Source organism: Vulpes lagopus, chromosome 22 (assembly GCF_018345385.1).
Source record: "Vulpes lagopus strain Blue_001 chromosome 22, ASM1834538v1, whole genome shotgun sequence".
Taxonomy (NCBI): Eukaryota; Metazoa; Chordata; class Mammalia; order Carnivora; family Canidae; genus Vulpes; species Vulpes lagopus.
The window spans coordinates 15,952,293-16,096,471 of NC_054845.1; the positions used below are offsets into that span (position 1 = coordinate 15,952,293).

The window sequence follows — 144,179 nt, forward strand, 5'->3', positions numbered from 1 at the left end:
TTTTTGAAAAAAACTCACTTCATACAAAAAACAGCTGATGAGGAAAGAGAAGTCTCTTACCCCCACCACTCTATTTCTTCTAGTGTCTACCCAGAGAGGTGGCCATCTAACAGTGAGACCTGTCACAAAGCTATCACTGTCAATTCTTCCCCTCTCTGCCAACCTGACCTTCCTTGTGAAGCTCTGTTCCTCCTTTTCCCAGGTGCTGTGGTTGGTATTCCTTTTGCCTCTTTTCTCTACAGGGGTTCCTTTGAGAGAGATTATATTATCATTCAAAATCTTTGCTGCTCCTACAATGGGTAGATTGTTCTTCCTTACCCCCTTTGACGGTCGAGGCCATGACCTGGGATGGCCCACCCTATGGAAGGATTTTACAACTCCACCATGTTAAACTCAGAAGTCACCATGTCACTTGCCAAACCATGTGTCACTCCAAGATAGAAGTGTAAGAGATGTACGAGATCTATTATCTCTCTCTCTTTCCCTCTGCCACAAGACTAGCCATATTGTCCCAGGCAGAGGCTGCTCCGTGTCCCTCCGTCCCACTATGAAGGTGACGACAGAACTACATGGTAAACATGTTGGGTGAGAGGCGCCTGGATGGGTCAATGGTTGAGCATCTGACTTTGTCTCAGGTCACAATCCCGGAGTCATGGGATCGAGTCCCACATCGGGCTCCCTGTAAGGAGCCTACTTCTCCCTCTGCCAGAGTCTACCACCTAACCAACTGAGCCACCCAGGCACCCCATTGTAATTATAATTAAATTAATAATTATTAATAATAAATTATTAATAATTAATAATTGTTACATTTTTATTTTTATTTTTTATTTTTTGGTAGTTACATTTTTAGATCCTTGTATTCTAGTTCTATTTGAGCCATATAATAGACTACAATTAATTTTCCTCTCTTGCCCAACTTTTTGTTTATTTCTGGAGTTACTAACTGTATTATTGTTCTCTTTGCATTTATGTGATTGTCTAAGAACCTACCACTAATTCAAAACTCTCCCCCATTTTAACTCCTATCTCAATATAGTCAGACATATCAGGCTTTCTGTTTGGTTGGTTACTTGGCTGAATAGTTTGTTGGTTTCTCTCTTTCATGCTGATCAATTTCTTTAAATTCATGGGCATACCCCCAAATGGAAGTCCCTTCTCTACATTAAAAAAAAAATACTTTATTTATTTATTCATGAGAGACACACAGAGAGAGGCAGAGACGTAGGCAGAGGGAGAAGCAGGCTCCATACAGGGAGCCCAATGTGAGACTCAATCCTGGGTCTCCAGAATCATGCCCTGGGTGGAAGGCAGGTGCCAAACTACTGAGCCACCCAGGTATCCCCTTTCTCTACATTTCTCAAGATAGGACATAATATACTTTGTTAGCTGGAATTAAATATTTAGATATTTTAAATATTTAGCCAAACGTTCTGTAGGTCTCTCTTTGTACTCTTTCCCTGTAAATGGGATGTATCAGGTTGACCTCTAATTCCTATACCCTTCCGGGTTTCTACAGGACAAATTACCTTCTTCTTATTGCTATCCCTCCTCCCTCCTGCAGCATCCAGGTATCAACCTCTTCCATCTGTTACTTTTCTTCCATCTATCCCATCTTCTAAATATGTGCTGAATTCTCTCAACTGCTATGGTTTCCTTTACTGTTCTTTCTGTCCTTAAGGAGCTGAGTTAATATCTTATTGTCAATGTAACAAATTACCACAAATTTAATGGCTTAAAACACAAATTTATTATCTTATAGTTCTTAAAGTCTGAAGTCTAAAATCAGTCTTAGTGAGCTAAAATCATGGTGTTGGCAGAGCTGCGCTCCTTCTGGACACTCCAGGGGAGGGTCTCTTTCTTTGCTTTTTCTAGCTTCCAGAGACTTCTGTATTCTTTAGCTCACAACCTCATCATCTATCTTCAAAACAGAGCATCTTTCGATTTTTTTTTCCTCTCAGACTTAAATTTTCCTGCCATCCCTTTTTCCCTTATAAGGATCTTTGTGATTTCACCCAAATAATCTAAAACAATCTCCCCATCTCTAAATCCTTACCTTTATTACACATGCAAAGTTCCTTTTGTCAGGTAACCTAACATATATGTAGGTTCAGGAATTAGAAGTGAATGTCTGGGGGTAGGGTGGCATTACTCTGTCTATACCAAAAGGGTTCATACTTTTCTTACTCCTGTACTATGGAGGGTCAGGAAAGAACAGAGGAAAAAGTGTGTATTTAATCATCTTGTTTGATCAGGAGCCCAGATAGTATGTGTCCTTACTCAAATCTCTGAAACTCTTCTCATATCTACTTCTGAAATAGATATAAGTAATGAGAGCATATAACAGAAACAACCAATTATCACTAAGGCCCTCAATCCATATACACAATTAGGACAGGCCTGAGAATATTTTCATAGACCCTGAATGCCACTCATTGGGGGAGAAGCCAGCAGAGTAGAAATGAAAAGAAATGAATAAAAAGTAATAAGCAGAACAAAGGGTGGGGGAGGTTTCTGGAGTAGGTACACATGGTCAGATTATGAAACATGGTTGTCACTCAGTAATATGGGTGCTACCCATGGCCTAGTAGACACGTATCAGAGATAGGAATAGGAAGACAACATTATACATGAAAAAAAAAAAAAAAGGAAGTTAAATTTAGAATCGGGAGCTCTAAATTCAAATCCGTCTTCAAATTTATAGTTTCATCTCGTGCAAGTCAATTAGGTGTCTTGGAAACTGAAACCCGGAAAAGTTATCTCAGTTTTAAATTAGTATATGTACGTCAAAAACCTTCATGAGACATCACATGGCAGTTGGATGATTGCTGAATCTGAGGTGGAAAGAAGCACCAAATGATAACTAGCATTATAGTATAGGCAATGGTAACATGGAAACCCAACAGCTGAAAGACAAACTAAAAGAAAATGATCTTTTCCATTTTAGGCTAGATGGACTAGCTTGGCCATAAGAAAATTCACCTTAATGCATGGATATAATATTCTATAGAAAAACTACTTTTATTCATTCAAAACAATTTTACCAAACTCCTCCAACATGAAAAACATTATGCTAGCATATCGCAATGAATAAGGTAGATCCATTCTCTGCTGTCATAGAGATTATATGTCCCCTAGCAGGGAACTAGACAAATCATGACCAGTAAATGTGATAGGCACTTTGATGGAAACAAAAACAGAGGCCCCTAAAGCAGTCTAAGGTGTTGGTATGGTGGGGAAAACAGGTAGGGCTCAGAGCTAATAATCTACCCTTCAAAGCTCAGTTAAAGAGTAGGAGCTACTGAAGCAAAGCCAGGGTTCACATTCTGACCTTGTCACTTAACTAGCTCTAAGATCTCGGAGACATTTCTTTGCGCTTCTGTGCTTCAGCTTACTCATCTATAATATAATCTAAATATTAGTCATGGTAGTATTTCCCCTCAATGGGTTATTGTGAGGATTAAGCTAATAAACACAGCAGAAGTGTTTTGAAGCACGCTCGGCCCAAAGTAAGACTCAATAAATCTTCACCTGGTTATCACCACTGATGTCAATCACCGTCTGCTGGTCCTTTGGTAATTTCTAGGATAAGAGGGACACTGTGTTCAGTCACAGGAAGCTGAGATTGTAGCAGTACTGGTAATTTACCATGTAGTCCTCAAAATAGAAATCAAAAGTAACCAGAATCTTAGTGGTCAGTTCCTCAGTTCTCCCTGGGACATGGAAAAATCAGAAAGCTTCAAAGAGGTCCTCATCTCTTTCAGGTTATGTAGAACCAAGACAGAGATGGCAGACAGCATGTCCATGCTGAAATCAAGCCCCACAGGAAGGCAGTACCTTGGTGGAACCATCATGATTCAGGCTGCAATACAGAAACTCAGTATCTTTAGATTCATGCAGGGGTAATAAGGCTGAGGGCATCTGTTCTGCTAACCAAATACTAGGAAATTAATATTAAATCCAGAATTTCAACTGCATTCAGTCAACAAATATTTGAATGCCAGCTATGTACAAGTCACTGTTCTAGAGGTTAAGGACATAGCAGTGAAAAAAAAAGACAAAAGTCCTTGCCCTAGAGGGACCCTTTGGACAATAAACACAATAAGTGAACTAAGTATATAGCATGGTAGAGAGCGATGAGTGCTATGGAGAAAAAGTAGCAAAGGGAGATGGAAGTAAAAGAGCAAAGAGAGGTGGAGTGTAAGGTGAACAATTTTCATCAGGGTAGTAAGAGAAGGCCTCACAGAAATGGGGACATTTGAGGAAAAATGTCTGAAGAGATGAGGAAGACATGAAAATGTCTGGAAGGAGCATTCCAACCACAAGGAACAGCAAGTGCACAGTCCCTAAGGAGAAAGTGTGTCTGAGACATTTGAGGAACAGCAAGGTGGCCAACACAACCAAACAAAAAAAAGTAAGGGGGAAAATAACAGGAAGTGAAAGCAAAGAGATAATGGGAATTGTAGGCTAACTACAAGAATCATGGCTTTCACTCTGAGTGAGATGGGGACCTGCTGGATAGTTCTGGACAGTGATAGCATGGTTACTTTATGTTTTAAAAGGATCACTCTGGCTGCTATGTTGAGAAGAGAATGAAGATTGAGGGTAGTTGAGACAGAATCCTAGTCAAAGGGGACAGTGGCAGCATCAGAGGAGACAGAGAGAGGGACCCAGATATTTTGAAGAGGGAGCAACAGGATTTCATGACAGAGTGGACATGGGGTATAAAAGTTGCTCTCTTTTGTTGCAGCCTCTGCAACAGCAATGATGGAGTTGCCATTAACTGAAATAGAGAAGATTGTAAGGAGAGAAGGGTTTTGAGGGGAGAGTTCAGTTTTGCTATAATAAAATGGAGAGGTCCATTAAACATCCAAGGAGGGATGCTGCGGTACTTGGATATACAAGTCTGGGTCTGAAACTGGGGAGTGGTGACCTTACTTATATCTACTGCCATAAGACTGGAGGAGATCACTAAGGGAGAGAGTACAAGAACAAAAGAAGTCCTGGGGCACCTGGGTGGCTCAGTCCATTAAGTGTTTGCTTTCAGCTCGGGTTATGATCTCAGGGTCCTGGGATCAAGCCCTGAACTGGGTTCCCTGCTCAGTGGGGAGCCTGCTTCTCCGTCTCCCGCTGCTCCTCCCTGCGGCTTGTGCTCTCTCTCTCTTGCTCTTTATCTCAAATAAATAAAATCTTAAAAAAAAAAAAAAAAGAACAAAAGAAGTCCAAGGACAGAATCCTGAGACATTCCAATATTAAGAGGTCAGTGAGGAAAGGAAACTGAGAACAGTGACCAGTAGTGTAGGACAAAACCCAGGAGAACAGAGCGTCCTGGAAGCCAAGTGAAGAAAGTGTTACAGGGAGGAGGGCGGGCTCAACTGTGTCAGATACTGCTGACAGGTCAAATGAGATGAAGACTAAAAACAGGTCATTGGATTAAGTAACATGGAGAACAGTCGTGTAGAATGCTGGGGGCAAGAGCTAGTTGCAGTAGATTTCACAGAAAATAAGAGAAAAGGAATTGGGACAGTGAATATAGAACTCTTTCAAGGGTATGTACTGTAGAGAGAGGAAAAAAAGAAAAAAGAAAAATGAGACAGTAGCTAGAGGAGGAAGTGGAAGTCAAGAGTTCTTTTTTGTTGTTTTTAAGATTAATTTTAAGAAACAATGTGTTAATTTACATGGGGAACTATAACTGGTGAACAGACCAGGAATAGTTGCAATAGGTCAGTGCTTTTTCCTCTCTGTTGGAAAACAATCTGGAAAGTACAATCAAAATCGCAAGATGACTTCTTGAGCATTGATAACTTGTATTTTAGCAGAGAAGCCAGTTAACAACAAATATAAAAAGTAATAAAATAGTATATTTGAAGGAAATTAGTAGCACAGAAAAAAATATTAACAGGGTATGGAGATTCCAGAAAAATAGGGTGGGCATGGGGGGTGGTTGAGGTGGGTGTCAAGTTGCAATTTTAAGTAATATGGTCCAAAAAAACCCCACAATGAGATGCCCTTTTTCATCCATACATGGGCAATCATAGTAAAGATGGACTGAGGCAGGCTCTTTGATACATTGCTTAAAGTAGTGTAAATTGCTAATATAACCCTTGGGAATAGCAATTTGACAATCAAAGACTTGAGAATACTTCATTATCTTTGCCCCAGTAATTTTACAACCAGCATGAGAAAGTAACTCTAAATAAAACTTCATTAATAAAGCAAAAAATAGATCAATCATTCAATCTATGGTCAAGACCTCGTGATAAAGTGACATTTCAGCAGACTTGAAGGAAGCGAGGGAGTTAACTCTCTCCATATTTGGAAAAAGAACATTTTAGGGACTGAAACAGCCCCAAGGTGCTAAGGCAGAAGTGTGGCTGGTGTATGGCAAGGCAAGAAGAAGGGAAACTTTTTCAGAAGTGATTGCAATAATTCAGGCAAGGAATGAAGGTATTGTAGACTTGGCTTACTCATAATGGAGGTGGTAAGCAGTCAGAGTTAGATCCATTTTGCAGGTATAGCCAATGAAATTTCCTGAAGGAATAGATGTGAGATGTGAGAGAAAGGAAGGTACTGAGAATCATGCCAAGATATTCAACCTCAGCTATTAGGATGAGAAAGGCTGCAAGCACAGATGTAAAGGGCGAAAATCAGCTCAGATTTGGATGTATTGAGTTTGAGGTGTCTATTAGATGTCTGTAGCATCTCAGGTCCTTCTGGTTTCCTTGACTGTGGGGCTTTCGGCCTCTTATTCTGTCCCTAGTGCCATAGCCAACATACTCAAGCCATAAGCACCCGAAAGTGCTTTGCTTCATGTTCTGGCCCATACAAAATGGAAGTATCTGAATTTGGGTGAGGAGAGTAGCGCTAACATCCCATTGACTAGGGACATGTGGGCGGCTCAGTGGTTGAGCCTTTGGCTCTTGATCCTAGCATCCTGGGATTAAGTCCCTGCAGCAGGCTCCCCACAGAGAGCCTGCTTCTTTCTCCCTCTGCCTATGTCTCTGTCTCTCTCTGTGTGTCTCTCATGAATAAATAAAATCTTAAAAAAAAAAAAATCCCACTGACTAAATCATGACCTCTTCTTCTCCTGACTCACTACTTTTCCCTACACTCTTTTCCCAATGATTATATTCCCTAATAACAGCACAGAGCCTTATGCCTCAGGTCTGCTTTCTAGGGGCGAACACAGGCTAAGACAACAACCAAGTGGAGGTGTGTGTAGGTACTTGTTTAAATGAGCCTGGAGTTTGGGAGAGCGATTTGTGGGGAAGGTATAATTTTGAAATGTATAAGCATAGACCTAGTATTTACAACCACAAGATTGAATGAGAGCACAAAGCAGTGGACAAAAAGAAATGTCAGAAAGCGGAGAGGTTGAAGATTTTAGTGCCTTTGAGAGAGAAGCAATGTTTTATTTACTACTATACCTCCAGTTTCTAGGAGTGCATGACACAAAGTAAGTATTTAACAGATTCTTTTAGAATAAATGAAAAAGGTCACTATAGCCTTGGGGTTAGGTAGGAAACCAAATTAAGTCATGAGAGGTGATGAACTAGAATAGGCAGGGTTCATGGAGCTTGAGTGTGTAGTAAGAGTGATAATTAGGTTCAACAGCAGAAGCAAGAGAGAAAAATAACAGGAAAAGGAAGCCGTGGTTAGAGAGAAGCTCTCAGATATCACTTTCTCCTTGAAGCCTTTTATAATCAACTTATAGACCTTCCCCCTTCTCTGGATCTTTCCCAGAACACTTACCTATCATACACTAAATCAGGTTATATCCATGTGCTGTTCTCTACTTTTCCCAATATTGATCATATTTTCCAGGGGTAAAATTGAGTCAAAAATAATGGTAGCTTCCAAGTCCCAGACACACACAAAAAATGGATGCTGGAAGTTTGACATTTCCATTTGTTTTCATGATTCATGGAGATGCCAGAGAAGAATAGGTGAAATCAGGAGACTCCATTTCAAATCTGGAGTAAAGTAACTTGCACTTGCATGAATGGATGGTTGAATGCATGAGTGAATGATCAAAATTAGGTGAGAACAGAGGCCAAGAGAGCAAATTCAAGGATACACCGTTTAATAACTGTTTGGAACCCATAGGTCTGGCGGTAGGGCACAAGAGAATAAGGAAGTGGGTCTGCAGTCAGAACATATCTAGGAAGTTAGCAAAGTAAGATATGAAGAGATAGGCCCTAATTGAAGGTCAGTGTGAACAGACAGGAAGAATATGAGGAAATTTTGAAATAAAAAAATTATCATTTTGATGGTGATAAAAACAGGCTATGAGTAAATAATTTCAAGAATTTGGTATCATGTATAGGATAAGAAGAGCAAGATGATAATCTCAATTTTGAAAACGTATTTGACACAAGGGTGAGATATACAAGTAAAAGTGAGTAATAGACAACATTTTAATCAACTCATTACACACCAAACATTGTTCCAAGAACACATTCCATTAATGGTCTCATGTACTCATCACAATAACACGATGATGTAGGTGCTATTCTCATCTTTATTTTACAGATGGGAAAACTGACTGACAAGAACGAACAATTTGCCCAGTGCCACAAAGCTAGTAAGTGGCTGAGCCAGGATTTGAACCCCAAGATATTAAGGAACTTTGCCCAGGACCACACATATTTATTATTTATTCATGTCAAGAGACATGTAGTGGTCTACATTCTACACTCTAGAAATTGGGCTGGTGCTAGGAATGGGAGGGGAAGGGAAAAGCTTGTGGTAAACAAGCAGACAAAATCCCTACCTGCACAAACCTTATGTATGTTGAGTCAGAAAAGAAAGTGAGAAGTTACAGTTTAGTAGGGGAGCTGGGTAGCAGAAAAGAATTCTAGAGGAGGGGAACAACATCTGTAAGTACCTTGAGATGAGAGCCTACAGGTAGGGGGAGAATAAAAGAGAGAGAAAAGAGCCTAGAAAACTTAAAAAGACTAATATGGCTGGAGTGCTGAGAGGTAGGGAGACAGTTGGGGAAGCTGGGGAGAATGAGAAGCCCATATGTTAGAGGGTCTGGTGTCCACGATAAGGAGCTTAGACTATTTTCAGTAAGCAAAGGGAAGCCATTAAAAGAATTCAAGCAGAGTAGTCACTTGATCAGATTTTTTTTTTTAATTACTCTGGCTACAACATGCCAAATGGATTGGAGCAAGCCAAAAGCAGTTCTGTTAGACCTAGATAGTAATTACTGCAGGACTTCAAAAGATGAAGGTTACTTATACTAGAGTATGAAAAGTAGCCATAGGAAAGGAAAGACCACAAATCCAATTTTTTATTTTTTTTAAAAAAATATTTTATTTTAGAGAGAGAGAGCACAAGGCAGGGAGGGGCAGAAGGAGAGGGAGAGAATCTCAAACAGACTCAGCACTGAGCAAGGAGCCCAATGGTAGGCTCGATCCCATGACCCTGAGATCATCATGATCTGAGCCGAAATCAAGAATCAGACACTAAAACGACTGAGCCACCCAGGCACCCCACAAACCCAATTTTTTGAGGCAGACAAGTCTAGGTGATTCGGATGTATAACAGATGTATCTTTGAAAAGAGAATACAAAAAAAAAAAAAAAAAAAAAGAAAAGAGAATACAAGTGGAGCAAACAAGAGATGAAGATCTTGAGACAGACTCATTGGACTGAATTTCCCCCTCCCCTCCCTTGATGGAAGAATGTTGCAGATTCTAAATTGAGGACTTTAAAAATAAAAAAATAAAATAAAAATAAAATAAAAATAAAATAAAAAAAATAAAAAAAATAAAAAAAATAAAAAATAAAAATAAAAATAAATAAATCGAGGACTTCATTAATGGCATTATTACTGTGTTATGATTGTTAAAAAAAAAAATTTCCTGTAAGGTACATACTACATACCAAGGTCGGCCATCATTCCTGTTAAAAGTTTTTTACCAAGCTTAAAATGAAGCTTTGTGTTTGAAAGTTAGAAGATGGTGGTTGTACATTATTTCATTTAGAAAATATAAAAATTCATTTTGTTTTGAAGCTAGGTGTTAAACTGGAATAGCTCTTATACCCCAGAGAATGGGGCAGTTGTGCCCTTCCCTTGACATTCCTTTGTTGTTTAATTCTTTAGAATTCTTAATAACTGTTTTTTTTAATCCTGAGAGATTAAACAGTAGACTTGTTAAGAAAACAAAAATGAAACTGTAACCAAAATTTTAAAATAAAGTTTAAAAAAAAATAACAGATGTATCTTAAGTTTCTGGCTTGAACTGAGTAGATGGAAAGGATGCCCATAACCGATCGAAAGGTTATGGGAAGAGGATTTGGGAGGGAATAAGATATACAGGTTGTGTTTGACATGGCCCAGTCATCCAAATGAAAGTGTCGCAAAGCCAGTTAGAAATATGAATTCAGAGTTCAAGACCAAGATCTAGGCTTGAGTTATGGGTTGGACAGTCTTTGGCAGAGGGTACCTGAATCTGCTGGATGAGTATGAGACAGTGGAGAAAAGTGTACATGAGGGCTCAGCTCAGCAGGATTCCAATATCTGGATAAACGAGAGGGGCACCTGGGTGGTTCAGTTAAGGGTCTGCCTTCGGCTCAAGGTCATGATCTCAGGGTGTCGGGATGGAGCCCCACACTGGGCTCCCTGCTCAGTGGGGCCCCCCTCCTCATGCCCTGTCTCTCAAATAAATAAAATCTTTTTTAAAAAATAAAGAACAATCAGAAAAATAAGAGGAAAACTTTAAAATAAGAGCAGAGAGAAGAGAATATTCCAATGAGGATGTGGTCAAAAGTTTCAAATGCTAGAGTGAGGTTATGTAAGGTGAGGACTGAAGCTTGTATGTGACAATTCAGAACAGCTTCAGGTGAGTGGTAAGAACAGAAGCTAGACAGGAGAGGGCTGGGGAATGGGACACGTGAGGACGTGCACTGGGTAAGAGGCCCCGCTGGAGAACGACTGAAGGAGAAAGGTATTTTCAAATAAACGAGAGACTTGAGCATGTTCAAGTAATAGACGGAAAAGCCAGCAGTGAAGGAAGGACTGAATACAACAGCAGGAGAGAGGGATCCTCTTCAGCCCAAAGTCCCCGAGGAAGCAGAAGGCGGATCTGGAGCACCAGAAAGAGCAACGCCGCTTTGTAACAGGAAGCCAATAAGGGGTGGAGCTCGGGCAGATTTGAACCCTCTGGGTCCCCCCGGCGTGCTTGCCAAAGGCAGGTTTGCTTTGAAGCACAGGAGGAGAATCATAATAGACCTGAGAGCCCAGGGAGAGGGCTGCAGAGTTCAGTAAGAGTCAAGGGGTCCCTGAGTGGCTCAGGGGGTTAGCGCCTGCCTTCGGCCCGGAGCATGATCCTGGGGTCCCGGGATCGAGTCCCGCGTCGGGCTCCCTGCATGGAACCTGCTTCTCCTTCTCTCTGTGTCTCTCATGAATAAATAAATAAAATCTTTAAAAAGGAAAAAAAAGAAGAGTCAGAATCGTGGCCTTGGGCAACCTCTGAGAAAGCAGTTTCAGTAGTCGAGGGAACGTTAGTCACACTGTCGGCTTTGGAGTGGGAGTAGGTGGTGAAGAAACGGGCGCCGTGGGTGCAAACCAGAGGGGGGAAACGGCGGTGAAGAGACAGCGACCCGGCGGTGCCAGGAGAAAAAGGGGAAAAAAAAAAAAAAAAAAAAGGCGGGCCGGCGGGCAGGTGGGGGAGTGAGGGCGGGGGGGGGGGGTCATACTTCGGAGGGTCCCAGAGCAACCTCGGTCAGGACCGGTCCTCGCTCGGAGGCCCCCGAGGGCGCACCGGGTCATCCACGGCCCCGGCTGCTGGGCTGCACCCCGCAAGGTGCCCCGGGGCCCCCGCCCCCGCCCCCGCACGCCCCGAGCTGGAGGAGCCGGCGGCGGCCCCCAGGGCTCCCCCAGGTTTGCGCCGCGGGGCCGCGCAAACCCTCCCCTCCCGGGCGCCCCGGCCCGCAGACCGCAGGCTCCGGGACGTTTGCAGAGCCCCCGCCGCCCCTCCTCCCGGCTCGCTCGGCCGCGGCCCCGCAGCCTTCCAAAGTTCCCGGGGCTCAGGCCGGGCCCGCCGCAGGGGACGGGGGGCAGGCAGCCGCGGGGGTTTCCACCCAGCCGCCGACACCCCCGGGGAATTCCCCCAGCGGGCCACACTCGCGAAGCCGCCCGCCTTCCTGCCGCCGATTTCCGCCGCCCGGCTGGTGGGGCTCGGGCCACGCCTCCCGCGCCGCTCCGCTCGCGAACCCCGGCCGCCTCCCCGCTCGGCCGGAGGCGCCCGAAGGCCTTCGGCAAGTTCCGCCGGCGGCGCGGGGGGGCGGGGCCGCTCGAGCTCCTCCGGGCCGGGCTCGGCTGTTTCCGTGCGCGGCCGCTGCGCACTCGGCACTGGGCGGCGCTGGCTGGCTCCCTGGCTGCGGCTCCTCAGTCGGCGGCGGCTGCTGCTGCCTGTGGCCCGGGCGGCTGGGAGAAGCGGAGTGTTGGTGAGTGACGCGGCGGAGGTGTAGTTTGACGCGGTGTGTTACGTGGGGGAGAGAATAAAACTCCAGCGAGATCCGGGCCGCGAACGAAAGCAGTGACGGAGGAGCTTGTACCACCGGTAAGAGGAGCAGGAGGAGGAGGCAGGAGCCGGAGAGAGCCGGGGGGACGGAGGGGGGACGGGGAGGCGCCGGACAGCCGCGCTCGGGGCCTTCCCCTCGCAGGAGGGGCCGCGGTAAAGATGGAGCCTCCGCCCGAGCCCCACAACATCGCCGCCGCTCGCAGCGAACAAAGAATAATGGCGGCGGACTGGAGCCAGCGGCGGCCGGGGCGGCAGCGACTCTGCCTGCAGCCAGCGGCGGCGCTCATGGCGGGGGGCGGCGGGCGGCGGGCGGCGGGCGGCGGGCGGGGTGGGAGCCGGCGGCCGGGGGTGTGTGTGCGGGCGGGCGGCCGGCCGCGGAGAGCTGGCGCCCGCGTTCCCGCCGCCGGGCCGGGCCGGGAGCCGGGAGCCCGGAGCCCGGAGCCCGGAGCCGCCCCGGGGGAGGCCGCCCGCCGGGCCCGGCCGCTCGCCCGCCCGCCCGCCCGCCGCCCGCCGCCCGCCGCGCCCCCGGCCCGGCCCGGCCCGACCTGGCCCGACCTCGCCCGCCCTGGCCCGACCTGGCCGGGCCGTCCGCCGGGGCGGCCGCGGGGGGCGGAGGAGGAAGAAGGCGACAGTTGAGGGCAGAGGAGGTGAAGGCGCCTGCCTTCCCGGAGCCCCGGTGCCTGCCGTGCCCGCTCCGCCGCGGGAAGCGCCGCGACGTCTGACCTACTCTTCTCCTCTCCACTCTCTTTGTGCAATAAAGTTCGAAACCAAAGGTTTCCTCTCGTACTGTATTTTATTCGTGCCCTTTCCCCCCCCTCCTCCTCCTCCCTCCGCTCTCACCGCGTTGGGGAGAGAAGACTGTTTTCTCTCCTTTTCTGCTTAAGTTGAGATGAGGAGAACCGTGCTTTTGAATATGATTTTTCACTCTCTCTCTCTCTCTCTCTCTCTTTTTTTTTTTTAAACTCAGTAGTCATGGAAATGCATTCTTTTGGGGAGGAAGGCCGGGTGCGGGGGGGATGCAAAGAAAAACATTTGTCAAACTTTTGTATAAAAAAAAAAAAAAACTGTTGGGATCCTGTAAAAGGGAAGCTGGTGTTTGAAAAACGGTTTCGGTTTTAACCCTTTTCAATAAGGTAATAACAACCCTTGAGGTCTATCATTCTGAAACACTTCGCTGAAACGGGTATTAGCCGATGCACTTTTGTTTTACATCACTTTTTGGGGGGGGGGTGTGCACGGGGGTCAACCGTGCCAACGAGCTTGGGTCCTCTGGATCTCTCACCCCCTACTAAGTTTCCCACATATTGCTGTCGAAACTTAAATAAGAGACTGATTAATACTAATTCTAAAAATAGGCATTTAAAACTGTCCGGTGTTTGCCTCGCCTCCCATGCAGTAAGTAACCTCGGCCTGGGGACCCACAGAAGTTGAAGCCACAAGCCTTTATTTTATTTTTTATTTTTATTTATTTATTTATTTTTATTTCTTCTTTGCCTTTTGGGGGGAAAAGAACGACAGAAAAGTCACGGACACATTAAAGATTAAAAGACGGCCTTTAAAGGATCTGGAATATGACCTATTTAAATTTGTCGTAAGCGTCCCGAGAAGTTAGGATTTTTATCCTAGCCATAGTAGCTCGCATCAGTTCTGCCTTCGAAAGGTTTGGTGTAAAAGATAACTTTGGTTGCCAGCTATTGAAATCTTTTCACACTCACAGCTCATTTCCTGATTTAAGAGTAAAGCCAAAACGGTTTATTTTAGGTGGTGCGAAAGATGAACAAGCTATTTGTTTTGAAATTACTCCCTGTCGTAGTAGGATAGCATTGTGATTGACGGGTACAAGGATTCTTAAGAATAAATATGGTTGGTAATGTAAGCACTGTCTTTTGATTTTAATTTATCCGAGCCCCTTTTTTCAAAACCTACTTTACTCTCTTGTAAGTCCAGAAAAAAACACATTAGCAGTGCCATTGCTGAGAAACTTAGAGATATAGTAAAGAGTGTTTACATAAGGATTGGGGAGGTGATTTTATTTACAAACCCTGAAGAAATTATAGTATTGATGATGCCACAGATTACTGTTTTTCCTTCAGATTTTCTGCAAGCCAGGATCAACCGAGCACAATAGTTTTCCCTTATGTGAGAATGTATGAGAGCGACTCTTTCTCTGTGAATTAAAAATATATATATTTATTTTCTGGTGGATTTTTTTCTTGTCTTATCCAAAAGAACTTTTTTGTTTTATTTATAGATTCATAATCTGCACTTCTTAGCAATTCCAAGTGGAACTTTTCAAACTTACTAATTTTTGAATGTTCACTTGGAGCATGGTTATAATTATACTTATGTCACCTAGGGATCAGTAAATATTACAGCTAAATCTCCTTGTACCTTTTTTTAAATTGATACATGGATTCAGAGAGCAAATCTTTGACTCAAACTGAAAAATGTTAAAAGGCCACTTCTTCTGGAATTTAAAACAATAGTGCTACCTCTTTTTGAATGATTTTTTTTTCACCTAAAAACCTAAGGAAACTTAGAAACCTGATTCATAAAATCATACCTTCCTTTTCCTGCTTTCTGAAATTCATTTTCTTGATTATATCTGATTAATAGAAATTTTCATTTTTATAGAGAAGTAGCTTTATCTCATCCTGAGTCATTGGGCTTTATTTTTTGAATATATGGTTATAGTAAAACCAAGTATGTGTACCCCACTTCATCTTATTTTAAAAGTTTCTTTCATTTTTTTACACAGTAGAAAAAATTAAACAATGCTTCCAATGTATCACTGAAATTTATAATTTTATTTATTCCATAAAACAGCTTCCCAGATATGGTTATATAGGCTTGTTTATTGCAGGCTGTGTCAGTCTTAAACACGTGTTTCTTTTTTTTTTTTTCCACGCATATGTTTCTTGATGTACAATGTCACTTCCAGTGATAGCTTCTTTATTAAATAGTATACTAGGTAGTCCGGGAATGGGGAAAAATGCAAGGGTTTTTTTTTTTTTTTTTTCCTCACTCATGTGTGAACTCATCTCTACTGAGGAATCACTTGAGGCAACAGTTTGTGGTAATTCAAATATTTAGTTAGCATTTACTGTGACAGACAATGTAGTTGTGGAAAGAGCATTGGGTTGGGTTCACAGGCCTGGGTTTCATTCCTCTTGTTGCCACTTACTATCATTCATGTGCCTACCCTCAAATTTTGTGACCTGCGGAAGTTTCTTAATCTTTCTCAACCTTGGTTTCCTTATCTGTTAAATTAGAATACCACCTACTTTATAGGGCTGTGAGATAATTATAAGGTACCTCCTTAGGGACTCAATTAACGATACCTATTCATTTTTAAGCTCTATTTTAACTTCCTGGCTGTGGGACCTTCAGCAGATTTTTCTTCTCCACTCCTCAATTTTCTTGGTCACAGACGTACTATATCTACCTTCATAGAAATGTGGGTGTGATGTAAGTTAATACATATTAAATGCCCAGCATTTTACAAGTGCTCAGCAAACATTTCCTATAATTTAAAAAATTTTTCATTATTATTGCATTTAATACACTTGGCCAGAAGTGGCAATGAATCCAAAGATGACTTACATTGTTTTATCTCTACACTCAAGGAATTTTGGGGACATGATGACTAATCTAAGGCAGAATATATGTCATAAGAAAGCAACCAAAGGAGAGAACACCCTTGGTGAAGTAATGGAAGAAAGGAAGATTATGTATTTATATTTCCAGTTTTATTTTTTAATAAGTAATTCATGCAGATAATCCGGAATTCAAAACACATAAAATGTAATATAGCAGATGGCCATGTGATAACAGCCTCACGCTCATTCCCATGGCCCAAGTGTTGTCAGTTTCTTCTTTGTCCTTTCAGAGGTAATTCTGTTCCTATAAAAGTATGTGCTCCCCACCACATGCCCCACACTTTTTTTTTTTTCTGTATCCTGCTTATTTTCACCTAATATGGGTTAGCCGCTGGTTTATATCAGTACATAGAGCTTCATTTTTTTTTATGAGGTGTTTCGTTGTATGGATGTACCTGTATTTATTAACCAGTTAGTGAGCTGATTTTATTTTTCGGTCTTGTATGACCTTTTAAACTAAGGGAATCTGTCATTATGCTTTTATTTCTTTAAATGAAAGACCAGTTTCTGACAGGAAGTGGTTATTTGAACTGCCTTACTGCCTCTTTAGCTCTAGTTTTTAAAAGTTTTAGTGAAATGATCCAGATGTGCATGAAAAGGCAAGTTGTGTAAAAAGTTAATTCACAAAGTTAGTTCAATCTGAATTTAACTCTCTTGTTGAGATTCCTATACCCGGAACAGACTTCTTTCTATTACTGCAGCCAAAAAAGTGTCTGTAATTTTTCCTTTAAATGAGAAAGAACATCCCCTGTAGTCCAGTCTTTTTTTTTTAAGCAGACTATTTTCATGCGATAGTACTACCCAGTAATGCTGATTAGTGTACTAGCCTTTTCCCAGTTTTTTTTCCCCTTATATTCTCATTAACTTTTTCTTTGATGGTTTTCTAGTATTTCTTAGTGTAATTATCAGTGAGTTTTATATTTGATACCTGAGTAGATAGCAATGGTAATAGCTAATAATACATAGATAACAAGAAAAAATTGAGTTTCACTGATATGTTTGTCTACTTAGACTTTACTGCTTAGATGATTGTGTGGTGCGTGCGTGCGTGTGTGTGCGTGTGTGGGTGGGTGGAAATCCCTGGTCAACCAATTGAACCAGTTAATACTCATTTCAACTAGAACACAAAACAAGTTTCAGTACTTCTCTTTTTCTTTCGTGGCTCATCTACGTAGCCTTTAATTATAGTACATTTCACATGCAGTTAGTGTATTTATCTTTAAAATACACGTGCTGTGTTTTAAGTTGATTAATCTTAGAAAGAAAATGATATATAATAATCCAGCAGCAATGACACACATAAGTCTCTTATCTTTCAAAAAAACCAAGTCATTAAATGAAGCTGTTGTGGTGCATATCATTTTTTGTGTGCTCAAGTCGACAGTTATATGTGTGAAAGTTCTTAATGTAAGAATATTGCCTTACTAGTATTTTGAGGATTTACAGTAATTTATATAAAATATTGACATATTTGGTTTTTATCTGTTCAGTGATTAAATGTTTACAAAGGACTAATCTTTACAGATTTAGGGGGAATGGAGATGATTGAAATCTTAAGGCAGAACATTTTCCTTCTGGAACCTATCTATCGACTACCAGGGAGTTAAATGATTTCCCACCATATCTTGGAATCCAGGAAATTGTCTTTTGTGGTGGGGGTTAAGATCATGAACTAATGGGACAATATGCTAATGTGAAAATGACTGTTTTCCTCTGCCTATTTTATATGCTAACTTAGTCATGATAGAAGAGCTTAATCCTGGCTAACTTTCTGAAGCTGTAAGATGAAAGGATGGTTTTAAACTCTGTACTAATATCTGTAAGTGTCAGTTTTTGAGACTTGATTGAAACTTGGATAAAGCGTAGCTATTGGATTTTCTTATTCAGAATACTTCTCTCTCCTCAAAATAACATAAACACTCTGTTTTGTTTTGCATTCTTAGCTGTGTCAGACTTGGCCCTACAGAGAGATGTTTTGTTATATTTTACCTAGAGTTTTACTCACCTGTTTTCTAGGTTATCAAAAGAAAAAGGGGGGGAAAGATTAGTCATTCATATTCTGGTATTTATTCCGATAGATAAATAGAAGACACTCTTTTACATTTCCAATGATGAAAAATTACCTTTAATATATATTTAATCAGTTCTTGAGGCTAGTTACATGAATTTCAACTTTAAAAAAGTAGTACTCCTTGATAAACTTAAATGCCCAAGTTGCATAATCTTATGATTGAGGTGAAGTAATAAAGGAGTTTACCATGAATGAGATGGGCTATCAGAACAAAGATGAAAAACACAAGTTTTCTTTCTGCTGTTGGATTAATTTAGGATCTCTGAATAATAAGGAGCAAGTTTTGGCGAGTAAGAGGTCTGAAGGATTGATAGTGAGTTTTTTGCAAAAGCAAGAAGCAAAGACTGACATTTTGTTGTAGAAGAGAGAATTAAGTAGGAATTTAAAATTGCTAAGAATGACCTTGGTTAAGAGTAGAGGGTAGATCTGAAGTTGACTTATACCAATGGTAATAGAAAATTTATTTCCCAAAGGTTAGTGAACTTCTCTAAAACTTAAGAGTTCATTCTTAAAAAAAAATAATAATTCTTCAATTTTAAGAGTATGTTTAATAAGCTGGTTATTTAGAATATATCTAATGAGTTGTTTCTAATGAGTTTCTGGTTATAATTATATGATAGTATAGATGTAACTAAAAATGTTTGTAATTTAGCCAAAGCTGAATAGCCATTATTTCTTAGGGCTGTTATCCCTGTTTGTGTGGACAATTGGCAGTAGGATTCAGAAATATGTTGTTTTTGCTCAAGTGAAAATTGTTATTTGTTCCAAACTATTTGTACTCCTAATGGAGTATCATTTCCTTAAAAGTATCGGTTAGTAGCTTTGTTTGCTATGACCAATAATACTGATGCTTTTTTAATTTACTGTCACTTAATCAGTCTAGTCATTTATTCCATGAACATTTATTGACCATTGACTTTTTTATAGTAAGTGAAATAATCATGAGAAAATTTATTCAGTTAGTATTTTTATAGATATGAAATGAAGCATTATGCTAGTTGCTGTAAACAGTAAAGCCTGAGTATATGGCTCCTGCTCCCAGAGAACCTACGTACAGTAGTGGAGAGACAAAAGTAGTGTAAGAAAAAGACGTATGCATGGCACAATATCAGTTCTTCACTACTGCCTTGAAGGGCCGTAGAGTTTAGAAGAGGAATTTAATGAGGAAAAGTTTTATGAGAAAATATAAGTTGAATACTGAAGAACTTGGATGGGTAGCGATTAAAGGGAGTCTAGGCTGTGGCAAGGACAAAGATGAAGACATGGAAGTAGAATGAGGTACAAAATCAAGAAATAACCACTTTCAGTGAAACATTTTAATTTGAAGTACCATATTTTGAGAATTAATTTGTTATGAAGAGCTTATTCTGTTTGTATGTGGATAGTGTATTACTCAAACTCTACGATGTTGGGGGAATTCACACTTAACAAACTTTTATCATTAAGGAAGTAGTAACTCCTTCATTTTTTACAGATGACTAAACTGAACCCTGGAGAGCTTAAATGATTTATTTGCTGGTAGAGCCTTTTCCCTGTGCAAGAAATAACAGTAAGCATAGTCATCACTGTTTTTGTAGCATTATCTTTTTGTAAAGGAAATTTTCCTGTTTCTAGCTTTATTAATGATTAGTAGGATTTTTTTTCCTAAACAGTAATAGTTTAGGTTTATAAAAGTTCGCTTGGAGGAAGTGTTCTAGCTAAGGTATTAAAAAATACATAGGTTTTATTATTATACTAAGTAGATCTACATCAATAGGAGGGGCACCAGGCTGGCTCAGTCGGTAGAGTCTGTGACTCTTGACCTCAGGGTCATGAGTTCAAACCACACTTTGGTGATGGAGCCTACTTTAAATAATTAAATTTTTCAAAAATCTACATCAGTAGAAAGATTACCATAAATAGCCAGCTCGTACTTTATTTTTTTCCATAATTCATTGTATGTCTGTCATTTTGAATCGGAAGTTTATGAGCTTAAATCATTGTTATTAAATACTTATTTGGAGGGAATTTATAGGCAACCTGGTCATAAAAATTAGTTTGTACTTGCCCAGCTCTGTATGTGTGTATATATCTGCATGTATATCTTTATATATAATACGTATTTTATCTCTTGTTAGCTTGTAAGCTTTTTGAGAGAAAATTTCTTGTCTGTTTTATACTCTAGCCCCCATAATTTTCGGCAGAACGCTTATTATGTAATAGGCACAGAAAATTTGTTTAATTTAAAATTAAAATTAAAATTTTATTTGTTTAATAAATGATTCCTTCTTGGGAGGGTCACAACTTTGAAAGGCAGGATCAAATACAGCCCCCCTGTAGAGAGGTACAGATTAAAGGAAGCAGACATATATGCTTCAGACAGTTAAAACTTAGTGAAATACAGATTCATTCTTTTTAAGAGCCAAGGAAATTAGGCTCATTTTTCCATAGCTTAAAAAGAAGTTTTTCTACTTGGAGTTTTCATTAAGTTCTGATGCTTTACTAACACTTTTTGCCTTTGAGACCTGAGAAATGGCATGAGATTGTATTATTAATCAAAATGACCTTATCAGAAATCACTAGCAGGTTGGTTTAAAAAAAAAAAAAAGTACATCACTGATTATACTTGATGTTGATTCTTTAAGGAATAAAGATAAAGATACCTAAGCTTGAAGTGAATCTTTCATCAAAACCGTACACAAAGTCTTTGCTGTTGTCTGCTTATTATTTATTGGCTTTGTACCTTTACCATGGCTAATTTGTTTGTTTGGTTTTTTTTTATTTTTTTTTTTATTTATTTATGATAGTCACAGAGAGAGAGAGAGAGAGAGAGAGAGGCAGAGACACAGGCAGAGGGAGAAGCAGGCTCCATGCACTGGGAGCCCGATGTGGGATTCGATCCCGGGTCTCCAGGATCGCACCCTGGGCCAAAGGCAGGCGCCAAACCGCTGCGCCACCCAGGGATCCCTACCATGGCTAATTTGTAAATATAGTCCAATATATCCTTGGTGCCTTAGGTGTGCTTGGGCTTTTTCTAGCAAGCAAAGCATAATAATGTTTAGCCAAAAAAAATTTTATATCTATATATATATATATACACACACACATACACACACACACACACACATATACATGTACATACACTTAGCATGTGGCTTAATTGTCCATGTGGTTTCACTGCCAAATATACAAAGAATTCTTCACATTTTGTAATATTGGAGGCTATGTGGTATACCTCTGCAGTCTTGTAAATTCCTTGCAAATCTCTTCACATGTCTAGTTCTCCATCTGTGAAGTCAGAGCTAAAACCAAGATTCCTGTCTTATGACTTCTCCTGTAACACATGCTGTCTCACTTCAGGAAAAGTGAATTGTCACTCTTCAGTGTCTAATTTGTAAATAATTCACGAAGAATAGCATTTCAAAATTTAGTTCAAAACAGATCTGTCAAAGTAATAAATGTTAACTCTCTAAACACACTTGGGTATTAATTTTCCACTTGAATGTAGTGATTTTCACGTAGTCCCTTGGGTTTAAATATTTAACTTGAGGGCATAACTTTTGTGGATCCTTACAGTTTTAGCATTGAGCTAGTTTATGAATCAGAACTTAAAATTGAAGACAGTTTCACTCCTTAGTCAACACAGAAATTGCTTTTCTATAAGTAACTGCATGTAGGAGGTGTATAATCCTTTTTTCCTTAAAAAAAAATTTAGCTTCAAAAAATCCATTTAATAGAACTTCATGCAGGAAGTTTATATAGGATCACATCTTTGAAATGCTTAAGGTGTAAAAAGCTGTAAACATAGTGTTGGATGGGCGAGAAAGGAAAATAGGGAGGGATAGGATAAAATGTTATCATCTAAAATAATGCACAGTCATGGTTGCTGCCTTGCTAAGCAACACTGTTTGTCTCTTGGTGACCAGATACATGAAGCCTTATTTGAGAGCCCAGATAAGTCAGTCTTACTTAAATACATTTTGCCAGTACTTAGAAAATAATGACTTTGATTTGAGAAAGCACTAAGCTTTTCTCTTGAAAGTTACTGTAGAATTAGTCACATAGGATGGCTATCATCATGCAATTTTATATAAATCATGTAACATTTTTCTAATTCAATTCTGCTAAACATTTCTTTGAGAACAATGTCTTGTGGCACATGCTACACATTTAAAAATAACATTAAAAATAGCATTCAGGGGATCCCTGGGTGGCTCAGCAGTTTAGTGCCTGCCTTTGACCCAGGGCATGATCCTGGAGTCCAGGGATCGAGTCCCCCGTTGTGCTCCCTGCATGGAGCCTGCTTTTCCCTCTGCCTGTGTCTCTGCCTCTCTCTTCCCTCTGCCTGTGTCTCTGCCTCTCTCTCTCTTTCATGAATAAATAAATAAAATCTTTTAAAAAATAGCATTCAAATACTGTGGTAATCACAAAAGTGCAATAAATTGTAGAATATGAATATTGAACTTAAAGCAGCCTCTGATTTCAGTCCAGTGAACAAATATATCAGGGAATTAATTTTAGTAAATAACCTTGAAAATTTTCCCATTACAGTATGCTGCCTTTTTTGGTAGTGGTGGTTGGGTTATACTGATACTTACTATTAATACAAAGAATTTATTAAAATATATAAGCCAATTTTTAGACTTTTATTTTTGTCTTAAAATGTTTAAATCTCATCAAGTTCAAATCACATAATCAACTTCATGTACAACTTTTCTTACCTTTCTATAAAACCTAGATGAGAGGCAGAAATATGGATTTGTTCTCCTAATTAAGGGAGAAGGACCTTGGTAGGAGCACAGAGTAAACTTTCTGAAAATTCTGTCAGAATTTATTTAATAAAGACACAGATTTATTTTAGTTTATCACACATCCGTTCATATTTTCTCAATCATATATAACTTCATTTTGGAAGGGTGTGATTATTCTAACTTAATAAAATTTTAGAGTTGAAGTCAGTATCTGTGTTGTGTTGAGAGGTGTGTGTGTGCATATATACATACCTATATGTTATGTATACACATACAACATTGAATCTGCTATTTTCCTTTCTGGTTTTAGTGAAGATATGCTAAATTTAATACCAAAAGACTTATTAGCATTAGAAACCTGGAGCATTGCTAAATTTCCAGTATTGATGGCATACATCTCAGTTGCACTAGATTGAGCATATGATAAATGACAAGTATTTCAAAGTTAACAACCCCCCAAAAATGTACAGGGGGAAAACTAGAGGAAAAAAGGCAGTGCAACATAGTTATTGATGCTTGGAAAGCCAAAGTCTGTAGTGTAGCACCTGAACATTTTGTTACTTTCTTTAGTAAAGTAATCATAACACTTAAGAAAATTAAGACATATTGGCGTTGTTGAGAATATGTTAGCAATGCTTCAAACGTTTATCCTAAAAACTAAATAGGTATAAAATATGTACAGCATATTCTTTATCACCCAGGGATGTTTCTAGGTACACTTCTGCAAAATATTTTTAGCAGTATATTTGACTGTGACAACAAAATAGTCCTGTAGTTTTATTTTTTTTTTAATTTTTATTTTTTTATTTATGATAGTCACACAGAGAGAGAGAGAGAGAGGCAGAGACACAGGCAGAGGGAGAGGCAGGCTCCATGCACCGGGAGCCCGACGTGGGATTCGATCCCGGGTCTCCAGGATCGCGCCCTGGGCCAAAGACAGGCGCCAAACCGCTGTGCCACCCAGGGATCCCAGTCCTGTAGTTTTAAAATCATGTGCCCAAATGTGCATTTTGCTATGGTTGCCCTGGATGGAGACTATACTTCTTCTAGTGTGATTTCCTTATATCCTTGAGCTTTTGAGTTTAGAAAGAGTTGGCCACTTGCTAGAGTGCAGGAGGATGTGTTTTCCTTATTTATAATTAAGGTCATTTACATTTTTAACAAGCACAGCAAGTATTCATATGTTCCGTTAGTTATGGGTACATTGTCCTTCAGTCAAAATTCATAGTTCATTTCTCTGAATATGGTAGGTATTCATCTCAAACTAAACTGGAATAAATTGGCCATAGATTTAGGAATTAAAAAGTAAACTAGGTTTTCGGGAAGATGGGTTTATTTTTATAAACATGAACCTGAATAGAATCCTAAGATTTAGGATCCTAAGGACTGAGGTACTTATTTCCTAAAGGTAAAAATAGTTCAGGAAAAAGAACAGAGTGAAGATCTGTACCATTCGTTCCTTTTGCTTAATAATTTTTAGCAAAAAGTGATGATACGGACTTGCATTCTTGTTTGATGAGCTTAGGTCAACTTGGTAGAGCCAGATATGGAAATAGTACTTCCAGAAATTGTTCCTGATTTGGTTAGTTCTGTATAGGTATTGAGTAGTGAATTTAAATGCTCTTTTATCAATGAGAGTTTCACTTGTTAGCTTTAAAAATATTGAAAACCTTCCAGCATCCTTCTCTGCTTGCTTTATTTATTTATTTTAGAAAGTGAAGGGGGGCGGGGAGGAAGAATAGACTCTTAAGCAGGCTCCACATTTTGAGCGGTGCTAGATACAGGGCTCCATCTTCCCAACCCTGAGATCATGACCTGGGCCAAAATCCAATCAGACACTGAACTGACTGTGCCACCTAGGCACCCCTGAGCTTTATTTTTTACAGGATACTTCTCACCATCTGATTTATTATACATTTTACATACTTTCTTTCCCCGTTCCCATACACTAGAATGTAAGTTCCACAAAGGCAAAGTTTTTTTAAAAACAAATTATTTTGTCTATTTCTTTTTCCCCAGTAATTTGATGGTGCCTGAGATATGTCCTCAGATATGATACCCTATTACAAGTATAATGTATATAATGTGAGTTGTTAAAATTGAAGATACTGATGGTTTTATGTAGTTAAAAATGGTGAATTCTTTCAGGATATATGGCTTTATAGCACAGAAGTAAAATTCACTGTAATATAAAAATTCTAAACTCAATAACTTTAAAGAGACATCATTCTCAATTTTCATTTTGTCCTAGGAAGTAGTTACTGATTAGAGTGACTCTTCTGTTATCATTTGTCTTTTCTCCTTGCTTCTGTACAGAATCTGACACCAGCCAGAAATTCACTCATTTCTCTAAAGGCAGGCATACTAATGTAAGCCTTTGCTCATACCATTTTTCTTATCAGAAAAGTTATTCTTCTTCCCTAAATTTATGATGCTGTGTCCATCCTCAGTGCTTCTTTGGAATTCCCCCACTCTCTTGACTATTGCAGAACATTTTCTTTTCTTTTAAATGTCATGGAACCACTCATTTGACACTTTACTGAGAGGTTTATCTAAACTACATTTTAAAGTTTTAAATGTCTACTGTCTTTTCTACGTAAAGGGTACAAAAGTGATACAGCCTTAGTTAAGTTCCTTGAAGCTTTCTAAGATGAAAAGGAAAAACTTCTTTGTCCTCTTTAAATTTAAGAAAAGAGGCTATAAAACTACTTAATAACAACAGTTGTGACCAGAGCAACATAACGAGTAAAAGAGATGCTGTCCACCATGTAAGAGAATCTTTATTGACTGGTAGTCTGGTGTTGTAGCATTTTCTTAAAGTACTGTTAATTGTCTCAAATTGTATTGCATTCTCATGATTTTATAAATCAGTAAGTGGTACTGACTCTGTATTAATCCAAGATCAGAAGACTGGGTGACCTATTCTTAGTGAATCTTTCTGCTTTTACTGTATGTATATATATTACTGTAGAATAAAATGAAATACTTCATTTATTATATATACTGTTAAGTGCCTGCATAATTATGTGCATTATGTGTGTATACATACAGCTGGTGGTGTCATTTCCTAGATCAGAGCATTTAAAATTGGAAGAGCTCTTTCAATCTTAGTTTTTACAGTTGAGGAAACTGAAACACAAAAAGTTTAATTTTTCAATTTTTCCAATGACCACTTGGTGACAGATCCAGCTTTCCACCAGGTGTTAAGCTCACTTTCCCCCCTATTCACAGCAGCATTGTTTATTCTCTCAAGAATAATACTAAGAATCACTTCACTTTTTAATTTTCATATTAAAGGCACAACTCTTAAAAGCATTATAGCAAAATGATACATATCTTTGTGAAATGGTTTGAGCATTTTTTTTAAAGATTTTATTTATTTATTCATGACAGAGAGAGAGAGAGAGAGGCAGATACACAGTCATAGGGAGAAACGGGGAACCTGATGCGGGACTCGGTCTCTAGGATCACGCCCTGGGCTGAAGGCAGCGCGCCTCTGGGGCCGCCCATTTTTGTTTCTTTTAGGCATGATACTGTTTAGAAATTTGTTATGAACTTACTGTTTCCGAAGGATTTTTTTTTTTCCAAAGGATTATGTTTTTAGTGATAAATCATGAAAATCCCCAATCTTAAATATCAGTATCCCCCAAATTTTGTAGTTCTGAATTACCGGAATCAATATCACCAGTCGGATCAAGAAACACCAGTCAGCTAATACTACTAGATTTTCAGTGATTTCTAAGTAAGATCCAATCCAATCCAGGTCCAGTATTTGTAGAACATTCCAAGTTTATATGTACCTGATCTTTTACTTATTTTATAGTAGTATTCGGTCTTTTTTTATTTTTTGTATCCCTGAAAAGCATTCCTTTGTGTAGTGAATTAAGAATCTTCTTTCTTCAAACAACTTTGGAAACCCACGTATTAGCTATCGTAATTGATCCTGTGTCTGGATATTGCAGTTTGGCTAGACTACCCCTGGGTTGATAGAAAAATTGAAGATTGTAGATATGATACTGTAGTATTTCTTCTCTCACCACCTGAAGATATAAACAGAAAAAGGGCAAAAGTTTTCAAAGTCCAAAAAGAATACACCCACTTTAAATGTTAGTTTAGTCTAGTTGAGAGACTATTTTAATACCTTTACGGTACCCAAAAACAAAAAAGAAAAAAACCTTTACTGTAAGAGCCAAAAGAATAGTGGCTATTTTAGTTCAGAGAGTTCCTCATCTGAAGCAAATTGTTATTCCTTAAATAATTCTCACTTGCACTTTGAGAACAAAGCACTTTGAGAATTCTCTGATAAAAGACCGTATTTGTGCTGTTGCTTTGGATGTTGATCACCTACTTGAGCTAAGAGTCATAAAAATTAAGAAGGCTGTTCCCTTATATGAAAAAGATTAATGAGAGAAATGATAATGCTTGAATGAGAAATGATCACAAAACCCTGACATAAAATTAATTAATTAATTAATTAATTTAAAAACCCTGATAGTTTACATGAGAGGATCACACTTTGTTGGTGATTTTTTTAAAGCATTTTATCTAGTTAATGCAAATCACAGTCCTGTTTTTAATGTGTCCTTGTAGCTACAATTATTTATGTTAACTAGTAGTTTTGTTTATTATCATAGTGTCATTTTTTTTCTGCAACAAAAAATTATGATGCCCTATACCTTAAACGTCAGAAAAAATAAGTAGTTCTGATACTGTATAATAAACAGAAACAGAAGAAATGCTATCTGTGCTGGAGATTGCCTTTAATCAAATGAGGAAGTGAAATATATAAATGACAGCACAAGTTCTAAAAACAAAAGGTGGCCAGGAATAAAATCTTCTAAAAATGGTGGTGTCTACTCTGTCTACAAAGGATGTATTATGATCACTTTGTATTTGTTTTTGTTCTCATTAAAATGATGGCTTAGGGAGAGGATGAAGAAAAGTTCATGATTTCTGCCCTTATTTAGTTTGACTCTGTTCACTTTTGTCCTCTGATGGACTCACTTACTTATTACTGAGATGAAGTTTTCTATTTTCATATGCCATTTTCTTGCAGACAAAAAATATGGACATTAGGATACATAAACTATAAACTATTTTGTTGTTGTTGCTTTGTTATTTTTGATGTCTTAAATTTTTTAGTTTAAAAGAGCACTGATTGTTAGTATGTAACTCAGTTATCACAGGTAATAATACAGTGATTTGATAATTTTTAAGAATAGTATTTTTACTTTTTGGAAATGTGGAGTAAACGGTGTAGGCAAAATTTAAACAAAACTAGTAATTTCATATAAAAATACCTAGGATTGGGATCCCTGGGTAGCGCAGCGGTTTGGCGCCTGCCTTTGGCCCAGGGCGCGATCCTGGAGACCCGGGATCGAATCCCACGTTGGGCTCCCGGTGCATGGAGCCTGCTTCTCCCTCTGCCTGTGTCTCTGCCTCTCTCTCTCTCTTTGACTATCATAAAAAAAAAAAAAAAAAAAAATACCTAGGATTTAAAATTGTTTTTCAACAGGTATTTCAGAATCCTGATTGAAACATAGTTTTTGGTTCATAGTTTTCAAAATGTTATTCATGACTTCTGGTATTAAAATCTTTTATTAAATTGTGCAAGTAATCCTGAAATGGTCCTGATGGGAAGAAAATAAAATACTAAAATATGTGAAAAGTGAGAGTCCTTACCCTATCCAGTTCCATCCTGTTCCACCACATCTTCCTCTCCTCAGAGCCACCACTTACGATTCAGTATATAACTTCTCACACTTTTTTTTGATGCATATACATGGGACACGTTTTACAACAATTTGCCTTTTTTTTTTTTTTTAACATAAGCAGAAATCTCTTTTACGATATGTTCTGTGACTTGCCCTTCTACTCAGTTTGTCTTGGAAAACTTTATATGTCATTACATTACAGCTAGACTTGTCTCTTTTTCATTGCTGTAACTTCTCAAATGGTCTTCGAATGATAGTTTCCAGGTTTCTGCTATAATAAAAAATACTACAGTGAATATCCTTGAACATATATCTTTGTGAACTAGTCAATGGAGTTTCTTAATTGACTAGTAGTTTCTCTGTATTCTAGATGTAATTCTGTCGATTATGTCTGGCAGATGTTTTCTCATTGTGTACTTGTCTTAGTGTCTTTTGTCATATGAATGTTTTAAATAATTACGTAGTCAAGTCTGTTGATCTTTTCGTCATCTCTTTTATGGATTCTGTATTACGAAATTATTTATACTCCTTTCCACAGAGATATTTTTACTTCATTTTTACTTGTCACTTGTAAAACTTTATAGAACCCTGTGAATCATGGCAAAATGTATTAGTATGTGATACGTTCTGATGACATGTAGTAATCACATAAGGATCAGTCACAATTTTGGTTATCAACTTCAGAGTTATAAAATAAATCTAATAAATTCTGGCAAAGAACTGGGGCTATTGTGTTATTTATGGAATCACTATAGGCAATCATCACTCTTAATAAATTCATTTTTGACAGGTAATATACCAAGCACTAAATGATAACAGTAGTACACAAGTAAAAAGTAATCCCTTTTATTGTGAATCTTTTAGACATAATTATCACCAGAAGTTTATTTCTGTTATCAGAAAGAAATATCTCATCTGCATGTAGCTGCTGCTGCTAGGAATTGTTCTCCACTAACTTATGCTGCCATTTAGTGCTAGATTACCCAACAAATAGACTAGCAAAGTAGGGCCCCAAAGTGAAAAAGAACAGCCTTGATTAACTTACTCAAAATTTTATTTCATGTTTGTGTGCATGTGTAGTGTTGTACACTGTACATGGGGTGAGGAGTCAGAACACCAAGATTTGCAGTGTTTGGGGCCTCTAATTGGGCCCTGTGGCTGTTTATCCCACCTTTCTATCTTGATACCCCGCAACTTGGGCTGATTTTGTCCTACCCCCAGTAATTTCCTGTGGAAGTAGCTTATAATTTTCTACTTCTTCCCTGTAAAAGGAGGGAATACCCTAATAGGAAGTACCATGAAGGCAATATTTCATAGACCCTGGCATCAGCTCTCTTCTACTCTACCTTCTCTCCATACCTGAGGAGTACAGTTTGAAGAAATTAGAATTTTACTGGCACCCTCCTCCCCTTGTTAATAGGGGAGATTTGTGGAAGAAAGGAATCCCTTCTTCCTTCTAGTTGGAATAACAAGGGAAAAGACAAGTTTTTTTCTTTTAACTAGATTTCGAAGTACATTTGCTAACCTAATGAGCACATATACCTATTTATAACCTGAAATTTGTGTTTAAAGTCACAAAAGCACAAAGCACTGTAGTGCTTGTAACACTCTTCCATATTATTGTAGGTAACTAAATGACCATGGAATCTGGAGCAGAGAACCAGCAGAGTGGAGATGCAGCTGTAACAGAAGCTGAAAACCAGCAAATGACAGTTCAAGCCCAGCCACAGATTGCCACATTAGCCCAGGTATAAAATACATGGAGAGATTCCAAGTTACGTCTCTTCCAAGAGGAATATGTTTTAGACAAAAGGATTTAGTTTTCATTGCAGAGATATGCATAGAATGAGCACAGACATTCTTAGAATATCAAAATTCCTGTTTACTTAGTATATTAGCATAATTTTAGAAATGATTCAGTAACAGAACAGAAAAATGTATTGTTAAAACACTAATTACCTAATTGTAGTGACCTGATTCAGAATAATGACATTTTAACTAATGGAAAGAGATTGTTTCTCTTAAACAAGGGAAGAATACCTGATAAGGTAACTGCTTTTTTTTTTTTTTTTTTTTTTTTTTTTATTTAATCACACAGATTTTTTGAGGCATGGGAATTTAGATAACCTGACAGGCTAACTTTTCTATGTGCTTAAACCAAAAAGTAGGATAAGCAAATAGATTGACACACAAGTAAATTTCAAGAATGATAATGGGTTTTTGTTTCCTATATCTTTTAAATATAATTCATGATTCCTTCTGTTTGTCTGTCTTAAACATTTCTATCTCTAGAGTTATATTCTCTCATTTTTATTTTTTGTTCTGATGTATTTTTCCTCAAATATTTTATTAACCACTAATTGTGTATATATGAGTGAGAAATGTAGTTAATATAAAAACCAAGTAACAGACATAAACCTGCTAGATCAGAGTATCATATTGCCTTTTTCTGATAAAGGCTCCTGGGAGAAAATAATTCCAGCAGAGGTTCTGGAATGTTGAGCTTCGCCTTCCTGAAGAATTTAAACGCTCTCCTCAGAGAGTCCCTGAGCAAGAATGGGTCTTGGAGAATCTGTGGCTAAACACAGATGGTTACTACACTGAACTAAAGTATGGCCCAAATACTGGATCTCCAGCAGGGATATAGTCAGAAGGAGTGGGCTGCTCTATGTTTTCTACTAAGAGTACTAGGGCTGACCTCCAACCCTCAGGGGAGAGACAAAGCAGAATATATCTGGGAATGAAATAAATACTTGGATAAGGCAGGTGCAGGAAAAGGGGAAAGAGCCAGGACTTCATCAGTACATGGTCAAGGCAAACACGACAGCCAGAGTCTGGGCTCACACAAGCATTTGACCCTCTGGTAAAAAGAAGGGTACAGTTCCAGAAGGAATCTTGGTGCTGACAGCCCTCATACCTATCTCTTGGGTGGCACTATCCTGTCTGCTCTGGTTGTCCTCTAAGTGTGCTATATAATGCATTCCTGGAAATTCCTTTCCCTTTACTGTCTTTCTGTTATTGACTTTGTGTTCTTGATACAGTAAAACGTTTTCCAGTGGTTTCTTAAGCAAGTTTGGGTAAAAAAAATTCTTGGTAAAAATATTTTTTCTTGGGCACTTGGGTGGCTTAGTTGGTTAAGCATCCCACTCTTGGTTTTAGCTCAGGTCATGATCTCCTGATCCTGGGATGAAGCCCCACATCGGGCTCCACACTTGGTGGAGTCGGCTTCAGATTCTTCCTCCCTCTCCCTCTGCCCCTCCCAGCTTTATTTTATTTCTCTGGTATCTTATTTCTCTCTGTTCACAGTGCTTCACTATTTCATTATTAGGGTCTTGGTTCGGATAGTTTTTATCCATTGTGCTATATATATAGTTAGTGGGCCCTTTTATGGTACAAACTCATGTCTTTGATTCTGGGCAATTTCTTTAAATTATTTGGTTGAAGGTGTTTTTTCCTCTCTCTTTTTCTCTAGGATCCTTGTGATCTAAATGATACACCTATGGGATTATTTCTCTAATTTTCTCATCTTTACTGCTTTCCATCTTTTTGCTCTACTTTCTGGGAGATTTCTTCAGCTTCCTGTTCCAAAAAGTTCCTTTTGTTCTCTGAATGGTCCTTTTGTGTTTTAATAGCATCCTGTTATGTTTTACAAAGGCAGTATTTTCTGTCATCTCTGAGAATATTAATTAGGTTTTAAGTTTTCTTCTCCGCACATAGATTTTCCTCTGTATAGCTTTTTGCCCTTCAATTTGTATTGGTCTCCATCTTTTATATTAGAAACTTTCCTCGAATGTTTTAGAATTTGTGCTTGTCTGTTCAAGTTTAAAGCAGGAAACCAAAAAACTGTATTGGAAGCTCTGGATGTGTTTGGGGCCTAACAGCTATGAATTACGAGCTTCACTGTAGGGTGATTATGGCTTTCCCAGTGTCAGTATCTTTTAAGTCTATTTAATTTAGCCCCTTGTCATTGGTTAGGTTCCTGAGGGAAGGCCTTCCTAATCCCTTGCTTAGGGGAAAGGCCTGGGAGCTAAGAGAGAGAAGACTGGAGGTTAGTAACTCCACTGTCAGCAGTGTCTGGTATAGGCAGTCAGGAGACCACTATCCAGAAATTAAATCTCCGTTTTTCTGTCAGCATGGGGTAGATTAATTATTCTTCTACAAGAAGTGTGGGGAGGGGATCCAGTTGCTTCTCAAAGAACCTTCAACTAGCCTTATTTTCTCAGCCTCTCTCTTTACTCCACCTTCCAAGGTGTCTTAGATACTGAGCCTCTTAAGGATTTTATGGTGCAAATCAGGCTTTCCTTGCCTCTACATCATGAGTTGGCCTTTTGAGATCTTCAAAGTCCATTACCATTCATCCGTCTTCCCAGCATCCAAAACTATTACTCTCATCTCTTTTCCCACTCTTTGCTCATGTGATTGGACCTGTAAAAACAAAATCAATTTTATGAAATTTAATTGAAAATTCAGAAAGGAGCAAAATAATATACACATGTTTATTAGTCTGTCATCTTTATTAGGCAGTCCAAGAACAATGACATGTTGTTTGAGTTTTAGAAAAGCTAGTTTTCTATTCCCATTTATATAGTTTTTGTTCTTTTTGTTCCTAATTACAGAATTTTTTCACTTGCTCATCCAAGTCCTTACCATACACATTATACATTTTCGTCATAATTCCTATCATAATTTTGATAGCTGGTATTTTTTGGTTGTCAGTATTTAATACTAGAAAAATATAATAAAATTGTCAAATCTTAAGATTGTAGTGATTTGAACAATGAACAGAAAAAAATTCAGCCCAACTAGTAAAGGAAGATAACCAATCTAAAACAATAATGCAAAATGCCTCATTTTGCTTTTGGAATTTACAGAAGTTTTTTTTGTTTTGTTTTGTTTTGTTTTGTTTTGTTTTGTTTGTTTTAAGTGTGGGGCTTGAACTCCCAACCTGGAGATCAAGACCTGAGCTGAGTTCAAGGGTCATATGCTTAACTGACTGAGCCACAAGATGCCCCTACAGAATTTTTTTTTTTTTAAGTGGGAAGGAAAAAAAATAATGGTTTTGAATAAGAAACTGTAAATTTTTATGGATTTAACTAAAGAGGTAAAAGGATGATCATTCCAACTTTTTCTAATAGGCAAATATGAAAACCTAAATATCCAAAAAATGGAATTTATTAAACAAAAGTATGTAATTTTTAATATGCAGCCATTAAAACCACTGAAGAAAATTGTTAATGGTATGGAGAGAGATTTATAATGGATTCAAAAGATAAATTAGATTCCATGATAGTGTATAAAAATTGAGTGCATATATGCACCTTTCAAAACACCTACATCTACAGCAAAAATATTAACAGTGATTAGTGGTAGGAACATAAGGAATTTTTATCTTACCTTGTATATCTGTACCATTTATAAAATTACAGTGTTAGGAGCTGTTATGTAGAATGATCAGGGTAGAAAAGGGATTAACTGAGTTAGCTTCTCACATTTGTTCTATAAAATAGAGAAGAGGATATAATAAATGCTTGAACTATCAGAAGAACTTTTGTATGGAAGTAAGAGTAGATACTCTGAGTAACTTAATGTTGTGATTCTCAGACTCAGTGTAGGGGAAGGTGTCCTTAGGTTTGCCAGGAGAGTCCGACTTTATCAACAGGTAATGGAGGTAGTCCATGAACTACATTTTGAGAACCAGATAAAACTAAGCAAGATTTATAGTGGCCAGAGAGAAAATGATTAATAAGGAGGGACTTCGTAACTACCCAAAGATGGATGCTTATAGTTTTAACATCAGCTTTCAATAAAGATCTTCCCCCCAACCCTCCGCCCCCAAGCTTCACAGTCAGAAGTTTAACTACCTGCTGAACAAATTCAGGTATCAGATCAGTTCCACCATTCACCTTCACCCCAGCCACGCAAAAGCTTCTCCTTACTTCTTGTGTTCTTGGTGTTGGTTGATGGCATAGTTTACCAATTCTCACAAACTGAAATATATAGGTCATCCTGGATTCCTCTCTGACCTCCTTCAAGCAGTCATTCATAATATCCTTTCTAGTCTGCCTCCTGAATTTTCATTAAATCACTTCTCTCATTTTCCCCCCATCACAACTAATGCTTTATTTCTGGCTTCCTCATTTCACCTTAACTACTGTATAAGTTTTCTCCTAAGTCTCCTCTTCTCCACATTTTTCTTTCTCTTAAATAAATGTTTTTCATACTGCCACTGAAGTGATCTATTTGAAATGCAAATCTCACCATGATATTCCAGAGTTAAAAAGCCCTTCAGTGCCTTTCTCAGTCTCCTCAGGATAAAGTGCAACTTCTTTAATGTGACATAGATACTGTTTTTCATGACTAGCTCATTCAATCCTGCCTACTTGTTACAGTATTATCTTGCCCCAGTTCATAATTCATATAGTAATACCCTTATGTGGTCCAGTAGTACTAACTGTTACTCATCCCTCCTTCCCTGAAATTTTGTGGCTCTCCCTTAGGAGTCAAAATACAGCCTAATTTGTATTCTTTGTTTCAAATTCTTATTTTGCCCTCCCTTCCTCTTAGGTGAGGTTGGGTAGCTTTCCTCAGTGTGTTCATTTTTCTCCTGGCAAGTCTCATTACTTCACTGGATTATATTTATTTGTGTTCTTTTTCCCCCTTCCTTCACACATATACCCCAATAATTTCCTTCATGTTTATAGTTTCAGTTCTGACATTGCTCCTAGCATGTGGGTCCCCAATCACTGTTTACCGAATGAGCAAAAAATGTTGAACCCCTGAGTGTGTTCAAGCAGGAACAATAAATACCATCGGATAGACATATGACATAACAGCCATTTGGACCTGGATATAGACTCACTAAAATTGCCTTCTTTGTGCCTCAGGAGAAAGTAATATTTCTTATATTCCCTGAAGTCTGCTCTTTTATTCCTTCCAGGAGAAAACAAATCCTTAAAATACAACTATTATATAAGTTTGATTGGGGGGCGGGTAGAAATTGTCAGTTTATAATACATATTAACACTTTCTCACTAATAAAAGCATACTTGTAATCAGTTTAAAAGAGAAAACTATGCTGTATATTTCAAGACGTGTATTTGTTCTAAACAGTTAAGTTTTGCCTAAGTTGGAGAACATTTATATTTTAGAATATGAGTAACTTAACACATAATAATATCCTGAAGACATTTATATTTCTTCAAGCTAGCATATCTCTTGACCTTGGGTAAGTTATTTAATCTCTTGAGCACTTGATATTCTGTCTCTAAAATGGAGATAATCCTTATTATAATACAGTCTTGATTTCTTCGAAGAGCAAAATGAGAAACCGGATATGAAAGCAGGTAGGAAAATGTAAAGCACCATACAATTAAAGTGTATTTAGTAATCAGAGGAAGTCTGTGTTATACATTTTGATATTACATTAAAATAGTTTTTGTCACATAAAAGGATTTGAAAGGGAGAGGCATTTATAGTCTTTTTTTTTTCTTCTTTTTTTGAGAATATTAAATTTAATCATTAGTTTCTTTCACACCAATGAAATACTTGTCTAGCAGAAAAGTCATCTTTTTCCTGCTAAAAACGTTGCTTCATATTGAACATGACTACTCTTAAGGAGGTATCTGTGATGGTAATTTTTTTCCATGTTCAACACCATAGGTATCTATGCCAGCAGCTCATGCAACATCATCTGCTCCCACCGTAACTTTAGTACAGCTGCCCAATGGGCAGACAGTTCAAGTCCATGGCGTTATTCAGGCGGCCCAGCCATCAGTTATTCAGTCTCCACAAGTCCAGACAGTTCAGGTATGTGTATAAAAAGTTCTGCATCTACTTTCATAACTGTCGTTTATAGCCATATCTCTCTCCTTTCATTAGTTATGGAAATAGGAACATACATAGTTCATAGTTTATTTTGTTTTACAGTAAAGGAGTATGCTGCGTCTGTATAGTCACCTTATGTATAGGTACATATGTACACAAGAACAGATATAAGAAAAAGACTTTTTCTTAAGCTACAGAAGAAAAAGAGTTGATTGGGGAAAATCATTAAGTCCATGGGATAAAGTGGAAACGTTTGAGAAAGACTAAGGCTAATATACCTTAGTTCAGGAAAATTGAGATATAAAAATAATAACTTTGTAATTATTTTTCTAAACATGCAATTGGAAAAAAATAAACCTTTGTCAAAATTAATAACCTTACCTAAGATATTACTTAAATTTGGAGATCATAGAAAGCATTGTATAAAACCACCTATGTCTGGGGGTATAAGTTAGAGTACATAACTTTGAAATAATGATATATTCAGGGATTACACTGCGCATGTTATCTCATTCTTTGGAGAGATTGTTCCTTTGGTGTGAATCCAGAGGGAGTAAAAGCATGTAGAGCTCTGAAGGTGACTACTCTACTGAACTATAGGGAACCTAGAGCAGTACACATCTTTGCAGTGAGCTTATTGAAAGAAAAAAAAAAAGACTTGAACGTTCATTCAAGTAGGCCATAACCCCAGCCTCCCATTTCATATTTTTTGCTTCACAGTCTTCCTGTAAGGACTTAAAAAGACTTTTCTCCGGAACTCAGGTGAGTCCTAGGTCCTAGATTTGGAAGGAACTATTTTTAGAAAGGAAGGTGAGATATTATTCTTTATGTCATTATCCTTCTATAAACATGCAATTTAAGGTTTGCGTAAAGATCTTAGAGATCTTCTAGGTCTAGGCCAAACTCATTACCTGCCTTGCTTACTTTCCCTGTGTGGCTTTCTCCTCTCCCCCAAATGATAGTCCAGCATTACTTGAATGCTTTAGCGAAAGGAAGCCCTGTCTCCTGAGGTAACCGATTTATAAAGAGGGTAATTGCTAAACTGTTCTTCCTGTGGTGAACCAGAATATACCTTTCTAAAACTTCGACCTAGTGGTCCCAGTTCCATCTTCAGAAACTAAGTAAGCATATTTAATTGTTTTTCTTTTGGACCACTTCTTCTCCCTCATCTCCTGCACCATTCCTACTTTTAAAAAAAAATGTTCAGGCTAAGCAAATGTCTATTTTTCTTTAGCCATTTATTATACAGGATAGCTTTGATTGCTCTTTACTATCCTTGCTGTCTTCCTGTGGATAAGAGCTGTTGTATTTTCCTTGGATATGGTAGCCAGACTGATTGATTTTTGTAGAGGGGAGAAGTGCTTCCTTTGTCCTGGAAGCATTCTGTTAATGTCCTCAAAGGATATACTCGATTTAGTCAGCCATATTATACTATTGAGTCCTTGAGCCACTGTTACCCACCTCTACTTCATTTTGTCCTTATGCTTTTGGTTTGCTTGGACATTTATATGGAAGAAAAAGAAAAGAATATTTTCATGTAAAAACATCATCGTGTATGAATTTCCATACTGAAGGATACTTTGAATGGAATTTGTTACCAAGATGGAGACAGTGTTGTCCCGGTGAAAACTGAAGAATTTGACATTTCTGTGGAATCACACTGAATGAACAGTAGTCTCCTATCCTGTGCCTCAGTTTTTGTTTCACTGAGTGCTACCTTACTGTTTTCTATACTATGCCATTACTTACTTCCCACTCATATTGTCATCTTGGTAATAATGGAAAGAATCAGTGGAAAGAATCTGATCTGCTAGTCGGGAGACTTAAGATTCCAGACCTTACATTAATCCTTACTTTCTCTTTTTCACTTAGAGTAAGAGGTCTTTCTATAAAGAACACACCAAAATTACCAAAACTTGTGAAGATTATAATTGGTCATAATATGTGATATTTAATTGTTGATTATATTTTAATTTTACTCTTTACTTTGTGACAATAATAATTTGGGCCTGAGGGTTGTATGGCTAATAACTTCATAGAAATATTTATTCTTATTTTCAAGAGCATTTTTCCGTCAAGGTGAGCTATGTTTATAATTGAAAGCCTGAATTCTATAGAGACACAGTTTTTTTTTTACTTTTTTTTAATTTATTTACTTTTTCTTTAAAGGGCCTAAACCATGAAGCATATATTAAACTTTGAAGGTCATTTCAGCTGGTTAACAGCGATTAGTATAGTAGTAAGTAACTAGGAAGTAGTTTACGTCAGAAGAGATTGTTCAAACAAGGAGAGAAATGGTCCCTCAAACTTCGAGAAAATATGAGTACTCTAGAACATCATTTTAAAAAGATATAAGACACATTTCTCTTGGTGTGAGAATAAGATATTAGGACCCGTGTGTATATTTTTTAACCTAATAATATTAGAAATTATGCTGTATTAATATTTCATATACGGCTTGACATTAGTGCCCGAACTTTATCCTCTGTATATCAAGTCTCACAGATTATATGATAATCTTCACAAAAATAGTGGGAGTTACACAAATGTATAGCAGTTAACAGTGGCATCTTCACTTTTAATTTGTTAACTTTGAATGCATTTTTAATATAGTGCAGTTTAAACGTATCAAGATTTATGGGTTATGTTACCTTAAATTATTACATTCTAATATTCAACGGATTTTTATTGATCACCTGCTATGTGCCAGTCACTGTTCTAGGTGCTATGAAAAACAGCAGTGAACAAATAATACTTCACTATTCTCATGAAGATCACATTTGAGCGAAGAGAGACAATGAAAAAATAAAATATGTCAGGTGAGGATAAGTGCTGGGAAGATGATTAAAGCAGGGGAAAGGGATAGAGAATGTGGAGGGAAGGGTGTTCTTTTTTTTTACATAGGGTGGTCAGGGAGCACAGTGAGTAGAAACCAGAAGGCAGTGCAGGAGGCTAAGCTGTGCAAATAGTAAAACTAAGTTCCAAAGGAACCTTTTGTGCAAAATACGGATGCAGTGTTATGCAGCAGAGTATTTAAGAGTTGTATCATATAAGGATGAGTTACTTGTTTGTGGTTTACATGAGACAAGTGTTCCAAAGTTTCTCATCTTTTTAATGATGGTAAGCAAGGATTTGTAAGGGATATATTACCCTAAAGGATATACTTTTTAAATATTTTATTTATTTATGAGAGAGAGGCAGAGGGAGAAGCAGGCTCCATGCAGGGAGCCCTATGTGGGACTTGATCTCGGGTCTCGAGGATCATGGCCTGGGCTGAAGGTGGCGCTAAACCACTGAGCCACCCAGGCTGCCCCCCTAAAGGATATTTTTGAAAAAAAAGTCCCTTTCAACTCTCCTGGGAGAAAGTGACATTTTAACAATGCAAGAGAGTAACTGCTTTTTGAAAGGAAATTGTGCTGTGGAGAGAGCATTTTGAAAGAAGTTTGGAAATGTTTTCATACTTGTTTTTTTTTAACTGCAAACAATATAAATTTGTCACCTAAAATCTCAGATCTGTATATTTTTAAAACCCTGGAAGTAGAATTCTCTGAACTAATCACTCATAAGTCTTCTACAGTTTCAGTAGGTTTTGAGCTTGTTAAAATATAAAACTGTAACACCTGTTATTAGCATACTACAATAACTGAGAGCCAGAGATATGAAAATATTCTAGGCAAATCTCATTAAAAGTTTATATAATTGGGGCAGCCCGAGTGGCTCAGCAGTTTAGTGCTGCCTTCAGGCCAGGGTATGATCCTGGAGACCCGGGATCGGGTCCCACGTCGGGCTTTCCTGCATGGAGCCTACTCTTCCTTCTGCCTGTGTCTCTGCCTCTCTCTCTCTCTCTATGTCTCTCATGAATAAATAATAAAGTCTTTAAAAAAAAGTTTATATAATTGGCAGTTGAAAATGAAAAACAATTTAGTATTTAGTAAGCCCAGTCAAAAATGCATTTACTTTATTTTATTAAAGATTTATTTATTCATGAGACACACAGAGAGACACACACACACACACACACACACACACAGAGGCAGAGGGAGAAGCAGGTTCCCCACAGAGAGCCAGATGTGGGACTCAATCACAGATTGCCAGATCAAGCCCTGAACCAAAGGTAGACAGTCAGCTGCCGAGCCACCCAGGCGTCCCAGTGCATTTTCTGTTTACTTCTCATAAGTCCTCTTTTCAACAGTAGCAAATGCTAAATCAGATTAAAAAGTCCAAGCTTAGAATCTGATTTTTGAGTCATGTTATAAAATATTAAATGATTTTTTAATGAAGCATGTTAAATCACATCATTCTCACTCTATAAAAAGTGAGATGATTTATATTTTAAAATTTTACAAATATGTTTTTTTATTTTTATTTATTCATGAGAGACACAGAGAGAAAGAGGCAGAGACAGGCAGAGGGAGAAGCAGCCTCCCTGCAGGGACCCTGATATAAGACTTGATTCCAGGACCCTGGGATCACAACCTAAGCCAAAGGCAGACTTGCAACCACTGAGCCACCCCACCCAGGTGCCCCTAAAAAGAATTTATGACATGATTTTTATTAGTCTCAAAAATGTGGATCCAGTGCGTGCTTTGGGTTTTGTTTTTGTTTTTTTTGGTAGACAATCCATAGGAATTGGCTTCATAACTCTTGAGTTCTCCCTGGATGATATTCCCAAAAAGGAAAGGTTACATTCATTATGTGTTATTGAATAATTCTGAATTCCCTTTACATTGAAAAAGTTGTGATCACTACATAGTGACCAGTTAATTCCTTCTGTCTGAAATCACAAAATCTTTTAGATCAGAGGAAAGGAGGCTTTTTTCCTACTAAGAGTAATAGATCTACATGAGTTTGGAAAAAAGGAAAATCAAAGGTCATATATTAAAAAGCAACTTTAATTTATTTCATTTCAAAATTGCCCTATAGGTAGTTTATACAAAATGTTTTAAAATTGTTTTTTTCATGACTTGTAACTTGGGAGAGTATATGTAAGTCACTGTCTGTCCTTAAAAAAAGGTTGTAAGGATGAGGGTCATGCAAAGAACAACAGAGATACAGAGGTTCTGAGAAATATTACGATGGTCACCACTATCATAGTCCTGTCCACTTTGAGTTCAGTCTTGTTATTCCCTGAAATTCTGACACACTGCTCAGGTCTTTTCACAGCTCCTCATCTGCCGTACATCTAAGTTTCTGTGCAGAGAAGGTGCTGAGCGGCCCGCTTACATCAGCTGCAGATAGGTGGGAATTGTTTTCTGTGCTCTTTTGGCAGTAATGATAGCATTGTTACTCTGTGCAGAAGCACAGACTAAATTCAGTCTTACATATCTTTTTATCTGTCTTTTCTGGACTCATTAAGTGTTGCCTGCTAATATCTAGGCCTTTAAGAGTATAGTTCTTACACTATATAAAGTGTTTGGGTGGGGCATGTTGCTTTACTGTAGGTATGTACTGTGAAGCATGACTGGATTTACCCAATTTCATTGTAGAATGAGTGCCTGTTAACAAAATGCCCGGTCTCCAGAACCCATAGGCTCAGACCAGATACAGAGTCCCTGTGGGATTCCTTAAGTCCTTTGGAGACATGTTCTTTCTGGTTGCCATTGCCCTAAATTTTGACATGGAGCTGAACCACACAGACTCTTTTGCCTTCATTAAATCTAATTCTCACTGTGATAACATCATGCACATCTAGTTCAGGGAAGAGCAAGGGGCTCCTGCTGATTAGATTAGAGAAGCTTGACAGTGTAAACTTGACAGGTAGGCTTGCCCAGGTGAGTGAACTTCTAGTCTAAAAATGGTCTAAAAACACCTCTGGGTGTCTGCTTCTGACAAAACTGGTTTGAGATTGGAACCAACAGGATTTTGAAGCTGGTAAGGATGTCTAAAACTGAGATGCCAACTATTGACAGTGGCTCCACTACTTCCTAGCTTTGTGACTCGGGTGAGTTACTTAACCTCTTTGTGCCTTAGTTCTTCCATCTACAAAATGAATATAATTGTACTTACCTAATACCTGATATTACTGTATTAGTATTAAGTAATATAATACATGTATATACTTTAGCATAGAGCCTGGCACATAGTAAGTTCTCAATAAATGCTAGTTGCTATTATTATTATTATTATTATCCCATATAAAATCTTTGTTCAGCTTATCTTTATTACTTTTCAGTCCAGAGATACTTTTCCAGAAATGCACAGTTCTTGAGTTTTTATTTAATAGAAATTGTAGAATGCCAACTTTGAAAGTCTATATGTGGACTAACATGCTAGAAACAACCATCTGGAACATGGTGGGAGATCACTGATCTTATTTATACAGTTGTAAATATAGTCATAAGTGTTTTAACAGTAAAGGAAAATATATTTATAGTCACTATGTAGACTTATGACCAAATATTTGCTCATTTATTCTTCCTTCATGTCAGAAACCTTGTATTACTTAGTAGTTTTCTTCTAACAATTTTAAGAAAACAACTGACAGTAATATTGACGCATTCAAGATTGATTATGTGAGGTCCTAAAAGAAGTAAAGCTGAATTTCGGTATCACAAAAGTTTGGTTTTGACAAAAAAAAATTTAGACCCTCTGACTTCTATAGGATAAGTAAAGAGAAGAGGAGTGTGATTGGTGTGGTTGTCTCCCATAAAAATTGACTTTTTTCTACTGAAGCACGTGTAAGGTTTATATATGTCCTTTGATCTTTCACTTTTTCTTAAAATTCATAAAAATTTTATGGGAACTAAATTCGATTATCAAGATAAAGTTCTTCTTTATTTTCAGATTTCAACTATTGCAGAAAGTGAAGATTCACAGGAGTCAGTGGATAGTGTAACTGATTCCCAAAAACGAAGAGAAATTCTTTCAAGGAGGCCTTCCTACAGGTATGAAATTCAGTAGTTAAAAGAATCAAAGATGTCAGGAAGCCTTAGGATAGTTGGAGATGAAAAGGTGTCAAAAGACCAATTAGCTGCTCAATTAGTGACCACAGAAATCACTTCATCTTGAGGTACTTCTCTCAAGTTGAAGTCTATTATACAAAATAAGAGTTTTTTTTTTTACTCTAAAAGTCCTGGATCAACAGTGATTTTTTTTTTTTTCCTGCTTCTGTTTTTGTAGATTATGCCAATTGCTACTTTTCTCTTAAAAAGTTTGGAATATATTTGTAAAGTTAGAGCATTTCTAGTTGTCTGTCAGTTCTAACACTACAGCATTTATCTACTTAAATAGCACATTTGCAAACCATGTCTCATGCCATGGTACTTATTAGATAACTGCTCATTAATTTAAGTTTCAGGGTGATGCTTTGCTAATAGCCCCTAATTTTAGGGGTACCTTATTGTAATTTTTTTAAGGATTTATTTATTTATTAGTAAGAGATACAGAGAGAGAGAGGGAGGCAGAGACACAGGCAGAGGGAGAAGCAGGCTTCATGCAGGGAACCCAACATGGGACACAATCCCGGGTCTCCAGGATGACACCCTGGACTGAAGGCGGCGCTAAACTGCTGAGCCATCCGGGTTGCCCCTTACTGTAATTTTTGTGTTCAACTAGAGGTTGCCTAGTCCATGCCTTGCCTCCAAGATGTACTAAAACCATTTTTTTATATGTAGATATTGACTCCATGCTAAATATCTCCAGAAAGAGCAATTCCATATATTCATAAGCTTACCTCAAAATCTAATAAATTTCAAATTCTTAATATTTTTTCTTATTATTATAGCCTAAGTTATTTCCATTTTTCAAAGGGATGATTAAAAATTTTTTTGCACTTGGCTTCTAAGCCCTTTTTTTTTCTTTTCTCACAAGTAAATGAAGGATCCTAAAAATGAATATCCATAAACTGATTTTGAGATCTTAAGAAACTTTGTTACCAAGTAGATGTTATATGCATTTATGCTCATAAGTTTTTTTAATATAGCTAGTTTAGATTTGAACTTTGAAATACCAGTCTCATGTTAATTTTTAACACATTTGATCCTGAAGCAAATCAAACAAGGTGTTACTAAGCCACAAGACTCCTCTATATATAAATTCCAGGCAAAGAGTTGTAAATAAGTTCTGTAAATTTTAATTGTAGACCTTATAAATAAGAGCTTTAGGGCACCTGGGTGACTCATTTAAGTGTCCCAACTCTTGATTTCAGCTCAGGTCATGATCTCAGGGTTGTGAGATCAAGCCTTGCATCAGCCTCCACACTCAGCACGGAGTCTGCTTAAGATTCTCTCTCTCCCTTTCCCTCTGCCCCTCCCCCTGCTCGTGCTCTTTTTCTAAGTAAATAAAGTCTTAAAAAAAATAAAGTAAGGGCAGCCCCGGTGGCACAGCGGTTTAGTGCCGCCTGCAGCCTGGGGTGTGATCCTGGAGACCCAGGATCAAGTCCCATATCGGGCTTCCTGCATGGGGCCTGCTTGTCCGTCTGCCTGTGTCTCTGCCTCTCTCTCGCTCTCTCTGAATGAATAAATAAATAAATCTTTAAAAAATAATAAAAAATAAATAAAAAATAAAGTAAAATAAGAGCTTTATATTGAGAAAAATCTTTTGTGATAACCTATATCGTAGCAAAGACCATTTAAATAGTAAAACCTTAATTCATAATCAAATAGAAGGTGCCTGAGGCCACACATAGGTAGAGAAATTACATTCGTGAAGGATGATATATCTTCCCTTACAATCATTATGTACCATTATTTTGTTTTAAGCTTATAAATTCTTGAAACCTAGCTTTTATGTCTTGACTATAATAACAAGATCTTTAACAGAATCCTTATGATATGCTTGTAAGGTTGGAGAAATGGAGGTTAATTGATACACCCAGCTTTGTAGTGATGAAATTATACCCAGAGAAGGTTCTTGAAAGGCTCTCACTTAGTCTCCCCTGGCTTGGTATTTTTACCAGCAGTTCAGCTGAAAAACAGAGAAGCTGTGCTTACCAGATTTGCAGGTGACAGAACTTTAAGGGAGAAGTGCCCTAATGGATGGGAGAATAAGTACTTTGAAAGATCATAGCAGCCAAGGGAAACACTATCAACAACTAATTGTTGGTGACAATTATAAAATTTCTGAACTTGAGTTTAAAATGAAACCAGTTAAGGGTAGCTCTGGTGGCTCAGCAGTTTAGTGCCACCTTCAGCCCAGGGTGTGATCCTAGAGACCCAGGATCGAGTCCCACATCGGGCTCCCTGCATGGGGCCTGCTTCTCCCTCTGCCTGTGTCTCTGCCTCTGTGTGTGTGTGTGTGTGTGTGTGTGTGTGTGTGTGTGTGTGTGTCTCATGAATAAATAAATAAAATCTTTTAAAAATATTTAAAAAAATAAAATAAAACCAGTTAAGTACAAGATTCTGGATCAAGAATTTGTTTTTAAAAGATAATTGTGTTCTTTAATTATCATTAGGAGATATATATGGTGCCAAAAAACCCAGTATACCATAAGGCTATAGTATACTGGTAAAAGCCTAGTGTCTAGATTAAGGGAGGGATTAGTCCTACTGCTCAGACCACGTCTGGAGAATACTTTAAGAAAAAGTGAAATGTATCTCCAAGATACAAGAATGACCAAGATGGTCTGGAGCAACAATATTAGAAACTGGAAAGACAAGATAAGAAATGATCACTGGCTTCAAGCAAAAGAGAAGTGGATTTATTTGCAGGTCTAGAGTAGTAGCTTTTAAACTTTTGTTCTTTATGACAATAAGAAATTTATCTTTACAGTTTTCTCTGTATACACATACAATTATCCATATTCATATATACACAAACATATGTAGTACACACATAACATCTGTCTATAAGTAGACATCTTTTTTTTTTTTTTTTTAAGATTTTATTTATTTATTCATGAGAGACACACACAGAGAGAGAGAGGCAGAGACACAGACACAGGTAGAGGGAGAAGCAGGTTCCATACCGGGAGCCCGATGTGGGACTAGATCCCAGTCTTGGATCTGGCCTTGGGCTAAAGGCAGCATTAAACTCCTGAGCCACCCGGGCAGCCTCTATAAGTAGACATCTGAAGCAAAATATACAGCAGTACTCACCATTATCATGTGTGATATTCAGCTGTTTTTTATTTGTTTTGTTTTGGTTATAACATACATAACTCTTTTCATGGTTCATGTATGGTTTGTGGTCTAAGTCTGAAAAAACATTACTCTGAGGACCAGTACTATTCAAAATGTGGTCTACAGACCATACTGGCAAATCAGAATCTGTTTAGAAGTGCAAATTCTCAGGCTCCTACCACATACCTAATGAATTAAAATCTGTGGAATGAAGACCCAGGAATCTGTGTTTTGTTTTTGTTTTTTTAAAGATTTTATTTATATATTCATGAGACACACACACACACACACACAGGCAGAGACACAGGCAGAGGGAGAAGCAGGCTCCACACACACAGAGGCAGAGACACAGGCAGAGGGAGAAGCAGGCCTGATGTGGGACTGGATCCTGGGTCTCCAGGATCACACCCTGGGCTGAAAGCGGCGCTAAACCGCTGAGCCACTGGGGCTGCCCATGGAATCTGTGTTTTAACATGCTTTTAACAAGTGCTTTTCAATGCTAAAGTTTGAAATGATGCTCGAGAGCAGTGATGCCCAGAGTAAGATCTTTTATTTATTTTTAAGATTTCTTTATTTGAGAGAAAGCACACACATGGGGGAAGGGGCAAAGGAAGAGAATCTTCTAGCAGACTCCCTACTGAGTACAGAGCCCCACGCAGGCTTCCGTCTCACAGCCCATAAAATCATGAACTGAGCCAAAACCAAGAGTTGGACACTCAATGGACTTTGCCAACCAGGCACCCTCTGGAGTATCATCTTTTGTCAGTCTATAAGCTGTCAGTCTATAAGCTGTTTAAAATAGTTGTGTTTCTCATTTGCAAAGAGATAAGGGAGAGAAAATCATCCTTACAATAAGAATAGGAGTTTACTGGGATCCCTGGGTGGTGCAGAGGTTTGGCGCCTGCCTTTGGCCCGGGGCACAATCCTGGAGACCCGGGATCGAATCCCACGTCGGGCTCCCTGCATGGAGCCTGCTTCTCCCTCTGCCTGTGTCTCTGCCTCTCTATCTCTCTCTGTGTGACTATCATGAATAAATAAATAAAATCTTAAAAAAAAAAAAAAAAGAATAGGAGTTTACTAAATGGGAACAAGCAAATGTAGAAAAGAAATTAGTAATAAATCTTAGAAATGAGAAATACAATTAGTGGAATAAAAAAAAATCAGTAAGTGGGATAAACTAGATATGGGTAGCTTAGAGAATTGGTAAACTGGAAAGAAACTAAGAAAGAAACTCTGAATATCTGAGAACAGAAATACAGAGAAAATGGGAAAGAGGTGAAAAGTCATGTGCAATAGAGGTGCTCCTGTGAAAGCATTGATAGAATTTCCAAAGGGGAAATTGGGCCAAAAGAAATACTGAAAGAGATAATAGTAGAATATTTTGTACAATTCCAGTAAAGATAATTACATGGGTAAATATAAAGGTAGTATTATAATACATTGCTTTGAAAGTCGTCTTTTTTTCCATGTGATTAGAAAGACAAATGCATAAAACAATAATTACAAATTTGTTAATGAGCAACACAGTGTATGAAAATGTAATTGTGACAATAGCGACATAAAGGAGCAGAGTTTGGGTAGACTGTTGAATCTCAGTTATTAATTCACACTGGTTTGTTAGAAATTTAAGATGTCAAAAATTACTTGGGTTGAGTTTTTCCCCCCTCTTCTGTGATTATGGTTACTCATTTGAAATATAGCAAGGTTCATTTGATTTTATTTGTATTCCATTTTAGAATTTTTCCCCCATCTTTATTGATAGCATTTTTAATTTTTTTATTTTATTTTTTTTTAAAGATTTTATTTATTTATTCATGAGAATACACAGAGATGGGAGAGAGGCAGAGACACAGGCAGAGGGAGAGGGAGAAGCAGGCTCCATGCGGGGAACCTGATGCAGGACTGGATCCCGGGTCTCCAGGATCAGGCCCCAGGCTGAAGGCAGTGCTAAACCGCTGAGCCACCCGGGCTGCCCTGATAGCATTTTTTAATATGTGAAACATTAACATGGTTCCAAAAGTCAGAATTGTACCAAAAAATAAACTCAGAAGTGCTCTCTCCCAATCTTTTCTTTTTTTACTTCTTTCTTACTGCCCCCACTAGATTAAGTAATCTCATTAAACTCCCATCTGGTTTATCCTTTCTGAGTTTTTTCTTCAATAGAAAACCAAATACATATATGTGTGTGTGTGTGTGTGTGTGTGTGTGTTTTATACATATTTTATAATAATATATATATTTCACTTTCTTATACATAAGGTACCATGCTGTACCCATATCTGGATGAACTACAGTTTATTCAGCCATTCTCCTATGTAGAGGCGTATAGATTATTTTCAGTATTTTGCAGATGCTACCATGAATAACCTTATGTATATGTATTTTTGTATGATAGCATACATATACATATAGCATACATATACATCTTAAGGGTAAATTACTGGAAATAAGATTGCCATGTAAATATATGGTTTTGTTACATGTCACCAAATTCATTCTGTAAGGATTGTGCCCATTTTATACTTACAACAGTGAGAGTGTTTTCTCACAACTTTGGTAACAGAATATATTGTTAAACTTGTTTTACTTTTTGCCAATCTGAGAGTTGAAAAGTTTAAAATCCGGTTTTTGGCTTTTTTTCTTTTTTTTTTTCTTTTTTTTTTTTTCTTTTTGCCTAAATTTTTAAGAGTTCTTTATGTATTGAGGATATTGGCCAATTATATATAATATATGTAAACAATATATATAATTTAAAATATTTTTTTTTCTCCTAGTACTGTTGAACATCTCTTAACTTTTTTTTGGTGTTCTTTGCCCTGCAAAAGGATTTTTTTTCTGTAGTTTGTGTTTATTAATCTCTACTTACACCTAGATTTCCAATCATAGCCTTCTGTTACTTTCAGATTGAAGAGAAATTCATCTCTTATTTTTCTAGTCCTCATATGATTTCATTTTGACATACAGAGCCTTCATCCATGTATGGTTTATTCTTGTTCTTACATTTTAAACTGCTGTCATCAGGCATCTGGGGAGCTCAGTCAGTTAAGCCCATGATCTTAGGAGATGGAGCCCCGCATGTGGCTCTGCACCAAGTCTGCTCCACCTTCTCCCTTTGCTCCTTCTCCCGCCCACTCTCTCTCTCTCTTAATAAGTACATATATAAACTGTGTCTTGCCTAAGTAAGCACTAGCTACTTTCTGCCCATTTTCTTTTCCTATTATATGTATTTAGCCAATAAGTATTATTTTTATTTTAGTCAATATAGTTTTCTGTTTTTCTAGAAAAATTTTGAATGACTTATCTTCAGATGCACCCGGAGTGCCAAGGATCGAAGAAGAGAAGTCTGAAGAGGAGACATCGGCACCTGCCATTACCACTGTCACGGTGCCAACCCCAATTTACCAAACTAGCAGCGGGCAGTACAGTGAGTAAAACATGCTTCTGCTTTGGAAAGGGAGACACAGACACTTACTCACTGTAAAGGAATCCTACACCTGCCAACCCTTTTCTCAGTCTTGGATGCTAGTATTCTATTTCCTTTACTGTTCATCATGCGAGTTGTATAACAGAAGTATTTCTTTTTCTTCAGGATTTTGTTAGGATTGCTCAGGTGTGTTAGCCCTTCAGGTGGTCTTTTGTTTTGTGCACATGCCAGGAGAGTCTTAGAAGTTTCTTGGACCACTGCTTGAAACTCTAGATTTTAGTCCTTGTATAATATATGATGTTAATAGAGGACATACTTTTTCAGATAAGATAACCATTCTTTGATGATATTTAAGGACAAAAAGTCTCACTATTCATTTGTTTTATTAATTGAGCTTCCCTTCCAAAATAGCATTTTAAAATCATATTTAATGTTTTGTGATAGGAGTTGAAAGGTTTGGTTGCAGTCTACCAGCATGTTCAATTACTATTTTTAGTGTAAAGGGTAATGTAAATTCTAGTAACGTAAACATAAGGACTGCTGAAATTGGCTCACAGAAAGCAAAGATTTCTTATGCAAAGTTACCAGAGTTTCCATTTCTGTCTGTCTCTGAGTGACGCTTAATTCTCTCTTATCTTTCACCCAAATCTGTCATAAAGTCCTTCCCGTTCTGCTTTTGCTTAATCAGAAGCTTTATGTGAATGGTATGCTTTTTTATCTTTTCTCAATACCTTTTGCTGCCAAAGTGCCTCATACATAGATTTCTTCATTTTGATTTGTTCATTAAATCCAGTACTTCCCATTATGTAGTTTTTCCCCTCTTTCCTCCTTATTACAAATGAAATGTACACATTGACACTCTCTTGTTGGATTAATTTTCTAATACCCTGGAGTGGTCTGTGTCAGGAAGATATGTAAGAATTTGACTCCCAAGTTAATAGTTTTCACAGTACAGCTCTACCTTGCTTTTCATGATTTTTTTTTTTTGCTTTTCATAATTAATTGGCATTCTAACTGTATTAAAAACAAATTCCCAAGTAGCAGACTTTTTAGCTCTCCCAAAGCTGAGACCTTTAAAAGTGAGCAGAAGGATGGCATTTTTGACTAAGCTTCTTGTCCGTTCTGTGCTTATTGGAGTTCAGTCCCCTTTTCCTTCTTGAATTCTTCGTTGACAGAGATAAACAGGTACTATCTATAGACTTAGATGTGCATATTTTTAGTCTTATACCTGAATAATTTGAGTTATTCCAGATGTGTGTGTGCTAAGACATTGATATATGAACTTTGTTTCCCTTGCCTCAACGGAAATCTAAGGGATACAGCATACTCCTGTTAGTGACAGTGATTCAGTTATTGCAGGGATTCTCACTTGCATGAGAAAGCATGCTCTCAAATACGGGAGTGAAATTAAGAAATGTAGAGGTTTAGTTTGGCACACCACTCTCTTCTGGCAACCGAAAATTGCTAGCTTTAAAGATTAATACTTTCAGATTTTTTAAGCTTTATTATATTATCTTCATCCCTTATATACTCATAGAATCTTGAAGGAATTGATTTAGTATGTTCTTGATTGTTGTGAAGAATCCGTATAATGACTACTTAAACATACACAACATTATATATTGCGTAACTTACAATCCTTTTCATCTCTCCCCAGGAGTAAGAGTTTGAGAGTTTGGTATATATCTATCAGTTGTTTTTCATTCTATTTATACATAAAAATGTTGCTATGTGTTTTGATACAAGTGAGTCTACACTATTTATATACCATAGAAAAATGTATATACATAGATGTATATGTTATTTAACAGCTACATTGTGTTTCACTATAGAAATATAACTTTTATTTAAATATTCTCTCTCCCTTTCAGTATTCCCTCCCCCAGACATACTGATGAACATTTAAGACATTTCTACTGTTCAAACATGTGACATGAACATTCTTATATATGTAGTGGGGTCTCAGTAGAATAACATCCAAAGAGTGAAATTGTGAATCAAAGCACATCCTAAAAAAAAAAAAAAAAAAAGCACATCCTGCCCATTTTCCCTTCCCAGTGTGTGTACCAGTTTGTATTTCTTCCATAAATTGGTTATTTTTTTTTTTTAATTTTAAATGCTGTTAGTAATTTTATCCATATCTTAGTTCACTATTCCTGGTAAAGTCGTGTTTGAGAAATTCTCTTCTAAGGTAGAAGCACATATGTCTATCATTTTTAACTTGAATATTTTGTTTCACTAAATATAACTGTAACCCATGGTGTTTTCCTCTTTTTTGGCTACTCAGGATCTCAGCTAAATTTCTGTTTAATTGTATTCTTTTCTTCCTCTAGATTTTTTGGTAGAATCTCTGTAGTAGAGACATAACAGATACTTGACTCCTAGCTGCTGCTTGTTTTAATGAATTTAGTTTTATTGAAAGCCATCTCAGATCCTTCTGGAATAATCAAGTATATAAATAAATATTATAAAGAAAAACACATCTGATAGCATCAGACTTCTGTTTTCAGAGTACTTTCATATACATGATCTCATTTGATTTTTATAGTTGTACTTAGTGGTTAGAACCAGATATTTTTATTTTTATAGAAGAGATAACAGATTCAAATAACAGTTTAGTGATGGAATCTGGACTAGAACCCAGATCTTCTGATACCCAGCTTCCTACTTCTTTTCTCCCACCTTGAGTTCATTGGTATTTAGTCAAGAGGAAAGCTGTGTATATTAAATATAGTGGAATTTGCTTATTAGCTCTATATGAGAACATGTGGTATGAATCTGTTAATCTTCTGATTCCTTCAAGTTATCTGCAATATTAAACTCAGAATATTTCTTATATATTCCTTTTTTTAATTGTCTGAGATTTTATTATGCCAGTATTTTAATTCCCATAGGTACCATTTATCATTTGCTAAATCAAATGATAGCTATTTACTGTTATTTCTTGATTGAACAGTAGATAATCAGTTTTCCTTATGTAGATGACTTGGGATATTAGCTACCTAGATCTGGCTGACAGTTGGTCCCCAATAACCCCCTTCTAATAGACAAAAAGATAAAAAGTAACGTGTAAATGAAACATGTTTGTTGGCTTACTCAGTTCAAATTCATTATGCAATTTTAGATGTTTTGTGATCTTTAGTCCTCTTTTTGGAAAACTTTACAAAGGAGAATGTGTAGAGAGGATCTAACCACCTATCTTGATGTTAGTATCTGAAGGATTACTTTGTTCAAATAAAATAATAACCTACTTCTTTCTATTAACTTTTTCTATGTACTATAGCATAGCGGTGAATTCATTTTTTTTAATACAGTGAAATATCTTAGTGTGAGCCAAAGTTGATTACTTTGTAACAGATGAATGACAGTATGTTTAATTAGTGAATATCAAGGGATTCTGTTTGAAAATGCATGGATATATTACTTAAAAATTATGCATTGCTAGCTGAATTATAGAATAGAATGTACTACTGAACTTTTTATTAATTATTCATTAAAACAACCAATTATTGGGTGCATGTTACTGCCTATTTCTGTGCTAAGTATATAAAAGTAGAGAAGAAAAAAAATCACATTTCCTAACTTTAAGAAATTTATTTGTGGGCAGTCCTGGTGGCCCAGCGGTTTGGTGCTGACTTCAGCCCGGGGTGTGATCCTGGAGACCCGGGATTGAGTCCCACATCAGGCTTCCTGCATGGAACCTCCTCCTCTCCCTCTCCCTCTGCTTGTGTCTCTGCCTCTATCTCTGTCTGTCTGTCATGAATAAATAAGTAAAATCTTTTTAAAAAATTTGCTAGTTGAGCAGCAAATATTAAATACTTAAAATACTGCATAATTAAGGCTAGAATAAAGGAAGTATGGATTACAAAGTGGTACCTCTTCTAAACCAAACAACTTTGAAAAGAATTTAACATCTTCTAATTTATTTTTTTTTAATTGTTAATGTAGTATTATAAATTAGAATATGATTCAGAGTGCATTTGTATTATAGCAATTGGATGTGGGTTTCTGGGGCAGAAAGTTACTTAAGTATACCAAATCTTTTTTGGCAGTGTTATTTGCTATAATAATTTCCCTTAGATTATGTCTTAGACATTATTCTACTTTGAATTTAGTGTGTTGTAAGTCTTATGTGGTATAAATTAAACTGATAACAATAAAATCCATTGGGTTTTAGTTGCCATTACCCAGGGAGGAGCAATACAACTGGCTAACAATGGTACCGATGGGGTACAGGGCCTGCAAACATTAACCATGACCAATGCAGCTGCCACTCAGCCGGGTACTACCATTCTACAGTATGCACAGACCACTGATGGACAGCAGATCTTAGTGCCCAGCAACCAAGTCGTTGTTCAAGGTAAGAGAATTCTGAATTCACAGGTATGGTAAATTCTTTGAAAGGTTAAAATTTTATAAACTCAGAAAAAGTAAGTATGGTACTGCAAAGCACTATGAAAATATAGTTACTTATTTCGTTATAGATAATGTTCTCCATGAACTCTTCCATTATTCCAGTTGGACCCAAATGTCATGGCATAAAAACAACTGTTTTCAGTTTTAAAAATATAGCATCCTTAACACTCTTAGCATTTGGGAATAGAAACAGGGTAGGTTACAGGGCAAGATGGTGAAATCAGAACTTTAGGAAAGCTAGATTCTGGATCTAACTACATAGATTTGCTGTCTGATCTTGAGTAAGACACACCTCTCTGGGCCTCGTTTTTTTGTGTTTTTTTTTTTTTTTTTTAATTTATTTCTTTTTATGTGTCAGAGAGTTATACTAAATCACTGATGAGAATCTTTGGAGGTTCTGGGTGCCTGGCTGGTAGAGCATGTAACTCTTAATCTCAGGGTTGTGAGTTCAAGCCCCACATTGGTGGGTGTCAAGCTAACTTAAAAAGAAAAAAAAAGAAAGAAAGAAAAAGAATCTTTGAAGATTTAAAATTCTATTTCTCTGCTTTTTACTCAAGAAAAATTTACATCCTCATTCCTAAGATCATCATTTTTTATTTCAAGTGAAAACAATATGTTCTGAAGAATCTTGTACCAATATGCAAGTCTACTGGTCTGCAGAGAAAAAGTAGTAGTTAAATCCTTGATGAACTATAGAAATAGCTTTTTTCAGTTTTATTTTTTTATTTAATTTTCTTGCTTTAGGAATCTTTATGGATAGGAGTTGACCATTTTTCTTTGAATCTATTTGAATATTTTAAGAATATGTTTTATGCCAGATTGAAATTTGCATACTGAGGAAATAATTTTAAAATCTGCATCTAAAAATATTTTTATTAATATATTTTGCCTCTGTTAAATATGACCATTGTACCTCTTCACCATAAATGATAATTTTTGAATAATCCTAAGACACCAACTAGAGACTCATCATTTATATAAAAGTCCCTAATGTATTTACAGAACATATTCTGTTATAAACAAATAATATTTGAAGAAGATAATATTTTGCTTATTAATGGGAGTAAAACACCTTTTCACTTTACATGCAGGTACTCAAAAATTGTAAAGCAGGATGTCAGTGAATTTGAATTCTGAACGTCAGTTTGAAGATGGTAACATGTTTAGTATATAAATCTTTTCCATTCAAACTACACATTTTAATTGATATTAATAACAAATGTGGATAATTTTATAAAGAATAAAGACCTTCAAATTCTCTCAGATAATGTTAGGTTCTTTATTCTTAGGAGGGCATATTACTAAATTCTTTTTAGAAGCAATCTGACAAATAATGATTTTGTTTCTTTACAGCATTTAGTTAGAAAAATAAACTTCAGTTTATTTAGTTAGCCATTAGCATTTACATTAAAACAAGTAATATAATTGGCATCAAGTGATACACTTTTTCATACTTTCAGTTTTGTTTCAATTAGAAATTTATAATAGTTGACCATAATGCTTTATTTTCTCTCCCATTTTGCTATTATGAAAAATCATGGTCGTTTTTATGTCGTGGCAAGAGTCTACTTGAAATTTTTTAATAAGAATTTACCAATATCAAAGGAAGACATTGAGGAGTATACTCTCTCTAGGAAGATCATCCAGGCTGTGCCCTACTTAACCTTTTAGACTTAAGGTTGGTAAGCATGTTAACAACAGAATAGAACTTCATTGAAATGAAAGATAAATACAAAACCCAGCAGACCTAGGTTAAGGCCTCTTCACCTAAGTGTCTATACTAATAAATATATTAAACTGGAAATTATTTCACTAATGACCCAAAGAGTGCTGATTCTTTCAGTGTTTTAGTTAGAATCATATTCCTTTTTTCCCCTTTCAATCCAAAATGTATGTTTAGATTGATGATTGACACCTGTGTTTTTCCTAAGTCCTAGTGCTTCAGTGTCTTACACCATGCCATGTTCACTGTTGTTCTTTTCAGCTGCCTCCGGAGATGTACAGACATACCAGATTCGCACAGCACCCACTAGCACCATTGCCCCTGGAGTTGTTATGGCATCCTCCCCAGCACTTCCTACACAGCCTGCTGAAGAAGCAGCACGAAAGAGAGAGGTTCGCCTAATGAAAAACAGGTACGTACATTGCATTTCCTGAGATCGTGGTAGGTCAGGTCATCTTCAGATTCTGCCGGACATGTGTCTCTTATATCTGCTGGTAATAGGATCTGTGAATTGAATTCTCTTCAGGTAGAATTAATGAATCTTGCTGAAACTTCTTTATTTAGTAAGTGACACTTACAAAATGGCTATTAGGATTATGGGTCAGTCTTTAATCATAGTTTTCTTTTGTATAATTTCTCTGAAAGATTTAATTCACAACTCTTGCTGTATTTTCACTGTGCTCTAACCAACAAGCTAAGTTATTTAAATACTGTTTCTTTACATGAGTAGTATTGTTCAAGAAGATCAAGAGTTTCAAGTATGTAGTGTAAAATTAAATGTTTCATTTATATTAAACTTATTTATAATAAAGTAAATGTATGATGGCCAGTCCATGTTTTAATGAATTCCATATTTACTCAAAATTAACAATTTAACACCTAACTAAAGATTTTTCAAAAATATATTAAATGTAAGATACCTTATTCTTAGGCAAAATCTTAAAATAGTCTTCAACAATGAAAATGCCCCTCATCAAAATCTATAAAATGTGTGCAGAGTGACTCTCAATAAAGTAAATTCATAGCTGTAAATGGTTTTGTCATCCAAAAAACAGTAAGTAACCTGGGTGGCTGAGCTGATTATGTATCTGACTGTTGATCTTGGCTCAGGTCATGATCTAAGGGTTTTGTGGGTTTTTTTTTTTTTTTTTTAATCTTTATTTTTATTTATTTATTTATTTATTTATTTATTTATTTATTTATTTATTTATTTTTAATCTACGATAGTCACACAGAGAGAGAGAGAGAGGCAGAGACACAGGCAGAGGAAGAAGCAGGCTCCATGCACCGGGAGCCCAACGTGGGATTCCATCCTGGGTCTCCAGGATCGCGCCCTGGGCCAAAGGCAGGCGCCAAACCGCTGCGCCACCCAGGGATCCCTTTTTTTTTTTTTTTGATCTAAGGGTTTTGAGATCAAGCCCCATGTCAGGCTCCTCACTGGGTGTGGAGCTTGCTTAAGATTTTCTCTCTCTCTTACTTTCCCTCTGCCCTTCCTCCCCCCCAAAAAATAGTAAAATGTTTTTATTATATTTACTTTAATATTTTTATTGATTTAGTTTAGGACTTAAATATTTAGCTTAGGATTTCATATAGAAATGACTAAAAAGGGATCCCTGGGTGGCGCAGCGGTTTGGCACCTGCCTTTGGCCCAGGGCGCGATCCTGGAGACCCGGGATCGAATCCCACGTCGGGCTCCCGGTGCATGGAGCCTGCTTCTCCCTCTGCCTGTGTCTCTGCCTCTCTCTCTATCTCTCTGTGACTATCATAAATAAATAAAAATTAAAAAAAATTAAAAAAAAAAAGAAATGACTAAAGACAAATCATAGAAAATGAAAATAAAGGTATATAATGATAAAATTTGAAATTGTTGGAAATACTCCTCTGCTATTCATCCCAAGAATTTTCAAACATTATGATAAAGAAATATGGGGATAGAATTTAGACAGTCTGGATTCAAGGCCTGGATCTACCTTTTTTGCTATGACTTTATTTTTTTTTTAAGATTTTTTTTTTTCTATTACTGAGAGACAGAGAGAGACACACAGAGAGAGAGAGAGAGAGAGAGAGAGAGGCAGAGACACAGGCAGGGGGAGAAGCAGGCTCCCTGCAGGGAGCCCAACACAGGACTTGATCCTGGGACCCCAGGATCATGCCCCAGGCCAAAGGCAAGCGCTCAACCACTGAGCCACCCAGGTATCCCTGATTAAAGAAGTGTTAAGTGAAGGCTAGAACTTAAGACAATAACACTTACTGAAGAAATCGGTTCTAAGCAAGACACAGCAGAGCAATCAGACAACAAAAAACCTTCTTGATTATAAAAACAGCAGAAGGACTTTATGTTGGGTCTATGTAGTGGGCTCTGTGGGACAGAAACATCTCCCTATCCCCCCCTTTTTTTTTAAAGATTTATCTATCCATTTCAGAGAGAGTGCGAGTGAGTGTGTGGGGAGGAGCAGAGGGAGAGAATCTTTAAGCAGACTCCCAGCTGAGTATGGAGCCCAATTTGGGGCTCAGACCTGAGCCAAAACCAAGATGGTCGCTCAATCAACCAAGCTACCCAGGCACCCCAGAAATGTTTCCCCTAATACAGAAAAGACTAAGAGGTGGTGTCATTAATGGGTGGGTGAGGAGGCAGCACTATAGCCTCTTGTCTGCTCTGTTGTATGGATCAGAGGAGCTGCCCATATATGAACATTTATTCATTTGACTAGCAGACCAGATTTCCTTTTTTCTTTAGTTTACGTACTCCTCCTCTCTCCCTGCCCCCCTCCTCACCTTACACATACACACCAAGTTAGGGACAGAGTGCACATAGCTACAGTTCCTAACAACCTTTCCTGGCCTGAAATCCTCAGGGTAGCTACCTGATTTATCATAGATTCTCTAATAAAATACTTTTGTTTGGATTTAGTTTCATTATAAGGAAACTTCTCACTGACTCTGCTATAGTTCCCATTATTCCCACATCACTGTTGCTTCTACTTTTCCAACTTCCATTCATTAAAATCTGGTTTCTGTGATCAACATAGCATTCTTATGTCTTTAAAAGATACCGATTCCCTCCCACTTGGCAATCTGGTACACTCTTTTAATTTCATTTTACTTCTGTGGAATATTTGACCCTTTACTCATTCTCCTGAACTCTTCTTTGGTTTATTCATCTAATTTTCTGACTACATTTGTAGTGTTCCCTTGGAGCACTCATTCATATCTGTGTACTTCAGGCATTTTATATATGCTAAGATCTTCTGGTTCTGTATTCTGGCTTTGACCATTTTCCCTGAGATACTATTTATTAAGGGGCAATCAGTAGAGCATGTGATTCTTGATCTTGGGGTTGAGTTCGAGTCCCACATTGTGGAGATTGCTTAAAAATAAAAATTTTTTTTTAATTTTTTAAGTGGTAGACCTGGGATTTGAGCCTGTGTTTGGTGCCAGAGAGCCTTGTGGACATGCTAATTCTGAGGTTCTAGTATGCAGCTCTCTCCTGCTGTGCTTCTTAAACCAGAGCACATGAGAATGTGCTGGAGATAATGTAACCCCAAGAGGTAAACATGGAATGCTTTCCTTGAATGTTTGTCTTGCTCAAAAATTAGAAATATTTTTAAGGTAAGATATTTAAAAGAAATTCACACCAGCCGTGGTTGCTTTGGGCTGTGTCTCCAGAATCCCCATTTTACTTTTCTCTGCTGTTAGGGGTACTTCAGTGGAAAAGTTGGGGGAGTGCTGTCTTCCTAAACATACTCCCTAGGATGAATGTCCCTTATATGTACCTCAGACACAGCCTATCTTAAATTGAACTTTGATGAAAAGAGTTACCCCCAATTCTACACTGTCCAAATTACCATTTACTCAGAAATGAAAAGTGATAAGCAGTCTAGAAGAAAGTGTAGATGGTTATTAATTTTTGTTGCTGCAGTATCAACAAAAACTCCAAAATCTCAGTGTCTTAAAACAACAAAATTTCTTCTTCACATTACATTTGACAGCTGCAAGACAGCTGTTGTGCCTCTCTTCCACATGCTCCAAGCTAAAGAAGTAGCACCTTTTTTGAAGCATGTCATTTTTGTAGCAAAGGGAAAAAGGCAGTGCTTTTTAAGTCCTCTCTGATTGATGGTGGTAAACATTGTGTCCATCCACTTCTATACCAGTGGCCAAAGTACAGGCAAGATCAAGCCCCAGTGTCAGTGGAGTGGGAATGTGTGCTCTTCCCCTGAGGGAAAAGGAGGAATAAAAAATTAATGAAAGTAATCCACTATCCTTGTCTTAAAATTTTAGAATACAGGAGGATTTTAATAGATTTCCTAAAGGCAAAAGTAATAAACATAAAGGTTAGGTGCATTTGCATGAAAATATAATAAAGCCTCTGTTTAACAGCCAAGAAAAAGATAAAGTAGCAAAATAAAATCATTTAACTAAAGTCAGAACACTAATGAGTTAAAGAGATAATAAAAATAAGCAGGTTTATTTTCAATGAATTAGAAATGAAGTAAAAAAAAATTTTAATTCCAAACAAAAAGGGTCTGCTATGAAATTAAGGTATATTCAAGGGATCTCTGGGTGGCTCAGAGGTTTGGCGCCTGCCTTCGATTCAGCCCAGTGCGTGATCCTGGATTCCTGAGATCGAGTCCCATATCGGGCTTCTGCATGGAGCCTGCTTCTCCCTTTGCCTGTGTCTCTCTGCCTCTCTCTCTCTCTCTCTCTCTGTCTGTCTCTCTCTCGTGTCTCTCATGAATAAATAATAAAATCTTTTTTAAAAATAATGTGTATATTCAATAATGTATATTGTATACATTGTATCCATTCCACTGCATGTAATCAATAATTAAGAATGAAGATAGATGGTATTTTTTTTTTTGAGATAGGAATATATACTCATAAAAAAAAAAAAAGAATCTATGCTCATGGTTGGAAAAAGGTTACCAAAGACTATGTATAATATATAAGCACATTAGAAAACATAAGCTAAAAATTAAATCACCACTAATTGTGCCACCCAAAATGTTAAATTCTGGAGTATATTTTTTTTCCCTGATATATATGTGTAAAAATAAAGCATACATTTTTAATGTATAGTGGTTAATTTTTTTATGTTTCTACATTTATTTTTTTACATGAATTCAATTAATTAACTTATAATGTAGTATTGGTTTCAGAGGTATAGAGTTTAGTGATTCATCAATTGCATATAACCCCCAGTGCTCATCACATGCCCTCCTTAATGCCACATGCACTCCTTAATGCCTATCCTCTCCAATTACTCCATCCCCCCCACCTTCCTTCCAACAACCCTTAGTTCTTAATTTTTTATTTTAAGTAATTTTATGTTACAGAAGAGTTGTTTTGTTTTTTAAGATTTATTTATTTATTTATTTATGATAGACCTAGAGAGAGAGAGGCAGAGACACAGGAGCCCGACGTGGGACTCAATCCCGGGACTCCAGGATCACGCCCTGGGCCAAAGGCAGGCGCTAAACCTCTGAGCCACCCAGGGATCCCCACAGAGAGTTGTAAAAGTAGTACAGAGTTCCACATCCTCTTTATCAAGCTTCCTGTGATTTAGCATATTACATAACCAGGCTACATTTATCAAAACTAAGAAAGTAACATACTGTCGCATACTGTGTATGATAATTAACATAGTGTTGTATACTATGATAACGATACTATTAGACTATACATTTTATCCGGATTTCCTCAGTTATTTTACTTTTATTCCTTTCCTCTTTCAGAATCCAGTCCAGGATACCACATTGCATTTAGTCACAATGTCTCCTTGTCTACAATCTGTGACACTTTCTCTCTCTCTCTCTCTCTCTTTTTTTTTTTTTTTAAACTTTCATAGCCTTGTCACTTTTGAAGAGTAGTGTTCAGGTTTATTTTAGAGTATCTCTCAATTTGGGCTTGTGTAATGCTTTCTTATAGTTAGGCTGAAATAATAGATTTTGGGGAAGAATACCACAGAATAGTATGTCTGTCTTGTCATATTGTAATAATATATATATATGGGTAAATATTTAATATTGTTTATTTTACCTTGTTCTTCAGATTATTCCAGCTTTGGCCATTGGGAGCTCTTACAAGTTGGTTTCCTTTTATCCTTTTGACATATCCCCCTTTTTTAAGCACATCCTTAACTTTCTGACACTACAAGATTGTCCAGGTTCAGTTTCTCATTTGTGTGTTCCCTGCCTTAGTCTTGGACTCAACCATTTCTTCTTAAATCCTAGTTCCTTTTACTAGAAAATGATATTGAGAAATCAAGAACTGGGTGTCAGGTTTGCTCTTTGCTACCAGGTTTCACACTTCCGGGCCCTCTCAAAGGATGGTGTACTAACCTATGTATGCACACATCTAAATTACTTCTAAATTACTGTATCTGTATACTGCTAAAATAAATATGAATTCATAGTAGCCTCTCTGACCAGAAACTTGGCTTACCATTAAGTATAGTTTGTTTGCTTATTTTTTTAAGTTTTTAAAGATTTTCTGTATTTATTCATGAGAGACAGAGAGGCAGAGACCTAGGCAGAGGGAGAAACAGGCTTTTGCTGGGAGCCTGATGCATGATCCAATTCCGGGACCCTGGGATCACGACTTGAGCCAAAAAGGCAGACGCTCAAGTGTCTGAGCCACCCAAGTGTCCCCAATATAGTTTTTTTTTTTACATATTTGTTTAATTTTGGTATACTTTTAAAATAGATAATTGATAACTGGTATACCTATGAGAAACAAATTTACCAAATACGATACAGTATTTATGTACAGTTATTTTTGTTTTTACCTTTGAAGTACCAGTGAAAGCACTGTTTTCAAAGCTGTTTAGTTAGGTCTGTTCCTTTTTTTCCCACTTTATTCAGTAAGGTTATATCAGATTGTAGTATGGTTAGATTCGTCACCCCCTTCATTCAGTTCTGGGATTGCATGCAGTTTACTTTTTATGCTGTTTAGTTCTGTTGGTTTTAACAGATGTATGGTGCCATGCTTCTACCTGCACAGTGCCTTACAGAAGTTATACCACACTAGAATGAATCCCTGTGATACCCCGTGGGTAGTCTACTGTTGCCCTCTTTTCCAGAATCTCATATAACTGGAATCCTACAATATATGTAGCCTTTAGGATCTGGCTTCTTTCCCTGAACAAAATGCATTCGAGATTTATTGATAGTGTTACGTGGATCAGTAGTTGTTTTTATCCCTGGTATTCCATTGTACACATATCCTGTGGTTGGTGTGTCCATTGACCTTGATGTTCATCATAGTTTCCAGTTTTAGAGGACTATGAATGAAGTTACTATAAACATTCACAGGTGTTAATATGAACTTTCAGTTCACTTGAGTAAGTATCTAGGAGTGAGCTGGCCAGATAAAATGGTAAGTGATTTACATTACAATTTATTTAACTTTGTAAGAAACTGCCAAATTGTTTCCCAAAGTGGCTGTGTTGGCATTTCTACCAGCAATGTATGAGTTCCAGTTGACCTTATGTTCTGCATTTAGGTTTATGACCCCTTTTGAATTAAATTTCATATAAAGTGTGAGGTGTGTCATGGTTCATGTTTTGTGTATGGACATTCATTTGTTCCAGCACATTTGTTAAAAAGATTATCCTTTATTGAATTGCCATTGCACTTTTGGCAAAAACCATTTGACCATATTTGTGTGGGTCTGTTTCTGGCTAGCTTGTTTCATTGGTCTTTGTGTTTCTCCTTTAGCCAACACCTTGATGTCTTTTTTTTTTTTTTTTTAAGATTTTATTTATTTATTCATGAGAGACACAGAGAGAGAGAGGCAGAGACACAGGTAGAGGGAGAATCAGGCTCCATGCAGGGAACCCAATGTGGGACTCATTCCCAGGACTGGGATAACGACTGGAGCTGAAGGCAAGAGCTCAACTGCTGAGCCACTCAGGTGTCCTGTTGTTTTAATTACTATAGCTTCATAATAAGTTTTGAATTTGTCAGTGTGAGTCCTCTGACTTTGCTCTTTTATAGAATTGTTTGGCTATTCTGGTTCCTTTGCATTTTCATATCAATTTTAGAATTGGCTTGTTGATGTCTATAAGAAAGTTTTCTGGGATTGTGATTAGGATTATGTTGAGTTTATAAATCAAACTTTGGAGAATTAATATCTTAACAATACTGAGTCTTCCATTCTATGAATACAGTGCATTTTCCATTTTTTAGCATATAGATCCTGCACACATTTTGTTAGATTTATACCTAAACACTTCTGGGGCTTTGGTTGTGAGTTTTTTGGGGGGTGTAAAGGACTTTTGAATGGGGATTTCATTCTTGATATTGAAAATTTTTGTCTTTTCTCTCTCTCATTTTTTTGGTTAGTCTGGCTAGAAGTTTAAAAATTATTAAAAACAGGCTATGTGGATTTGACTCATGGGTCATAGTTTGCTAACCCTAGTCTAACTCACATAAAAGACAAAACAGAATAAAAAACCAAGACCTAATTATATGCTACTTATAAGAATCTCACTTCTAATATAAAGCATAGGTAAGTTAGAAGGAAAGGGGAGTAGAAAAGAATAGACCATGCAAATAGCAATCAAAAGGAAGCTGGAACATTGTCAGGGATAAAAAAAGGACATAATATAATGATGAAAGGATTAGAGCTTTAACTTAAATGAAGCCAAAGCTGATGAAACTAAAGAGAGAATTGAATAGTTGAAATTTCAGCATTCTTTTCTCAGTGATAACAGAAAATAAAGCTATAGGCAACCTGAGTGACATAATCAACCAACTATACCTGTTTGGCTTGTTAATTTAAGAGAATAGAAATAATACAAAATATGTCCTTGGCCCATAAAGCATCCTGGGAAATCCCCAGTTGTGTGGAAATTAAATAGGTATCAAACATTTCTAAGTCTGTAGGTCAAAAAGGAAGTCTCAAATATCTTGAACTAAGTGCAAATTAAAATACAAAAAAAAAATTGTGGGATGAAATTCATTTGGTGCTTAGAGGAAAATATATACTATTAAATACTTAGGTTAGAAAAGAAAGTCTTAAATCAATCATCTGTGTCAGGGCTTAACAAACTGTACCTCAGTGCCTATTTTTGTAAATAAAGTTTTATTGAGATACAGCCATGTTCATTCAATTATGTGTGTTACCCATGGCTAGTTTCATGCTACAGCAGCAGTAATTGTGACAGAACCCATTTGGTCTGAAAAGCCAAAAGTATTTACCAAAAATGTTTGCCAACCTAACTTCCATCTTAAACTAGAAAAGGAAGAGCAAATTAAAACCAATAAAATTGAAAAGGAAAACCAATAGAAGAAAATCAATGAAACAAAAAATTTGGTTGTTTTGTTTTGTTTTTATAGATTTTATTTATTTATTCATGAGAGACACAGAGAGAGAGGCAGAGACACAGGGAGAGGGAGAAGCAGGCTCCATGTAGGGAGCCCGATGTGGGACTCAATCCCAGGACTCCAGGATCACGACCTGAGCCAAAGGCAGATGCTTAACCGCTGAGCCACCCATTCGTCCCAAAGAAAAAAGTATCATATAGAAGCAAAGAATTAGTTCAGTGAATGGAGGAGGATGTTGAGACACATTATGTGAAAGAACTTTTTTCTAAAAATATGCCTATCACATCAATTTCAGAATTTATAAGCCATCTGTTTGCATGAATGCTTAAAATCATAAAATCCTATTTCTGTACTGAAGAAACATCAGTGGTCAATTTAATCTTCACACCATGTTGTCAGACCAATCCACTAGGAGAGTCCTTTCATTTGCCTAGTGTTTTTGTTTGTCTGTTTGTTTGTTTTTTATATTTAGCTAGAAATTTTTTAGAAGCTTTAAGTATCATTTTCCAGGCTAAGGATTTCTTTAAATTTTTTAATTAAAGTTCATTTGTATTCTGTATTCCACTCCAAAATATAATAATGCTTTTTTTAATATGAAAATGCCTGCCACCCCTCTTACCCATTAATCAAAATTAGTGTTTTAGAATGATATGGCAGGTTTATCCCCTGATTTTGCATACTCCTTTTACAAACCGATCAGTTCTAGGTAGAGACATCTTGATTAGACCTTTATTTAAAAAACAGATGAAGAAATAGTTCTTGCATGGGACCTGTTAGAAGCTATACAACTGGTTAGTTGCAAAGCCAGGATCTGAACCCAAGACTGATCCTCAGTTTAAAATTCTTGCTATTATATATTGTCATAAGTTTATATCCAAATTTATTTATTTTAAACTGTGCCGAACTTGACCATCATTTTGCAAGACAGTGTGTTATTTGAAATTTATTTGGCGTTTCCCCCAAAAAGTATTCTATAGTCACATTCAGCTTGGGACTTGCTAGTTAGAATTCTTCTTTGGAGAGAGTCGTAATTCACATTTAGTATATTGAAAGGATCCAAGGTCTACGTTGAAGAAACAAATTAATTTTCTTAGCCTAGTGTGCCCTTTTTTCCCCCCACCTTTTGAGAAACCTAATCTTTAACAATACTGTAGTATACTGATTTTGCTAGAGCAAAATTAGGAGATACTAACCTATGGGATCATACTAGTTTTAACTTTTGAAAACTAGCATGTAGATACAGCATTTGTATGAGCACTTGTGGACTGTAAATTCTCAAATGCTGGAGGGGAAAGCAAGGAAAACAAGATGACTCAGCCCTGGATAAAAGTAGATTTGTTAGTGTGTACATATATCCTACGTGCTCTGTATATTGTTAGACTTCACCACATACAGAATATCCAGATTGACCTCAGAATCATTCTCACTGTGATCCTTTAGATCACTCTTGGCCTCATGGCACTTCTTGGTTTGTTGTCTTGACTGTGCTTTAGAATGTTGGGCCATTTTTAACTTCTTCCAAACTAATTTTCACCAATAGTATAGTGATGCAGTGGATCATATATTGTCCCTATCTGTCATGGATAACACAACATCAGGTGCAACTTTTTTTATTCCAAAAGTCAGCTTGCTCCTTTTTTCTAAATCAATAGGCTATATGGGGATGAAGACATCAATGGAGGCATTCAAGTTATCTAGAAATGATTATAACAAACACATACATAGCATTTACACAGTGCCAGCCAGTATTTCACGCAATTTTTATATATTAATTCCTTTAACCCTCATAAAACTTTTGAGGTAGGTAATATTATCTCCGTTTTAGAGCCAGGAAAGTAAGGTTAAGTAATTTGCCTATGGTCATATAATTGGTAAGAGGTAACCATTTAAACCTAAGAACCTGACACTGAATGAAGTTATTGCTCCTAAGTACTGTACTGTACTGCCACCATTGTAGATGAATGATCGTAAATTGCTGCTTTTTTCCATCTTTTAAAGACTTGGAACCTTTTTACTTTCAACTCAGGAATAAGGACCTACCTTGTGCCAGTCTCTCAGCTAGTGACTAAGAATATATGGTCCTTTTTCACATGGAGCTAAAAAAGAGTTTACTAGTTTAAACTTTCTAGCTTAGTAAAGAATGTTTTTTATTCTTACTCTCCTTTTAAGTTAGTTTTTAATTGTGGTAGGAAAATTTACTATCTTAACCATTTTTTAAGTATATAGTCCAGTAGTGTTAAGTATATTCATATTGTTGTGCAAAAGATCTCCAGAACTTTTTTACCTTGCAAAACTGGAACTCTATTAAAAACAAATTCCTTCATTTTCTCCTTCTGCAAATCCTAGACAATCACCATTCTACTTTCTGTTTTTACGAGTTTGACTACTTTAGATACTTCATAAAGTGGAATCATATAGTTGTCTTTCTGTGACTAGTTTTTGCTTAGCATTATGTCATCAAGATTCATCCATGTTGTAGTGATGGGATTTCCTTCTTTTTTAAGGCTGGATAATATTCCATGTATGTATAGACCACATTTTTAAAATGTATCCCTGTATTGATGAATACTTGGGTTGCTGTTGTGAATAATGCTGTTATGAACATAGACATGTACATCTCTCTTCAGTATCCTGTTTTGTGTTCTTTGGATATATACCCAAAAGGAGGATTGCTCGATCATCGGGTAATTCTATTTTTTATTTTTTAAGGAATTACTCTAGTGTTTAGTATTGTGGCTGGGCCATTTTATGTCATGAGGGTAGTGCACAGAGTTTTCTGTTTGGGCTTTATGGTTTTTTGTTTTGTTTTGTTGTTGTAAATATAGTAGCCATCCTAAAGGGTGTGGGGTGGTATCTCATTGTGGCTTTGATTTGTATTTCTCTAATAATTAGATTGGTGTTGAGCATCTTTTTACATGCTTGTTGGTCATTTTACGTATCTTCTTTGGGGAAATGTCTATTCAAGTCCTTTGCCCATTCTTTAATCAAGTTACTTTGTTAAGTTGTAAAAGTTCTTTATATGTCCTGGATATTAACTCCCTATTAGATATAGGACTTGCAAATATTTTCTCCCATTTCTTGGGTTGCCTTTTCACCCTATTGATTATGTCCCTTTTCATGCATAGAAGTCTTAAGTTTGGTATGGTCCTGTTTATTTTTGCTTTTGTTGTCTGCTTTTGGTGGCATAGCAAGAAACCACTGCCAATCCATCATCTTGAGGCTTTTCCCCTGTTTTCTTCTAGAAGTCTTAACAATTTTAGGTCTTCAATCCGTTTTCATTTAGTTTTTGTATATGGTATAAGATAGGGATCCTAGGGGTCCAACTTCATTCTTCTGCATGTGGATATACAGTTTTCTCAACATCATTTGAGGAAAAGACTCATTAGGTTTTTTTAAATGCCTGAAATGATGAATTTATGAGGTATTTCTATTTAGGGTGTTTTTTACACTGACACTTAGCCTTAATATCTTAGTTATCAATATCGACAGAATTTCAACTTTTATAGGTATAATACAGAATATATCGATAAACAGTGATATAATTCTAAATTTTAAGTGATCATTCAGCCCTTTGGGTTATTTGTGGGGTTTCCACATTTGGGGTTGTTTTTTTTGGGGGGGGGTTGTTTTTTAATCAAACTTATGGTATATTAAATTAAAATTTTATATCAGACCATCTGTAAGTCATCGTGTATAGTTTTTTTAAATGCCTAATCTATAACATATTAAAATATTTGGGTTTTTTAACTAAATATTTAAAAGTACTCTAGCCCCAAATAAATGATATAGAAATAAATGTTGCATAATTTTTCCTGTCCTTTTTTGCTTATAGGGAAGCAGCACGAGAGTGTCGTAGAAAGAAGAAAGAATATGTGAAATGTTTAGAAAACAGAGTGGCAGTGCTTGAAAACCAAAATAAGACACTCATTGAGGAGCTAAAAGCACTTAAGGACCTTTACTGCCACAAATCAGATTAATTTGGGATTTAAATTTCACCTGTTACGGTGGAAAAGGACTGGCTTGGCCACAACCAGAAAGATAAAATAAACATTTTATTTTCTAAACATTTCTTTTTTTCTATGCGCAAAACTGCCTGAAAGCAACTACAGAATTTCATTCATTTGTGCTTTTGCATTAAACTGTGAATGTTCCAACACCTGCCTCCACTTCTCCCCTCAAGAAATTTTCAGCACCAGGAATCATGAAGAGACTTCTGCTTTTCATCCCCCTCCCTCTTCAAGAAGTAATAATTTGTTTACTTGTAAATTGATGGGGGAAATGAGGAAAAGAAAATCTTTTTAAAAATGATTTCAAGGTTTGTGCTGAGCTCCTTGATTGCCTTAGGGACAGAATTACCCCAGCCTCTTGAGCTGAAGTAATGTGTGGGCCGCATGCATAAAGTAAGTAAGGTGCAATGAAGAAGTGTTGATTGCCAAATTGACATGTTTTCACATTTCCATTGTGAATTATGTAAAATTGTTAAGAGATATACCCTCTAAAAGAATTTTAGTATGGTGTTGAAGAAATTAAGAATGAATTCGGAGTGCTTTCTATGTACATTCTCTTCTTCAATACTGAAAACTTGTCCTTGGTTCTTAAAAACATTCTGTATTAACTATAGCTCTTCCATAGGGCAGTTGTTGCTTCTTAATTCAGTTCTGTATGTGTTCAACATTTTTGAATACATTAAAAGAAGTAACCAACTGAATGAAAAGCATGGTATTTGAATTTTAAATTAAATTGAAGTAAGTAAAAGTACAAAACTTGTTTTAGTTAGTACTAAATTCTTAGTAAAAAGATGCTCATTAGTAAACCAGCCCCTCAAATATAACAAGGTTTTTAAATAAATGTTTTTGTCCTCGCCTTCAAAAATATTTATCTCACTCATTTACTTAAAAAGGTATTTCTAAGTAAACTGTTCCCATTTGCACTTACATTATACCACCAACAGGAAAGCCTTCAAGATGTTAAATAAAGTCATATATTTGTTTATAAAATGTTATGTGTTGTAGAAAAATACTGATTTGAAATCTTTTCCATATTAACATACTTTTACAGAGTATCTCTAGTGAATTTTTAAACAAAAGTTGTAAGGATATAGTCATAAAAAGTACAGTATTAGATGTACAAGGAAAGTTATTTTCTTCAGATATATTTGAATGACTGCTGTACTACAATATTTGGATTGTCATTCTTGCAAAACATTTATTTTGGTTTCTCCTAAAAAGGACAGTTGTGCTTTAGCTTTTCCTATATGCTGTATAGCCTTTGTTGTCCTACAAAGGAGGTACCTGTTTGAACCCCTGACTATAACCTGTATTTATATGTATCATACATGGTTTCCAGTAATACTTCTAATTATTAATTACTCATTTTATTCACTAAGCTTGATAAATCTAAAAGTTACCCTTTAAAAGAAAAATAGGACTAAGGTGGATTTTAAAAATTGGAGACTGACATAACTTTAGATATAATTTCTCGAGAAGGTTATTCCTTTAAAAGAGTATAGAAAATATTTTATATTTAGTCATGGGTTGTTTTTAAATGTTAAGTTTGTTAATGTGTTAACAAAATATGCAGATATAGGTGTTAATTATTGGGTCCAGTTTGAAAAGTAATTAATATTTGTAAATGGTATATTTTTGTTTGTAACAAACCATTGTCTTTTTTCAAGGATGAACAGAGTTTATGAAGGAGCATCATTCTAAGAATTGAGTGATGTAGTCTTATATTTGGACAGTTCACCAGATTCTCAAGAAGGCTTTCAAACGACTGTAAACTTTGATGTTTATCCTGCTGAGCTAATGGGGAAACTTGTAGCATAAAAATTATTTGTATACCAGCATAGAATGTCATTTTCCAAAACTTCAACAGAAACTAAGCAAAATCACAAATCTATTCACAAACTAGAATTCTAAATCGGTCAGAATGTTTTAAATGTCATAAACTCTATAAATGAAAATTGCCTAGTAATTAGCAAGTTGTATTCTCTAAAGTAAACCATTTTACAAAAGTTGAGGCATTCAGTTTAATTAGAAAAGTTGGTGGTCCTCTTAGTCCCTCATAAATCAAGGCAATCACATCCGTATGAACTGGTTGAATTTATAAGTTTTTATAAACACCAGGTCCTTTGTACCTTGAGGATGATTGCACTGGTTTGAAGTCAGTTACTTCATGGTGAGGTAAGAAATGTATTCTGTTGCTAAATCTGTTTTAGACCCTTAAAGAGACTTGAAGATTTCAGTTTATACAGATAGAAATTAAGCATCTTTTGTGCAGACTTTTTTTTTTTTTTTTTACAAGAATTGGGGAAAAAAAGGTGTTTGTTTTTAAGCATGCAACTTTGAGAATCTTTATTAAGAAAATGACATAATAAAAAAAAATCTTGTAGCCAAGAACATATATGGCCACGTTACCAGTAATAAATGTTTTTTCTCTTCATATTGGCCAAAAGGGAATGAAAACATCATCATAGGAATCTGTACATATGCTACTGATTTGCCTAGAAAATAGCAAGTTTGGTATCGCTTACTTTGCAAATATAGGGCCATGTGGCACTTTTATCTATAGGACAGATTAACTCTAATGAAAATGAAGTGGGAGGGGTTTATTTTTGATATATTACTCTTATGAGTTTTCAAGCTTTGATAGTGTTTAACTGAAAAGTGGTTTAGAAAGGGCTAGATCCAATGTGTTCACATTATTAAAAAAATGATATCAGATATAATTTTAATTTCATTCTTTTCAAACTCAAGTACCATATTGGCAACCATCATATTGTCATAGGTGCTCTGTTCATTTAGATATTATCTGGGGGGGGAATGGCATTTGTATAATATATGTGTACATATATATAAATACATACAGTATATAATCTGAAGCTCTGAGAGCTCTTAAGTCAGGAATGCTGAGTATTATAGTATATTGAAGTCAGATGAAATTTTACATTTTTGCGTGTTCTATTGCATCCCTTTTGGTAGTTTCTTGGACTGCATTACTCCAGCACTCATGATTGATTTTTGTCTTCTAATTTTCTTCCAAGTATTGTTTTTTTTTTATTGTTCGTTTTCTTTGGCTTGATACTTTTATATGTGTTACTAGTCACTTGAAAACTCCCCCGCCCCCAAAGTATTCGGTTTTTTGCTTTGTCTCTGGCAGCTATAACAGTGGTAAGAACATTTTGAAGATAGCTTCTAAAAGGTACCACTGATTTCTCTAAACTCATCCTGGGGGAGGAATTTTGGTGTTTTCATTTGAGCAGGGATTTTGTCAGAAAATGTGTTTGGATGGTAGGTCAGCAGCAGCGCTAGTGTCTGAAAGCACACACCAGTCAGGCAGGCTGTGTGATTAGAGGTCATCTGGCTGAAGTTTCTCTCGGTCTCTCAGGCCTCATCCCTACTATTCATTTTGACCATGTGGGGTGACGTGTGGAATCATACAAAGGCTTAGGAAGAAACAAGTTTGTTTAAACCAGGATGCTTTTACTTACTTGAAGTGACTTCAATCTAGATTTCTTCTTTACATTTTTAAAATGTTCTTAATTTTATGACCAGCTACAGTCAGCTACTAGCTTATTAAATTGGTCTCTTTATTTTGAAGATCAAAATCCTGCTTCATTTTGCAGGATTAAATAAAGACAATATCATAAAGTTAAGGTTTTTAATTTAAAGTGGGTTTTAAGAACAATATAAGTTACACACCTTTTCAGTTATTTTCAAGAGGCTTTATTTTGTTGCCTTTATGGCTCTGAAAACTTTTGGTATATTGTTTCCCATTGACCTAATACAAAAGTTGTATATTTATTTGGATTATATTTACATTGTATTCTTTGTAAATGTTTGGTGTAACTTGCACTTTTAAAAAATGACCCAGTTGGGTATTAACAACTTGAGAAGTTCCCTCATCAGTTAATTGTCAACTGACTTTTGATGTCTTTCTCCTCTCTTGAAATCATGTGACTTCTTAAAATGGAAACTCTTCATTAAAATATATTAGTACCTAAAGGCTAGTCTTACAAATAGCTGTAAAAGAAAAATAACAGGAAATTAGATTTGACTAGCCTAGTTAATTAAAAGATGGTTTGAACCTAGTGTTACTCTTTTTCATCATGGATAAAGACAGAAAGAAAAGCATCTTGAGTGAATTGATATTTCCAATTTTAAATGAGACTATTCTCATTTCCAACATTGATGTTGTCTGTAGGATGCCAGGATATCCATGAATTTGTCCAGAGCAGTAAAATACTTTTCAAGGTAATTAATTATGGTCATGATGAAAGCCACATGTAATCGTTTTGACTAAGGTTTTTTTCACTTTAAATTGACTTTCTTTATATCAAAGAAATGCCGCCTAAATTTGACTGTCAGGTGAGAAGGGAGAAAGTGTGGTGTGCTTTAGCAAGCCTGTAGGTGAAGGGTTGGGGGATTCGTTTGCTCACTCAATTGTACAAAGCACAACTAGAACTTTTGTTGGATGGTTTGCATACATCTTGAATACTTTTAATGTTGATATGTTGACTTTTTTAAGTTGACTGCACAGTCACTGTATGTACTGGGAACTGGTTTCCTTGACTTTCTCGAATCGATGGCTAGGAGAGGCACTAATCCCTGAGGGGTTGAACCATTATCATGAAGCTGAGTCAGTATGGAAGAATTTCAAATAAATCAAACAGGGTGCTGAAGTTCCATCTGACTCCTGCTTCTGATAAGTTCTTACTGATTAGTGAATGTAGCTTAAGCCTTTGTATGTGTCCTCAGGGGGCAGACAAACTTTAAGAGGGACCAGATAACGTTTGAATGGAGGGATTATATTTCAGGTGTTTTAGCTTGAAATTTATTTTTTAAAAAAATAAAAATAGAAAAAAAAAATAGAACAAAGCCTGTGAAGCAAGATGATATTATAAACAGGCAGAGTTGTTTTAGCACAGAGAGAAGATATTGACCTGTCTGCATTCTGGTACTGTGGGTGCAGGTCCTAGCTGGGCATAACATGATGCGTTTTTAATTATTCTCACCAGCAAGTAAAAGAAGAATGAACAATCTGTGGGAAATGTCTTTGAAAAGGGTCAAAGGGTAGGAAATTCAGATTTTACCTACCTTATACAGGCATTATATGATACTTGCCTATAGAAGTATGGCATTTCCAAGCTTCTGTCTGAAGAACATCTCAGAAATGTGAGAGTAAACCTGAGATTGTTTAAAAATTGGTAGGGAAGGAAGAAAATCCCTGCAGATAATAATCTTAACGTTAGTTGGCCAAGTGAAATGATCTATCATTGTGTTTGGGAGGTTTTATTTTCCTATGTTTTTAAAATTGAATTGGTAAATGCTTTATAGACGTATTTTTATCCAGGTGCCACTCCAATTTGTGTATGTAATAAAATTATTTATATTAAAAGTGGGAAATAATTTGTCAACATTGTTCTGTGAGTATGGATTTATTAGGGGTGGCAAAAAGAGTGCTAGTTAGCAGTTTTCCATGTAGATTGTCCTCAACTGATTTGTCCACATGTCAGTTGTCATCCCCACCCACAAAAGGAATTCTTTCTAACCTAGGTGTATCACTTGAAACTTTTTAGAAACAAAATAATCAGGGAAGTTTCTAGAGAGAACGATTTTTTTTTGGTTTTGTTTTTGTTTTAATTTTTCCTTGAGGATTGGGGTAAAGAATACCTCCCCCCAAAACTATCAGCACAAAACAGGGTATTAATTTTTTTAACTCTGATGTTGCTATTGGAGTTGAATACTAAATAAATAACTATAATGAGGGAAATACATTTCTAATAAAATTCCCTACATTCTAGAAACATCCCTGTTTTAATTTTTTTACCTAAATCTTTTTGTGCTCTGTGTAAAGAGAGAAAATGTATTGAGTTATAATGCATTTTATTAACACTATGTACATATTAGCTGCTTTGTGTTCAGAATGGTAGCAATTGCTTTGTATATTAAAGTGATCCTTGTGAATTTGTGAAATATTGTCATAAAGTGCTTTTTTCTTACTGTAATCTTTGTGGTATCAACTGTCATAATGCCCTTTTTACACACATTTATGTGCAGTCACATAAACATGCTTTTAAAAACTCTGTAAGTCTCTTTTTTGGGGATGGGACCTCTCTCTTTTTTGCCAGTAGTGTTAAGCTATATTTTCTTGACCTTAAGTTTATTACTTTTGTTAAATGAGCAAAATTAATGTTAGAATATTTCACAAGCTTGTTGTTGCACAGCAACAGAAAACTAATTTGAGCAACAAGAACATATCTTCAGTTATTTAACTTTACTGTATTCCTCATTTTTAGCACAAGATTTCTTTGTTCAGTAAGATTGAACAGTGCTTATTTGAAGATTCGGAGATGTTACCACCCTATTGAGAAAACCAATGGGAGACATACGACCAGCTGTCTCTAGTGTCTTAAAATCCATGTTTGCATTGGAAGAACAATAAAAATAGATAACTTCTCAGGTCCCCTTGTAATTCTAAAGTTCTGTGATCATATAAGATGGAAGGAAATGGGAGGGGGTGTGGTTAATCTGCTCTTTGCTTAAAACATAATAAAAGATTCTCTCCTATTCAATTTCTCAAAATAAGCAGTTGCATTTATTCCAAGTACCTTTTAAAAAATCACCATGATGTATTAAGCTTGATACACCTGGCATTGTATTGAAGGAATTACGTGAATTTTATTTTTTCTACAAAGCATGACCATATGTAAGTTATTGTGCAGACGTTTTTGAGAGTGAAAGGGTGATACTAATTAATAGGGACAACAGGCATAAAACAGGATTGTGCTGAGCAAAGCAGGACCTATGGCCACCCTACTTGTAACCCATGTTCAGGTGCTTGAACCTCCAATAAAAGCCTAGAGTACCTATCTTCTCTTTATCCATACCTTTGCTGACAGTTGCTTATTTCACAAATACTTCAAGACACGCTTCTGTGCATTAAGAAGTCCCTGTCAGGCAGCGGTTTAGTGCCGCCTGCAGCCTGGGGTGTGATTCTGGAGACCCAGAATCAAGTCCCACGTGGGGCTCCCTGCATGGAGCCTGCTTCTCCTTCTGCCTCTCTCTCTCTCTCTCTCTCTCTCTCCTCTGAATAAATAATCTTAAAAAAAAAAAAAAGAAATTATTCAGATTAAAAAAAAAAGTCTGTCCTCAGGAAGATCCGTCTAAGACACAGCCAAAGAAACCACTCTAAAATGTTCATACAATTTTAGCTCTGTGCTATACGCTCCTGTCATCTACACTCAGGCTGCAAAAGTGGTCCAGAACAGAGCTCTAATTTCTCCTCTAAATCTGTTCATCCTTCAGCTGGTTTTTTCCATCTTATAAATGATACCACCATTCCACTAAATTGCTTAAGGCAAAAACCCAGAAAAGCATTGCCTTAATCAGCATTATCCTGCCATTGTGTGTTTTAATTTCTCCACATCTTTCTTGTGCACATCAACCAAACTGGGACTTAGAATTCTAGTGAGGGCCTAACGATCGTAGAGGAAAGGTATTTCCAGCCACTTGAATGCTATTTTTGTTTTTAATTGAGGTGCAATTCACATAAAATGGACTGTTTTTAAATGAACAATTCAGTGGCATTTAGTGCCTTCATAATATGCTACCTACCACTACCTGTATATCTAGTTTTGGAACATCATCACTCCAAAATGAAAGTCTGTGCCTATTAAAAAGTTACTCTCCATTTTCCCTTCCAGTCCCTGGCAGCCACCAATCTGCTTTCTGTTTCTATAGTTAACCTACTCTGAATATTTCATATAAATAGAGCCATAATATGTGACCTTTTGTGTCTGGCTTCTTTCACTTGGCATGTTTTAGAGGCTGCTCCACACTAGCGTTTACCAGTACCTTTTTATGACTGAATAATAAACCATTATATATGCCAATTTATCCAATCTTCCACTGATGGACATTTGGATATTTCTGGGGTTTTTGGCTATTGTACATAGTGCTATGAACATTCATGTGCAAGTATTTGAGTCCCTGTTCTCAGTTTTGTTGGATATATACCTAGGAGTGGAATTGCTGGGCCATATGGTAATTCTATGTTTACTTTCTGAGGAACTGCCAAATTTTTCCCAAGCTCCTGCGCCACTTTACACTCCTACCAGTGCTGTACAAGGGTTCCAATTTCGCCATGCCCTGGCCGACATTTGTTGTTTTTGTTTTAGTTATGCCCATCCTTATGGGTGTGAAGAGGTATCTCATTGTGGTTTTGAGTTGCAACTCATTAATGATGTTGAGTATCATTTCACGCGTCTGTTATTTGTGTATCTTGGAGAAATGTCGAAGTCCTTTGTTCATTTTTTAAATGGTGTTTTTTGTTGTTGCTGAGTTTTAAGGGTTTTTTTTTTTTTTACATATTTTTAGATACTAGACCCTTATCAGGTAATATGATTTTCAGTCATTTCTCAAGTTTTTTCACTTTCTTGATCATGCCCATTATTTTTTAACTTTGTTTCCTTAAGTAGTATGTACATTTGGAAAAAACTACAAATGGGAAGCAGTACAAAGCAGTTTGTGCGTCCTTTTAGTGACAATCTGTGCATGTACATGCAAATGTAATGTCTATTCTCTCCTCCTCTCCCCCTTTTACATAAATGGTACTTTTTCACTGAATGTGTCTTGACAGTTCTATTTCAATATATGTACATCTGCGTCAGTGTTGCTAAGTGGTGTGCAGTATCCCATTGTCTAAGTATCCTAGTTTATTTAGTAAGCACTCTCTTCTGTGGACATTTTGGTTGTGACTTTTGTCTGTTACAGATATGCACACGTTAGTATAAATACAAGCTAGTTTATCTTTAGGGTAGACAGTGAGAAGAGGAAATTGTTATTAAGTATGGTTTTCTTCATATGTGGAGGTTGGTTCCTAAGCATTAAGAATCTGCTAAATAATAAAAACATGCCTCTTTAAAAAAAAAAAAGGGGGGGCGGGGGGGAATCCCTGGGTGGCTCAGCAGTTTGGCGCCTGCCTTTGGCCCAGGGCACGATTCTGGAGTCCTGGGATCGAGTCCCACATCGGGCTCCCTGCATGGAGCCTGCTTCTCGCTCTGCCTTGTTTCTCTGACTCTCTGTCTCTCATGAATAAATAAATAAAATCTTTAAAAAAAAAAAAATGCCAGTTAGTATTTTTTATGTCAAACTTCATAGTTGTGTGTTTTGCTTTTTTTTTTAGGAGTTAGAAGTAGCAGAACCAGCCTTAACACAGGGCTTTTTGGTAGGTAGGCCTTCCTTTTCACACCTCCGTTACTGGGTTTTCTCTTCTGATCTTCCTCAGAAACAGTTGGTCTCAGCTAGGGAACAGTTTCTCAGCATGCCAGCTTTTCTAGTGTTAAATTTTAACACTTTGCTGGTTGTACAAAGAAAGGCATAACATGATTTAAGAGTGGAAAGAAACTTCTAAGCTAACAAATCCTCCATTTTTAAAGTGACAAAAAAGAACTGAGGTCCGCCCTGATTCCATACAGTTCCTGCCAATGTTAAGAGAAACCAAGTCTCTTGTTTCCCAGAATAAGGCTCTCCGTACTCACTGCAATGTCTTGCCTCACTCTTGTTAAAGACCTTGAAGATGCTCTGTTTAGGTAGAGGTTCTGGGGTAGCAGCAGAATTATGACCAGTCTCTGACACTAAAATAAGTCACATGACAATCTCACCAACTGTGATGTAAAGCCCTATGTCTAGGACCTCTTTTACCAAACTGGTACATTAAAATGATTTTTTAAATTACTTTAAAATGTTATTTTTGTTTTGATTTAAAAATTGATAAATGCTTCTTTTAACCACCATAAACTAAAAGCATAGAGAGTAAATGGATTTGATATTAGAGGTGAATCTTTTATTTAAGTTCATGATAATCTTGTTGAAAGTATGCTTTATTTTTTTTACCTCCCTGATTATCTATTCCTATCCTGGGCAAGGGAAAATAAAGTACAGAAATGAGGCAGTAAGGAATCGGTAAAGGAATATGTTGTTTTTTTTTTAATCTGTATTTTTCATGAGTAAACATTTATTTACTTTTTTTTCTTTTAAAGATTTTATTTATTCATGAGAGACAGAGACAGAGAGGCAGAGACATAGGCAGAGGGAGAAGCAGGCTCCATGCAGGGAGCCTGATGTGGCCCTGGGCTGAAGGTGGTGCTAAACCGCTGAGCCACCCAAGCTGCCCCATTTACTCTTTTGAAAACACTTGCCCTTTATGAAGAGGGCACCACGCTAATACCTGAAAGAGTGTCTTCTAGGAGCATAAATTGGGAAGATAAAACATCCCAGGCAATGTTGTTATTCTGCCCTGGGTTTTTCATTTAGTGTTCAGTTAATTTAGGTAAAGTACTTTGATTAGAATTCTGATCCTTTTGTATGAAAGAATAAATGTTCCGCTAGAAACTAACCAACGATAGTACCAGGGCTTCAGATGGCTCTATCATGAACTAAAATTAAAAAAGCAAGATACCACTTAGAAGACGACAGCATACCTTACAGTGGTGAGAACCCAGTATCATACATACATATATTTTAACACATCTGGGCGCCAGTATTTGTAGTCGTGGGAAAAGTCGTTGATACCACAGGGTAACTAAATTCTAAGAAACTGAGCAATGTGAGAATCAAGGCTAAGTGTATAGTAGGTTTAGACTAGGTTTCTATCCTTGAGGATAAAACAAGCACACATAGAATGCATATTCATGGGACCAATTAATCCCTTAATATAAGAGAAAGATGTCACAACTTTATTGACATTTACAGTGTACATAGTGGCATCCTATCCAGACATATCCTCTCCCCATCCCTCACTCCCACATACTCATGAAGCAGTCACTTCCCAGCTTCTGGGAATGCTGGCTGATGGCTCTCAGCCGAGATCCTCTCCAGGTATTTTCTTTCTTTCTTTTTTTTTTTTTTTTTAATTTATGATAGTCACAGAGAGAGAGAGAGAGAGAGGCAGAGACACAGGCAGAGGGAGAAGCAGGCTCCATGCACCGGCAGCCCGACGTGGGATTCGATCCTGAGTCTCCAGGATCGTGCCCTGGGCCAAAGGCAGGCGCTAAACCGCTGCGCCACCCAGGGATCCCCTCCAGGTATTTTCATCCTATGGTCCTGCTCCTCAGATCACAGGACTAATCTCCTCCACAGGGATCTAAAGTCCTGCCCCCTTGCCTGACTATGGCCCAACTGCAGGGCCATCACAGCTCTCACTTCTCTGAGGGCTTTTCTGACTGCATCCCAGCCCAATTTCTCCTCCTTCCCCAGTCTTGCTACTTTCATTCCCTCAGAGATGTCCATCTTGAAAGCATTCCCATTTAAACTTTCTGCACCCTAAACTCCATCTCTGAGGATTCTTCCCCAGGGAACTAAGCCCATGACAACATCTGAAACCCAAAGCAAAAAAAAAAAAAAAAAACATTTGATTTTTTACTTAAACAACCAAATTCTTCCTGTTGGATATTTCTTGCCCTTTATTTTGTTCCATTAAGACAAAAAAAAATTACCTTCAACCTTTTCTCTAATGTTTATGAACATTTAAAACCACCAATTGCTTACTTCACTTGGTAAACCATCCAGACATCTTGAAGCTTTCCACACCTACTCCATCCCATGTAGTTTCCATCCACATCCACAATCATCTCAGTATCTGTTCTCCTAAGTCAGGGATACTAAAGGAGCCGAACTCCAATGAAAATACTCACTTCTAACAACATACCTGAATGGGACTGGCCTTTCGTTAGGGATCCGCCTTGTTGGTTTTTGTTTTGTTTTTTTATTATTCAAATTCAATTCCTCTTTCACTTGCCTTCCGTGTTCATCTGTGGCACACTACTGGCATTTTATGGATTTGCTAATATGCTATGCATATTTCTATTTCATGTGCATTTATCAGAATTGTGTTGAACCAGTACATCATAGAATGCTCAGAACTTTTAATGCATAATTCATCTTTATTAAAGTAAAATCTCTAAAATATATGTAGAAAATAATGTATTGGGTATTTTCACATCCAAGAGAGTCACTGAAAGGTTAAGAGGAAGGAGGAAGTCTTGTTCCTAATGTTTCGCAAGGGAAATCTATCTCTAGTACCAAATACCATACTGAGATTATAATAGTCTTGTCATCTAATTGTATGTAAGCTGTTAAGCTTGTACATTGTTAAAAAATGAAATGTGTATGTGATGTATGACTTCATTCATAAAGTCTAAGACAATCATAAAATAACATAGCAATTATTTAACTCAAGACCAGTACCCTCTAAATGGAATGTATCTTTTTCATTCAACCAGTATTTGGCTATGAGACACTGGCTACTGAGAGGCAGCTGGGGAAGAGGCATGAGCAGTCCTGGCCTTTAGGAAGCTCCCCATCCTCTGGGGAATCCAGACCTGGAATAAGCACTTACAAGTACAGTATAGGAGGAGCTTCTCCTCAGGGAGCTAACCTCCCTTGAAGGGGTGTGATTTAAAACCGCCTTCATTGTTACCCTAAGCATTACAGGAGGAGGGGAAAACCTAGGCAAGAAATATAAAAACAACATTTGAGAAGGGGGAGTGGTAAGGAAAAACCTGCAGCTTTTGGAGAAGACAGCCTGTGCATAGCACATGGAGGGCCAAGATTTTAGGGGTTTTCAGAAAGTAAAAAAATATTTTTTTTACTTAATCCTTTGTTTATATACCTAAGTTGGAAATTAAGCCGAAAAGCATGAGATGAAACCTCCGAGAACATATGTAAAATATCAGCGTGGGTTGGCCTCACCAAAACAAGCTCACTGCTTTGAAGACACCCTTATACCAGCCCTTCATTATGTCATCAGGGAAAACTGTATCAAGGGGGAGCAGTATGGGACAGATATACATTCTTTTAATGTTAGTTGAATTTTTCAGAGTAAAATACAACTAAAAAGTCACAGCAATGGATAAAGTGCTGCCTTGTTTTAAAACTGCACGTGTGCTTTGCCCCTTGAGAACACCTTTGGTTAGACTTTTTGTTCAATACACCATTTCATTAAATATGATTCAATTCCCAGTCTCAATTCCCAGTCTGAGGCCTTAACTGACATACTCAATAACAACCTTCTTATAAGTTAGAGTCAACTATAAGTCCTCCCTCTGGTTTCTCTTCTGTGCTTTGTAAATATGTACATCCTTTTCAGGATCATAGTGAACCTTACTCACAGTAAATTGCCTCTCCAGCATCGCTAAGAAGCTGTTGTCCCGTTCATAGCGAATTCGGCAAGCTAAAAGAATCACGGAGCGGTTGCTACTGAGATGTTCCAAAGTTTGAAGAAGATCTGCGAATGTTTCTTCTAAATATATGATATCAGCTCCAAGTATCAGGTCAAATTCTCCAGGTGAATAACTCCCCAAATTTTGTCCCCAAGTCAGCTCCTTAACAACAGCTTTGGGTTGGATATGGGGAGGTAAATTGGCTTGAACGTTTGATTTAAGAAATTCTAATGCTACTTTTCGATCCGTGATAGTCACATGAGCACCTAGAATGTGGGACAGAGAAAGAGTCATGTGCACACCAATACAACTAACAGGTAAGGGGGGTCAAGTTTAACAGCAGGGTGAGGGTCTCTAATATCCCACCCAATATCCAGAAGGTCATGCCCTTCACAGATGGCTGCACAAGAGCAGAGCAATGACCAGTGCTCCTTCTGCACTGCCTACTGGCAAAAGTGAACCTTTGATTTGCCTCTCTGCCACACCTGTTTGCTAAATTGTGCCTGGAAAAGAGTCTCCAAATGACAACAAGCCGAAGCTTCTGAATTTTGCAGGCAGAGTTGGCCCACCCCTGGCGTCTACCACTATACTTCATTCATGAGGTTGTGATCTTCAAGTCAGCAGACCTCAGGGTAAAATAGAATCCACAGAAGAAAATTCTAGGAGCAAGTGATTATGAAGATGACAAGATACCAAAAACAGGGAAAGGCTACTTTCTGGAGTCTAAGCCTTAAAATGAATCAAAGAAGAGATTAATTGGCTACGACAAAACCCCAGCCCACATCTCCTTCTGGTGTTAGGAAGCAGCATTATGTGTTCTTTGTATTTATGTTTCTATATATACACACATATATAATGTACATACATATACATGCAAAATTATATATATATGAAAATATGTATGTAACATAAATAGTACATATACACTTAAAAGATGTATATATACACATATGTATGTATATATACTATTTATATAAGTTACATATATATAATTTTTGAAAAGTGGTAAACTTAGAAATTCCTAGATTGTATCAAAGTACTGGAGGTTAAAATATAAGATCACGTTTTCTAAATGCTAGGTGTCTGCATGCAGTGCATACAGTTAATGAGGCAATATTCTGTTAATGTTTCCTGTGAGTTGTTTACCATGGACCAATATGGTGAGAGGACTGAACTGAGTTATCCTTAAGGTGAAGCAACCACGCAAGGTCAGCCCGGAAATACCTCATCTGCATTGCAGTACCAGTATGTGTAATCCTATTTAGTTTGGGCCTCATAAATTCTGAAGTTTAACACCGTGATTCATTCTTTCATAACATGATCTCTCATCTGTACCCTTCTTTAGTTTGTAATCGCCATGGGTAATCCCCCACGGGATTCCAGACCAGAAACAGCAAGCACTGTTTCAGTGGCAGCTCCCACTGATGTTGCGTATCTTAACCTGTAAGGTTAGGACAACATGTAATTCAATCTGGCATTTACAGTCCTAAGTGTGATACTGAAGAAAACGTTCAAGCTGTAGACTTTACAGATGTACTCCTACCACTTTGACCTTTCAGTGCTAGACAGCATGCTACATGATGAGAATTCAGAGATACTTCTCATCTCCCTTGATAATAAAAAATCACAGACTGCCTTTTCCTGGTTTGACTCAGAACTTTATTTCTGACTTTTTTTTTTTTTAAGATTTTATTTACTTATTCATGAGAGACACAGAGGCAGAGACATAGGCAGAGGGAGAAGCAGGCTCCCTCTGCAGGGAACTCAATGCGGGACTTGATCCCAGGACCCAGGGATCACCACTGAGCCAAAGGCAGACACTCAACCACTGAGCCCCCCGGGGGCCCCTATCTCTGGCTTTCTTAACAGTCTATACATTTGCAGGCAATACTGGAGTGATCTAGTCTTTTGTACATCCCCTCAGTGTTCATTTTAATACTTCTTACGTGTAAGAAGTATTAAATGTTTTTTTTCAATGTTTGTCTTTTCAATGTTTGTCTCGGGGGTTTCTGAGGCTACCTCTATGGTGTTAGGGGTTCCAGGAGTTTTGGCAGGATCCTCACGTGAGCTAGCCACTACCCTGTAACATCTGTCAATTGTACAAATATCCTAGTAGCTACCATCAGCCATGGGACAAAAACCCCTACCTTCATAGAGCTTACATTCAAGTGAGGAGAGACAGGCAATAAGATGTGTTTTTAATATTAGAATATCCAGCATAGGGGTGCCTGCTGGCTCAGTCCATTAAGCATCTGCCTCCAGCTCAGGTCATGACCTCAGGGTCCTGGGATTGAGCCCTGTATCTGGCTCCCTGCTCTGCGAGAAGCCTGCTTCTCTCTCCCTCTACCCCTTTGCCCCTGCTTATGCATGCCCTCTCTATCTCAAATAAAGAAGATCTTAAAAAAAAAAAAAAAAAAAAAAAAAAAAAGAATATTCTAGTATGTTATTTGAAGATAGGCACTAGGGAAGAAATAAAGCAGGAAAGAGAGATGTGAAATGTCCAGAAATAAGGGAGATGGCAGTGACACATAGGTCACGTTTCAGAAAGGCTTTGGCTTTTTCTGAGATGGGAAGCCAGTGGAGAGTGCTGAGCAGAAGTACGGATGAGTTGAGGCTTTAACAGAATTTCTAAGGGTAGGTCAAGGCCAGAAGCAAAGAGTGGTGTGAAGAGGCCACCCAATGATGCTGCTGGAGGCAGGTGGTCTGCCCCTTGCTGTAAGCACCCCAGGCCGCCACCCCAAACCAGCTCCCAAACACACCAGCCCAGAGTCTCCTGACTCTCCTGAGCAGCACTCCCTCACCAACCACTCAAGAGGTCATCCCTCACCTGGGCAGCTCCCCCTGTGGTTTCCCTTTAGGTGTTTGTTCAGGGGGAGGGGCACGGAGGAGGGCTTAAATCTCTTTGAATCTATCAGTTTCCTTTGAATCTTTCTTCCTCTTGCAGTTTAGTTGGGAGAAGAAATAGATCATTTGTCCTGTAGCTTCCTACCATCTGGATCTTGTGGATCGTACCATTTGTGTGGTCTAGCATGTTCTTCTCTGTGTCTCCTGTAAATCTGAGTTTAATTTTTTGAGCAAGACTATTTCAGAGGTGGTGGTGTGTTCTTCATCAAGAGGCATGTGGTGCCCGGTAGGCTCTGTTGTTGTGATGTAAGCAGGCACAAATACCCAAAGCCCAGATCTTTAATTCACTATATTCCTTCTGTGGTTGTTTGTTGAGAAATTTCTACAAAGGGAAGTTTCTTTCAATTACTATTTGGTTACTCATTTTGAATAGAAACTGAATAGGAAAGGCAGGGTCAACTGTGCTCTTCCCTCCCCTTTCATACACCAGATTCCAAAGATCTGGTTTCTAAGCATCCTCAAAAGATGACTCCTTGAGTTCATTCTGCTGTTGTAACATGAACTCAGGGGTTAAACATATTTGATATATTTAAGTCCAGTGCCATGGTCAGTATTGATGTTCAGATTGTCCTATCTTTTGCCAGTGGGCTTTTGACACAACACCATGTCGTCCTTGTTAGCTTCTTCCTTGCTATCTGGTATGACAAGATATTTCGGGGTCATCTCAAACATTTCCTGCTACAGAAAATACATTTCCATTACACATTTTCAGCCACTTAAAACTTTTTTGATTTTTTTTTTCTTTAGATGGGAAAGAACAAGTCTGCATGCTGTTGGGAATGGTCAGGTAGGAAGAGGGAAGAGGAGAGACAACACAGGAGAGGGAAGGTGGACCGCAGTGTCACTGAGGAGGTGAGAGGGGGTTGGCCTGTGCAGGGCAGATGCCAACGCGTGTGACAGAGCCCGCAGACCCAGCCCCAGGGGGGTGGGAGGTTACAGAAGTCCTCTTCCGGCTGCGTCAATCTCCTCAGAGAAACAAGAAGCGTCACCAGCTGGGAGCAGGTCAGCAGAGAGGAGAGGAAGCAGAGTGGCCGCTCAGTGGCATCAACTGCCCCTCACGTGCTGATGGACGACGTGAGGCAAGACGGAGCAGCAGCCGCACTGGGGGCACCGGGCAGCTCGGGCCTGGAGCCCAGCCTGCGCCGGGCGCGCAGCCTCGTGGGGAGAAGCGAGGGCGGCAGAGAGCCCAGGGCCCAGCAAACGACCCCCCGGGAGGCCCGCACTGCAACACGCAGCTGGTGACAGACTCATGGGAGCTGACCCCACACGACATGTCCCGCCGCCACTCACTGGGTCACAGGAAAAGACACGTAACACCTACCATCACTTTCGTTTGTACTTCTGTGAGCAACACCTGACATCATTCAAACGTGTGAGCGCAGGCACATACCGGAGACGCGGAGATGAGCAAACCATCCCTGGCTGCCAGGAGCTCGGTCTCATGAGGTCTCACGAGGGACAGAGACACAGAAACACAGACACAACTGTGATGCAACGAACGTGCGGAGTAAGCTATGGAGACCTGGGTTGCCAGGAAATGACGTGGACCCAAAGGACCCAAAGGACTCAAAAGGACTTTGAGAGGGGCAGAGGTCAGAGAAAGAATTCGGAAGGAAGGGAAATCTGAGCTTACACTGGGAAGATGTGGCATCAAGCAGGGGAAGGTGGTAAGGAAGGGCCATCCGGGGCAGAAGGGACAGGCCAGAAGTCGCGGGTGAGTCCCTGGAACCGCAAACTGTGGCCGCTCTGACACAGGAGCCTGAAGAGCCAGGCAAGAGGGGGTCGGAGCCTCAGAGTCTTAGGCCGTGGCGAGGCACAGGGTTTTTTCTTTTTTTTTTTAAGTAGACTCCATACCCACTGTGGGGCTTGAACAAATGACCCTGAGATCAAGAGTCACATTCTCCACCCGCTGAGCCAGCCAGGCCCCCCGAGACACAGGGTGTTTAAGTCCAGGTCACCCCAGCACTTCTGCACGGAGGACGGGCCCGGTCTGGCCAACAGGGTCTACCCAGACTAGGTCTGAGAACACAAAGCAGAGGCAGAGAGGTCAGGCGGTGGGATGCACATACTTGCATCCATGATGAGGGAAGAGACAGATGCTGAGAGCTGGTGGGGAGGGGTATGCAAAGGGAGAACTGCAATAAGAAATCCTTAGGAGAAGGTCAGCAGGGCTCAGGAGCAGGTCAAGCAGCTGGCTTGAGTGAGCACTTGGATGGCCACACTCACAAAAGAGAAGGATGAGTTTGCAGAGGCGAGAAGAGTTCAAATGTAAACACACGTACTGTTTGAGGTGCTGAGAAATAGGCAGGTAGAGACACTCAGCCTTCAGTTAAACATACAAGTGAAAAGCTTGGTAGAGACAAAGTACAGAAAACTAAGGACGGCTCTTTTCTGATCTGAGCGTTATAGTTTAAGGCTGTTCCCCAGACTTGGTTGGCATCAAATGACCTCGGAAGCTTTTAAAATCCAGATTCCCTGACCCCACCCCAACTTCTAGAACCCTATCTTTAAAATGAGATACTTTTTTCTAAGAATAATTTCCACACAGTATGAAGAGATTTTCAAACTAAGAACCAGGGCTTGAGAGTCAGACTGGATTCCAACTCTAACTCCACATCCATGAGCTTTGTGACCTCAGGCAAGTTACCTAACCTCTATTAAGCCTTCATTTCACCACTGAAGAGAGCTCCAAGTGGACCTACCAACCACACAGAGGAACAGTGAGGACAGACTAAAGACCCAGGAAGTGGGAACACCTGTAATAAACAGGTGTTATTTTCTTTTAACAGGAAAATCTCATCACCCATTATTAAAGTTCTATAGAGAACTCACTAGGTTTGTTTTTTTTTCCCCATCTTGTCCTCCCTCCCCCCTCAGAATTAGAATGGAAGCTTCCTGAGGAGGCAGGTATGCACAGCACCTAAAACCAGACCAGATATATGGTGGGTGTTCCCTGAATTCGGGAATAAGTGACTCAGGTTACAAAAAGTGAAAATACTGTAAAAAGAGAACGATCAACCTCTGACATTTCAAGATCACTACCTATTCTAGTTCTCACTGCCTTCTTCCTAAAGAGACTAACTTTTCCTTTATCCTCAGATTTCAACCTCAAAACTAATGCCCAATACTTTGCAAACACAACAAATAACAGGTATGCAAATCACATAGCAGCACAGAGGTACACACATAACTTGCATGTATGTACATACATATACATATGAGTACACGTACATATGCACACACCTCTATAACCATGATCACAACTATGATTAAAAATACAGGTGGAGGTGGGGTTCCTGGGTAGCTCAGTCAGTTAAGCATCTGCCTTCAGCTCAGATCATGATCCTGGGATCCTGGGACTGAGCCCCACATGGGCCTCTCTGCTCGGTGGGGAGCCTGCTTGTCCCCCTCCCTCTGTCCCTCCTCCCTTGCTGTGTGTACTCTATCTCAAATAAATACAATCTTTAAAAAAAATACAGGTGGAGGAAAAAGAATGGAAGGAAATACACCAAAACAGCAATAGTACTTATGTTGCAGAATCATGAATAATTAGAATGTTTGATGGGCCTGTCATCTCCCTCTTTATTATGCTTCTAAGGCTTTTTTTTTTTTTTTTTTTTAAGATTTAACTTATTTATTTGAGAGAGAGAGCATGCACAAGCAGGGGCTGGATCCTGGGACCCTGAGGTCATGACCCAAGCCAAAGGCGGACGCTTAACCTAACCGACTGAGCCACCCAGGTGCCCCTAGGGCTATTTTTGAAATGGAGTTGCATCACTTTTGTAAAAGAAACATTACTTTTCATGATCTTCTAGCTTGTCCAGCTCTTATTCCAGAACTATTTGAGTATCTATTGCGTGGCAGTAGGGACCGAGGACACGTAGAGTGAGACCCAGCCCATAACTCATGATTCAGCCTGCCAGGGGAGACAGACACAAGAAACAACTGCCTATTACAAAATGTGTCTCAACAGAATTGGGAGCAGACCTGGCGCTGTGGGCAGGAAAAATAACGTTGAGTTCTGCTTTGGGGCAGGAAAGGATTCAAGGAGGTGGCAGTGAAGCCGGGCCAGGAAACACGCGTCCCCAGGTCACGAGAACGTTGTCTGCTGTTCTGTTCCACCCCACTCCCGGAGCCATCCATCTTGTGTGGCAACAACTAACTAGTCCCTCACTCTGCGCTAGTCTTTGAAAAAGCTCATCCCATTGTCCCAACCCCACAGACCCAGATTCCTAGATCACAAACAGAAATACTCAGAGGGGCAATCACTTTTATTTGAGCATTTGCTTTGTGCCAGTCAATGGGCTAACCACTTTCTATGCCTAATCTCATTGGATCCTCACTGTGGCATGAATTGATAATTATCCCCAATTTTTTAAAAGATTTTTATGTATTTATTCGTGAGAGACACACACACACACAGAGAGAGAGGCAGAGACACAGGCAGAGGGAGAAGCAGGCTCCATGCAGGGAGCCCGACGTGGGACTCGATTCTGGGGCCTCCAGGATCACACCCCAGGCTGCAGGCGGCGCTAAACCTCTGTGCCACAGGGGCTGCCCAATTATCCCCATTTTATAGGGAAACAAGTTGAGAGATTAAGCAACTTGCCCCAGGTCACACAGCTAGTAAGAGATAAAAGAGGGGTCGAAACCAAGTCTAACTCCTATGCACTTTGCCAACTAACATGTCTCTATACCAGCCGATGGTGCTGTGAAGCCTCGGTTCTCCCAGGGAAGCAGAAGAAACTTCATTTCCCCTCCAGTTAACTCCTCTCACATCAGCAAAGGCAGCGTCAAGGAAAGATAATAAAGGGTCAAAGCGTCTTACAAACCTGATTTGACTCTCAGGTCTCCACTGACCAGAACTTCACAAAGGGGCTTAATCTATCAGAACCCCAGTTTCATTGGTAAAATGAAAAGTTAAAAACAGGGGGATCCCTGGGTGGCTTAGCAGTTTAGCGCCTGCCTTCGGCTCAGGGTGTGATCCTGGGGTCTCGGGATTGATTCCCTCAGCGGGCTCCCTGTGTGGAGCCTGCTTCTCCCTCTGCCTGTGTCTCTGCCTCTCTCTCTTTCTCTGTCTCTTATGAATAAATAAATAAAATCTTTTAAAAAAAAAAAAAGAAAAGTTAAAAATAATAGCTGACACTCATGGGGATATTATAACAAAGGTAGTGTATGAGCAAGGGCCTCATTGCTGCCTGCAAGTGCTGCGATGTTAGACAGGTGGAAACCCAGACCCATTTACATATACTGCTAACCACCACCCTGCCCATGCTCCCCATCACATTTGGGAAAGCAAGGATCTAAACAGAGGAAGGAATTCTGAAAAAAGAAAGAAGTTACCAGAAAGAGGACACAAGGGGGGGGGGGGCGCCTTTCGTGGGTCCTCAAGTACCTGTAATATAATGGAATTCTATCTCCTTACCACCAAAGTGGGGTCTGAGTACCAACAGAGTCGGCATCATCATCTCCTGGGAGCTTGTTAGAAACGGGGCCCGACCCCAGACCTACAGAAGCTGAAACCGCATTTTAACAAGAGCCCTGGATGACAATACTGAAGTGATGAATGTTATATATTGCATCTTACAAGCTGGTTTGAACTGCAGGAGTCAAAAGCTGTAGAAAGGAGTCAACAATGAATAATAAAATAAAAAAACTTAAGGGCGCCTGAGTGGCACAGTCGGTTGAGCGTCTGCCTTCGGCTCAGGTGGCGATCTCAGGGTCACTGGGCTCCCTGCTCACGTTGTATGCTTCTCCGTCTCCCTTTCCCTCTGCCTCTTTCCCCTGCTCATGCTCTCTCTCAAATAAGTAAATAAAATCCTAAAAACAAAACAAAGCTTAAAAGTGCTCTAGGCCTAAGTTAATGTCTGTATAGCAAACAAAAAATGACAAACCTTGATATCAATTCAGAACTGCATACTGTGAATACAATTTTTAAATATATCAGTACAAACTATAGTAGGGCTGACCCTTCTTAGAAGAGAAAAACCAGCAGTTTCCTCAGCAAGGACACTATAGGAATGGGAAAATCTGCTCTACTCGCTTAACAGGTTAACAGAGTATGGGAAGGCCCCGAAACTACAAAAAACTATGTGTATGAATGTGACAATTGTCTTTGAGCTGAAAGTTGCCTTCAAATCATACTATTGGCATAACACTGAAGCGGGCAGGAACCCAATTCAGACAACCTGTCTCCTGAACTGCAACCCTACTTGCCCAAATAAGGGGCGCTTGGGTGGCTCCGTGGATTAAGCCATCTGCCTTGGGCTCAGGTCATGATCCTGGAGTCCTGGGAATGGAGCCCGGTGTGGGGCTCCCTGTTCAGTGGGGAGTCAGCTTCTCCCTCTGCCCCTTACCCCACTCGTGTTTTCTCTCTAATAAAGAAATAAAATCTTTTTTATAAAATAATAATTGCCCAAATAAATAAATGTGTTTGCTTAAAGAACAAAACAACACTTAAAAAAAAAGAAAAGAAAAGCTGAAGAGGACAAAGCGATCCCTCATGAGAAGTATAAAAGGATGAGAGCGAGAGCACAGAAATCAGACTTACTGGAGTTAGGGGCACCAGCGGTTGACTCAGACGCACATGACACAGAAAATCCAGTAAGGGGAAAACTGACAGGGGTCTGTGTCGAGGAAATAAGCAAACACACCTCGCAATGAGTTTTGCTCACAAAGGAGTGAGCCAGGGTACGGCACTCACCCAGCAGGGCAGCCACTATGCCCACCAGCCCGGTGCCGGCACCCAGCTCCACCGCAGAGCAGCCCCTGAGCTCCACAGCTCCCATCTCCAGGTACGTGGAAAGAACCACAGCCTGAGTCAAAACACAGCGGGACGATCCAAGTCAACAAGTGCTTTAGGAGCCCAAGGATTTCGGGCAGCTTCCCACTAGCGGGGGACATCACATGCCCCCCTCACCCTGCATGGTTCCAGGCCCAGTTTAGCGACGTGCAGAAACTCAGCAGCTGCTGGTGGGTGACCCCCTAGAGGGGGCACAGACACCGCAGCCTCGCCCCACCAGGTCCCTCCTGGGGACCGCAGGGGTCACGGACACTGCCCACACAGCATAGCGTCCTGCTCCATCTGGCACCTTTAATTTCTTGCTGTTTGGTATATGAATTATATCTCAATAAACCTGTTATTAAAAATAATAATAATTGGGCAGCCCGGGGGGCTCAGCAGTTTAGCACCGCCTTCAGGCCAGGGCCTGATCCTGGAGTCCTGGAATCGAGTCCCACGTCGGGCTCCCTGCATGGATCCCGCTTCTGCGTCTGCCTGTGTCTCTGCCCCTCTCATGAATAAATAAAAAAAATTAAACTAAAAAAATAAAATAAAATAAAATAAAATAAAATAAAATAAAATAAAATAAAAAATAAATAAAATAAAATAAAATAATAAAATAAAATAAATAAATAAAATAAATAAAATAAATATAAAATAAAAAAAATAAAATAAAATAAAATAAAATAAAATAAAATAAAATAAAATAAAATAATAAAATAAAATAAAATAAATAAAATAGGCAGCCTGGATGGTTCAGTGGTTTAGCGCTGCCTCCAGCCCAGGGTGTGATCCCGGAGTCCCAAGATCGAGTCCCTGTGTGGAGCCTGCTTCTCCCTCTGCCTGTGTCTCTGTCACTCTCTCTCTGTCTCTCATGAATAAATAAATAAAATCATAAAAAAACAAAAATAAATTAAAATAATAATAATAAAGACCATTCTTACAATGAATTGTGGTTGTCTTCAGAGGCCCAGTGGCTGTACTTACCGCGTCCCAAACCACTGCTGCGACTCCCAGCTGCCTCCAGTCCTGCCGGATCTGGATCGTGTGGTTCGCAAAGGAGAAGGTGGCAAGAGGCTTGTGGAATTTCTGCAACCCCACTCCCGCTGTGTCCTCATAGGGCACCAGGGCCATTTCGCAGGCACTCAGCTCTCTGCACCCTCAAAGCTCTTGAGGCTCTGGCCAGGGGGAGAAAAAAAAAAAAAAAAAGCATTGTCTCTTAAGTAGCTCCAAATGCTTTTTAAGGCCATTTTTCACAAGTTCAAAAGAAGACAACCGAGGTGGGGGGAGGGGGCCTTGCTAATTCCCTCGCGGGGCCCTTCCTCTTCTGGGAGGGGCCGCCGGGTTCCGCAGCGCAGCCACGGAGACGGCTCCGGCCAAAGACCCCGCGGGCGGGCCGCGGCTGCAGGGGGCCCGGGGCGGCGGCCCGGGGCGGGGACGCGCGGGAGCTCTAGCCGCGGCCGCAGCTTGGGTCGCCCCCGCCGGCTCGTAAGTCCCCCCAGCGACGGCCCCGAGCCCGAACCTGCACTTGGACCGGGTGTTAACGGTTTGCGCGCAGCCCCGGGTCGCCCCGGCTGGAAGTGCGAGCCCCCGTGCCCGCGCCGCCGGCCCCGAGCCCCGAGCCCCGAGCCCGCCCGTCCGCGACCCCCTCGCGCGGGCCCCAGAGCTCCGGCCGCGCCCAGGCCGCCCCCAGGCCCTGCGGGCACAGCGGCCGAGCCCGAGCCGGCCCCCGGCCTCCACTCACGGCTCCGGAGCCGCCCCGCGCGGCGCGCCTCGCTCCGCCCGCCCCGAGCGCCTCCCGGCCCAGACACGCTTCCGGCCCCGCCTGCAGGTGAGCTGGGCGCGCCGAGGGGGGGTCCGGCCCGCCTCCCCCCCCTCCGGGGCCCGAGGGGTGCGAGCCCCCGAGTCCGGGCCCGGGCTCCGAGGGCGGGAGGGCGGGAGGGCGCGGGGCGCCGGCGGCGGGAGACAGGGAGGCCTCGGCCGCCTGGGGGCGCGCGCGGCTCGGGCTCTCCCCGGCCGGGGCCCGGCGGCTCCGCGCGCTTCTCCGGCTCTGCCGACTGGGAGCGTCCGCCCGGCCCGAGCGCGGAGGGTCGCCAGTCGCCGGCGGACCGAGTGGGCTCCGAGGAGTGCGCGGCCGCCCCTTCGTCCTCGCCTTACCCCGTGCTGGGTCCTCGGCCCTCCGCGTCCGAGGCGCTGGCGTCGCCGCTTGGTGGCAACAGAGGAGAAGTGACAAAGCCCCTGTCATCCAGAGCGCGAACTCGGAGTCCGCGCGCGACTGGCCCCGGGCCCCTCCTCCCCGACCCGCGCCGCCTCCTCCTCCCCGGACCCGCGCCTCCTCCTCCCCGCGCCCTGCTCTCCCTCCTCCCCGGGCCCCGCTCTCCCCCTCCTCCCGGGGTCCCGGTCCCCCTCCTCCTCCCCGGACCCGCTCCCCTCCTCCTCCCTGGTCCCCCTCCTCCCGGGACCCCGGTCCTCCTCCTCCCCGGGCCTCCTCCTCCCCGGGCCCCGCTCCCCCTCCTCCTCCCCGGGCCCGCTCCCCCCTCCTCCCTGGTCCCCCTCCTCCCGGGACCCCGCTCCCCCTCCTCCCCGGGCCCGCTTCCCCTCCTCCCCAGACCCGCGCCCCCTCCTCCCCGGGCCCCGCTCCCCCTCCTCCTCCCCAGTCCCCCTCCTCCCGGACCCGCTTCCCCTCCTCCCCGGGCCCGCTCCCCCTCCTCCCGGGACCCCCGGTCCTCCTCCCTCCCCCGGGCCCCTCTCCCCCTCCTCCTCCCCGGGCCCGCTCCCCCCCTCCTCCCTGGTCCCCCCTCCTCCCGGGACCCCCCGCTCCCCCTCCTCCCCGGGCCCGCTTCCCCTCCTCCCCAGACCCGCGCCCCCTCCTCCCCGGGCCCCGCTCCCCCTCCTCCTCCCCAGTCCCCCTCCTCCCCGGACCCCGCTCCCCCTCCTCCCCGGGCCCGCTCCCCCTCCTCCCCGGGCCCCGCTCCCCCTCCTCCTCCCCAGTCCCCCTCCTCCCCGGACCCGCTCCCCCCTCCTCCTCCCCGGGCCCGCTCCCCCCTCCTCCTGGTCCCCCTCCTCCCGGGACCCTGCTCCCCCCTCCTCCCCGGGCCCGCTCCCCCTCCTCCCGGGACCCCGGTCCTCCTCCTCCCCGGGCCCCTCTCCCCCTCCTCCTCCCCGGGCCCGCTCCCCCCCCCTCCTCCCTGGTCCCCCTCCCTCCCGGGACCCCGCTCCCCCTCCTCCCCGGGCCCGCTTCCCCTCCTCCCCGGACCCGCGCCCCCTCCTTCCGGGCCCCGCTCCCCCCCTCCTCCCCGGGCCCCCTCCTCCCCGGGCCCCGCTCTCCCCCTCCTCCCGGGGTCCCGGTCCTCATCCTCCCCGGGCCCGCTCCCCCCTCCCTCCCTGCTCCCCCTCCTCCCCGGGCCCACTTCCCCTCCTCCCCGGGCCCGCTCCCCCTCCTCCCCGGGCCCCGCTCCCCCTCCTCCTCCCCAGTCCCCCTCCTCCCCGGACCCGCTCCCCCTCCTCCTCCCCGGGCCCGCTCCCCCCTCCTCCCTGGTCCCCCTCCTCCCGGGACCCTGCTCCCCCTCCTCCCCGGGCCCGCTCCCCCTCCTCCCGGGACCCCGGTCCTCCTCCTCCCCGGGCCCCTCTCCCCCTCCTCCTCCCGGGCCCGCTCCCCCCTCCTCCCTGGTCCCCCTCCTCCCCGGGACCCCGCTCCCCCTCCTCCCCGGACCCGCGCCCCCTCCTTCCCGGGCCCCGCTCCCCCCCTCCTCCCCGGGCCCCCTCCTCCCCGGGCCCCGCTCTCCCCCTCCTCCCGGGGTCCCGGTCCTCCTCCTCCCCGGGCCCGCTCCCCCCCTCCTCCCTGCTCCCCCTCCTCCCCGGGCCCGCTTCCCCTCCTCCCCGGACCCGCGCCCCCTCCTTCCCGGGCCCCGCTCCCCCCCTCCTCCCCGGGCTCCCTCCTCCCCGGACCCGCTCCCCCTCCTCCCGGGGTCCCGGTCCTCCTCCTCCCCGGGCCCCGCTCCCCCTCCTCCCAGGGCCGGCGGTGGGCGCACCTGCCCCAGGGACCTCCCTGCTGGACGTGACAGTCACCGACCCAAGCTGCCGGCCCTTGGGAGGCGCAGGGGGCGGCGTCCTCCGTTTCTTCCCGCTGTGCACCCCCCCCCCTCCCCCCCCGCCCCACCTGCCGCCGCTCATCCCGGGGGTTCTCCGCGTCGCCGCGCGTGAGCAGGACCGCGGCGCCCGCCACCTGCCCCGCTGGGCTCTGCCGCGGGGACGTCTCTACTGCTGCCGGGCGACCGAGCGTGGGCCCTTCCCGGTGCCGCCCTGCGACCTGCTGCAGGAGCCTCAGGCCAAACCTAAACCGCCGCTCTCTGGCCTCCCCCTCCTGCAGGCGGCCTGCGAGCCTCTCTCCACTTTTCTTTAACCTTCCAGCGGAAGGCCGGGCCGCAGAGGAGACTTGGAAGGGATCAGCAGTGAAGAAGGCCTTTGGCTAACTTTTTTGTCTTTGCTCAGCTTGTTTATTTTTATTTTTAAGATTGTATGTAATAGGATTTATTTTTTAGTGCAGTTTTAAGTTCAGAGCAAAATTGTTGAGAAGAGACAGATTTCCCATACACTCCCTGCACCAGCACATGCTTAGCCTCCCCCCCATTATCAGCACCCGCCCCCCACCAGAGTGGTACATTTGTTACAATTGATGAACCTACTTTGAACACAGCATTATCACCCAGAGACCATAGGTTATTTTGGGGGCTCATTCTTGGTCTTGAGCATTTTATTTATGAGTTTGGACAAATCTGTAATGGCAAATATCCACCATCATAATGTCATATAGAGAAGTGTCATTTCCCTAAACATCCCCTGCGCTCCACCTGTGGATCTCCCTCCCTCTACCATAACCCCTGGCGACCGCTAATCTTTTTACGCAGTTCCTCTGGTCCATACCAAAGAGTGTGATTACTGAATTTTATGGTGAAAGTATGTTGAGTTTTATAAGAAACTACTAGACTCTCTTCCAAAGTGGCTGTACCATTTTGTGTTCCCACTAGTAATGAGAGTTTCTGTTGCTCCACGTCCTTGTCAGTATTCGATGTTGTGTTTTGAATTTTAGCCACTCTGGTAGGTGTGTACTAGTTGTTTTAATTTGCAATTCCGTAGTGACATGTGATGTGGAACATCTTCATATGCTTGTTTGCCATCTGTGGATCTTCTTTAATGAAGTGCCTGTGGAGTCTTTGGCCTAATTTTTTGGTCCTATTTTATTTTCCAGCCTTATTGAGATATAATTGACATATTTAAGTTTAAGGTATAAAGTGTGATAATCTGATACGTGTATGTACTGCAAAACCATTATTATAATGAGGTTAGTTAACACATCCATCATCTCACATAATTATTACTTTGTGCACGTGTGTAGTGAGAACATTTAAAATCCACTCTCTTAACAACTATTAAGTATAGGCTACAGTATTATTAACTATAATCACCATGCTGAATATTAGATTCCTAGAACTTACTCATCCTATAACTGTAAGTTGGTACCCTCTAAACAGCATCTCCTCATTCCCCTACCCCCTGCCCCTGGCAACCACCATTCTAACCTGTTTCTATGAATTTGGCTATTTTAAAAAATAGATCCCACATAGGGGCACCTCAGTGGCTCAGCCAGTTAAGCATCCAGCTCTTGGTTTCAGCTCAAGTCGTGATCTCAGGGACGTGGGACCCAGCCCCGTGTCATGCTCCATGGTGGGTATGGAGCCTGTTTAAGATTCTCTCTCCCTGGGCAGCCCTGGTGGCGCAGCGGTCTAGCGCCGCCTGCGGCCTGGGATGTGATCCTGGGGACCTGGGATCAAGTCCCACATCAGGCTCCTTGCATGGAGCCTGCTTCTCCCTCTGCCTGTGTCTCTGCCTCTCTCTCTCTCTCTCTGTGTTTCTCATGAATAAATAAATAAAATCTTAAAAAAAAAAAAAAGATTCTCTCTCCCTCTCCACCTTCCCCCCCTCTCTTGTTCATGTGTTCATGTTCTCTCTCTAAAAAAATAGAGAAAGGTTCCACGTAGGAGTAAGACCATACAGTATTTGTCTAGCTTCTTTCACTTAGTATAGGGCCCTCAGCGTCCAACCATGTTGTTGCCAATAGCAAGATTGCCTTTTCTTTATGGCTAATATTCCAATATATATTTGTCTACATATAACATATCTTACATGATATATATTATGTGAGGTATATCACACCACACACCACATTTTCTTTATCATTCATCTGTCAATGGAACATAGGTTGTTTCCATGTGTTAGACGTTGTAAATAATGCTGCAGTCAATGAACATGAGGATATAAGTATCTTTTCGAGATGGTTTCACTTCCTTCAGATATAAACCCAGAAGTGAGACTACTGGATCATACAGTAGCTCTATGTTTGGTATTTTGAGGAACCTCCATACTGTTCATACTGATTTCCATAGTGGCTATACTAAATTTTATTTCCACCAACAGTGCAATAGCGTCCCCTTTTCTCCACATCCTCTCCAACACTTGTTATCTCTTGTCTTTTTGATAGTTGCTGCTCTAACAAATGCGAGGTGATATCTCATTATGGTTTTGATTTGCATTTCCCTTATGAATAGTGATGCTGGGCATCTTTTCATGTGCTTGTGGTTTGCCTCATTTTTAATCTGATTATTTTCTTATTGCTGAGTTTTGCTTTTTTTTTTTAAAGATTCAGGATCCTGAGATTATAACCTGAGCTGAAATCAAGAGCCAGATGCTTAACTGCCTGAGACACCCAGGCACCCCTTATTGTTGAGTGTTGAGTTCTTTGTATATTTTGGATAACAGTTCTCTATCAGGTAGCTCTTTTGCAGATATTTTCTCCAAGTCTGTGTCTGGTCTTTTCCTTCTCTTGACAGTGTTTTTTTGCAGAGCAGAAAATTTTTATTGTAATGAAGTCCACATTATCAATTCTTTCTTTCATGGATATTGCCTTTGGCATCACATCAAAGAAGTCATTGCCAAACACGAGGTCATCTGCATTTTCCACTATATTACTGTATAGGAGTTTTATTGCTTTGCATTGTAATTTGGGTCTGTAGTCATTTCCAGTTCATTTTGTGAAGGGTATAAGGTCTGTGTCTAGATTCATGTTTTTGCATGTGGACGTCCGGTTGTTCCAGCACCATTTTTTTAAAAGACTATCTTTTCTCCATTGTGTTGCCTTTGCCACTTTGTCCAAGATCAGTTGACTATATTTATGTGGATGTATATGTGGACTACCCACTGATCCGTTTGTCCTCTCACCAGTACTACACGGCCTGGATTATTACAGTTTATAGTAAGTCTGAAGTTGGGTAGGGGCAGTCCCCCAACTTCATTCTTTTCCTTCAATATTATTTTTCCTAGTCTGGCCTTCCTTCTCTCCTCCTTTTCTCTCTTCCAGGGTCTCCTTTCTCTCTTACCTCCTCTGCATCTTTGCTGCTACTGCCTCTCATCCTTCCTCTCTTCCCATTTTCTTCTTATCTTTCTTCCTCCCTTTCCTCTGGGGAGCCAAGACTGGGCACAAGAAAAAGGACAGGCTTTGGGGCCAGAGGAACCATGAAAATATAAATTCTGCCTCTGACACTTTAATTGGGATGACCTTGAGTAATGCCTAAAGCTCCCCAGATCCCGGGCTCCTCAGCCTCAAGCCTGGCACAAAGGTCCCGGCCCCTCCCCCTCCTCCTCTCTATTCTCCATTGTTTTTGCAGAAATCTGGCATCGACTTTACAAAACAAAACCTTCCCAACCTCTCCAGCACTCCGCTAACACAGGACGTTTGCCTCGTATATTTACTTACATTTCATCTAGAAAGTTTTTGTTCTCTTTTTTTCGGTATGTCCAGTAGCCCTACCAATGGTCTCATTGGTGCCAGCTGGCTCAGAAAGCAGCAGAAAGAACACTTAGGGCGTATGCAGCCTGTATAGCAGTACAGACATGACATGAGCACTGTTTTCTTTTTCTTTTTTTAAGATTTCATTTATTTATTCATGAGAGACGCAGAGAGAGAGAGGCAGAGGGAGACACAGGCAGAGGGAGAAGCAGGCTTCCCATGGGGAACCTGATGTGGGACTCAATCCCAGAATCCCAGGATCACGACCTGAGCCAAAGGTAGACACGCAACCACTGAGCCACCCAGATGCCCCTGGAGCTCTGTTTTCATAAAAATGGACCAAAACAGCCAGTGGTTTTTCTGTGACTGCTTGAAAATAAATGTTTAATCCTCAAAAAATATTGGGTATGTCGTAGATGACATTATTTTAAATATCCAGTCCAGGGCAGCCCGGGTCGCCCAGCGGTTTAGCACCGCCTTCGGCCCGGGGTCTGATCCTGGAGAACCGGGATCGAGTCCCAACATCAGGCTCCCTGCATGGAGCCTGCTTCTGCCTCTCTCTCTCTCTCTCTGTCTCTCATGAATAAATAAATAAAATCTTAAATAAATATCCAGTCCATCTTCAACAGGCCTGTCCTCGGTGTCCTTCCTGGAGGAAGTGATACCTCCCCAGGGCCAGGAAGGATCCGGCTTGGCTGCGTGACCTGTCTGGACATATTTGCCGCCTCCGAGCAGGAGCATGGGGTGCCTTGCACAGCTGTGTCGTGGCTTTCCCCGCTGCTCAAGAACTGCCTATCTCAGAGTGGGGCGCTCCCTAACCAGGTCCCCTGTGCGGCCTGGAAACACGAGTGAGAAATAAGCCTCCGTTGAGAGGACCATCGAGATTTGGGGTTGTCACAACAGCATAACTCAGCAGAAGCTGACAGAACACAGGTTCGAAAGAGATGGAACTGTCAAGCATCGGGGAGAAATCTTTAGGGGGTGGCTTAGTTTAGCGTTGCAGTCCAGTAGGTCCTAACTTGGAGCTCGGCCTGTCTCTTGATGACGCCCAGACCCCCATGTCACTGTCCGCTGAGACTGCTGACCAGCCTTCATCCAACTGGGAGTCTAAGACTTGAAGACAGTTCTGCTGACAGTCTTGCTGGGAATATGCAAAAAAAAAAAAAAAAAAGATTCCATTTCTGCATTATCCAAATTTCAAAGTGCAGTTCAACCGTAATATAATAATCTAAAAATGATTTTTCCTAATAGCAAGGGGAACTGGGCTTTTTTCTTGATCCTCTCCCAGGCAGCTAATAAGGAAACGTGCTTGGGCATCTCTTGCAGCCCAGTGGGCTCCCTGCACACCTGCGCACTGTCGAACTGTCTCTCCATGCCCACACAGCCCCTTGTGGGAAGCAGAACTTAGGATGGGGTAAAATATACATAAGTACACCCAGGGGCCTATGGCTGATAGCTTTTTATTTTTATCCCCATGATTACATTGCCTTTCCCCAACCACCTCCCCAGGGAATAACAGTGGAAGGGTGGTTATTCCTTTGTCCCTCCTGTTTTTGGACCTTGTCCCTGCACTAGGTCACAGTAGAAGCAGCCACTTTGGAACAACATGATCCCACCCTGGGCCAGGGTGGATACCCACCCAACCCAGGCTGGGTACGTAATTCTCTCCACAGAGAAGAATTCAGAGCGGCTATTGGACATCTGTTCTTATTGTTATTAGCCCAGCATCCATGTCCCATTTCGCTGGTGGCACATCCCTTCCGCTAGTGGTCAAGAGCGCAGCTTTTGGGGCCTAAGAGTTTAGGTCAAATCCCAGCTCTTGCAGGTTATAACTCTGAGGCCTTAACCGAGACACATTCACGTGCACCTTGATTTCCCCACCTATAAAAGGGAACAAGGTGCAATTAGCACCTGATTACATCACCTGATAATGTAATCAACATTATCAGACTAAGAAAGTAAGAAGCTTAAGTTAAAAACAATTTAATTTATCTAAAGTACCTGAAACTGCACCAACAGACAACTTCATGTAGCATTTGCTCTTACTGCTGTTGTGTTTGGGGTAGGGAGGACTTTGGCCAGGCTCCAGGCCTAGCAATGAGCATTTCCTCCCATCTGCCCACGGGTGGTCCAGAAGCGGGCATGTGCCCAAAGCTGGCTTTACCTGCAGCCCTTCCCGAGACTTGCTGGGACTCTCGGAAAAGCAGAGTGTTGGCAAAGGATGTAAGTCTGGAGGTCCTGTTGGCCATCTGGTCCCAGGAAGGCTGAGCCAGCGAGAATGGAGCCAGTAGAGGTGCTAGAAGCGGGAGAGGCTGCCTCTTATGTGCCCTGTGACCCCCTGGATCCAGCTGGCCGAGAATTTTCAGTTATTTGGGCCGTCAAATTCCCTAATTAGCTTATGCCAGGTTGAACTGCTTTCTTTGTCCCCTCCAGAAGCAAAACAGTCTTGACACATTCAGTCTGGGTTGGTCCCTGGAGCAAAGGAGATGTAAAGTCACACCAGCGAGAGCCATCCCCAGTGTGCACGGGGAGAGCCTCCGAGAAGCTGGTCCTAGGGAGCGGCTGGGACTCCCCTGCCCACAGCCTTTCCTGGCTGCACCTGGCTTCTCGGAGCCGTGGGACACCAGTGTAACCTGAGAACACATTTCCTTTTCTTGCTTAAGCTGGTTTCAGTGCCCTATGCACACAACTGGGAATCAGGAGTCCTGATGAGTGGTGTGTTTTTAGGAAGAAAAAGTACTCAGAATATTAACATTCTATAAGGTCCTGGCATATAATTCGGGGATAGCTGGCTTACTGTCCTATTTGCCAAACAACAAATATGATCCTGACAGATGAACATGTGTTTGAAAGAAGAAAGGTCGAGCAGCCCCGGTGGCTCAGCGGTTTAGCGCCGCCTGCAGCCCAGGGTGTGATCCTGGAGATCTGGGATCAAGCCCCACGTCAGGCTCCCTGCATGGAGCCTGCTTCTCACTCTCCCTCTGCCTGTGTCTCTGCCTCTCTCTCTGTGTGTGTGTGTGTGTCTCTAATAAATAAATAAAATCTTTAAAAAAAAAAAAAAGACAAAAGTCTCCTCTCCACACATGGTCAGCAGATGACCTGAGTTAGCACAGACCTTGATAATATGGTGGAATGGAAGCAGGATCTCCATCAACATCTTTCTGCTGATTCTAGGACGAAGAGGTGGCCCCTTCCCATACCAAAAGTACCACCTCCAAGCCACCCGAGTGGCTCAGTCGGTGGACCATCAGACTTGATTTTGCTTCAAGTGATAAACTTAGGGTCCTGGGATGGAATCCCATTTAGGGCTCCCTTCTCAGTGGGGAGTCTTCCTCTAGGTCTGCCTGTCTCTCTGTCTCCCCTCTCTCCTCTTCTCCCTGTTTCCATCTCTCCCTCTAACTTTCCCCCCTGCTCGTGCTCTCACTCTCTCTGAACAAAAAGAAAAAGAAAGAAAGAAAGAAAGAAAGAAAGAAAGAAAGAAAGAAAGAAAAAAGAAAGAAAGAAATTACTTTTGTTAACTACAGATCTGACTAAAATTCACAATTTTATAGTGGAAGGTGGTATAAGATAGTGGTTGAGAGCATGGGTTATTGAATTATAGTGTCTGAGTTTAAATCCTGCAAAGATCTATGGCCTTCCTTTTGTAAAAGTAGAATAATAGTAATGCCGACATCATTAGACTGTATGGAGGAGGAGATGGTCAATGAGCTAAAACATGTCAGTCACCCACATGTAACACCTGCATGTAGTAATCTCTTTTTTTAAAGATTTTATTTATTTATTCCTGAGATACCAAGAGAGAGACAGAGAGAGGCAGAGACACAGGCAGAGGGAGGAGCAGGCTCCATGCAGGGAGACTGACATGGGACTGGATCCCGGGTCTCTAGGATCATGCCCTGGGCCGAAGGCAGCGCTAAACTGCTGAGCCACCCAGGGCTGCCGTAATCTCTTAATAAGACCATCTATTATTTACTTTTTTAAAAATTTCCCATTTAGAATCTTAAAATTTCCAAAAATTAGAATACTTTAAATAAATCCACTGTTATTAAGCCGTAAATCAAACATCGTTGTGCACTTAGGCAGGTCTTACCTGTCATCCCGTCGGTGGACTACTCTGCTCATACAGCCTGCCTTCTATTGAAGTAACAGGGATTATAAATATCAAGTTATTCTCACATTGTATTCTCTTGCAGCGAATGTTCTGCCCACATGGCTAACCCTCTCTGTGAAGGTAAAATGGATTATAAATATCAAGCGATGGGGGCACTGTATAGCCACTTCAGCTAGCTGGAAGGGAGTGGCTGTTTGATTTATGTCAACTGAGATTTACCATAACAACAGCAGCAGGAGAAAACCCACTGCCATCACCCAAGATCCAAGCGCTATTTATACAGTATGCAGTTAAAATGAATTTTGTTACCATGAAATTTCACCTGTAGTGATTTTTTCATTACCTGGGGCCAAGGCAAATTGATTAGACTACTAATCTCCAAATAGTAGAAGCCTTCATGGGTGGAACGTTGTGCTAAAAGCAAATTGGACACAGTTTCCTACTATTCTTAAGAAAGAATGGAGGTGAAAAAAGGAACAGAAAATTGAGGAAATTTCTTTAAATTTCTTGTTAATGTTCTTCTCTTAGTTTTTTTGTTTTGTTTTGTTTTGTTTTTAGAATTCCTGGTTCTAACCCAAGCTTCTCTTGTCAATGTTTTAAGGTAAATCTTTATTTAATGTTGTAATATAGATTAGTTTTGTAGTTGTGCTATGACTTCATTTTAAAGATAAAGAAATGGAGACATTGGCATTTTTAAGAGATATCTTTTATTATTATTTTTTTAAGATTTTATTTATTTATTCATGAGAGACACAGAGAGAGAGAGAGGCAGAGACACAGGCAGAGGGAGAAGCAGGCTCCATGCAGGGAGCCCGATGCGGGACTTGATCCCAGGACTCCAAGATCCCAGGACTCCAAGATCACATCCTGAGCCAAAGGCAGGCGCTAAACCGCTGAGCCACCCAGGGATCCCCAAGAGATATCTTTTAAAGTGAGACTCTTAATTACCCCACACTGGAGTTTAAAGTGTGATCAGAAGACACATTGCCTTGAACTTCTAACACAGTAGCACTTCACACACTTCTCACACTAAAGGTCTCAGGATCCTTTACACTCTTTAAAAGTATTGAGGACCCCAAAGAACTTCCCATTTGTGTGGGTTGTATCTACTGATATATATCATATCAGAAATTTTAAGTTTCAAGAATTTTATTTATTTATTTACTTAATTTTATTTTTTTTTAGTTTCAAGAATTTAAAACCTAAAACAAATTGTTAATTCGTTTTAAGGCCACAATCATACTTCGATTACACATTAGCATCACAGCAATGATGTCATCATATGTAGGGAGTCTCTGGAAACTCCATGGTACACTCTTGAGAGAATGAGAGTGAAAAAGGCAAATAACAATCATCTTAGTATTATTATGAAAACGGTTTTGATCCTGTGGATTCTGTAGCTAGGTCTCAGGGCTCCCCAGGAGCTTCAAGCCAGGCTTTGAGAACTGTTCTGTCTAAACAGTTGCTGCGCCTTCATAGCAAAACTGAATTTTTCGTCTCAACTATGGCTATTCAAGGAATAAATAACAAGGGCAGCCCCAGTGACTCCGCGGTTTAGCGCCGCCTGCAGCCCGGGGTGTGATCCTGGAGACCTGGGATCGAGTCCCATGTCAGGCTCCCCGCAGGGAGCCTGCTTCTCCCTCTGCCTATGTCTCTGCCTCTCTCTTAGTCTCTCATGAATAAATAAATAAAATCTTAAAAAAAAAAAAAAAAAAGGAATAAGTAACAAGAATACTTGTAAAACTCTGAGTTTCTAACACTGAATAAAATATTCAATTGATATGTTATCAATTTTCTTGGTATCTTTAACATGGAAGTAACATAGGCAATACAGAGTTCGTGTTCCGAGGGGGCCCTGGAGGCTGGCGCCCTGGGTTCTAATCCCGGCTCTGCCACTTAGCTGATCGGCCTTGAGGGGGTCACTATCTCAGCCTCGGAGTCCTTTCTGTAAAATGAGCAGACTCTTCCCACTGACCTCAGAGGCTTGCTGTGAGGATTGACTGGAATAATCTCTGTAAAGGAAGACTACTTTCCCAGCCCCCTCCCAGGTAACCTGGGGCCATGTGCCTTGAGTCAGGGCCATTTGGCACCTGCCTGAGAGCCCTCTCTTGCCCATCTCACACGCTCAGAGGTGGACAAACCCGAAGAGCTGGATTTCTGAGCCCCTGGATTGTGGCGTGAGCAAGGAAGTACCCGAACCCGTGGTGGTGGTGGTAAACCATTGAAATTGAAACCCTGCGACAGGGAGTTGATTGGAACTCCTCTGAATGGAAGGAGAGGATGCCAAGGGGGTAGCATTTAAACAGAAATTTAGAAGATCAGAAGCTTCACAAATTAGAAGATTTGAAGGAAAGAGCTACCTTCAGGGGAGGTAGGGAGGCTTTTCCAGCAGGGGAACAGAGTATGCAAAAGCCTCCAGGCAGAAGCCAGAAACTTTGCAGAGACCAGCCTGGAGCAAGGGGGAAGTGGAGGAGACAAGTGTGAGGAGTAAGCCCCCCCGGGGCACTGCAACCTTTGGGGGGGGGTACCCACACCCCCTGGGGCTTGCAGCCTGTGGGGAGGCATCTCCGCAGCATCTACCCCGTGCCCGCCCCCCTCCAGGGCCTGCCATTGAGTCAAAGACTTACAGCCTTAGGGATGTACCAGAAGCCTGAGGAATGACACCCAGTGGCAAACTGAACACCAATAAAAAATAAATTTATAAATAAATTTTAAAAAGAAAGAAAATAAAATAAGATGAAAACAGAGAGGGAGTCAAACAATAAGCGACTCTTAACTATGGGGAACAAACAGCGTTCCTGGAGGGGAGGTGGATGGGGTGATGAGGTAATTGGGTGAGGCACTAAGGAGGGCATGTGATGTAATGAGCACTGGGTATTATATGCAAGTAATGAATCACTAACTTCTACCCCTGAAACTAATAACTCACTGTATGTTAATTAACTTGAATTTAAATAAAATCTAAAATAAAAACAAACAAAAAAATTTTAAAAAAAAAAAAAAGGAGCCTGAGGAATGAAGCTCCAGCTGGTGCCATGGAAACACACTCACATACAGTCACCACCGTCTTTCCTAAGCGTAGCTTCTCGGTGTCCAGGTGTCCACGTTTTCCTAGGGCCTCCCTGCCACGGGACCCAGAACTGCCCAGTGCACATGAGGGCATGTGCAACATACAGGGCAACAGCTGGAGTTTTCACTTAACACCTGCTCCCAGCTGCGGGCCACGGGAGCCCCATGTTCTCCTTCAACAATGCAACAGAAGCAGCAACGTGGGGAGAAGTCTCCAGGCGTTGCGGCCTGGTGGCTTTGGCAGTCACGGTGGTGGTGTTCAGGGGACTGCTGAGCAAAATGCGTCGAATGAATGAATGAATGAATGAACGACTGAATGTCACAATTCAGAATCATCGTGCCAAATTATCACCCACCTTTACTTCGAGAGTTTTTAAGCTCCAATTCCACTTATTAGATGCTTCGGAGTCGATGCTCAGGAGTGCGTAGGGCTTTCATCTTCTGGATGTGTTTTATCAACCTGGGGTGCAGCGGTACCCCCAGGCGCTGGGCCTCCGTGGCTAAGGAGCTGTTGACTCAATCTTCCGAGGATTCTGAAGAAAGGGGTGGAACCACTTGCCTTTCCTTTGCCAGTGCTTATTAATTTGTGTGTGACTATCAGAGTGGATATATTTTACTTGAGGTCAAAAGAGATCATTAAAAGGAGACGGTGTAGTAGCTAATAGAAATGCTGCTCGCAGTTCTAAAATAGCTCACAACAGTGCCCCTCCTTGGAGGATGCGGGGCCTTTGGAGTCTGAGTGTCTCGATGGGATCTAAGGAGGTTTTTCCAGGCAGGACAATGGAATTAGAATTACGTGCCCAAGTGACCAGGGAGGACGGAGCCCTGAGGGTCCGGGACAGGGTGCAGGCAGCCGTCTCAGACAGGCAGCCTCAGACACCTTTGGGCGGCAGATGTGTTTTGTTTGTCCCACACCATGGGGTTTGGGTGGTTTTTGTTTTTGTTTTGTTTTTTAGTTTCATTGTCAACATTTAGATGAGTAGAGAGATATTAGATAAAAAAAACAAACAAGATCTCTGGCTATCTTTAAAATTTTTTGAAATATCTGGCCACGTGGGCCCAGATCCCCACGAGTGAGCGATGATCTAGAGCTGAGCTGGCTCCACCTACTTCCCACTGCTGTGTGTGAGGGCCCTCCACTCCCCCTGCCCTTCCCTTAGCCAGCTTCATTCATGGACTACTGTTGGGGCCTTTGAGGGCATCCCAGCAAACAGCATCTCTCCTGTTCTCTGGGTTCTACACAAGCTGAGAGGTGAGACAGTGAATAAAGCTGAAGGCAAAAAAAAAGTGTATATATATATATATATATATATATATATATATACACACACACACACACACATACATATATATATATGCTAGAGTGTATATATATATATATACTAGAAAGCTAGATACCTTTCTCATGCTAGAAAGGTATTTCCATCAAGGTGCCCATCTTGTGACCAGACACCAGAAGAACAGCAAAAGTCCAAAGTTGAAAAGATAGATATTTACTAGGAAATTGTATGGGAAAATATTCACCTTGTATACAAATTACACTTGTGCCCTGATCATTAGGTGTTAATGTGGCTGAAGCTTCAAGAGTTTAAGCTTGTTGTGTTTACGATGCCGGGGGAAGCAGCACTGTCAGATGCAGAGAGATGGACTAGGAGCAGGATTTACCAACCCAGGCTTTCTGTCTTTCTCTTCCTTTAAACGGTGTGTGTTCCATGCCAATATAATGTGTTTCAAGGAGTACAGCTTGCAGCAGGACAATGGAGTCCCAGTTGAGCTTATGTAGCTGCTCCTCACCTAAAGGTGCAAAGTAACCCATCCATCCTGGTAGGACATTCCATTACATATTCTACTAGAATACACCTTCCCAAGGTGTGATGGGGCTTGATGTCCTCAGCAGTGTTAAAAAAATAGATATATAAAAAAAAAAAAAAATAGATATAGATAAATATATCTAGCATCTATTGAGCATTTATATATATATATTATATATATAAATGCTAATATATATATTATATATATATTATAATATAATATATATTATATATATAAATGCTAATATATATTATATATATATTATATAATATATATATATATATAATCTTCTTTATTTACCGAGAGGGAAAATGTTGGAAGGCAAGGCGTCTAGCTGCAGGTAAAACCAAGCAGACTTAGCCGGCTGGGTTCCAGGGTCCTTGGATCGGGCCAGCCTCCCACGTCCTCCTCACAGCACAGAGGGGCTGCGGAGTGCAGGCCTGCTCTCAGAGGAAGCTGGACACAACGGAGCCACATGATAGGCTTTAGTCTTCCCAAAGCATGTCAAAGAACAGGGAAACCTGGCGTGACAGTCGTGGGACTCCCGGACCCCGGGGAGGAGCAATCCTGGAGGACTGGCGCTCAGAGCTGCTGGGGCTGATGAAGGCTGGAGGAAGGGTTCTTTAACAAGCTGAGCAAAGAACACCAGATCCCTCCTGTGCTTGGGGTGATTTTTCTGTGAAGGGGCCCTTAGCTCAAGGTTAGTGAATGGGGTAACCTTTGGCAGCCATGGAAACAAAGTTTCTAGGGGCACCTGCCGTTGCTCAGCCGGTTGAGCATCTGCCTTCTGCTGGGGTCCTGGGGTCATGGCCCCCTCATTGGGTCCCCCTCCTCCCCATGCTCCCTGCTGGGCAGGGACCCTACTTTTCCCTCTCCCTCTGCTGGCTGCCATCTCACGCCTTATGTGCACTGGCTCTCCCTGTCACATAAATTAAATTAAAAAAAAAAAAAAGAAGAAGAAGGAAAGTTTCTAGAAAGAAAGAAGCAGAACTCACTATCTACTGGGGTAAATCAACTGGAATGAAAAGCATAGAAAACAAAAACAACAATAAAAAGACAAAGACCTGAAAGGCAATCCAAGATGTGTTTTATGACATGGGAGCCAAATTTAGGAAAACCAGAGCGAGCCCTGGCATGGGCAGGGAGCAGTAGAGTCCAGGGGCCGGCCGTTGAGGTGTCATCTTGTTCATTGAGCACTAGTGAGTGCCATTCACATTCACAACCATGCAAAGTCCATAATGTTAACCCATTTAGGGATGAGGAAACCGAGGCCCCAAGTGATTGATTCTAGAGGGCCGGTGGAGGGATTCCTGGGCCAGTCTCACTGGCTCAGAAACCCTTCCCCTCTCCCTGCTTGGCTTTTGGGCTGACTATACGTTGTTTCCAGAGAACAGGACAGCTGGGGGCCTGGTGAGGTGGCCAGGGTCACCTCCTGCAGAGAACTGCCCAGTCCCCAGGCCAATTGGCATCCTGGCCTCTCCCTAGTAAGCTGGTTACCTCTGGTCTGTGATGCCCTGACCTGGCATTCCCATCCTCTGGCTGCCCGCTCCCCACAGAGCAGAGATGGGGAGAGGGGCATGACATGGGCCTCCACGCACACCCTGTTTGACCGCCCTGAGCCATCAGCAGCAATTTTTCCAGGGAGGAGGGAGAGCTATAGGGCATGACTTTGTTGGAGGGGTTTCCTTCACTCCTGGTTTAATTGTGATGCCACAGACATAACAGACTAAAGCCACACCTAGACAGGTCATGTTCGCTCAGCAGCTCTCCACGAGATCAACTAGCGAAAGTCCCTTAATAAGGAATGTTTTTAGAAGGAACATATGGGGAATCAAAAAAGGGCTAAATATAAACCTGTATTTACAGAACTGAATAAGGAGCAAAGAAAAGCTGAACAGAAAGAGCCGGATGGAGAAGCTTTCTCCTACAACAGGTTTTTTTTCCAGTGGGTGTGAGTGTGCATTTTGCTGTATATGTGAATTCGCAGGACACTAGAGTTGCCTATAATTAAACAAAGAAAAACAGCTTCTGATGCCAAAAACAGTTCTGATGCCAGTCATACTATGGAAGTACCTGAGGCTGTATCCACTAACTTTTATCAGAAATGAACGCATTTGGTTGCATTACAGACTTAGAAATGATTAAATGGAGCATAGACTTTTGAAATAGAAGTTTCATATCCAAGGCATATTTAAGGCATAGCTAAGGCAACTCTTTGAGAAATGATCTACGTCATTAATGCTGAAAGAAAGAAGAAGCCAACTCTTCATAAGCAGGCATGAAAGATCCCCGTGGCCCAAAGGGGATGAGGAAGGAATGAACAAGTATTTATTGAGCACCTGCCCCATGCAGAATGGTGGGTGGGCATTCTCTTGTGTGAACTTCATGATGTTGCTAAGATGAAAGGATTCTTTTTCTCCCCTGTCTGTAGACTGAAAATCCCAATGTCCGAGGTTACGCTGCTAGCACACTGCAGGCGTGGGACCCACAGCTAGTTCAAGTCCAGTTATCTGGCTCCAGAGACGCTTGCCCTTTCAAATACAGCACAGCCCTTCAAGGTGGTGACAGGAGGCCCTGCTCCTGACTTTCTCATTTCCTCTTCACCAGAGATTTTAACTCAGATCTACTTGAGGGGGGCAGCCCGGTTGGCCCAGCGGTTTAGTGCCCCCTTCAGCCCAGGGTGTGATCCTGGAGACCCAGGATTGAGTCCCACGTCGGGCTCCCTGCGTGGGGCCTGCTTGTGTCTCTACCTCTCTCTCTCATGAATAAATAAATAAAATCTTTTTTAAAAAAAAAATGTATTTGAGGAAGTTTTCTTCTTTGTTTAGGGAAAAGCATTTCCTTGAAAGCATTTGGTGGTACATTTTACCCAAAAGAAATCCCCTCATAACTTTTGTGTGTTACTTCTTTTATTATTACATCGGTTCGATGTTACATCATTTTGTTCCTCTGTACAGAGACCTTCCATTTTTACACAGTCTGGTGTGAAGCGAGTTCTTTATTCACTTGGATCATGTGACACAAAATCTACCATAACAGCTAAGGGTGGGTCCTGACTAGGATCCTGCTTCACTTGCCTTCACTCAAATGTCAAGGCAATCTTTGAACGAGCAGATTAGACACAGATTGTGAGATAGCGGAGAGTGGGTGGAGCGAGAAAGGTTCCCAGTCCCAGTTCCCAGAGTGTGGACACAGCATTCATTTTACTGAACAGCCCTTCAGAGTGGAAAGTGCCTTTCTACAGCACCCCATAGAAAGTGCTGGTTGGTACAGCCAGCTGGTCAGTGGTGGAGGAGGTGTAGCTCCCCAAGAAATGTGTGAACAGCCCACCTGCTCAGACAAGGAGACAGTCCACTTTCCTGCAACTACCCTGGAGCCCTGGACTCCCGTGTGCAGAGTCCAAACAGCAGTATCACTGAGCTCCCAGCTATGTATATCTCTTTAATCTCACCCTTTACAATTTTGAGTTTCAGGGGCGCCTGGGTGGTTCAGTCGGTTAAGCATCTGACTCTGGATTTCGGCTCAGGTGAAGTCAGCATGGGATTCTCTCTCCTTCTCCCTCTGCCTCTCCCCGCCCTTGCACATGTGCTCACGCACGCACACTTTCTCAAATAAATAAATACAATCTTTAAAATCTTGAGATTCATGTAAGAGATTTATATGTACTTAATACGTTAGTGTTATAGTACATGCATAGATTTTATTAGTTAATACATGTAAACTGGAAAAACATGCTTGAAAACAGTTTGCCAGCATGAGGACAAAACCCAAAAAGCTTGGAGATTCTCTGCCCAGGGGAAGGTGAGTGACAAAAATCAGTGGAGGTGGTGACAAAAGCCTGCCGCTAAATTCCTAAGATCCAAAAGATAAACCCAAATTGCCTGGGTCAAGGTGCATGGAGAGGCCAAGCGGCCAGAAGCAAGGTACAATTGGACTCTGCCTGCTTTTCTTTTTACCAGTGAGGATGACACCTGTGAAATTGCTTGAGAAGCAGGTGGCTTGTGAGACACAGGACGGCCCTTTCACTCCCCGAGTCACCCCAGGCCGTGGCCCCCAAGACTTGGAGAGACCAGCTCTCCTTCCCAAAGCAATGAGTTCTGCGGGTCAAAGGAGCAAATAGTGGAAGATATTTAAAAAGTTCAACATCACTTGTCGTACAAAACATTAAAACTAGTAAGAAAATAATAATAAATAATAAATAAATAAAACTAGTAGGAATACCCCATTTTTGACCATCAATTACATAGATTTAAAGAGTCAATAGTTGACCAAGGTGGAAAAATAGGCATTCCCATGTACGCCCAGTGGGTGTGTGAATTGGCAGAAATTTTCTGCAGGCAATTTGAAAATACTGACAAAGAGTTTTAAAAATATACACATCTACCTACCCATCAATTTATCCTCTGGGTATTTTTTGAAGAAAATAATCAAATTTGGAAATAAAGGTTTAAATACATAAAAGCTTGTTATTCAACCACTTATTCATTCTACACATACTTCCTGGTGTCTTTTTTTGAGGCAGATTCTGTGCTACCACACAACAAAAAAGTAAAATAGGGCTCTGCTCTCCTAGAGATTATTAATAATCATTGCAGTGTTATTTATAACGGGGAAAAATAGAAACTAAGAACACGACCAAGATGAGGTTGTTGTTGTTCTGCAGTTATGAATTCCTATGCAGCCAGTATAGATTGTATCATAGAAGACACTGGAAGGACGCCTGGCTGGGTTAGTAGGTAGAGGGTGCCACTCTTGATCTCTGAGTTGTGAGTTTGAGTCCCATGTTGGGTATAGAAATTACTTAAATAAATAAACTTAAAAAAAAAAAAAGACATCAGGTAATTTGAGTGGAAGAAAACAACAAAACAGAAATATATATGTCTCCTCACAGCCTTGAGTGCCCAGAGGAGGGTCACAGTTCACCCTATCATTTGAGACAGAGGTCATTTAGAATGAACAGACTTTCCTTTAGCGAGAAACAAAGCAGAATAGAACAAAAAAACATTGGGAAATATGCTCACCATTTCTTCCTACTTCATGAATGTTTTCTGAGGGTGATTCTAGGAGGAACTAGCAGAGCAGGTAACAACGACATTGATGAAAGATTCTGAGAGGCAGTAAATCTCATCTAAGGAACTACAGCTCAATCTGAAAATAAGTACCTCATCCAATATTTAAAAAGAATCTCCAGCATAATCAATTAAAAGTCCCTAAGAGAAATGGGCTTGCCCAGACATTGTTGGTGCAGGGGTGGCTTGTTATAAACATCTGAGAAAGCAATTAGCAGTATCTATCAAAACTTGTAATGTCACTGCCATAACCTAGCGACTTTATTTATAGGAATAGATGTCTAGGAGTACTTATGCCTGCATGAAACAATTTAATATGGAAATAGAAATTAACCAACATCTGCATATTGAGAGTCGATAAGGAGACAAGAGAGAAAAAGAGGTAGCAAGAATTTGTGAAGAAGGGCAGCCCGAGTGGCTCAGCGGTTTAGCGCTGCCTTCAGCCTAGGCCTGATCCTGGAGACCTAGGATCGTGTCCCACGTCAGGCTCCTTGCATGGAGCCTGCTTCTCCCTCTGCCTGTGTCTCTGCCTCCCTCTCTCTCTCTCTCTCTCTCAGCCTCATGAATAAATAAATAAAATCTTAAAAAAAAAAATCTGTGAAGAAATAATGGCCAAAATTTCCCAAATTTCCTGGAAAAGATTAATCTGCACATCCTAGAAATGCAGCAGACTCAATCAACCCAAAGAGATCCACACTAAAATACAACATAGACAGAGTGTCTAAAGCTAAAGATGAGGAGAGAATCTTGAAAATAGCAAGAGAAAAATGACCTATCATATACAATTGATGGTGAACTAACAGCTGACTTTCTCACCAGAAGCTGTGGAGGCCAGTAGTTGGTGGGATGACCTATTCAAAGTGCTGAAACAAAAACAACAGAATTGTACATCTAGCAAACTATTCATCAAAAATGTATTCTTGAGAGGTGCTTGGGTGGCTCAGTTGGTTGAGCTTGATTTGATTGATTTGATTTGGTTGAGCTCAGTTGGTTGACTCTTGATTTTGATTCAGATCATGATCTCAAGGTGGTGGGATTGAGCCACAAGTTGGGCTCTGTGCTCAGTAAAAAGTCTGCTGAAGATTCTCTCTCTCACCCTCTCCCTCTGTCCTTTCCCCTCACCTCTCTGCCCACCCCTACTGCCCACCCACATTTGCACATTCACATTCTCTCTCTCTAAAATGAATGGATAAATCTTTTTTAAAAATGTATTCTTAAAAGACATTCAAATAAACAAATATAAACAAAACCTGAGAGAATTTGTCACTAGTTGACCTGCCCTGCAAGAAATACTCAAGGGAGTCCTTCAGGCTACATGAAAGGACACTGGACAATACTTGAAAACACATGATGAGATAAAGATCTCACCCTTTAAAAAAAAAAAAAGATCTCACCCTTGACCATACTGAATACTAGGAATGTAGAGAAAAAGAGCAGATATAGCAAATTTCTGGTTACCTTATCTTCTTACTCTTCAAGCTTTACACTCTGAGTTGTTTTTTTTTTTTTAAGATTTATTTATTTATTTATTTATTTATTTATTTATTTATTTATTTATCATAGACAGAGAGAGAGAGACAGAGACATAGGAAGAGGGAGAAGCAGGCTCCATGCCGGGAGCCCAACATGGGACTCGATCCCGGGACTCCAGGATGGTGCCCTGAGCCAAAGGCAGGCGCTAAACCAACCGCTGAGCCACCCAGGGATCCCCTACTCTCTGAGTTTTTAATGCAATATCCACCAAACATCCAGTCATATTGAAATAGCCTGACGTTTGGTTCAGAGAGCTGATGACACATACTTGTTTTGACTTGATGACATTTGGGGCTTGGAGCTAATAGATTTCTCCCTTTTGTATGACTGAGCACAACCTAAGAAATAATACCATCAATAATAACATCATTATTTTACAATGAAAGTCTAATTAGAGTGTGAACGGAAGTGCTATTGGCCAAGGGCCCCTATCCACTAGTTATGTCTTAATGGGAAATCTGACCCAAGAATCTGACAATCAAAACGGATTATCTTTCATTTTACCATTATTTGTTCACAGTTATGCCATCTGGCTCATATAACCAGAAGAAACTTGGCACCCACGTTCAACTAGAATGACCGTCAATTCACAAAACATCCTTATTTTCTCTTGGCTAAGAACAAAGTGACAACTGATCTCAATGTGTAAGTACTTATCATGTAAAACAAATGACTTGAGCAGGGAATATTTTTTAAGAGAGGTTGGAGGAGCATTTTGGTGTCATCAGATATCTCATACTATATTCTAACTGTATAACCTAATTTACCTTTCTTTATGTTTGTCTCTGAATTTTCTCTTCAATTTAACAAATACTTTTTGAGCACCTGCTATATAAAACAGAATGAGCCAAATACTAAAAAGGATACCAAGCTATATTAGGCAGGAGATGGCTCTAGCTTTATAAGAAAGAAAACCTCAGATTTCAGTGGCTTAACTCAATGGAACTTAATTTCACGCTCACTTAACAGCTCAATGATGCTGTCCTAGGTCAGCAGGCACCTTTCTTCCTCCTGGTGACCCAGGTATTTTTGGACCCTTCTATCTTGAATTCCTGCCATCTTCTAGGGCATCAGAATCTTTGCTTCAAGCTGCCTAAATGGTAGAAGAGTAAAGAAAGCACGCAGATTTCTTAAAACACCCACCCCACGGGCAACACCTGTCACTTTCACTTGTGTTCAACCTGTAAGAACAAGTCACTTGGCATACCTGGACATAGGAGATTGGCCAGTGTTGTCCCTGGCTAGGTAGTCACTTCCTGGCAACAACTTTATAGTTGGGGAGGAAGGGAACAAGCTAGAGGTCTGTTATTCCTATTGTGTAAGATATAGCTTCTATCTTCAAAGGACCTTTGCCAGAGTAGAGAAGAAAGTTCGCAGGAGAGAAATGTCACAGAGGCGGTGGCATTTGAGACGATCCTCAATTGACTGAACTGCCAGACCACGTGTTGGTAAGTGGGACATTCTAGATGGAGTGACTGTCGCTAAGGAAGCATGGAGGGAGGAAGGGAATGTTGAGTAACTAGTTTTCCTGGAACAAAGATCTGCATAGGAGAGAGACCAAGCTTAAAAGTTTCATTAGGTCATTGTCATGCAAGGCCCTGAATGTCAGGACAAAGAGCTGGAATTCTATGCTTCCTTTATCATGATTATCGTGCATTTTTAACACAAAGTGGCCCGAACAATGACAGCATTAATCACTAACAAGTAACAGTCACAGAGCAGACAATACATTCACTATGAAGGGATTTCATTTTTCAGATGGTAACACTAATGACAGCATCATATGACATCACAGGCTGTGATCGATTTCAGAAGTTTGTGTCTGTTCTCACGTGTCTGGATACGTACAAAATACAGTCCAAACATTTCCATTTCACTCTTGCGCCTTCTCCCAGGATTATCTCACATAGTTATCTAGAGACACTGAGGGTAGCTTTACACACTGACATCACAAACCAGCAGTGCCCCCCCCCCAGGGCGGGGCAGGAGGCCTCTCTAGGGCTGCGAACTCTGAATACTGTTGGCCCAAAATGGACAAACTTTTTAGAATCTCTGAAAGTAAGAAAGAGAGTTTTATTCGAACCCACGTTAGAACTTAAAAACCTAAAGTGGCTTTCCTTATACATCAGGCCTTTCGAGAGTTTTCCTCTCCTCCATACGGATACTGATCACTGCACAGCCCGTGAATGTGATTCCCTTCATCCCCAGCAGACAGCGGTCCTCACGGCATCAGGGTCACCCTGGCATGTAAATCGTACTGGAAATTTAATGGGCATAAAGATTTGTTTAAAAATATTTGGGTACAAAGGGACAGGAGGGGCATATACAATAACATTGGGGAGCCTTAGGAAAGTAGTAACTGGGCTTGAAAACTTTTTTTTTTTTAAGATGTTATTTATTTATTCATGAGAGACACAGAGAGAGAGGCAGAGACACAGGCAGAGGGAGAAGCAGGCTCCCCACAAGGAGCCTGATGTGGGACTCGATCCTGGAACCCCAGGATTCCAACCTGAACCAAAGGCAGATGCTCAACCGCTGAGCCACCCAGGTGTCCCAAAAACCTTTTCTGATTGTGACTTTGATGTATATCCCTCCCAGCTGGCATGGTTGTAAACTATACCCCAGTAGAGCATTTCAGAAATTCTGATTGCGAGCGGGGTCTCCTTGTTCCCACTATGCTGCACGTCACATCTCCTGGTTTCGGAACGAGGTAGGAATGAGACAAACGAATAGATTTACAGAGAGGTTCTGTCTTCATCTCTTCTATAGAACTCTTACTTGAGGCACCTAGACCTACTTTACCTGGTACTTATTCTGTCAATTTCCAATTAACATAATGCAATTCTGCAAGATTGTTTTTAAGCCATTGTTACCTTGGTTTTTTTTTTTTTTTAATCTATGATAGAGAGAGAGAGAGAGGGGCAGAGACACAGGCAGAGGGAGAAGCAGGCTCCATGCACCGGGAGCCTGATGTGGGATTCGATCCCGGGTCTCCAGGATCACGCCCTGGGCCAAAGGCAGGCGCCAAACCGCTGCGCCACCCAGGGATCCCATTACCTTGGTTTAAAATAGTCTAAATAGGCATGATATAAGCTAGAGTTTAGTTATACAGAGCTCTTAATATTACATACATAACCTCATTTGCTTCGTAAAATAATTATAAGCAATAATTTTCACAATCAATATTTTTTAATAAGTTCACATTCATAACCATTTTTCCCATGATAAAATTAACAAAAAGTTAAAAAACAAAGTATCTAAAGTTGGTGAGCATATCGTGAGAACATTCTCATTAATTGATGGTGCTAAAAAAAATTGATGGTGCTGATTTAAATAATCACAGACTTTCTGGAAAGCAATCTGGAAAAATGTATCAACAGTTTAAAAACATCTGTTCCATTTGTCTCAATTATATATACACACACACAAACAGAGCAAAAAACATTCCCCACAGCAAAAAGTGTTAATGGTGGTTATCTCTTGGTAATGGGATAATAGATAGTGTTTACTTTGGAATTATATTTTTAAAAAATCTATCCCCAGGATGTCTGGGTGGCTCAGTGGTTTAGCGCCTGCCTTCCACCCAGGGTGTGATCCCAGAGTCCTGGGATCGAGTCCCACGTCGGGCTCCCTACATGGAGCCTGCTTCTCCCTCTGCCTGTATCTCTGCCTCTCTCTCTCTGTCTCTCATGAATAAATAAATAAAATCTTTAAAAAAAAAAATCTATCCCCACTGAGAAAGTTTTATTGTTATGATTATGGTAAAATTGTTTCCATCATTTAAGAAAAGTTATAAAGAATCTTAATAAAATAAGAATATTCATAATATTCAATAAGAATACCATATTTTATAAAGAATATAATATCAACTAATTACATATGTACATGTGTATATATACAAATATATAGTCAATTGCCTAATAGATACATCTGTTTCCTAAGGCCTAACATGAGGCACCAATGAGCCAAGACTAAAACCATGTTTATCAATAAGTGTTAGGGCAATTGGAATATGAATTATGGATGTTTAAAATTTCTCATTTACAGTTCTTCAGCACTGAACTTGTACTGCTTTTAAATTCCAAAAAGAACACTTAAAAATCAAATAGAAAAAAAAATCTCTACAGAGCATGATTATATCATTCTATTCACTATACAGTTATTAAGTCATGTCAGGTTGTCAGCTTCCTTGTTTGTAAAGTGAGGGGATTAGACTAGATGTTCTCTAAGATATCTTGCAGGCTTAGAAGATTCTAAGCACACACCTAATACATAATTATCAAAACAACAGACCATGTCTATTGTAAATCTAAAAAGACCCTGACCTTGAGGCGTCATGATATAATAATGAGAGCAAGGCCTTAGCATGGAGGAAACTTGGCTAGGGGGCGCCTAGGTGGTTCAGTCAGTTAAGCATCTGCCTTCTGCTCACGTCATGATCCCAGGGTCTTGGGATGGAGCCTGAGGGTTGTGTTTGTTTGTGTTGTGTCGTGTTGTGTCAGGCTCCTTGCTCAGTGGGGAGTCTGCTTCACCCTCTCCCTCTGTTCTTCCTCCCTCCTCCTGCTTGTGCTCTCTCATTCAAATAAATGAAATCTAAAATTAAAAAAAAAAAACCCACTTGGCTAACATCCTGGCTTGGGTCTCATTTCCCTCATTAGAAAGGTGAGGCTAATAACTCCTCTCAAAGGATTGAAAAGGGGTTGAAATGTGCTAACAAACCCAAAGGCCTTTGCATGTTGGCTGGCTCGGAGGACATGCTTCAGAAATGGTACTTTACTCACTAAGCCAAGACGTGACAGTGTATCGGCCAGATTGCACTGGATCATCATCCCTGGATCTAAACTCCCATTTGGAACACTGCAGCGGGAAGCAGAGGGTACCTTTTGTGAAGACTAACCCATTTCAGCTTGGGGAAGATGAGATAAGGGTTCAGGTGGGACCTCAGTGTGACACACCATGTCACCAGGTCCTCGGGGCTGTCCTATGGGAAGTGGGCAGCATAGGGAGTCAAAGAGGGGTACAGAGGAAAAGCCTAGTTATGTGTTTTCCTCTGCCCTGGGTTGCTCAGCTGCTTGCCAGATTTTCCTCTTCCTCCCCTCCTTTTCACCAGAAAATATTTTTTATTTTATTTTATTTTATTTTATTTTATTTATTTATTTATTTATTTATTTATTTATTTATTAGATTTTAGATTTTATTTATTCATGAGAGACACAGAGAGAGAGAGAGAGAGAGGCAGAGACACAGGCAGAGGGAGAAGCAGACTCCATGCAGGGAGCCTGACGTGAGACTCGATCCTGGGTCTCCAGGATCATACCCTGGGCTGAAGGCGGTGCTAAACCACTGAGCCATCCGGGTTGCCCTCATCAGAAAATATTTAATGATACAGACGACGTGCAAGTCTCCATGCTTGTTATCAGAGTTTGGTTATTAAATGAATTTTGGTTCTGACTGGTGCTTGGAGGGAATAGTGGGCTTCAGAACACGGTGAAACAAAGCCTCCCAACGACAATTCCCTCAAGGGATTTTTCTTTCTGGCAGAAGTAGACTGTGCTCCAGTAGTCAAGATATGTTGGAGGTTGGGAGGGGAGCACCCTGGCAGGAACAACACATGATGAGCTCAATACCAATGGCTCCTTCATTAAGGAGCTCATGGAAATGAGCTGCCATAAAGAAGTATCTGAGGTACAGAGAGGAGGGAAATGAGGCTTACAACTAGGTCATAAAGGATATAGACCATGCTTAAGAATTAGGAACAGGGGCAGCCCGGGTGGCTCAGGGGTTTAGTGCCGCCTTCAGCCCAGGGCCTGATCCTGGAGACCCAGGATTGAGTCCCACGTCGGGCTTCCTGCATGGAGCCTGCTTGTGTCCCTGCCTCTCTCTCTCTCTCTCTCTCTCTCTGTGTGTGTCTCTCATGAATAAATAAATAAAATCATAAAGAAAAAGGAATTAGGAACGACAATTCAACAACAGGAAAAGAAAAAACCCAACTAAAGAATGGGCAAAGGACTCAAATAGACATTTCTCCAGAGAAGACATACAAATGGGCAACAAACATGAAAAGATGCTCAATTTCAATCATCACCAAGGGATGACCACTACAATAAGATAATAATAATGATAGAAACGTTGGTGAGGAGGTGGAAAAATTACAACCTTTGTGCCCTGTTGGTGGGAATGTAAAATAGAGCAGCCATTAAGGAGAACAGTCTGGCAATTCCTCAAAAAGTTAAAAATGCAATTACCATATGATCCAGCAACCCCACTTCTTTTTTTTTTTTTTAGAACCCCACTTCTTGATATTTGTCCACAAAAATTGAAAGCCGAGTCTTGAAGAGGTATCTGTATACCTGTGCTCACAGCAGCATGGGTCACAGTAGCCCAGAGGTGGGAACAACCCCGACGTGCGTCCATGGGTGAATGGCTAGACCACGTGTGGTAAACACATGCACTGGAATGTTGTTCGGCCTTAAAAGAAAGGAAAGTCTGACACGTGCTACCACATGGAGGAACAGTGAGGACATTCTGCTAAGTGAGATATGCCAGTAGCCAGAGGACAGACACTGCATGATTCCACTTCTGTGAGGTATCTAAAGTTGTCAGACTCCCAGAAATAGAAAGTAGAATGGTGGTTGCCAGGGGCCTGGGGGAGGCGGGAGAGGGGAGCTGTCGCATGGGTATGATTTCAATTTTGCAAGGGGAACAATTTCTAGAGCTCCACTGCGCAGTGTGAATACAGTTAGCACCAAACTGTCGTACACCTGCAAATGATGAAGATGGCAAATTTCACGTTATGTGGGGTTTTTTTGTAGTTGTTTTTTTACACAATAATAAAGGAAGAATCGGGAACCCTCTCTTGCAGGCAGCGGGCCATTCCCTGAAGCATTGTAAAGCTGGGAGCGACCCGGTCACACGCATTTTGGGGAGCGGCCTCTGGGGAAAGTGTTTCATGGATAGTGATGGAACAGTCTGGAACCCGGGGGACCAGCTGGAGGGCCTTCCAAGGGTTTGCCGAGGGTGTGACAAGCTCAGAGAGAAAGAGGAAGGAGATGTGACAGCAGGAAGGAATGCGGGCGGGGCTGGGAACCGGGTCGTCCTGCCTGGGGTGTGTGACTGAGGCCACCGCGGCCTGGGCAGCTGAGTGTCGCCAGCGGGGAGTGCGGCTGCTCCTGCCCCCGAGATGGGCTGAGTCAGGAGGACTCCGGGGCGGGAGCCACTGCCCCGTGGGGCTCCGACCAGGGTCCTCTCCCCACCCCGCTCCCCTGGCTGCTTTCTTTTCTTCCTTCTCTCTTCTTTTATTAAGAGGAGCACGACTCTTGAACACTGTCCTTCGTATTCAGAGTTGCAGTTCTCCTAAGGCTGAGTAAAGAGAGTCCTGATTCTGGCAACCTCTAGAAATTCAGTGACTTTCCATTTATCTGCCTTTTATCTGCGTCCTGTGGAATTTCCCAGCACTTATATCATCCTCCAGAAATGCATCCTGGGTGAAGCCTTTTTGAATCCCCACATTGGAGAAAAACCTTTGTGGTGGATGTTTTCCTTCGTACAAATGCATTAACATGTGATTTCTGGACACGGAGGGTGTCGCACTCAGTGGGTGAGAGGATGAGGCCACCCTGGAAGTCGGGTGCAGGGGTCAGATGGGATCCCTTCAAGTGAGGGGCTCTGTCTGGGACAATTCAGATTTTGACTCAACAAAATAACACAGGTCTTTTTTTTCTTTTTAAGATTTTATTTATTTATTCATGAGAGACATAGAGAGAGAGAGAGGCAGAGGGAGAAGCAGGCTCCATGCAGGGAGCCCGATGCAGGACTCGATCCCAGATCTCCAGGATTATGCCCTGGGATAAAGGCAGGCGCTAAACCACTGAGCCATCCAGGGATCCCCAACACTGGTCTTTATGTCGTTGACTTTTGGAATTACTTACGAGATGTGGACACTCCTGAATGCCAAAGACCAAGAATAATTTCTTCTAGATTAATCATGAAGGACCTTCGGTAAAATAATGTTGCTTGTTAAAATCATATTTAATATGTTGGCAAATTGAATTTAAATTTTAAAAATGTAAAAAAAATCATATTTAATTTACAAATCATCAAATCTCTTGTTTTTGTCCTTTGATATTTCATTTCCTGCTTCCAAGCTTAGAGAAAGTATAATTCCTCTAAAGATATCATAACTACTAGTTTCTGTTTTCTGCTACTTTGCTATGACTTGCTTTATATGTTGAATTGTCAAATCTATCTAAAGTTTTTTTTTATGGTGTTCATTAAATCATTTTTCAATATTGCTAGCACCAAGAAGTAAATCCAAAAGGGGTTTTCCTTCTCTGAAAAGCAGATCGTTTGCATGCTTTGTAAAATGCTTAGCACAGTACAAATGTGAGGTGATCTAACCCGGGGCGGGGGGGGGGGGGGAATGTTTTCACTCCACATCTCCCTTGGAAAATATTTAAAGCACAGCAGTCATAGATCTAATTTTCTTTGAAGGTGCTTTTGGATAGAATCCAGGAAAACCACCCTTTGTAAAACCAAGGAGTATTTCATCTGAAAACTTGGTCCACTTAAAAAAAATTAACTACCAAGCATGTTTGAGTGTCTATGTTAGTTACTGTGGTACAAATTATAGTCAATAGAAGTTTCATGCTGAGAAAAAGCATGAAGTACATAAGATGAATGCCATTCACTGTGATTATTCTCTTCAGGAGCTAGAAAATAACTACTTAGAAAGATTATGCATGAGGGTAATTGCTGTTTAATGGAGAAAAACTGGGGAAAATAATTATAAGAGTGAAGAAGATATTTCCTAACCATCTGTCACTTAAAAATAAGAAACAAAAAAGATAACGTAGTACATTTTTCCAGAAAGACTTGGACGTGATGCCAAAAGGCAACACTTTGATGCTACACACACAAAAGAACCTCCCATGAAGAAATCTGAGATTGCTATATGTAGAAGTTCCTTCTAGAGCCATCACCGAGGTGTGTTTTACTATTACAGTCCATCACCTTTATTTGACATTTCCGCATAGCCAAGGTGGAAGAACACACCCGCCTGTGACGTCAGTAATTGGAAAGTGATGCCAATAGAAGGATGTGTCCTCCTACCAGGAAAATAAAAGTAGGGGGCCATGGAGAAAAGCAATCTTTGAGTTTCTTATTTTGTTTAATGCATTGAAGAAATATTAGTAAGCTGATAAAGGTCTATATTTATGGGCCCGTTATAGGCTTTGTTCAGATAGTAGTTTATCGATGTTCTCTTCTGTTGAAGCCGGTATTCTTCAGTCCATAGATCTTGGCCCCTGCCATATGCCTATCAGTTCTTCAGCCCTGACTGGAGGAGCTGATGCTCTGGAGGCAGAGAAGGGAGTAGTTCCATGAATTATTCAGCATCACTGGTTTGCTGTTGTTCAATAATATAGGATTTAATAACCAGACAAGACAACAATACAAGAGATGTGGTGAGGCAGTATGTGATTAAGGGTGCAGCTGGAAGTAATCTCTCTCTCTCTCTGAATTTCCAGAACACTTTATCTATGCCTCTTATGGCACTTTCCCCTGTCTTCTCAGATGTTATGTTATTTCTCTCTCTTCCCTTTACTGGAGAGTGAACAGCTCAAGGACAAGCTCCAGGTCTGACTCATTTTTGATCCCCCCGCAGAGCCTTGCTTACACCTGCCTAGTGTTGCTGCAAGTTGACATTTGTTATTTGAATAAAATAGAAGGACATGGAGAATAAGTATGAGTGTAAATAGGCTGGGGGGAGGGGCATGGGTTTGTGTGAAGATGCTCACATTGGACAAAAATAGATTTAAAACCAACAATAAATGCTTGAGGTGAACTTTGTTTTTCACCTCTGTAGCGTCCACTCACCCTTTTTTTTTGTGGTGACAACACATTGATTTTCTTTTGGGGGACTACTGCTCTACCATTGCACACCCTTGGTTGGATGATGATCAAGGGGGCCTGCCCACCCTTGGCCTGGATAAAATCACACTCTCGTGGAGCCAGGACTCAGGCAGAATAAGGACAGAAGTTTCCAGGAACTCATCCCAGTGGTAACCTCTCCACTAGAAGAATAGAGACTATCCATTTGGCTGTGCCATTCTTTGGCAGATTAAAGATGGCTACTCATGTTTTGTCAGCCCTCCCATTAGGAGGCAGAGTCTATGCCTCTTTCCTTCAACGTGGACAATTTAAAGAATAAATGGAAGTGACCGTGTCAGTGTCAATGCCTAGGTCTTCATAGATTGGCCGCTTCCACTTGTCTCTTGGCAGATGCACTCCTAGAGCCCTGAGCCACCATTTAAGTCCAGCTGTCCTGAGGCCACCATGTTGTGAGGAAGCCAAAGCTAACCACCTGGAGAGATGCTGTGGAGAATCATGCCCAAACAGCACCCAGCTCTCCTTGCCATCCTGGCCCAGGCAGCTAACCTGTGAGTGAAGAATCCTTCACATGATGCTGATCTCAGAAGCTATCTGACTACAACTGTGTGGGTGACCCCAATGAGAACTTCTCAGGTGAGTCCATCAACCCCCAAACCATGATAGATAACAATACATTGTTGTTTTAATCCACTGAGTTTTGAGGTGATTTGCTACACAGTAAGATACCTGGAACACATCTAGACTCTCTGGTCTTCAGAATACTCTTGTTCAGCTTTTCCCTCAGATGCTTCAAGACAGTCCTCTTCTCCCCCATTAGAATTCTAGGACTACCTTGTATTCATGTAACACAGTCTGGTGTCCCAAATGTGGCTAATGTCCCTCATCTCCTCTGTTCTTTTCTATATCTCAACTTATTATCTATAAAATGGGGTTACAAGATACCTTCATTATAGAGTTGCTGTCAGGAAAGAATGAATACCTGTAGAGCACTTCAAACACTGCCTAGCACAAAGTAAGCACTTAATGAATATGGCTTTCGTTAAATTTTTTTTTTTTTAAGATTTTATTTACTTATTCATGAGAGACACAGAGAGAGAGAGAGAGGCAGACACACAGGCAGAGGGAGAAGCAGGCTCCATGCAGGGAGCCCGACTTGGGACTCGATCCCGGGTCTCCACGATCACACCCTGGGCTGAAAGCAGCGCTAAACCACTGAGCCACCCGGGCTGCCCAGCTTTTGTTAAGTATTAATCCATATAATAATCATATGATTTAGAAGAGACTGTTAAGCCCAAACAGGACAAATCAGAAACTGCAGACTGGCCGTTCGCTGTTGGCCTGCTCAGTTTGGACAAATATTTGAATTAGTTGCAGCCATTTCCAAATCTCATAGGGTTCATATGAATATCTAGAAGTCTAGCTTATTGCAAAAATACGACGATCTCCCAGCACTGGGCCTGCGCTCCTGCAAGGCGCCTGGTGGCTCTTGCTGACCAGTGACTTCCCACTTCACATGGAGCCGGTGCTCTCTGGCTCACCATTGTCCCCACACTCGCTACGCTGATATCCACCACCTTTGTTCGTGTCCATTACTCGCCTGCCCTTATGGACATTTGAGATTGTAAATCAAGGAGAGACCAAAGACGGGAAAGAAGAAAGGAAGGAAGGGAGGCAGAGAGGAAGGCTGAATTCAGTACATGTTCTTTCTGACTGTAGCTACCTTGGCAAACATTGTAATAATCAAAACATACTTTATTTGGTAGGAGGATCAAATCCACCTTTATAAAACAAGAACCTATTTCAATCATTAGGACAAAACAAATGTTTGATTTGGACACGTGTTCTCATTCAAATGCTTGCAAAATACAATTTCTTGTCTGGGAGATGTTGTCTCTCTTTGGGAAAGTGTCTGTGAATGTGTGTTAGTAAAAAGAGGATAGGCCAAAATATTTTTATTTTTATTTATTTATAAAGAGTTTATTTATTTGAGAGAGAGAGAAAAAGAACACAGAGAGAGAGGTAGAAGGAGAAGCAGACACCTCGCTGAGCAGGGAGCCCGATTTTGGGGCTCAATTCCAGGACTCTAGGGTCATGACCTGAGCTGAAGGCAAACACCCCAGGCCCCCCCCCCCAAAATATTTTTATTTAAAAAAAGATGCTTTTGATGAAAAATTTTTGTTTAAATTACTCATCTCTCCTTTATAATCTTACTTTTCTGTGTGGCCTCAATCAGTATTAAATTTACACCCTTAGAATTAGGCTTAGTGTCTTTTTAGAGAGGGAATCTCTTTGAAGGGACTCAGTAGTCTTGCAGTAATTAAAATCCTCCCAGGATCCTTCAACTTGCTGCTTTGTTCTAAATTATTTGAACTATTTAAATTTCACATTTCACCACAGGGGAGCCGGTCTGTACAGTAGAGTTTAAAGATTCCATAACTGTTTTCCACCTAAGCGCACTTGCTAGCCTGTCTCCCCTCTCCTGTCCCAGTTCTGAAGTGGGGAGATTATGTCCATTGCAGATCGAGGGTTGAGGCTCAGGCTGTCACAAGCAGCCAGTTGAGGAGCTGAGTCTCCCTCCATGCCAGGGCCTCACTGTGGTCTACCAACACGAGAAAGCTGTGGGACCAAAGAAGGAGTCTTTGTTTTGTTAAGGTTCTAAGGGGCACCTCCCAAGGGGAGAAAGTGTACAGTTTATATTATATTTAACAATCTGCCAATCACTCATGACCTGGGAAAAATGCAGGAACATTAAAGCAGCTTGTGTAAAGGTTATTATTAACGTAATATAAACACAAAGAACAACAGGAAAATAAGATTAATAGAAAAAAGGCGACCCATCATCCAAAAAATAATCAGGTTTAACATTGTGGTTAACATTGTAGTTTCTGCCAAACTTTGTCTTACAAATATTAATAATCATAATGAACAGTTTTGAATATGGTCTTTTCACGTGACATGCTGTTGTGAGCATTTCCTCGGTTATTCCCTAACCTTTGTTTTGTTTAAAGATTTTATATTTTTTATTCATGAGAGATACAGAGAGAGAGAGAGAGAGAGAGAGAGAGAGAGAGAGAGGCAGAGACACAGGCAGAGGAAGAAGCAGGCTCCATGCAGGGAGCCCAACATGGGACTTGATCCCTGGTCTCCAGGATCACACCCTGGGCTGGAGGCTGTGCTAAACCACTGAGCCACCCAGGCTGCCCTATTCCCTAACCTTTGTAAGCAAAATTGTAGTGGCTACAAAATATTTCTAGAGGATGTGTCATAATTTATGGGATTATTTTCCTGATATTTGTATATTTAATTTGTTTCTAAATCTTATAAATAGGGGATCCCTGGGTGGCTCAGCGGTTTAGTGCCTGCCTTTGGCCCAGGGCATGATCCTGGAGTCCCGGGATTGAGTCCCACATCGGGCTTCCTGCATGGAGCCTGCTTCTTCCTCTGCCTGTGTCTCTGCCTCTCTCTCTCTTTCTATGTCTATCATGAAAAAATAAATAAAAATAAAAATAAAAAAATCTTATAAATAACATGGCTCTGAACCTCATGGAGTTTTTAATAGATTTAGGATCATGTCCATATGCCAGATCTTCAGAAATGGAATTACAGAGTCAAAAAACATGGAAGGGGGACCTGGGTGGCTCAGTTGGCTAGGCATCGGACTCTTTGTCTCAGCTTGGTGACCTTGTATGTTGCCAGTTTTTATAATGATTTCATCTGCTTTTGAAAAGAAGAAACAGTCTCTGTTTACCACTTGCAGGATCCCAACTAGATTGACCTTGTTAGTTTTACTTCCTAAATATTCTTTATCCTTGCTAAAGTTTTTTGTCTCCTTGATCTGATAGTTTTTGAAGAAAGTGTTGAACATTTCCTACCATGATTTTACATTTGTAACTGTCTCCTATCATTCTTTGAGTTTCTGCCTCGCATATGTAGTGACTGTGTTGTTGGGTACATAACACTCATGATGGTACGTGATTTTCCCCTTGATCTTGATATGGCATCCCAGGTTATTCAAAGATTTTTGCTTCATGTTCTATATTTTGTCTAATATGATAACTGCTGTACTACCTTTTAAAAATAGTATTTCCTCTATTTCTCTATTTGTCTTTTATCTCTCCACTCTCCCATTTTCTTTTTTTTTTTTTTTCTTTTAAATTTCATACTATTTTGTTTTAGGCATAATTCAGTGGTTTTCACCTTAGCAGCACATTAAAAATCACCTGGGAAATTTTTAAAAATATCTACCACCTACCCTTCTCACCTGCCCCCACAGAAGTATTATGTTAGAATTGCTTGGTTATTTTTTTTAAGATTTTATTTATTCATTTATTTATTCATGAGAGACACAGAGAGAAGGCAGAGACATAGGCAGAGGGAGAAGCAGGTTCCTCGCAAGGAGCCCAACGTGGGACTTGATCCCAGAACTCTGGGATCACGGCCTGGGCCAAAGGCAGACGCTCAACCCCTGAGGCACCCAGGCATCCCTTTTTTTTTTTTTTTTTTTTTGTAGTAAAAAATATATAACATAAAATTTACCATGTTAGCTATTTTTAAGTACAGAGTTCAGTAATGTTAAGTATATTTATTCACTTTGTTGTGTGATGGATCTCCAGAACTTCTTTATCTTACAAAACTGAAACTCTATTAAATACCAATTCCCCATTTCCCCCTGCCCCCTAGCCCCTGACAACCACCATTCCACTTTCTGTTTTTATGCGTTTGACTCATAAACGTAGAATCTTAATCTCATATAAATGGAATCATACAAGTTTTGTCTTTTGCGATTGGCTTATTTCACTTAGCATAATGTCCTCAGTTGATCCATGTTGTAGCACATGACAGGATTTCCTTCTTTTTTTTTTCTTTTGAGAAAGAGAGAAAGGGTGGGAGGGGCAGGGGGAGAGGGAGAGAGAAAATCCTAAGCTAGGCGTGGAGCCTGATGTGAGGCTCCATCTCATAACCCTGAGATCATGACCTGCACAGAAATCAAGAGTTGGGATGCTTAACGACTGAGCCACCCAGGTGCCCCAGGATTTCCTTCTTTTTAAAGGCTGAACATCATTAACATCATTAATGATGTTAATGTGGAAGTATATACATTTCATTTACCCATTCATCCATGGATGGATGGACATTTGGGTTGCTTCTACTTCTTGGCTCTTGTGAATAACGCTGCTATGAACATGGGTGTGCAAATAGCTCTTCAAGATCCTGCTTCAGTTCTTTTGGATATACACCAAGAAGAGGGATTGCTGGATCATATGGTAATTCTATTTTTAATTTTTTGAGAAAGTGCCATAGTGTTTTTTAAAGCGGCTGCACCATTTTATATTCCCACCAACAGAACACAGGGGTTCCAATAAACATGGATATTTTTTAAGGCTCTCCCACCAGGAACTATTTACTATCCATTTCCTTCCCTTCTTTTTTTCCCCCACTACCACTTTAACACAACCTAATCCTTTCTACAATCAATTGGTAAATACGTTTTCTGTCTTAAGTTATCAATTCGTTTGCTAAAATCTATTTCCTGTTTACAGACCTTCTATCTGGGTCACTTTTTCTCTTGGCAAAGTATATGCTTTGCTAGCTTTCATAGAGGACCTGTTGCAAAGGTATTATCTAAAATATTTAACAGCCAAGACCCTGCAGTCAAAAGGAGTTGACCAATCAGAATGAGATATTCCCCCTGGGTAGAAGCAGGATCTTGGGAGATCCCCTACTGTGACAGCTGTTAACTCTTTAGCTGTAAAATTATGGATCAGTCTGGTCAGGGTCCCAAGGGAGGCCTAAGATGGCAGAAGCAAACCTGAGTGTTTGGGGCAACAGCATTTACTAACCAGGAAGGAAGTGGTCAGGGGTCATATTAAACATATTACATCCTAGAATAGCGTGGTAGTTATCAACCAGAAGAGACACTAGCCATAAGCAGCAGTCTGTGCGTGCCAGTGCCATACTGGATGAGTCTAAGCCCCAGTCTGCAGGTGGCTAAACTCTTGGTCTATGGTTTACTATTTGAAAGTGGTTTCATATTTGCACACACATGGCAAGAGTTTAGCAGTGTAGACGTCTATTTTCCCTCAGTTCCTTGAAGATATTACTTCACTGGTTTTTTTTGTGTGTGTTATCTGATTGGAAGTCTTTCATCTAGGAGGACCTAAGATTTTTTCATTGTTGGGTCGCCTGGGTGGCTCAGCAGTTTAGGGCCTGCCTTCGACTCAGGGCATGATTCCAGAGTCCTGGGATTGAGTCCCATGTTGGGCTCCCTGCATGGAGCCTGCTTCTCCCTCTGCCTGTGTTTCTGCCTCTCTCTGTGTGTCTCTCATGAATGAATAAATAAAATCTTTAAAAAAAATTTTTTTCTCATTGTTCTTAACGTTTTGAACTCATCCTGCAATTATTTAATTTTTTCTCTTTTTTTCCTTTTCTTATTTATTTATTTATTTAGGTATGTACAATACACTTTTAGTATGAAGATTTCAGCTCTTTCTCTTCATTTTCTTCTTCAGGAATCCTTGGCAATATATCCTCAATTCCCCTTAATTGTTCTCTCCTATTTTTCTTTTCTTTGGCCAGGAACTGGGTGATTTTTTCTTTTCCAATGTAGTAATTCTTCTGAAAGTTTCAAGTGTAATATCCATTCTTTCAATTGATCTTTTAATTTTAATGTATGCATTTTATATTCCTGTTTGTTTCTCTTTCAGATCCATTTGTTTCTTGTTTCATTCTTGTTTCAGCGATTTTTTTGCTTCATACTTTTGTGTTTTTGTTGTTGTTGTTGTTGTTGTTTTTAATTTATGATAGTCACAGAGAGAGAGAGAGAGGCAGAGACACAGGCAGAGGGAGAAGCAGGCTCCATGCACCGGGAGCCCGACGTGGGATTCGATCCCGGGTCTCCAGGATCGCGCCCTGGGCCAAAGGCAGGCGCCGAACCGCTGCGCCACCCAGGGATCCCTTTTGTGTTGTTTTTTATTTGAAAGGTTATCTTCATGTATCTCTTTGATCTCATCAGCTCATTTATTTTCAATTCTTTGTCCAATAATTCCAAAAAATTAATTTTATCTTGAGTGGGGAAATGGGACTCATACTCTTTCTTATGTTAGATATTTTAATATGGCTTTGGAATTTTATTTTGCAAGAGGCTCATTTTTAATAGAGAAGTGTTTCATTTTGTATTTATTTCCTCTACTTCTCTTTCCCTCCATGCTCACCTCTTCCTGTCTAACTAAATTATTTTCGCTGTCTAGCACCTTGGGGCCTCCAGCTCAAAACAGGGTACACAGTAGTATTTTGGTGTTCCTGACTTAACTTTGGTATCGTAGATGTCACCGATTCCTTCTCAGCACCAATTCCTTCTCAGCTTGTTTGAATTCCTACTTCCCAACATTTGTAGCTTTCTATGAATCCATAACTCTAAACAATGTATGAGCAAACTTTTTTTTAGTCTCATGTGACAAGAGGGAGCTCCAGCCCTGGGCTGTGTCCTGGAAGATCTGTTTGAGTCTGTACACTGTCTTCATGAACTTTGGGAGCTGAAGCCTTGGGTGTGCAGATGCAAGGCCGGTAGATATCCAGCTGCAGTTCTGTTCTCTTCATGGTGGTCGTTTTGTTTGTTTCTATTCCATGGAGGTATTTCTTTTTATGCTTTTTGAACCAAATTTTATCATTTCTATTTTCCCTTTTTATATCTTATTTATTATTGCTATGTGTTTGTTACGGTTTGGTGACTGAAGTAGAAGGGGACATTTTATCAGAGCATGAGACTCTGCAGCCTTAACTGGACATGGGTTGCTTACTACTGCTTATATTTTAACATGCAAAGTGATCAAATATCACTTCATTCCTCTTGTGATTCCTCTTCATACTTCTAACCTGAAAGAATTCTCTCTTCCTGACGTTGGATAAATACTTTATCCACTTTGTCTGAAGACCTTACTACTTTATTTGAATATTTATTTATTTATTTATTTATTTATTTATTTATTTATTTATTTAACTCATGACCTAAGATCAAGACCTGAGCTGAGAGAAAAAGTCAGACGATTAACCAACTGAGCCACCGAGGCACTGAATGAATCTTTAGTTTTTAAATTCCACTTGAGACGCATTTGATTATAAAGCATGAGATGGAGAATTTCTTCTTGAAGAGCTAAGATTTTTCTCAATATCATTTATTGAAATATATTTTCTCATTGTCGCTCCTTAAAAGTATTATATATAATAGGATTTATTTCTGAGCTATCTCTTCTGTTCTATTAATTTACTTCTCTAGTCACCTTCTAATAGCATTCTACTTTAATTATTGCAGCTTTTATATATTTTAATAGTAGGTAGAATTAGTCCCACCTGCATTATTCTTTCTTTTTTCAAAAAGTGTTTTAGTTCTTATCTATTTAGTTTTTTTCAATAAGCTTTACTTCATTTTTCTAATTTAAAAAAATCACTTTGGGACACCTGGGTGGCTCTGTGGTTTAGCATCTGCCTTCGGCTCAGGGCATGATCCCAAAGTCTTGGGATCAAGTTCCACATCAGGCACGTTGCATGGAGCCTGCTTCTCCTCCCTCTGCCTATGTCTATGTCTCTGCCTCTCTCTGTGTCTCTCATTAATAAACAAATGAAATCTTTAAAAAATAAATAATAAAAAATAAATCACACTGGAATTTTTATTAGCATTTGTATTAAATTTGAGGATAATTTATGGGAGTATGACATGCACTAATATGTCATTTTTTAGATCTCCCATTACAATGATTTTTATTTTCTTTTTGTAGGTTACTTTCTTTTTTTTTTTTTAAGATTTTATTTATTTATTCATGAAATGCACGAGAGAGAGAGAGAGAGAGAGAGAGAGAGAGAGAGAGGCAGAGACACAGGCAGAGGGAGAAGCAGGCTCCATGCAGGGAGCCGGATGAGGGACTTGATCTGGGTCTCCAGGATCACACCCTGGGCCAAAGGCAGGCACCAAACCGCTGAGCCACCCAGGGATTCCCGGTTACTTTCAATTTTTAAAGGTAATTCTAGCTTTTTAATGCTTTTTTTCTTTTTTCCATTGTTTCTTAGAAGTAATTATTTGTGGCCCATGGGACAGCTCTATCTTGTTATGATTTCCTACGTTGACTGGAACTTCCATCTCTTTTTTTTCTTATTAGTGAAAGTATTTAAAGGTATGAATCTTTGATTCTGAAAGAACTTCTTGCCCTTTTCAAAAAACTATGTTCAAATTTTATTTCAAAGCTATTAAGTAATTTTTAGTTTTTATTTTTATGAGAACATTGTGGGGTTCCTGGAGGAAGGACACACATAGGAGGCTGGAAGTGAGTTGGGATGAGATTTTGGAGATCTTACATGTTGGGCTCAAGAATTTGGCATTTCTGCACTACAGGAAGTGACAATCCAAGTTCCACGTTTGTCCTTAAAAACTCAACTTCCGGAACACACGAAATTCCTGTAAAGCTCTTTTTGTGCTACAGCACATAGAAGCACAATGTTATATTTGAGAATCACTATTTGTTCATTTCCTGTAAGACATGTTTGAATGTAAAATGGGAGGAAAAGCCTTGTATTTAAGTTCCTTCCTGATTTTTTTTCCTTAAAGGGAGGGGGAGCATTGCACATTCATCCTCCACAGTTGAACACAAGCAAAACTCCACATCTCTGCCCAACTGTAAAACCCAGTCACAGAAACAGCACTGTAACTATAAACACACAAAAAAGTTTTACACTGCTAGAAAAGCAAAGTTACAATTGGTAAAGATTCTTTGTAATGTTACTTAAAACCTGAGAAATCTATAGTTTGGGTTGTTCTCCCAGTAAGTTGAAAGGACTTTTTTTCCCCGCTTGAATCTTGGGCTTAATGTTTCTTGGTCTAAGGCCCAGTGCACCAACAGTAGTGAGTCAGAAGGGATGCCTGAAATAGTTCATGTACAGTTTTCTGTGTTCCTGTGTTATCGTCCTTGGATGGCCAGGACTGTCCCTTATTCATCTAATTATTCCACAAAAGCCCAGCAAAGTTCCAGTATTAAATGAACTTTAATTTATTAAAGTTGAAATGTTGAATCCTGAATTAAGTTGCTGAATTATATTAAAAAGGTTTCAGCTCATCTGTCAAAAATGTGAGACAAGTAGCATTTTGTGATGTGCATATTGATGTGAACTTAAGCCTTGTGGTTAGAATCATAAGGCCAAAAGTAACCCAGAAATGTCTTTATCCCTTTCATTGACTGGAATAATTGCCCAATGAATGCTATCAGCTGATGATGAAAAATCTCTCTTAAAGTTATTTTTCAAAATATGAATAGCAAAGTAAAAACACAGAAAGTGATCCTCAGTATCTAGAAAAAACATGATATTTTTCTTGTAGGGGTAAGAGAGAATAATAGATGCAGGATTAGTAAGCCCCCTCTCCAAAAGCCTTAAATGAAAAATAAGTTGGCCATTAAATATTATACGAGTAGTATGCACACTAAGGAAGGCCACACATTTTTTTAAAGATTTTATTTATTTATTCATGAGAGACAGAGAGAGAGAGAGGCAAAGACACAGGCATAGGTAGAAGCAGGCTCCATGAAGGGAGCCCGATGTGAGACTCAATCCCAGGACTCTGGGATCAAGCCCACAGCTTGAAGGCAGGCACTAAACCGCTGAGCCACCCAGACGTCCCGAAGGCCACACATTTTGAAGAATGTCATCCTGCAGTAGATTGAGAGGGTTTAAGGAGTCTTTTTTTTTTTTAATTTATTTTATTTATTTATTTGTTTATTTATTTAATTAATTTATTTTTTTTAAGGAGTCTTCTTACTTCTCCCTTCTACTGTACCCTTCGCAGGCCGTGGTGGCCTCCAGAGCACTTCTCAGAGTGGCTACAAGTATTTCTGCAAGAGCTTCTATTGAGACCATACGCATGGGTATCAAGTCCAGAGAGCATAAGAAGTTGGATAGGAAGGGTTGAGGCAAAATTGTTACTAGAGGTTATCATTGACACCAACTAAAAGAGAAAAAAGATATGCCCTAGGTATGTTTTTGCAGAGGGTAAGTTGGTGTTGCTCCAAACTAAAAAAGCAGAGGGGACTCTGAGAACTCTTCCTCCTTGGGGGCTCCTGGACATTCTTCATCCTTTCATCATTACCATTTATGTCCGCTCCACTGCTCTCCAGTGCTGGATTGGAAAGTAGCCTAAGACATGGCTCTTAAAGTAGTCTGGTGGTTGCCGGGGCTGGAGGTTGGGAGAAATGGGGAGATGCTGGTCAGAGAGTACAAAGTCATAAGATGAATAAATTCTGGGAATCTAATGTATGTTCTAATGATTATAGTTAATACTGTATTGTGTACTTGTAAATTGCTAAAAGAGTAGATCTTAAATATTCTCACGTAGATACATGCACACTAATAGTAATTATGGGAGGTGATGGATGTGTTAATTAACCTTATTATGGTGATCATTTTGCAATATACACCTATATCATACCATTACTGACCTTAAACTAACACAATGTTATATGTCAATTATATCTCAATAAGGCTGAAAAAAAAAAGACATGGCTCTCAATTTGGTTATGGATCTAGTGTTGGAGGTTCATTTAATCATTCAACATTTTTGCAACACCTACATGCCATGAATATATGATAAGAAGGCAGAGGGAACAACAACAACAACAAAAAAAGCAGAGGGTTTGTCAAATGAGTGATGCAGCTACTCCATGCAGTGGGACTTAGGAAGTGATGTTTGTGGGTTGGATAGCTTGGGAAGGTGACACCAAAGCACTCATAATTAGATGGAACTCATGGAATAGGTGGGATTTGGACTAGAAGACAAAGAGAAGGTGATGGCTGGAAGTGCAGGAGGCATGAGTAGGAGACCTAAGAGAACTCAAGCAGGAAAGAGAGGTTTGGGCCTGGTTGAGGGATACTTGGGTGTTAGCATATGTGGGAGGGAAGGGAAAGTGTGGTAGATAGAATAACGCACCCACCCCAGATGTCCATATTCTAATCCCCAAGTCTGTGAATATGTCACCTTACATGGCAAATGGAGCTCTGCATGTGTGAGTAGATTAAAGATTTTGAGATGGAGCAATTTTCCTAGATTATTGGGGTGGACCCAATGCAATCATAAGGGTCCTTATGTACAAGAGCCAGGCAAGAGAGTTAAAGAAGGAGATGTGACCATGGAAGCAGAGCTTGGAGAGGTGGGAGGTAGGGTCCATGAGCCAAGGAATGTAAGTAACCTCTAGAAGCTGGACAAGGCAAGGAAATGCATTATTTTCTAGAGCTTCCAGAAGGAATACAGCCCTGCCAACACCATGGTCCTTCCCCAGTGAGACCTGTGTTAGACTTCTAACTTTCAGAACTGTGCAATAACAAAGTTGTATTGTTTTAGGCCACTAAGCTCATAGTAATTTGTTTTAGCAACAACAGGAGACCAATACAAAAGAGAAGTAACGTTAAAGCATCCTTAAAATATGTTCACAATGTCTTTAGGAAGCTGGAATGACTCTTAGAACCATTTTACCAGGAAGAAAGAGAAGCTTAGAGAGATTGCACAATTGGCCACATCTCACATGTGGCAAACCGTAAAGCAGAGTTCCAGCCAGTCCTACCCACTGCCTAGACTGTGGCCTTTCTGGACACCGGGCTGCCTCTGGCATTGGGAAGACCACAAAGTGGCCTGAATGGTGTGAGCAGGACAGGCAGAAATGTACTTTGGAGAAATGGTAGCCAGGGGGAGCGTGAATCCCCACAGCTCCACACAGTGCCTCAAACACAGGGACTCCCCAGTTTTTCCAACTGATGGTTGGAAAACATGGAAAACAACACCAATGACAAGATGACGCTCCAGCCCTACCTGTTATTTCACTTTCCTCCTCACCCCAAGGTGGATTCTAACTGGGGAAAGACAGTGTGTCCAGAGGCAGGGCAAAAGGGAAGTAAGTGAGGAGTTGTTAAAACCAAAGAGAGAGGGGTGGGGGCACTAAAGATGAATTTTGCGTACTTTACTGTGGCTTGGGGGTCGCAGGGGTCAGAAGGGTCCCTACCATGTTAATGAAGGGACCAGTCAGACCTTTCCCCACTGACACAGTCTGATCACTTTCCTTTCCAAATATTAAAACCTGAATTTACTTTTCTTTAAGAAAATCCGTAGAATGACTTAAAACAAGATTTTTCTCTTTGCTCCATAGTTCTATTTTGCCATGTGAAACTCATCATTAAAACGAATTTATACCCTAAAAAGGTACACTTTATGCAACATGAATTATATCTCAACTTAAAAACAAATTCAGACTATTTAGTTAAGATCCTGGAAGAAATTAAAGTAAATGTTAAAATTTACCCAAAAATCAAGACTAAAGCCACTGGTTACAAAGGTTATGTTTAACACAGCAGGTCAAATGAAAATTATGTCTGCTTATGACAGTTACTCTGGAAAATCCCTTGAATTGCCTTGGGTGTAGTAATAGTCAGCATTGGTATATATATATATATATATATATTTTTTTTTTTTTTTAACAATTTCTTAATAAGTCCAGCACAGCCACCTTTTCTTCCCGGAGTCCATCACTGTTTCTATTGTTAGGGGACAGATGAAGATGTTGGCTTGCGTTTCAGGCCTAGGTTGTGTGAAAAATACAATTTGAATGTGCACAGTTGACTTGTCAGAAATTAAAGTCATATGTGATGCCATTTCACTGTATTGTTAAATTCTGTTTGCCTTAGATTATTTCATCTAGTCACTTCCCTCATATCTGTTTAGCTTATGATTAAATGCAACTGTTTAATCCTCATGAACTTTACTATTCTTTCTGCATATCATACATGCCTCTGCAAAGGAAAAAAAAAGGAGCCACAGTCCTTCCTTATAGGTACACATAATCTTAACATTTTCATATATTTTTATTTTTAAAAGTTTTTAAAATACTTTTTTCAGGAATGCCTGGGTGGCTTAGCGGTTGAGCATCTGCCTTCGGCTCAGGGCATGATCCTGAAGTCCCAGGATCAAGTCCCACGTCAGGCTCCCTGCATGGAGCCTGCTTCTCCCTCTGCCTGTATCTCCACCTCTCTCTGTGTATCTCTCATAAATAAATAAGTAAAAATATTTTTAAAAAATACTTTTTAAAAATACTTTATTCATGAGAAACACAGAGACATAGGTAGAGGGAGAAGTAGGTTCCTTGCAGGGAGCCCAATGTGGGACTCGATCCCTGCACCTGGGATTGCGCCCTGAGCCAAAGGCAGATGTTCAACCACTAAGCCACCCAGGTATCCCTTTAAATACTTTTTTTAAAAAAGATTTTATTTATTTATTTGAGAGAAAGAGAAGGAGAGAGCATGGATTTGAGTGAGGGTAGGGGAGAAGGAGAGGGAGAGGGGGAGGATCTCAAGCAGACTCACACTGGGTACACACAGCCCTACATAGGGCTCAGTCTCAGAACCCTGAGATCATGACTTGAGCCAAAAATCAAGAAATGGACCCTTAATTAACTGAGGCCACCCTGGCACCCCCTCAAATGTTTCTAATCTAATATTTTTTTCTACTTCTTTTTTTTTTTTTTTTTAAGAGACAGTGTGAGCAGGGTTGGGGGGAAAGAGCGAAGAGAGAGAGAGAGAATCTCAAGCAGATCCCACTCTGAACACAGATACTGACATGGGGCTCAGTCTCATGACCCTGAGACCATAATCTGAGCCAAAATCAAGAGGATGCTTAACCGACTGAGCCACCCAGGTGCCCCTCTTTTTTTCTATTTTTTAAACACAGCAGAGATTGTTCTCTATAAATTGCTACATATTTTCATTGTTCTTAGTTTTCTGATATTATAAATAATGCTGCAGTGGACATATATGAACATAAATCTTGGCCTGTCCAACTATAGTTTTTCATTTTTGAAATTTTGAAATAATAATAGATTTAAATTTTGAAACAATCACAGGAAAGTTGGAAGTGCAGCTCAAAGAATTTTATGTTCCCTAATCCTTTGAGAGAGTCATCAAACTGATACCACGTCACCCCTAAATATTTCTCTGTTTTCCTAAAAACACTCTCCCACATGACCATAAAATAACAACCAAACTCCAGACATTAACGTTGATACACCACTACCACTTCATAATACTCGGTGCTCATTCAGCTTTGACCCACTGTACCACTGCTCCCATTAGAGCAGAAGCATCCAGTTCAAAATCTGGTATTACATTTGGTTGCTTTGTTCAGCGGCCTCCATACTGGAACATTGATTCAGCCTTTTCTTGATCTCCTGGGCTTGACACTACAGAAGAGTACAAGTCCGCTATTTTGTAGAATGACCCTCAATTGATGCTGAGTTCTCTTTGCATCCTACTGGGTGGTACATGATTTAACTTTGTCTCATTACTGATGATGGTCACTTTGATCATTTGGTTAAGCGTCTGCCAGGCTTTTTCATTGTAAAATTACTCTCTTCCCCTTTGTAACTGGCAGATATTTTGTGGGATTGTCCTTTAAAAGCATGAGAAAATCCCATTTCTTATTAAACGTTCAGTTTAATTATTCATCCTTGTACATCAGCATGGTCTTGTAGATTCTTGTTTTATTCATTGGATTATACTCCACTGATATCATCATTTATGTTGATGCTCAAATTGTCCTTGATTTGGCAGTCGGGGGCCTGTTCAGCTGGCTTTGTGTCCTTTGACATGTCACCTTTATTCTTTTTTTTTTTTTTTGTCACCTTTATTCTTTGAGTAACTTTTTGCTTTCTGGTAGAGCAAAATATTCTAGGCTTGTTTTGGACTTCCCTTCTTTTTTTTTTTTTAATTTTATTTATTTATTCATGAGAGTCAGAGACACAGGCACAGGGAGAAGCAGGCTCCCTGCAGGGAGCCCGACATAGGACTCGATCCCGGGTCTCCAGGATCACGCCCTGAGCCAAAGACAGATGCTCAACCGCTCAACCGCTGAGCCACTCAGGTGTCCCTTGTACTTCCCTTCTAACCAGCCCTGGAATCAACTCTCTCTCCAAGGAAACCTGATTCCCTTTAGTAGGAAATGGTATTTAAAAGCCAAGATCTGGGCACTAGATATACTACTCCCTGCTATTGGCATGTTACTGCCGGTAAACAGCACGAACACACAAACACACACACACAGGCATTTACATCTAGAATTTTCTATCCTTACCTATATACTTAAAAACCATCAATTAACACTGATATACCTAATTCCAGTTCAATGTCTTCTCCTGTAGGAAAAACCAGGCTTGCATTATCTTTAAAGTATTTGCTTATTTGGGGGCACCTGGGTGGCTCAGTGGTTGAGGGTCTGCCTTTGGCTCAGGTCATGATCCCAGGGTCCTGGGATCAAGTCCTGCATTAGGCTCTCTGTGGGGAGCCTGCTTCTCCCTCTGCCTGTGTCTCTGCCTCTCTCTGTGTGTGTCTCTTATGAATAAATAAATAAAATGTTAAAAAATTTTTGCTTATATGATCAGTTCCCTATATGTTACTGTCCTGGGTTGAATGGTCCCCCTACCCACCACCAAAAGATTTGTCCACATCATAAGCCCTGGAAACTGTGAATGTGACTTTATTTGGAAAGAGGGTCTTTGTAGATAAGATCATCTTGGGATATGAGTAAGCCCTAAATCCAGTGATCACTGTCTTTATAAAAGATGCACACAGGGGAGAGACACACAGGGAGAAGAGAGGAAGGCCACCTAGAGACAGAGGCAGAGATTGGAGCTCTGCCGCAGCACAAGCCAAGAGATGCCTATAGCCACCTGAAGCTGGAAGACACAAGGAAGGATTCTGTCCTAGGGTCTTTGGAGGTGGCACTGCCCCGCAGACGTCTTGCTTTCAGACTTCTGCCCTTCGAGTCGATGGGAGAATAGATTTCTCTTGTTTTGAGCCACTGGATCTGTGGTCATTTGTTACAGCAGCCCTAGGAACCTCATAGCTCCTCTCTGCCCCATCTCCCATGCCAAGGCCCTCCTTTCTTGGCTCCAGCTCTGAGCCTCCTCCCCCATTTTGGGCCACTTCCCACCTTCCTCATGGATGCCTTCCTCACCCCCACTTGAGCTAACACCCCATACCAGGCCACCCTCTGTGTTGGTGTCCTCCTCACAATATTGTCAGATAAAATATAGGGTGTCCAGTTAAATGTGAATTTCAGAAAAACTACAAATAATTCATGCAAGGTTTAAGACATATTTATACTAAAAAAATCATTCACTGTTTATCTGAAATTCAAACCTAACTGGGTGTCATGTTTTGCTTTGTTAGCTTTTTTTTTTTTTTCTTGGCTAAATTGGGTAACCCTACCTCCTCACCCTAATCAGGCTAGGACCTTCACCCCCACTGTAACAGGCCACCTGCCTCTCATACAGCCCCTGGGACAACCCACTTCACTGGGGTTCTGACACTGGCACCAGGCTGCACCTCTGATGGGGTACCTGTTCCCTCTGCTCAGACTCTAGAATCCCACACTGGACCATTGTGGGTCCCCACTCAACCCCCTACTACCACAGACACATAACTCTATTTTGCTATACCTCGTGATTTTAAGACCAGATTTTTTAGGAAGAAAGGAAGGAAAAGAAATAGAAGAAGCAAAAGACTTACTATTCTTTTAAGTGTGGTTTATATTCTCCGTGTAATAGAAGATTTTTATGTGAAGAAATGGCCTACATTTGGATTGTCCAGAGAAACAGAACCAATTGGATATAATGTATATATAATATATGCATATCATATATTATATGTGTATATATCATAGTACATACATTGTAGGAATTTTAGGAATTATAGGAGTTGGCTCACATGACTGAAGGTTGAGAAGTCCCACGATCTGACCTCTGCAAGCCTGAGAACCAGGAAAACCAGTGGTATAATTCAGTCTGTCTGAAGGCCTGTAAACTGCATAGTGGGTAGGAGTGGGCCTCGTGTAAGTCCTAGAGGCCAAAGTCCTGAGAACCTAGCGTTCTGATGTCCAAGGGCAAGTGGACACCCCAGCTCGAGAAGAGAAAGCCAAGAATCTGCCTTCCCTTCACCTTTTCTGTTCCATTCTGTCCCTTGGTGGTTTGGATGCTGCCCACCCACACCAGTGAGGGTGGATCCCCTTTACTCAGTCTACTGAATCAGATACTCATCTCCTCCAGAGATGCCCTCCTGGACAACAGCCAGAAATAATATTTACCAGCTACCTGGGCATCCTTTAGCCCAGACATGTTGACATATCAAATTAATTCTCACATGGTCTGTATGGGGAACTGCTAGCCCTTGGTCAGATATTAAGCAGAAAACAAATTATGTTTTTTGAGGATTACTTGAGGATAGTGAGATTTGAAAAAGTTCGAGTACTGGGATACCTGGGTGGCTCAGTGGTTGAGCATCTGCCTTCAGCTCAGGGCATGATCCTGCATACCTGGGCTTGAGTCCTGCATCAGGCTCCCCTTGGGGAACTGCTTCTCCCTCTGCCTCTCTCTCTGTATCTTTCACGAATAAATGGATAAA

At 40.3% G+C, this 144,179-nt stretch overlaps 2 protein-coding genes and 1 long non-coding RNA gene across 16 annotated transcripts in view; 1 reads left to right on the forward strand and 2 right to left on the reverse strand.

Annotated features, from left to right (window-relative positions):
* Window positions 1-12,347: 12,347 nt before the first annotated feature.
* CREB1 (cAMP responsive element binding protein 1) lies at window positions 12,348-75,561 on the forward strand. Of its 4 annotated transcripts, XR_005984994.1 has the most exons (10): window positions 12,352-12,571; window positions 30,333-30,454; window positions 36,366-36,512; window positions 37,251-37,292; window positions 43,314-43,414; window positions 49,870-50,012; window positions 54,190-54,372; window positions 56,413-56,563; window positions 69,310-69,877; window positions 71,152-75,561. XR_005984994.1 is itself a non-coding variant. In XM_041737021.1 (9 exons), exons 2-9 carry the CDS (start codon window positions 30,341-30,343, stop codon window positions 69,452-69,454), a joined length of 1,026 nt encoding a protein of 341 aa, XP_041592955.1. In that variant the 5' UTR covers window positions 12,352-12,571; window positions 30,333-30,340; the 3' UTR covers window positions 69,455-75,561. The 4 variants fall into 4 exon arrangements, 3 of the variants coding, with proteins under 3 accessions (XP_041592958.1, XP_041592955.1, XP_041592957.1); XM_041737021.1 differs by having other exon boundaries at window positions 69,310-75,561; XM_041737024.1 differs by lacking the exon at window positions 30,333-30,454 and having other exon boundaries at window positions 12,348-12,571; window positions 69,310-75,561.
* METTL21A (methyltransferase 21A, HSPA lysine) lies at window positions 25,794-97,105 on the reverse strand. Of its 11 annotated transcripts, none has more exons than XM_041737030.1 (6): window positions 94,128-94,263; window positions 93,371-93,561; window positions 92,306-92,417; window positions 87,236-87,361; window positions 86,924-87,050; window positions 82,840-82,964 (listed from the first exon to the last, which is right to left on the reverse strand). In XM_041737030.1, the coding sequence occupies exons 2-5, from the start codon at window positions 93,515-93,517 to the stop codon at window positions 86,926-86,928; spliced, it is 510 nt and encodes a 169-aa protein (XP_041592964.1). In that variant the 5' UTR covers window positions 93,518-93,561; window positions 94,128-94,263; the 3' UTR covers window positions 82,840-82,964; window positions 86,924-86,925. The 11 variants fall into 11 exon arrangements, 10 of the variants coding, with proteins under 10 accessions (XP_041592969.1, XP_041592965.1, XP_041592962.1 ...); XM_041737029.1 differs by lacking the exon at window positions 82,840-82,964 and adding an exon at window positions 85,035-86,594; XR_005984995.1 differs by lacking the exons at window positions 82,840-82,964; window positions 86,924-87,050; window positions 87,236-87,361 and adding exons at window positions 25,794-27,032; window positions 33,058-33,131.
* A 38,994-nt stretch (window positions 97,106-136,099) lies between these two features.
* LOC121480495 overlaps window positions 136,100-144,179 on the reverse strand; it is a 10,146-nt gene continuing 2,066 nt past the window's right edge. Inside the window, exons 2-3 of the long non-coding RNA XR_005984996.1 lie at window positions 136,834-136,920; window positions 136,100-136,397 (exon numbers count right to left, since the gene is read on the reverse strand). This is a non-coding gene — a long non-coding RNA (uncharacterized LOC121480495). The remainder of the gene's footprint in view (window positions 136,398-136,833; window positions 136,921-144,179) is intronic.

Excerpts from the sequence above, each read along its gene's own strand:
- CREB1 (XM_041737021.1), top strand. The coding sequence starts at position 30,341 with ATGACCATGGAATCTGGAGCAGAGAACCAGCAGAGTGGAGATGCAGCT. Across the intron at positions 43,415-49,869 it reads TCAAGGAGGCCTTCCTACAG|AAAAATTTTGAATGACTTAT; the intron begins GTATGAAATTCA and ends CTGTTTTTCTAG. Across the intron at positions 50,013-54,189 it reads AACTAGCAGCGGGCAGTACA|TTGCCATTACCCAGGGAGGA; the intron begins GTGAGTAAAACA and ends ATTGGGTTTTAG.
- METTL21A (XM_041737028.1), bottom strand. The coding sequence starts at position 93,517 with ATGGCCCTGGTGCCCTATGAGGACACAGCGGGAGTGGGGTTGCAGAAA. Across the intron at positions 92,418-93,370 it reads CAGCAGTGGTTTGGGACGCG|GCTGTGGTTCTTTCCACGTA; the intron begins GTAAGTACAGCC and ends GTTTTGACTCAG. Across the intron at positions 82,965-92,305 it reads CATAGTGGCTGCCCTGCTGG|GTGCTCATGTGACTATCACG; the intron begins GTGAGTGCCGTA and ends CCCACATTCTAG.